A 120,696-nucleotide genomic window follows, 5' to 3' on the forward strand; every position below is an offset into this window, starting at 1 on the left:
TCTTTTAGCACAGTGATTGCATATTCTCAAATCTGTTCATATGAGAAAGACTTTCCCGTGTGTGTTCTTTGAAAGAAAACAGTTAATCAAACATTTAATATCATTTAAATGGTTAAATTTTTACAGTGTGTTAAGCAGATACAAGCAAAGCAGGTTTTCAATCACTCAATGTGGTTTAATCTGCAAAGCCAACGTGACCCTGTTAACAATAGTTTATCACTGACTATATCATGGATGTTCTACTCAACATTTCTTGAACTTGTCATTCACCCTGTCTCCCTGTTCTTGCATATGATATCTTCTATCCTCAGCCTCTTATCATTTTTCTAATTAAAACTATTTGTGACATTTTACAATGGCGTTGTATCTTATGTTACTGATATAATGTAAACAAACACATTGCTGGATAACTGTAAAAGAAGCAAGTAGGAACATCTGTATGTACTGATCTAACTGATTGCTTGTAACTGGAGATCGATATACAAAGTCCAAAATCCAATACCACATTCTCTGTCTGAAAACTAACTTTGCTGGTATCCACTACCACTTTTTTTTTAAAAGAAAATAATTTGTTTGATTGTTTAACTTGGTAAACACACATACGGGAAATGCTTCTTTTTACCAAAAGATATGAGGATGTGCAATCACTGTGCTAACGTGAAATCAATTTTGCAATGAATTATTAACCAAATACAAACTGACAGCAATATCTACATTCTATTTTCGCTGTGCAGAGGAAAGAGTGAATTCCTGAAAGTAAAGTCAGTCGAATTATTCAACAAAAATGAAACTTTGTTCAATCATTTCTGTTTGCATCATTCTAAGTTGTCCAAAATGTCAAGGTGGGTACTGTTATGTGAACATTTCATGAAACATCAATTAATGTGTAACAGTATTTTAATATGGCTGTGTAGGTAGTTTAAAGCTGTACAACATTTTTGAAAAACTTGACATCAAGGAAGAAAAGTTAAGGTATGACTATTTGGCTGGATCTTTGCATTTAGCTGAGTTCCCAGACAAAAGTGAATTAAATCAGCCCAAAGAGGCATCCAGAATGATCTCAGACTCTCATAATTACAAAACGGGGGTGATGTTGGTAAATATTTGATCTGAAGCTTCAGCAAAATGAATCTGTCAGTGTGTGTGTGTTTAGGGCAAAATCAGTACTTTACTGGGTACTAATACTGGGTTTCACTGAGTGGGTGTTAAAGGAAGTTCCTTTCCTGTGAAAAGTCTCAAATATTTTAATAATATGAAAGAATTTCGATGCAACATTACAGGTGGAATTGCTGGCAGTAAAGAAAGTGAGTAATATAATTCCTGCTTTAAAGGATCAGGAGTGAACGAGTTAATTTTTTTTGAGAGAGAAGAAAGTTAGGGATTCTTAAGGCAAAACAGCACATCAACAAAAATTGGGCTGGTAGAATGAAAGCCAAACTTAAAAGTGAACTTAGTTTAAGAAATGTGTTGATATAAGTTTTGAAACAATTTGGTAATTAGAAATGCTGGGAGAATTCAAAATACAGTTGGAAACTTGTCTGACTTAGCTAAATTGCCTGGAGGAAATGCTCAATGGGCCAAAATGATTTTTTTCTTGTCCCTGAACTTTTCATAAATTCTTCTAAACTATTTCAAAATGCATAATCTACCAAGTCCTTCATAAAGGTATGTAACTTGACCACACTAAAATTGCCTCTAGTGACTGGGTTGGGTTGAGTTGGGGGTGGGGGGGGGAGGTGGAGTGAGGAGAGGGTGGGAGAGTTCAGGGAAATGTAGGAAGAAGTTGCTGCATTAAAAGTTACTGAGGGAATGGGATTGAAATGCCCTAAAGTGAAGTTGAAGTCACCACAGGGTGAAGCTTAATCAATCATTGTAAAAGTCCATCTGTGCTTCACAAAGCAACTTCTGCTGTATGTTCTTAACAGAGAGAACAGGTGATATTGTCAAGAACAACTACTGATTGACTTGCATGTAACATTGTTAAGAAAGTAACATTGTTAAGAGTCTACTGGTTGGCTTGTAGATTGTCTGGTAAGCTTTGTAGATGTGTACTATAAGTTGTTTGTTTCATTGTATGAAAGGATCAAGCTTTGGTCTGACTCGGACTTCTCAGTCTGGGATCATGAAGAGTGCCGAGATCACCAAGTACTCCAGACCAGCCATCCCAAGCCGAAGTCGCCGACAGGCAGAAGGTTCTGAGACCCGTTATTTGTCTTTCTCTTTCCATAATTCTATGTACTTGTAGAATGCGCTTTAGAAAATTTATGATTGTGTTGCTCTTTTTCTCGTATATTAACTTGAATCCAAAAGAACCGTTTCTCATTACATTAATTGGCGTACCTGACGGGATTCAGTGCGGGGGGGGGGGGGGTGGTGGGGGAACAGTGTTGAAAAAGAAAGCTACCAATGGAGTAAAGCTGTTCACTGTCTGGACTCCAGGGTGGATAGACAATTCTGAAGGATTCGGTAGCTTGGCATGTGTATTGTGTAAATGGGGACTACCTCAGTACCTCAGTATTGGGAGAGTGATCTGCAGGGAAAGCCGGAAGTGATACCGCAATCAATTGTTAAGTGTTTGGAGGGAGAAGGCTTCCCCAAAGAGAGAGAACTGGGATGGATACTCAGCTCTGCATTAACACAGCAATGTACTAAAAATAAAAAGCTTAAAATTAAAAATGATAAATTAAGAAAGGAATTAGTGACCCTAGAAAAGAAAAATATAACAGATAAGGTGGTGAAGAAGACTTTTGAAAACTAGCCTTCATCAGTCAGGGCATTGAGCATAGAAGTTAGGATATTATGATGCAGTTGTATGAGATGCTGGTGAGGCTGCACTTGGTGTATTGTGTACAATTTGGTCACCCTGCTACAGGAAAAATGCCATTAAGCTGGAAAGAGTGCAGAAAAGGTTCATAAGGATGTTGTCAGGATTCGAGGGATTGGGTTATAGGGAGATCTTGGGCAAGATAGGACTTTATTCCTTGGAGTGGAGGAGACTGAGGCATGACCTTGTAGAGTTGTATAAAACTATGAGGGGCATAGATTGGGTGCATACACAAGAGTCTTTGTCCCAGGGTTCAGGAAACAAAAACAAGAGGGCATAGGTTTAAGGAGAAAGGGTCATGCACTTTGATGAAGGAATAAAGGCATAGACTATTTTCCATATGGAGAGCGAATATAGAAATCGGAGGTGCAAAGGGACCTGAGAGTCCTAGTGCAGGATTCCCTAAAGGTTAACTTGAAAGTTGAGTGGAGCTGTGACATTGATGAAAACTAAAGTAAGTTTCACATGGAAGCAGTGTCAAAGACAGGTTCTATCACTTTATTGATGATCAAGAGCAGACTGATTGGCTGGCAATTAGCTGAATTGGATTTGTCCTGCTTTTTGTGATGAGGATACACCTGGAAAATTTGTCACATTTTTTGAGACGTGCCAATGTTGTAACTGTACTGGAACAACTTGGCTGAAGGTACACCTAGCTCTGGAGTGTAGGTCTTCAATAATACAGGTGGGATTTTGTCTGTTACAATAACCAGTGATGCATCCAGTACTCTCATCTACTTTTTGATATCACATAGAGTGCATTAATTTGGCTGGAGACTGGCTTCTGTCATGATGGGAATCTCAGGAGGAAATCGAGATGGATTATCAGTTCTGCACTTTTGGCAGAACATGGTTCAGAATGATTCAGCCTTTACTTTGGCACTCACGTGCTGGGTCCCGCCCTCGTTGAAGAAAGAAAGAAACTTGGAGTCGCCTCCTCCTGTTAGCTATTTACTTGTCCATCACCATTCATGACCAGATGTGATAGGTTTGCAGAACTTTGATCTGGTCATTTTGTTGAGAGATCACATGGCTCTGTCTATTTTCTGCAGTGTTTACTGTTTAGTATGCATGTCCTTTACTGTGACAGATTCACAAGGCTGGCACCTCATCATATTTTGGTGTGCCTGGTGCTGATCCCACAAGCCCATCTGCACTCCAAAGTGAACCAGGGTTGATCTCCTGGCTTGATCGTAACAATAGAGTGAGGGAGATGGCAGATAGCGATTGTGGTTGTGTATTTCTCTGCGGCGGATGATGGTCCACAGTATTTCATCAATGCCCTGTTTTAAGCTGGCAGATCCATTCTTAGTTTATGCCATTTAGCACGTATGTCATGCCACACAATGCAATGGAGGATGCCCTTGGTGTGGAGATAAGATCCCATCTTCACAAGGACTGCACAGTGGTTATTTGGTATTAGTGGACTCGCTGCCTGGTGCAAGCACACTCTGGCAGCTGTGTCCTTCAGCACTCGGCCAGGTCAGACTGTGGTGTTCCTGCCTAGTCGCTCTTGGTGATGGACATTGAGGGGCCCCAGCCAGCGTACTTTCTGTGCCCTTGGCACATTCACTGCTCCTTCCAAGTGTTCTTTAACAAAGAGAAGTACTGATTCATCAGCTGATGGAGATGGTAAAAAGGTTTCCTTGATCGTGTTTATCCAAATGCTTTGGTATCTTAAAAATGCATTTAAAATTGTTTGAACATATTTGAATGTTGTTCAATGTTCATAATTTCTGCATATTTTCTCTGTATTGAAATTGTATGCTTGTTTTATAAATTTTCAGTAGTTTATGAAAGTTTTCCAACATGTCAGAAACAGTCCAAATACTTTGACAGGTCTGTAAGCTAAACTAAGCCAGCTGTCAAAGTCTGGTCAGCATTTTCCTGGACAGAATCCATTGAGCCCCACACCTCATTTGCACTAGGAAGGTCCTGTCATAGTGCAGAGCCTTGCCGCTGCATTTGGAGTTTGCATTTTCCAGCAAATGCTCATTGGGGTTTGCATAAAAGTTAAATGGGAACTTGATCATCATCAAAACCAAGGATGTATTTGTAAACCTGCCTAATGAAAATTAAATCAAGCACTCTTTCAACAGGTCCATGTCATCCTCCAGAAATTGACAACAGTTTACTGACCAGAAGATATTCATACAGGCATGGAGAAACACTGACTATTAGGTGCAAACAAGGGTTTAAATTGCAAGGATCCGAAAACATCAGGTGCCAGGATGGAGAATGGCTTGTCGAACGATCTTTACCAGCCTGTATTGGTAACTTGCCTATATTATTCCAAGGTTCAAATGAAAATGATAATAGAAATGTGGCAATTTGCAAAATTACCAACATTTACTTACAGTAACAGTTACAGCAAAGTGTAGTTACTTCACTAATAATGATACTGTTTATAGTCAATCCGAGAGTTTTATTCAATAAGTTTTGGTTCACAATATCTGGTTTTATGTATTTGATCGACAATATTATTTTAAGAGACAAGGTGACATGCGATAATACAATCCCGCATATCGGAAATGTCTGTTTTCAACTGTGCTTACATGCTTTTGGGCTTCTGCTCATCCCTGAGTGGACTCTTGTCAAATCTGTTTGTACATTCCACAAAAGCCAAACACAACTCAGTTGTCAACTTTGAACAATTGCGACGCTCCAGGCCTGCACGTGGTTGGAGAGCTCCTGACAACACAGAGAATGAATGCAATAACCAGAAAACAGTCTCATTTTTGTACTATTCAGCTACTTTCTACTCCGACATTTGCTGTATATTATTTGCATATACACTGAAGCAGCTTCTAATCTTTCAACCTTCATTTCCGTTTGATAAGTTTAGCGAAATATTCCTGGAACTTTACTGTTGTCATTCGATATATAGGGACAGATATCTGTTGTTCGCAGCATCTGTGTTCTTTGTGTAACTGTGTCTGAGGAACTGAGCAGAATCTCAGAATCAGGAGCTGTAGAACAACATAAATGTTTATTCCAAGGGCCTCCCTAAACTGCTTCATTAGGTCCCTACAGATAGTCTCTACAACCTGGAGAGCACTCGATTACATGACAGTGTAAGCAATAAGGTAGCAGTCTTAAAACTACAGTCACCTTTTAACAGCCATTACAAAACACACTACTTTTTGTAGTGCTGTGCTGTGCTGTGTAAGTAAATATTAAGGTTTATGTGCAAAAATCAAATAAGCTTAACAAAATAGCACAAATTGCGCAATAGGACAAAATGTGTTTCCATGCACACATGCACCACAATGTGCAGGAAATTTAAAATGTAGTTCAGACATGGATGGCATCAATTCTGCTGTGGTGGTTGTTTTCACTGACTGAAATTGGGTCAGTTTGCCTGATGAAGAAACAATGTGAAGCATTTGCAAGGAAACAACTTTTCAGAACTTCCCATTCACAGTAACTATGCCATTTAACAGGCTCCTCTGTGCATCTTTTAACTTTCTCCAACAAAAAGCAGGACTGATTTAATCAAATGTGACAGCATCCAAATCAGAATATTCTCAATCACCAACAAATTGTGGTTGAAAGTGCTATCTCATGGCACTTAACAATAACTTACTCACGGAAGATCAGTTTGAGTTTAGCACAGACCAGACTTCTTCACAAACTTGATCCTGATGTGGACCAAAGAGCTGAATTCCAGAGGCAATGTGAAAATGACTCCCTCTGCCTTTAAACAAGCCTTTAAACAATTCTTTAATTGTTTAAACAATTCTTGCATGAGCAAAGGTGATTGTGGTTGTTGGATGTCAATCATCTCAACAGCAAGGCATTGCTATGGTAATTTCATCAGCCGAAACATTCACTCCATCCATCATATAGTTTTTCTATAATGTGCACCATCTCCAAAACGCACTGCAGTAATTCACCAAAGCTTGTTCGTCAGCACCTCTCAAACTTAGTGGTTGTGCTTTCATTACCTGGACTAGAGCAGTTCAAGACCGTGACCCAACACCAGCTTCTTGAGGGAATTCAAGACCATTGGCCTGTTGATCCATTCATGACTTATGAAAACAACAGCTTTTCTTTTTTGGATCAAACAACATGTTCTGTCTATAAACACTTCCTCCTGGAAAATATTTCCACTCTTGCCACAATGGGGCACTCATTCAATGAAGCCACAACTTAATGGTCAGTTTAGATGAGTCCACCTGTCCAAACCGTAGATCTCCTTCAGATATCAAATCAATTGCTCCCTCTGGGATCAGTGGTGTCTTCCCTGCTTTTAACTCGTGGCACACGCAACGTAAATTAAACCATAGAACCATACCGCACAAAACAGGCCCTTCGGCCCACCATAAGTGTGTCTGTTTTAACAAGTTGGAACATTTGGTATTTTTGACCAAGACAGTTGGAGGAGGAAGAGTGATTTTATTTATATAGTTCCTTTTTATGGCCCTGAATGTCCCAAAGAACCTCAGAGCCAATAACATTCAAGCTGTCATAAGTACAATGGCCCTGTCTGCCTGAACTGTGATGTTGCTGATCTCCTCCCCAGCACCGTTCATGAGCTGAAAAGTGCAATAGTTTTCAAATATGATGCTGTGTGGATGAAATGGATGTAGTAGGTGAGGACACACACACTTGTGGGCAGCTTGTGATCTGGCAGAAAGTGGGATAATAAACTGATGTGAACAAAGTGACAAAGAGGGAAATGTTACAAATTGATAAATCATAATGTTGCAGCAGTTTTCTACATCAAAATAATTTAATAATATCCAATTCTAATTTAACGATTTACTTTGCAGCCGTTGGATGTGATGCACCGCCAGCAATAGCAAATGGAAGATATTCTCCTAATCGTAGAAGATATGAAGAAAATCAACGGGTGACTTACTCTTGTAATGAAGGCTATGAACTTCATGGACAGAAGTACTTGTATTGTCGTTCCAATGGATGGCCAAAGACACCTCTTTGCCTTGGTAAGCAGGGATTTTTATTCTTGAATGCAAAATTCATATTTAAACAACAGTAAGATGCAGCAACAGAGACTTGACCTATTTGATCACAAAGTGCTTGTCTATAAGATGTAAAATATAAATACTTACAGGGGCCGCACATCACTTCACTTCATACACTGAATGTGGTTAAATGCCACCAGAACCTGTGATGTTACAATTATCTCCAAACATTCCCATCATCCAGCAACACGGTCATTCTATTGCAAATGTCTACAGTTCCACCCTGCACATTAAACCTAACTGCTCCAATGGAATAAAACAGGTATCCAGCAATGTGCCTTGATTGAAGAAACCTGATTTCCAGAGCTGACTGACAGACAGGGCACAGAGCAGCCCAAGTAAAACTGAAGTTGGTGTTGATCAGAGGCTATTTTCCCCAGCAGCTGGCCTCATCGCTTTTACAGGAGATGATGCTTGGGGTTGTTTGAAGCTTCTCATCTCAGAACCAGGATGATTCTTCATCTGGATTATAAAATAAGATTCAGCTTCTTTCAATTCTGCAGAAGATTTTGTTAATCCCCTCTCTCCTGCTTCCTGTACCTACGTTTCCCATAGTCTGTGCAAAGAGCTCATGGACTTGTTTATCACTGAGATCTTCCAGTCTGAAACCTCTGCAGCTTCTGGAAATCCAAACACATGACATCTTACAGGTTCCCCTCTATCGACTCTACATATTGTATACTTGGAGAGCTCTTGCACATTGGTCAGAAGTGATTTCTCTATCATAAAACCATGTTGACTTTGTCTGATTGTATTCAGCTTTTTGAAATGAATAGCAATTTCTTCTTTCACCATGAACTCCAGTATCTTCACAACAAAATTACATACCAGGTTACTTTAACTTCTGATGCAGTGTCAGTGAAGTGAGCTGCTTTGTTCATGAATGCTGTTGGAGCTACACTCACCAGCAAAGTGGAGAGTGCTCAGTCTGATCCTGCATGTTCATTGTTGATGGTGAAAAGACTTGGGGAAATAATTTGCTGCAAGATTTGTACATTTGATCTGCTCTGAAAGCTACAGTGTTTATTTTGATCACTGGGTTGACTTTGTGGTCAGTGGTGAGCCCCAGGTTGATGACGATCAACCCAGCTCCAGGATGTTGCTATCAATGACTTTGCTTTCATCAAAAGATTAGAGTAGAGATAACACAAAACATGCTGGAGGAACTCAGCAGGTCAGGCAGCATCTATGGAGGGAAATGGCCAGTTGACGTTTCTCGTCCAGACTCTTCATCTGGATTGAAAGAGGAGAGATAGCCAGTATTAAAAGGTAAATGGAAGGAATGGACGAAGAACTAGCAAGCGAGAGGTGGATCCAGGTGAGGAGGGGTGACGGTCAGATGGAGGAGGGGAGGGTACAAATACAGACAGAAGCTGGGGGGTGACAGGTGGAGGCAACAAAGGGCTGCAGGTGATGGAATCTGATAGAAGAGGAATGTGGAGCATGGAGTCAAGTGAGGGAAGTGGTAACTTGGTAAATTGGTTTATATTTGTCACATGTACCGAGGCAGAGAGAAAAACTTTGTTTTGCCTGCCATCCATACAGATCATTTCATTACAACTGTGCACTGAGGTAGTACAAGGGAAAACAGTAACAGAATGCAGTGTGAACTGTTACAGTTACAGAGAAAGTGCAGGCAGACAATAAGGTGCAAGACCGTAGCGAGGTAGATTGTGAGGTCAAGAGCCCATCTTATTGTACTAGGGGACCATTTAGTGGGCTTATAACAGTGGGATAGAAGCTGTCCTTGAGCATGGTGGTATGTGCTTTCAGGTTTTGTATCTTCTGCTCGATGGGAGACGTAAAAGAGTGAATGTCTGGGGTGTGTGGGGTCTTTGATTATGTTGGCTGCTTTACCAAGGCAGGGAGAAGTGTGGACAGATTCCATGGGGAGGAGGCTGGTTTCTGTGATGTGCTGAGCTGTGTTGACAACTCCGCAGTTTCTTGCGGTCTTGTGCAGAGCAGTTGCCGTACCAAACCTTGATGCATCCAGATAGGATGCTTTCTTTGCTTTCCTTTGTTTCTCTGCTTTCCATGGTGTTTGATAAAAATTGGTGAGGGTCAAAGGGGACATGGCAAATTTCTTTTGCCTCCTGCAGTGGTGTCACCTGCAAAATTGTAGATGGAGTTAGAGCAAAATCTGGCCCCACAGTTGTGAGCGTATAGGGAGTAAAGTAGGGGACTGAGACCACAGCCTTGTGGGGCACCAGTGTTGGGGATAATTGTGGTGGAGGTGTTGCTGCCTATCCTCACTGATTACAGTCTGTTGGTCAGGAAGTCAAGGATCCAGTTGCAAAGGGAGGTGTTGAGTCCCAGGTCTTGGAGTTTGGAGATGAGTTTACTTGGCATTGTAGTATTGAAGGTGGAGCTGTAGTCGATAAACTACAGTCTAACGAATGTGTCTTTACTGTCTAGATGCTCCAGAAGTGAGTGTAGGGCCAGGAAGATGGCATTGCCATGGACCTGCTTTGGCAGTAGGCAAATTGGAATAGGTTGCGGTTGTCTGGGAGGCTGGAGCTGATGTGTGGATTAGTGTTAGGGTTAGTACTTCATGATGGTGGATGTCAGAGCCACCGGATGGTTGTCATTAAGGCATATACTTCCTGCTTCTCAGGTACCGTGATGACAGCAGTCTTCTTAAAGCAGGTGGGAACCTCAGATTGAAGTAGGGAGAGGTTAAAAATGTCTGTAGATAACCCACCAGTTGATCTGTGCAAGATCAGAGGACAGGGCCGAGAACACCATCCGGGCCAGATGTTTTCCACGGTTTCACTTTCCGGAAGACTGTTCTGACACTTGCACCAGTGTCTGTGGGTTCAGGTGCATTGGAGGTTGCAGGGGTGGGTGGTGATATACCAATCCCCTTTGGTTCAAAGCATGCATAGACTGCGTTAGGCTCATCAGGAAGGAATGCACTGTTGTTGCCGATGTGGCCTGACATTGGTTTGTACCCTGTTATAGCAGGTAAGCTCCACCATAACTAACGGCTGGTCTAGGACTCGATTTTGGACTGGTATTGTCTCTGGGCATCCCTGATAGCTTCATGTATTGGTCAGGGTTACCTGATTTGAATACTGCAGTCCTGGTCTTCAGTCGGGAGTGGATCTCCCAGTTCTTCCATGGTTTCCAGTTTGGGAACACTCGGATTAACCTCTTTCATGTATAGTCCTTTAACTCTTGCCCATAAAGTCCGTGATGGTGGTGACGTACTCATCTTGGCTGGCTGCTGAGTCTTTCAATATGGTCCAGTTTACCAACTCAGAGCAGTCGTGTGGAAGCTTATCTATTTCCTCAGACCAGCACTGTATGACTTTCTGTACTGGATCCTCATGTTTCAGGTTCTGTTTGTATGCAGGGAGAAGGAGCAAAGCCTGGTGTCTGATTTACCAAAGTGTGGGCAGGGGTTAGATCAGTAGGTGTCTTTGATGGTTGTATAGCAATGGTTGAGGGTGTTCGGGCCACTGATGGGACAGGAGATGTGCTGGTAGTATTTTGAACAAGACAAGACATCTTTATTAGTCACGTGTACATCAAAACACACAGTGAAATGCATCTTTTGCGTAGAGTGTTCTGGGGGCAGCCCGCAAGTGTCGCCACTTTTCCGGCACCAACATAGCACGCCCACAACTTCCTAACCCGTACGTCTTTGAAAAGTGGGAGGAAACCGGAGCACCCGGAGGAAACCCACACAGACACAGGGAGAACATTCAAACTCCTGACAGACAGCGGCTGGAATTGAACCCGGGTCTCTGGCGCTGTAATAACGTTACACTAACATTCTTGAAGTTGGCTGATGTAGCTCATTGCTCCTCCTATTTTCTTGTGTTTTCATGTTCTTAACCTATACTGTGGAGCTGCATTAATTCGAAAAGGTGCCTCACAAACAATTTCTCAAAGGCATTTCAGAATGGCAATAAATACTGATCTGCCCTGTCCATACATCTCCACCTTCTGAAAAAGAAATAAACAAAGTTTGTGGATAACACTACTTCAACTCATAGTGTTTCCTGTAGTACCATGTCAAGTGATACCTAATCTTATTATTTATTTACAAAAAAATAATGCAAAGACTGGGTAATATATTATCGGAGAGGACAATTTCAAAATGTTTTCACGTTTTCCAGATATGCAAACTGTGTGTAGAGATCCATATCCAACGGTAGAGCACGGAGAGATCATCTCTGAGGAAACCTACAAAATAACTTATACATGTCATGTTGGATACATTCAGAAAGGATCAGATGTGGTAATATGTGCTGATGGGAAATGGTCACAGCCTCCAACATGCAGTTATCCTCCAGGTGAAATCAATAATCAAATGGTGACAACAGGAGTGATCAGGAGGAAATGTCTTATGTCAGATCTTTAGAGCGGAAGGACAGGGTGGCGTCTCTCCCCAGAGTTTTCTGCACTAATACTGAGAAAAATCAAGTGAATTAGATCGACCTTAGATGTAATTTGAAGTGTCTGCCATTGAAAACTATTGAGATCTGACGATAAGTCAGGTCAGCATCTTCTCTGCAGCCATTCAATTATATGACACTTCTTCATGATCTGCACTTTACTACCATGCTAATATTGGCTACTTTGTTCACTCTCAGTGCGATAGAAAAGAATAAACCTACGTAAATAGCTACAGCTATGGTCTTCTGGCCATCATACATCAAGTATTTAGCACGTGTATGTAAGCAGCCTTGTAACTTGCCCTCTGCTGATTTCTTGGAAAATTACCACCAATCGCATCAGATGAGGAATGATTTCTTTTTAGTTGCAAAGCAGATTAAATAATTAATAAGAAACTTCTATTTGTATCTCATTCATTAGATTCAACTCGTGTCTGTGGTTTTCCACCTACAATAGAAAATGGAGACACAGTGGGAATCTCTGTACCACCATATAATCATGGTCAGAAAGTAACATATCAGTGTCAGAATTACTACACTTTGGAAGGAGAAAAAGAAGTGACATGTTCTGGTGGGGAATGGTCAAAACCTCCACGCTGTATTGGTAAGTAATATTTGATATTGGTTATAATCCTCGATGATTATTGCAATTTTTCAGCCATGTACAAAATTAAACTGTGGAATTCACTCCTGAGGTGTGGTTAACTTGAGCATCTAGCGTTCCTATAACGGGAGTCTGCAATGTCTTGTATCCCATGTACATCCATTAACTTTAAAACAAGGCTCTCTTTTCAATTGACTTGTCATTGTCCCTCTTCTCTCCTGCAAGTATATGAATGCCTTGGAGGCTCAGAATTCCACAATAAAGTTACAGTATAAGTCATCTATAAACTTTCCAATGCAACATGTTATTAAATGATAGGGCAAAACTTTGCTGAAACTATCAAAATAAACCTTATAACAATGAAACGTAATTTCACTGCAGTAAAACTCCAATGGTCCAGCACTCTTGGGACTTCACTGGAGCCAGTTGAGCAGATTTTCTGGACAATTGGATATTATTCCTATTATAACCCAAACACACTTTTATTCACTTCTTTCACACATCACACTGACGTCTAATAACATTTAGATAAGATAAGGTCTTTATTAGTCACATGTACATCTAAACACACAGTGAAATGCATCTTTTGCGTAGTGATTTTGGGGGGCAGCCCGCAAGTATCGCCGTGCTTCTGGCGCCAACATAACGTGCCCATAACTTCCTAACCTGTACGTCTTTGAAATGTGGGAGGAAACCGCAGCACCCGGAGGAAACCCACACAGACACGGGGAGAACGTACAAACTCCTTACAGACAGTGGCCAGATTTGAACCCGGGTCGCAGGCATTGTAAAGCATTATGCTAACCACTATGCTACCGTGCCTGCCAGTGAATCTGGTGGGAGTAGAGGCAGCAGGAAATAGACCAGCACTCTGGATCTGAGCTTTAGTTGCAGATTTTGCCACATTCCGGATCTCTTGTGTTCCGGACCCCAGCCCCTGCTCCAGTCATAGACTCAGCCCACAGTTTGGATCCCAGCTCAGCCTCATCCTGGACCCTGGCTCTGGCTGCACACCCTGCTGGCACTCTGCAACCTTGGTTCACATTAGCGATCAATGAATGAACCAGATGCTGGACATCAGGATTTCTAACCCTCAAATTCCAGGTTATCTGATTTTTACTGTATTTGTTGTCATAAATCAACACACAAAAAAGACCTGGTGCTCTTACTCAATACACAGTCAGCAACCCAAACACTGGAAGATCTTCAGAATAAGTTGCACAACTCACATTGAAATAGGTGGGTGCATTTCCACAAAACTCAATGAACAGTAGTTCTCTTAATTGGATATAGTGGGACTATAAGAGGATCTACTTCCCTCACTGTAATTCATTAACAGTCAGCTCTCAATCCTGGGCAGACTCTGATACCTTGATTACAATTTGTCTGCCAGCGGTTACTTTCCCAAGTCTCAGATCTGCTGCTTTATCAAACCTCAGATTCACCTCAACTGTACCAGTGACATCTGTCTACAGTGTTTTGAAATAACCCATGCAGGGCAGTTGTGAAGTGTCATCACTTGTCATCCATTTCCAGTTGGATAAACCTATGTCATTCAGCCTTGAGGTTTGGTTCTTTTGTACAGATATTTCTTTCCAGACTAAAATACTCATTCTCTACAACTAATGTTTTTTAATTGCAGTCTTGTTTAGTCCTGGATCTCACATACAACCTAGTAGTAAATACTAGAGTGGCATTTATTGCCCATAACCAATTTCCCTTGAGAAGTTGGTGATGAACAACCTGGTACAATCCCATGATGTTGTTAGCCAATGAATCCCATGGTTCAGAAACAGCAATGGTAAAGGAATGGCATTTATTCCCAGTCAGGATGGTATGCCACTCAGAGGGGATCTTGCAGGTGGTGGTATTCCCAAACGTACCCAGTTGAAATGTTTTTTAGGTGAAAACGGTAATATTGACAGAGCAGCCTGGGCAAGTAACCTTTAGTAGAAAATTGGATTAATGGTGATGGAGGGAGTGAATGTTTAAGGTGGTGAATGGGTGCCACTGAAGCAAGTTTGTTGTGGATGGTGCCTTTTGACATATAATGTCATGCTTACTATTTGTGCCTCAAAGATGGTGGAAAGGCTTGAGGTGTCAGGATGTGAAACAATGATTCTAGTCAGCTGTTGTAGCCAAAGCATTTATGTGCCTGGTACCGTCGCTCTTCTCGTCAATAGTGATGTTGAACATGGGGAAATTAACTGTGGGAATGTCATTGAATATCACATGTTGGAGGTGGTCAGTGCTTGTTATGTTAGTGGCACAAATATTGTAAGCAACTTTACAGTCCTTGGTGACATGGATGGTTTCAATGGAATCGAATATTCAAAAATCCTCAGCGTCCATCCTGACTTTTGACTTTATGATGAAAGGAAGAAAACTGATGAGGCAGGTAGAAGTGACCTCAGGAACTTCCCTGTGGAATCCTGTAGTGATGTCTCAAACACAAACAACTATCTTCCTTTTGTGTGAGACATGGCTCTAACCATTGGAATATTTTCCCCTTGATACCCATGGGCTTTATTCTCACTGGGTTCCTGATGCCGCATGTAATTAACTGCTGTCTTCAGGCTAAAGGTGGTGACTCCCTTATTGCTTCCAGAATTCAGCTCTGTGCCATTCTTGGACTTTGCTGATGTTGGAAAGTGGGCTGATTGTTCAATAATTGTGCAAGTTCAAATTGTCCTACTATCTAGAAGGAGCTAGATAGGCTTCTTATAGATAGGGGAATCAAGGGATATGGGGACAAGGCAGGAACAAGATATTGATTGTTGAGGATCAGCCATGATCTCAAAATGGCGGTGCAGACTCGAAGGGCCAAATGGTCTACTTCTGCTCCTATTGTCTATTGTCTACTTCTGGACTGTACATATCTGGATAATTTTCCATTGTTTTGGGTCCATGCTTGGCTGGAGGCACAGCCTGTTCTGTTTTGTCAGTCTTCAATACTATCGCTAAATTATTTTCTGGTCCCACAGTTTGTTTTTAGGTATCCAGTGCCATAGAGTCATACAGCACAGAGAACATGCCATTGGGACCATTGAGTCCATGCCAACCTTCAAGCATCCACTGACACTTATCCCATTTCACTCAGACCACATTACCATTACAACATTTCCCAGGTTCTACCACTTACCTACACACCAAGAGACAATTTATACTGGCCAATTATCCTACTAACACATACATCTACGGGAATGCGGGAAGGAGCCAGAGTAGCCAGAGGAAATCTATGTGGTCACAGGGAGAACTGCAAACTCCACACTGATGGCACAGGACATCAGGACTGAACACAGGTCACTGCACCCATGAGACAGCAGCTCTATCAGCTGCATCAACATGCCACCCCAAAGTCATTTTTTTTGATAGCACATTAAATGAATTCAATTGGCTGAAAATTAGTTTCAGTGAGGGTGGGGATCTCAGGAGGAAGTTAAGGTACATCATCCATTCAGCACTTCCAGCTGAACATGGTTGCAAATAATTCACTCCTCGCATCCTGGAACCGGTGGTCATTATTTCTGGGAAGATACCAATACTGTCCATGATGTCTTCTACTTCTCTAGAGATCTCCTAACCTTTGATTTTTTTGCCTCAGTCTCCATTTTTCCAGTTTCCATGTGTCACAGTGAGGCACCTTGGAAATGGCATTGTTAAATATTTATTGTGGGCTGTTATAAGCCACATCTTTGAGAAACCATCAACATGTTTTTGGATATCTTCAGAAAAAAACTGTTGACTATCTAATTGGGATGCAAGAGTCTGTCTGCTTCCAAGATTCTGTGCATTAGTATTGTGGGTTTTTGCTGCAGCCACTACTCTTTATACATTGGCAGAATCTCCCTCAGTGTTAAAGCATGCCATTGATTGCTCGCTGGCAGTCTGAATAGGTACATTGTCAATAAATCTGCAAAAGTAAGGAATAATGGCTTTAGCCTCTGCTGCTCCCAGGTACTGTTGAAGTGGATGTTTATTGGTACCTGTTAGAATTTCCACAGTGAGGCACTGGGCAAAGAACAATCAGCCATATCCTTTGTTGATTCTGCAGATGCATGGAAAACTCCTATATGATAAATGCTCAGGAGGGTGTGAATGGTTCACTATCTCTACAGCTGTTATTGCAAGTATAAATAGTCATTGTTCTGTCATAGTGTCCCAGGCTTCTGTCATACACTGACATTCCCCCAGAAAATGTGCTGATTGGCATGGTTCCTTGTAAGATTGTGACCTCTGTTTCCTTGAGATTCTTTGTCCATCAGCAGTAAAAACAAAATGTCCTAATTTTTAGCATGGAAAGGTCTGATGTACAACCAAGAGTTTGATTCCATCAGACTGAGCTGAGTTTTGACACTCATCACGCAGTCTCCTGAAGTTTATTGTAATTTTTATTTATTGCTTTTTGTAATTTGATTATGTAAGTTCAATATCTCTATGAGAGATTTGTTGTAAAAACAGGAAATAGTATTTCAATCAAGGAATTAAAATATAATTCATAGCAGTTAATCAATAGACATTGATTTGTTTTGAGAAATTATGATTTATTTGAAAACTGTTCATCTCAAGTGTAAATATTTCAATGATTCTTTTCTGTGATTTAGCACCATGCATTTTGACAGAAGAAGATCTTAGAAGTAATGGAGTAGTCCTCAGGTGGAAATTTGAGACGAGATTAGATGTGAAAGATGGAGATGCCATAGAATTCAGTTGCCATGAAGGATTTCAGGTTGAACCTCCGGCAAGGAGATATTGCCGAAATGGACATATGGAAGTTCCCAGATGTATCAGAGGTAAGTTAAACTGATCAATGTTAATAAAGCTGAACTGCCGTTTAACTTTTTTATTTAACAGCTGTGTTGACAAAGAACCTAATGTTGTAATATTTGAAAAAGAAAAGTCTTGCTTGAGCAACCCCACTGAATTTTTGAAGTCGTAACGGAGGAAGTAGACAAAAGCATTGCAGTGACTGTATCTAATTTTGATTTCCAAGAGATGTTTGATAAACCTTCACATCATCGACTAATGCATGAGCAAATGGAATCCGCAAACAAGTGCAGTGTAGCTAGCTTTTGAGACCAGAATTACAGACCAGATTTTTTTAAGAGTGGCTTTGTTTTAATTCAAAGTGCAATGTTTAAAGTCAAAATGCTGAGGCTTTGGCTTGCAAGCTTCAGCAAAGAGGCTGTGCAGAGGTAAGAGTCAAGATCAGGTCATTCAGCTTCAATCTTCATGCTTGGTGCATCAGGATGGCAGTTAGGGCTCACCCTGCAGGATGTGGGAAATCAGAGAGACTTCCAGTGAACCTGAGGCTGCACCTGTAGGAACGGTGTCCAGCTGTAGCTCCTTGCTGACCGCATTATAGAGCTGGAGCTGAACCCACTCGAGATCATCCGGGATGCTGAGAGCATCATAGATAAGAGTTTTGGTGAGGTGCTCACCCCGAAGGTGCAGGCTGCAGGTAGTTGCCTGACCACCAGGAATGGTAGAGAGGATTGGCAGATATGCAGGATTTCGCTGTTGCCATTGTCTTTCAAAACAAGGATACCGTTCTGGATACTGTTTGGGGGATGACCATTCAGGAGAAAGCAGCAGCAGCAGCCAGGTCTGTGGCACCAGGACTGGCTCTGAGGCTCAGCAGAGAAAGTGAAGGCAAAAGGGACCATAGCAATAGGAGACTCAATCGTTAGTGGGGGCAGACAGGAGATTCTGTGGCTGCAAAAGGGACTCTAGAATGGTGTGTTGCCTCCCTGGTGCCAGGGTTGAGGATGTCTCTGAGCAGCTGCAGAACATTCTCAAGGGGGAAGGGTGAGCAGCCAGAAGTCATTGTGCATGTTGGCAGAAATGACATTGGTAGAAAAAGCGATGAGGTCCTGTGGAGTGAGTATAGGGAGTTAGGAAAGAGGTTAAAAGCAGGAATTTGAGGGTAGTAATCTTCGGATTACACCCTTTGCCATGTGCTAGTGAGGGTAAGAATAGGAGGACATGGTAGATGAATGCGTGGTTGAAGAGATGGTGCAGGGGCCAGGGTTTCAGTTTTTTTGGACCATTGGGATCTCTTCAGGGACAGAGGTGACCTGTACAAGAGGGATGAGTTGCACCTGAACTAGAGAGGGGGCCAACATTCTAGTGGGCAGATTTGCTCGTGCTGCTAGGGAGGGTTTAAGCTAAATTGGCAGAGGGATCCAAAGCAGAAGTGAGGTAGGTGGGATGCTGTTGAGACAGAATTCAATGACAGTAATGTCAGTAGAGAAGACAGGCAGCAGCGTGGCAGGGAGAGAGGAAAGTATGTCAGATTAAATTGCATTTATTTCAATGCAAGAGGCCTGACAGTTAAGGAGGTTGAACTCAGAGCATGGATAGCTACATTGGACTGGGATATTACAGCCATTGCAGAAACATGGCTGAGGGAGAGACAGGATTAGCAGCTAAATGTTCCAGGGTGCAGGTGCTATAGGCGGGATAGAGATGAAGGAAAGAGAGGAGGGGGAGTTGCATTTCTGATTCAGGAGAACGTCGTGGCAGTAGTCCAAGGTGAAATTACTGAGTGGTCATCCAGTGAGGCTTTATGGGTAGAGTTGAGAAATAAGAGAATTATTATCTTGTGATTGTACTGTAGGCCCCCTAATTGACAATGGGAATTAGAGGAACAAATATGCAGGGAGATTGCAGAAAGTTGCAAAAATAATAGTTGTCAGAGTAGGGGATTTTAATTTTCCTACTATAGCCTGGGACTGCCGTAGTGCTTCAGGGCTTAGACAGGGTGGAATTTGTTCAGTGTGTTCAGGAAAGTTTTCTCAGGCAATATATAGAAGGCTCTGCCAGGGAGAGGGCAAATCTTAACCTACTCCTGGAAAATGGTGTGGGATAAGTGACTGAGGTGTCAGTGGGAGAGCACTTTGGGACCAGTGGCCGTAGTTCTATTGGTTTTACATTAGTTATGGAAGGGGACCAATGAGGGACACAAGTTCTACATTGGGGCGGGGCAAGGCAAATTTTAACGGTATTAGATAGGAACTTATAAGAATTGATTGGAGTAGGTTGTTTTCAGACGAAGGGATGTCCGGCAAGTGGGAAGCTTTTAAAAGTGAGATACTGAGAGTTCAAGATGTACATGTTCCTGCTGAAGTGGAGGGCAAGGCTGGCAGGAGTAGGGAACCCTGGATGATGAGGGATATTGAGACTGGCCAGGAAAAAGGAGAAGGCATGAGTCAGGTACAGACAACTGAGATCAAGTGAATCCCCGGAAAAGTATAGGTGATGCAGGAGTATACTCAAGAAGGAAATCAGAAGGGCTAAAAAGAGGGCATGATATATCTTTGGCAGAGAAGATTTAGGAGAATCCAAAGACATCTTACATATATTAAAGAAAAAGGAGTAGCTAGAGAGAGAATAGACCCCTTCAAAAACCAAAGGAGCTGCAGGAGATGGGTGAAGTCCTCAATGAATATTTCTCCTCTGTTTTTACCATGAAGAAGGACATGAAGACTTCGGAATTTGAGATAGTTCATGGGATGTCTTGGGGTAGTTCACATTGCAGCAGAGGTACTAGATGTCTTAAAATGTATGAAGGTAGATAAATCTCCAGGGCCTGATCATGTATATTCAAGAGCGCTGTGCGAAACTAGAGAAGAAACTTTGGGAGCCCTGGCTGGGATATACGCATCATCATTAGCAATGGGGGAAGTGCTAGAAGACTGGAAAGTAGCAAATGTTGTGCCTTTATTTAAGAAGGGCTGAAAAAAACCTGGGAAGTATAGACCAGTAAGCCTAAGGTAACTTACTAGGGGGGGATTCTGAGGGATATGATATACAAGCATTTGGAAAGACAGGTTGATTAGGGATAGTCAGCACAGCTTAATGAGCGGGAGATCATGACTCGCAAATTTGATTAAGTTATTTGAAAAAGAAACCAAGAAGGCTGATGAGGACAGAGTGGTAGACATGGTCTATATGGACTTCAGTAAGACCTCTGATAAGGTTCTGCATGGTAGGCTGCTGTGGAAAGTTGGATTGTTTGGGATCCAGAGAGAGTTAGCTGTTTGGATACCCAAATGGCTTGATGGTAGGAAGCAGATTGTGTGGTGGAAGGTTGTTTCCTGGACTTGAGGCCCGTGACTAGTGATGTTCCTCGGGTCAGTGCTGGGCCCATTACCATTTGTCATCTGCATCACTGATTTGGATGAGAATGTTCATGTATGGTTAGTAAGTTCGCAGATGGCAATAAAATAGGTGGTATCATTGACAGTGAAGATGATTATCAGGATTTTCAGAAGGATCTTGATCAGCTGGGTAAATGGGCCAAGGAATGGCAAATAAAGTTCAGTTTGGATAAGTTTGAGCTGTTGCATTTTGGGAGGACAAATTAAAATAGGACTTCCACAGTGAACTGTGGCCCTGGGGATTGTTGGAGAACAGAGAGACCTAGGAGCACAAGTACTTGGTTCCCTGAAAGTGGCATCACAGGTAGACAGCGGTGAAGAAGGATTTTGGTATGCTGGCCTTCAGTCAGGGCATTGAGGAAAGAAGTTGGGATGTTATGTTGCATTTGTACAAGACATTGGTGAGGCTGCATTTAGAATATTGTGTTCAGTTTTGGTCACCCTGCTGCAGGAAAGATGCCATTAAGCTGGAAAGAGTGCAGAGGAGATCTATGAGGATGTTGGCGGGACTCGAGGGACTGAGTTATGGAGAAAGGTTGAGCAGGTTGGGACTTTTCTCATTGGAGCATGGGTGAATGAGAGGTGATCTTATAAAGCTGTACAAAATCATGAGGGGCATAGATAGGGGCAATGTGCCCAGTATTTTTCCAAGGGCTGGGGAATAAAGAACTGGGGACAATGGTTTAAGATGAGAGGGGAGAGATTTAATAGGAACCTGAGAGGAAACTTTTTTATCCAGAGGGTGGTCAATTTATGGAATGAGTTGCCAGAGGAAGTGGTGGATGCAGTTACATTAATAACACTTAAAAGGCACTTGGACTTGTACATGGATAACAAAATAGAGAGGGATATGGGCCAAATGCAGGCACATGGGACTAGCTTAGGTGGGAATCTTGGTCAGCATGGACCAGTAGGGCCAAAGGGCCTGTTTCTGTGCTATATGACTCTATGACTCTGTAAATAAAACGGTTATCATTGTAATCCAATAGGATGAATTTCATTACTTTGAAAGCAGTTATAATGTAGAACGAGGTAGCAGGAGAAATATTGTTGCAAAGAGCAATGATGCATTGAAGTGGAAGTTACAAATGGAAGAAAGGAATGGAAGGTTTTACTCATGAGATTATATGAAGTTATTTGTTTACATTTCACAAGAGAAAACCCTTGTGAAGTATAAACATAGGATATTGGGCTAAAAGGCTGTCTCCACACTGTAAATGAGGTGTAACTCTTTGTCATTGATTCAGGTTTTGAACATAAGCATTATTTTGGATGTAACAAATTCCTTAATGGAAACTGTGATATTGCACTTGCTGATGTTAAGCAAATGCCTCTAAGTTATCATATGGTATTTATAAGCTACACAGCAGAAGATTCTTATTAGAACAGTTTGTCTCTATTATTATTGTTATTGAGTTTTCCGCATGATCTGAAACTTCCTGGGTACAATAGTTAATGATAGTACTTTTGAAATCTTTTTTAATGTTTAGCTTTTGGTACCATCTTTAAAATGGCTTGTTTTTCTGCAGATGACAGGAGTTCATGCACTACTTTAGAATATTTTGAATGCCCATCATGTGCAAGTGATGAAATCTGTACTCAATATAATGCTAAAAGGGTATCAGTATCAAGACCAGGTAATTTTTTTTCCAATGTACTGCCTGGAAAAATATCTTGCAGTTGATTGAAGTGTACAATAATAATGCATAGATATTGAATGACACAATTGTGGCATCTTGTCTAGTCTGGAGCAACCTGGTTGCATCTGGCAGAGAGCAAAGCAAGACAATTGCAATCCAGCAGCTGAGGACATCTTCCATCTTAACCTCCAATTGTTAAGCCTTATGTCTGCAACCATAGGTAAAACAGATGGGGAAAAAAAATGTACCTTGGCTAAAAGTTAAAAGTCTGCCTCTTGATGGCTTTTCAGCTAATTCAGCAGAGAAAACTGTGATGATCTGTCTATCTTTCCAAGCATTAGGAAGCAGATAAAAATATGATCTCCATTTACTTATAACTTCCCAGTGAGAACAGACTTGAATTTACCACAAGAAACCAGCTTCAAAATTTATCCAGGAAGACTCCATAAACTTTTGCCTTTGCTCTTTTTGTTTTGAAAGTTAGCCCAAGTTCTCAATGGTGGTAGTTTTGTAATTGTACAGGTTTAGGAAAGGATTGTGTTCTTGACAAATGTTTCATTAAATTTCATTTCATAACACAAAAAGACTTGGTGAAATATATCATGGCTGTTTTGGTACAGATTTATCTGCAAGGGCACAGAGCAGCATGCTATTTGTTACAGTGAGAATAGATTGGTAAATCAAAGATACATACACTGAAGCATCATTTCCATCAAAGCAAAAGTCCATAAGTAGAATGTTCGTAGATTGAGGGATACCTGTATATCTGACTAAATCACAGCCCCAATTGCCCAGTCCTACTTCACTTCCCTTGAGACCCACACCAAACTAAGAAACTCAGTAAGGAGAGCTCAATTACTCAGAATTTTCCAGAAAATCAGGTTCCAGCAGGCAGGTCTCTCCCAAATTTTATCAGAATGTGCTTTTTGATTTTGCTTCTGAATAGTTCAACTCTAACTTGAAGATTATCTCCACCTGTCCTTGTATTCCCACCAGAAGAAATAGTTTCTTTGACCATATCCTACTATATCCTTTCAAAGTCTTGTACATCTTGATTCACCCTTCAGCCTTCCATAATCAATAGGCCAAGTTGTGCATCTTAATCCTTGCATTTTCCCGATGAAGTTTTGCTGCAAACTCTTTCTGGATGCTAAGAATATTCCCTGAAGTATAGAGGTTCTTTTACAATGGAGCCAGCCTAATCTTGATTCTGAAGTGGAACCTGGACTATGTTCCTTGCAGAATCAATCCACAGTTGACTGGCTTGTTTGAATGAGCCTTTTTAAAGTTTGCATATTCAGACATTCTCATATCATAAGACTTGCTTGAATCTGGAAACAATGTCCTTTATTGCTTGTTAGGTATTGCATGTTTTTTATTGTTGAAATAAAGGTGTTTTGATTTTATGGATGTTATTTGTATTTTTTCTGATTAATCTGTAAACATTATGTTTTGATACATAGATCAGAGCACACTGTTGTTTGTCAGTCACAGTGGAGAGAGCAATACTTTATTCTCGCTGAAATGCAGCAGAGCCAAAAAAAGAAACACTTTAAAGTTTTTTATAAAAGAATCCAACAGTGCAATACTGAATGTAGGATTCGGCAATGGGCCTGGAAGCATACTATATGAACATCCTGTAACTGGAGATTATTATTTTACATTCCCCATGATTAATTCTGTAAGTATACAGATATGAACTTCTCTCTATATAACATCACAAACTGAGAAAATTTGAAATTGAGAATTCAGAAAGTAATTACACTAACATTCATGGTGGAAGTGTCCAGATGAAAAATTCTTTCTTGACTACCATTATCCGAGTGACCTTGGTGACCTGCTTCAGGGTATGCAACTTTTCAATACCTTACTGCCATAAGCATAGTGAAATTCATGGCATTATGTGTAAGGTTTTGTAGGTAAACATTAAACTAATGGGGAGCAACTATTATTTTGTATCTAGATATACAGTAAAGTTATTGAATGTGTCCTAATTGAAACATTTCATAATGGTTCCATAATGGCTCCCTAGACACTGTACCTACCTCTGCATGCTTCTCCAGCTAATCTCTGGCAATAGCTCATCATTCACAATCCATTGAACTCAATTTATGTCATTTCTCTCTTCTGGTGCAGTGATGCTCTGTACATCTAGTTTGTTTTCACTCAATGGAATTTTGTTCTTGACAGTTTTTGAGGTTCCAACTTATAAAATAGATGATAAGTTTTCAACCTAAAACTAAAATATGTTTGAGTTAATCATATCCTTCAAACATAAGAAACCTATGGTTGTCCAAGAAAATTTGCTGACCACACCAAGCCAGGAAGAAAGGATGAGAACAATTCAAAGAAACTTAGCCAAATTAGTTCTGGATTAAAAAAGATATGTTGAAAGAAATTTAATAAACCTGTCCACACTTTAGTTTATACGTGAATTACAGAAAGGGTTTGGGGTGACAATTGACAGGATGACAGTCCCGAACTGTCAGTGCTGTTACAGTGACAATCAACAATATTGTTGTGTCACGCATTAATAGGTAGGGATAATAGTTAGGATTATAGTAATCATGGTAATCTTATTATTATTGACCACACATTGTCAGTAACAGAAATGCCTGATGAGAATGCCCAATAAGATTACAGATAGGAGTAGGTCCAAGTGTACAAATGCATTGGAATGCTCAATGGTTGTAAACCAATACCTAGAAGACTCACAGTCGCATCAGCTGTACACTAAATTTAAGGATGCATTTATGGCAGTGTTTTTGAGCAAGTCACTTTGTTATTTCTGACAGTGATAAGACTTTAAGACAAATAATGGAGGATGTTTCTGGTGAGGGGAATATTTAGAAAGTTAGAGAGAAAGGTTAAAGTGAAGGCTAGTGAAGTGTGCAATGATAACCAGATTATCAGCAAGAGACAGAGCATACATACATAAACACGTATATACCTCAAATTAGCGTCTAAGTGGGGAAAAATGGTAAAAAAAAACTGAATGCTGTTTATCAGAATGCATTCAGCATTCACAATAAGACAGTTGAACTCATGGCACTAATAGAATTAAATCATTATGATCTCATAGTCAAAATGGAGGTGTGGTTGCAAATCATCAAAGCTGGGAAAATAATAAAACACGATGATGCTGGAGGAACTCAGCAGGCCAGGCAGCATCTGTGAAGAAAAGCAGGCGGTCAACGTTTTGGGTCAGGACCCTTCTTCAGGACTGGAGATAGGAAAAGGGGAAGCCCAATACATAGGAGTATATATTCCAATATATTTCACTTTTGGAAGAAATAAATAAAATGGATCTAATAAGATAAAGGCAGTGGTGTGAAAGGACCTTTAGCTTGATAAATCATGAAGTAGAATCAGTTTAGATGGAACCAAGAAACAGCAAGGGGCAAAAAAAATGGTGGGCATTGTCTAGAATGTTTGACCATAAGTTAAGCATTGTGTCCATTTCTTGGCAGCACTTTTAAGCACAGATATAAAGCCTTTGGAGAGAGTGCAGAAGAAAATTTTTGACAATAATTCCTGGAAAGAAATATGTTAATCTGGTGGATAGACTTGAATCGGAATCAGATTTATTATCACTGGCATATGAAGTGGAATTTGTCATTTTACAGCAGCAGTACAGTGCAAAGACAAAAATCTATAAATAACAAAAATAAATGTGCAAAAGAAAGAACAATGAGATCATGTTCATAGGTTCATGAATCGTCCAAAAATCTGATGGTGGAGGGGAAGAAGCTAATCCTGAATTATTGAGTTTCGGTCTTCAGACTCCTGTACCTTCTCCCTGATGGTAGTAATTAGAAGAGGGCATATCCTGGATGGTGAGGGTCCTTAACGATAGCTGCAGCCTTCCTGAGGTGCCGCCTCTTGAAGATGTCCTCGATGGTGGGGAGGGTTGTGTCCATGATGGAGCTGAATCTATAACCCTCTGCAGCCTCTTGCGATCTGTGTATTGGAGGCTCCACACCAGGCTGTGATGCAACCAGTCAGGATGCTCTCCACTGTACATCTATAGAAATTTGCAAGAGTCTTTGGTAACATACCAAATCTCCTCAAACTCCTAACAAAGCAGAGCTGCTGGTGTGCCTTCTTCATGATTGCATCAATGTGTTGGGCCCACGATAGATCCTCTGAGATGCTGACGCCCAGGAACTTGAAGCTGCTCACCCTTTCCACCGTTGACCCCTCAATGAGGATTGGTGTGTGTTCTCCTGACTTCCCCTTCCTGAAGTCCACGGTCAGTTTCTTGATCTTGCTGACATTGAGTGTGAGGTTGTTGTTGCGACACCACTCAACCAGCTGATATATCTCACTCCTGTATGCTTCCTCATCGCCATCTGAGATTCTACCAACAATAGTGTGTTATCGGCAAATTTATAGATGCTGTTTGAGCTGTGCTTAGCCACACGGTCATGAATGTAGAGAGATTAGACCAATGGGCTAAGCACATATCCTTGAGGTGCACCTGTATTGATAGTCAACGAGGAGGAGATGCTACTACTGATCTGCACTGACTGTGGTCTCCCCATAAGGAAGTCGAGGATCCAGTTGAAGAGGGAGGTACAGAAGCTCAGGTTTTGAAGCTTGGTGATTAGTGGTCAGGGAATGGTGGTGTTGAAAGCCAAGCTGTAATCGATAAATAGTAGCCTTGCGGTTGTCTAGTTGCTCCAAAGCAGAGTGGAGAGCCAGTGAGCTTGCATTTGCTGTAGACCTGTTGTGATGGTAGGCAAATTGCAGTGGCTCCAGGTCCTTACTCAGGCAGGAGTTAATTCTAGCCATAAACAACCTCTCGGAGCACTTCATCACAGTAGATGTGAATGCTACCTAGCAATAGTCATTGAGGCAGTTCACTTTTACTCTTCTTGGGCACTGGTATGATTGCTGCCCTGTTGAAGCAGGCGGGAACATCTGACCGCAGCATTGAGAGGTTGAAGATGTCCTTGAACACTCCAGCCAGTTGGTCGGCAGAGGTTTACAGTACCCAGCCAGGTACATCGTCGGGGCTGGATGCCTTGTGAGGGTTCACCCTCTTGAAGGCTGTTTGGACATCAGCCTCCGAGACTGAGATCACAGGGTCATTGGGTGCTGTGGGGATTTGCACAGGTGTAATGTTATTCTCCCTTTCAAAGCGTGCATAAAAATTGTTGAGCTCGTCGGTGGTGGGGGATGTGGTGGGAAATCTGGGGCTGTTCTCTTTGGAACAGAGGAGATTGTGGGAAAATGGTAGGTCATCCTTTTTGGTAGGAAAAATAAATAAAAGAATATTTTTTAAATGGTGAGAGACTGAAAAATGCTGGCGTTCTGAGGGATCTGAATGTACATATAAGTGAATCAATGAAGCTTATTGCGCAGGTACAGCAAGTAATTTGGAAGTCAAATTGTATGTCAGCCTTTACTGCAATAAGATGTGAACTTGACAGTGGAGGCCATGTATTGTACACATGTCTGGTCTCCTTACCAAAGGAAAGATGTATTTATGATAAAGGGACTGCAGTGAAGATTCACCAGATTCATTGCTGGAACAAGAACGGTGGGGGATTGATCTATGAGGGGAAATTCAACACATTCCAGAATTCAGAAGAATGAGACACTGTTTCATTTAAAAATCAAACATTTTTATGAGGTTTGATAAGGAGATGCAGTGATGTTTCCCTTGAGGATACCTTATTGCAATGATATAGGATCCCGGTGGTTGGAATATTGAGTACAGGTCTGGTCTTCCCACCAAAGGAAGGATATACTTGAATGAAGGACTGCAGTGAAGGAGAGATTAGCAGACTGGCATGTAGACTGTGGACTTCAGAGGAACAAGAGGAATGATGTCATTGAAACATAGGAATTCTCACAGGGGTTGACAGGATAGATGCAGAGATGATGTTTCCCTTGGCTGTGGTGCCGAGAAATAGGGGTCACTGTCTTGTAAAAGGGGTTGACCATTCAGGACTGAGGTTAGAAGAACTCTTTTCACCCAGAGGGAATAAATCTTTGGCATTCTCTACCAAAGCGTGCTGTGGAGTCTCAATCACCAAGTATATTCAAGCAAGAGAACAATAGATTTATAGTTAATAAGGTAATCAAGGGATACGGGATGAATGCAAGATAGTGGTGCAGAGGTAAATGATTGACCAGGAATATCAGAAGAGACTGGAGGTGCTGAATGACCTTCTCCTGAATCTCTTTAAATGTGTTTGCATAATGTGGCTGAGTTTGTGGCTTCATCTCTATTCTGCTAGGATTCTTGTCTGCAGCTTTTGAATACACTGGTCTACTTGCAACCATGAGGAAAAAGTATGCCCAAAAGGGCATAATTCCCAGTTTTGTTGAGAGAGAGAGAAAGGTCTCAGGTGCTTATGTGGTGACATCTATTAGAGATGTCATTTTTCAATTGAGATGCTGAACTGGGTTTGCTGGTTCTTGTACATAGGCAAAAGGCAATTAATTGCACTATTCAAACAAAAAGCGCAAGGGTATTCTTTGCGTCTTGGCCAATATACAACTCTCAACCAACAGCACTGAAACAGGTTATCTGGTCAGTCATCTCTTTGCAGTGTGTGGGGCTTGGCTGAGTAGAAATCAGTTGCCACGTTTCCCTACATAAGTTAGGTAACTTGCTGCACAGATGTCAGGTTTATCTCAAAGGCATAAAAGTCAGCATAACGTTCAACAAACTGCATCTCTCTCTCTCATGTACCTTATGTGCCTTTTGTATATGTTTAGGAAGGGTCTTTTTATGTATATTTATTGTCTTATAGATCACATTCAATGTTACATTCACTGGAAATTTCAGCATTAGATTTGATAACAGGAGTTGACGTCGAGGCTAAAAGCTTGAAAGTTAGAAAGGTAAGTGATATTGACATAATATTTTTCTGGTGCAAGTTACTTTCTATAAAAGTCACACTCAATATTTGATGGCTCAAATGGACTTGCTCTTAAGCATTATGATGTCAGAATTACGGCTGCAGATTCTGGAGGCAATACGCGCTACAGCCGCTAGATTCTGGTGATGAGGAGGTGAATATTTTGGAGCATGGATGGTGTGCCAGTTGACGGCATTGAGTTGCTTTAGTATACTTGGAGCTCCACCATGTAATATATTCAAGTATGGAGAGTATTCAAAGAGGCTTGAGCCTGTCACTGCAGCTTTGCACCTACAAGGTAGTCCCTGTATTTATGCATCTGGTCCACCAGCTTCTGGTTAGTGGTGAGCCCCACTCATTGTCCAGCTCCCATGATATTGATAGTGAGGAGCTTAATATTGGGAATTCCAATGAATGTGCAGGGGAGATAGTTATTCTCTTCCTCATTAATGATGACCTAAGCTTGTGTGGGGAGAGTATTATTTGCTACTGATGCTGAAATAATTATCATTCAATTAGTATAGGTGATTCAAAAGGTTTGCTGCATTTCACTTTTGAATGTTTTACTTGTGATTATAATTCTCCTCAGGATCTGAGAGATTCCATGATGAAAATGTTGCCAAACATGTTGTTGGAAGAACTGAGTTTAAGCTGCTTTTCATGGCCTTTTCTTTCATGCTTGCACAATTAATTACACTGCAATTCATATCCCAAACAAACAGGCCGTCTGACTGGATTTTCCTTTCCTAATCTTAAAAATTTCAGCTGCATTATTGCTACTGCACTTCAGATTTACTGTACATATTTGTCAGGCATGGAACAGTTCCCAGCTGAGCATTTCCCGCAGTTGCATATAAATACCAGTGATGGTACAGAAGTGCTTAGTTTCCCTTTCCTGTTTCCGGTCTCCTGTCCCTCTTGGTGCAGCCACCCAGGAACTCTTGGCAACAGTTGGCAGAGTGCTGAGGACAGCAGTCGTATTTATTGAAATGGAGGAATAGATCAAGTGAAGGCTATATTCCCCCACACTTGGCACACTCTTAATGGCCACGATTTCCAGTGGAACAATGTTGGGTAAACGTCTTCAATTCAGGGCTCCACTGTCCCCTTAAAAATCATTCATCTTCATTATCTAGAAATGATGGCTTCCTCTTGTGAACAGCATATGCTCCTAAAGAGAAAAGACTGAGGCTAATGAGTTGGGGTTGTGCTATTCTCAAAGTTGCAGACTAAAGGTTTGTATCACAGCAAGTCCCTTTAAGACAAAGGATACAGCACTACTCATAAGATTGAGTAAGCATTGAGTTTGATATACATTGCAGCTTTCAGCTCTTCCTCAAGTGCTCTCATTATTTCAAATATTATATATTTATCAAAAGTTTAATTATTCTTTTAAAATCACAGCCTGAATTTAATGTTAGTATCCTCTTGTTTAATTAACAGTGGATAAATGTGTTACATTTATGACAATGTATTTACATCAATAACAGATGAAAGCTGTGGAGTTACAAGTTGGAGAAATGGTAATTAACTGCTCCCAAGAATTAAGGATACAATAACTGAATGAGCAACATTTACGGATCGTTTCTTTCTTAACTATTAATTCTAAAGCCAAAGTATGATTTATTGTAAGCCTGTTTAATTCAATTATAATGCAACTTCTTGTGCCTATTTCTGGAATAATAATGTATTCTGCATACCTCTTGTAAGTTTCAAAACATTGATTTATTTTCATTAATTAATAATGAAAACAGCAACCTTCAAAGCTTTAAAAGATTTTCCAATATGTGGGGCTGCTTCTTGTTAATGCTTCCAATGTCTCTATCCTGCAGTATTATTCATTTACTGTTCATGAGTGATCACTATATTATGTAACTATACATAATGAATTAGAGCATCTTGTGTGTTCGTTTCTTTGTATCAGCAATGAATGAACAGGGTCACTTAACATCCAGTGAAACTTCACTTATACTACATGAGAATGTTGATGAAGACATTCATAGCAGTAGAACTAGTTCCAATGTCGTTAACATTGAATAGATGCAATATTATTTTATGCTACAGTTGCTTTTCTGAAATTTAGTTTATAGTAATGAAATTGCTGTATGCTTTGGCTTCATTGCAACATCATAATAAAGATATTGAAATGCAACAATGTATGTTTTAATGAAAAATATAATCACGTCAAAAAGCCTTGTGTTTTATAACTGCTACCTTGAAGACTGGCTTTGAAAATAACATTTCATAAAAGATGTGTGTTTTGGGTACAAACATTTGTTGAAGTTCAGTCACATAGCACCTCTTATATGGTTATATATTCCAATGAACGGACATTATTAAACGATATATAAGATCAAACCACATATTTACTATAAGTGGTTGGGGGTTTTGTGAAAATGGAAGATTTTAGGACCCCCTTAAAGGAGGAGAGAATGTTGCATGTTGGACACAGAGCTGAGTATGTGGCCAGAGTTAGTGGATCATGATAAAGCCACAGAGACATGTACAGGTGAGGGCATAGAGGGATTTGAAAATAAGTCAGGAGTATTTTAAATCTGCCAGGTTAACAGACCAGACCCCATCATGGGTCAATAAGAATGGTGGTGATGGGTGAATTGGATGATGCAAGTTAGGAGGACAGCAAGGTTTTGTACGAGTTCAAGTTTGGGAAAGCATGAGGTGGGAAGTCAGCCAATAGTTTGCTGAAATTGTCAAAGGTTGAATTATTCCATGAACACTGCAGATAGTCCTAATATAGAAGCAACTCATTACTTCTCCAACAAGTTAATTTTTCACCATTCGTTTCCAATCATGTGCTGCAATTTCAATGGAAAATCTGCAGGAACTACAGAGAAACACGTAACTGTTTGATGCCAAAGGAATAGCAGATAATTGAGAGAATGCCAAGGAAATTTAATCCCTGTGTTTGCTGTAATGAACACAACTACTTTCTGACTCCTTTCTAACAATGAATTTCAATTGTCCTTCATCTAGTAATCAATTGAGCATTGCTTCAGATCGTAATCCATAATCCTGTCAGTGGGTCACAATCTCCTATGAGTATATATTGTTCTGGTAATTCATGCACTTCCTCAGGAGAGTGAGGAAAAAAGAGATCACAGTATAGATTACAATGCCAGCATTTATGGTGATAATAAAAGCCCTTTATTAGAAATGGGGATAAAAATCAAATGACAACATTTACAAGTGCAGCAGCCAGGTAGGCTATCTGGTGAAAACGGGGAAAATAATCTAAAGGCAAAGTACGTCAATGGCATTTACACATGGGGCAGATTCATGTCATTGCTTCAGACCATGTTAATACTTTTACCAGGATTGGTTACTTTTCAACTGAACACTCTGGATCTACTAGCCATCCTTCCTTTCAAGCTAAGATCTTAAATATCCAATTTTATTGGCAACCAGTCAAAAAATACCAGTGAGTGAAAGTAATCGGGCAGATTTGTCAGTGCCCTGAGATCATTGTCTTAGTTGTTCCTAGGACAGATTTTTTCCTTCCCGTGTAATCCCAGAATGCAGTTTGCTGATTTCCAATGTTCATTCTTATGCATAATATATGAATTAGATATTAAACCAATAAAATCAACTGTTTAAAAGACAGCACATTAATGACTGGACTAACATATATTGCACAAAAATGTAGCACTATGTGTAGATCAGAACCAAATGTCATTAATTTAAGAACAGCATTTGAAGATGTACATAATAATTTGCCCTCATTAATCTGCTGTGACAAATGCATCTGCCTATAAAGCTTTGGTGGAAGTGACAACCTCACAATTCTTGTGGAGACTAAGTCCTGACTTCACATTGAGGACACCCTCCATTATGTTGTGCGGCATTAAAATAATGTTGAATGGGATAGTCTCAGAGCAGATCTGGAAGCTGAAGACTGAGCTTCCTTGTCATGCTGTGGATCATCATCAGCAACAGAAGTGTACACCACCACAATCTGTAACCTCATGTCTGGCATAACAATGATACCATCATTATTATCAAGTCAGGGAATCAACCCTGATTCAGTGAGGAGTGCAGAAGGACCTGCTAGGAGCAGCACCAGGCATACTTAAAATGATGAGGTATCAGCCTGGTGAAATACAGCACTCACTACATGCTAAGCAGAAAGGAATAGGCAGAGCTGAGCATTCTTATAGCCAATGGATCAGATCGAAGTTCCATGTGATACATTTACACAGTACCTCATGGATCCCCAATTTTGAGTTGCTGGAGCCATCCCGAGTCTATCTCATTTGGCAGGAACGTGGAGCCACACAGCATAAAGGACAGTGTCCTCAGTGTGAAAATAAGATTTGGTCTTCACAAGCAAAATGCAATGGTCACTTCTTCAAATGCTCTTCTGGACAGATGCATCTGCCATTGGTAGACTGGTGAGGACAAGGTCACGCTGATACATCTAATGCTGTTTTAATATCAAAGACATTGGGTCCTCTCCTTTGCATGGTAATGTTTTTTTTTGTGAGATATAGCAAAACTTCAGTGATTAATGTGCTGTCTTTTATACCTTTGGTGTGTTCGGTTTTTAATATCAAATTTATATATCATGCATCGTAAAGCATAAATTGGAAGCCAGGAATAACAGCAAACCAAAATAATTGGCATTCATATAATGTCAGCTTTGTTCTGTGCAGTTATATTCTAGTACATTGTTTTCAGAATGACAATGCTCAAATAATAATAGCATAATCATTGTGAAATTTATCTGACAACTGCACTGTGGATTTCTAGATATTGAAGGATCCTGACACAATAGAAGCATGAAGGAAATCTTGCAATAATGACTAATTCACTAATTATTTTTGTCAGAACCTATAGGGAGATGCTGGCAATTCAGCAACAAAGTGGCAGCATTTACCTTTGTAAGTTTTGAACTACCGCATGAATGTAAAATCTCAAACACCCTGGCCAGAAGGCAAGCATGCTGAGTAAGCCACTATCACAGGATGTGGTCCTTTAATCTAAGATATTGATGGTGGTGTGACTCAGATGGTGGTTAGATGAATTAAAGCAGCATATCATGGGTGCCTATTATTATGAAATGCAAGTTTATTCAAAAGTGAAATTTCTTGCTGAATTATGCACATTATAATGTAGGGTGTAATTTTAAATACATTGCAGAATGTATGTTAAAATTGGATCTGACAGCAAGGATCAAATTCAATGTAAAGCAAACCAACCAGTAAAATTTACATATTTGGGAATTCTTTTTGTAGCTCCTCTTGTGGAATTTGCTAACGCTTATCAAGCTTTTGTGCCATCTCATCATCTTCCTGTTATTAAACTGAATAATGTACTTCGAGATGCATAATTACTACTCAGAACACTTCACTTGTGACATGCTATCACCTCTCTATTGTCCACCCTATCACATGTTCTAACTCTTTAAAGAGCTTAATAATGTCTATTCACAGCTTACACGTTTATAATTAGAACAACTATTTCTCGTGTGAATGCCACACGAGGTTTTCTAAAAATTGTTAATTATAAGTTACATCTCAACAGAAGAAAGCAGTTGTCGGATGTATTTTTAAAGGAACAGTATATGCTGGTCATGTTAATTTGTTGGCTTTTTGGAATTGCCGTAGTTAGGACATCACCATCAAATATTCTGAAAATTCTTGGAGGAATCTCCTTGAAAAAAGTATGTGCTCTTTTACTCTACATTTATAGCAGTCATTAAGTGAGTGTTCCACCTTTATAATAGTCACTAAGATAACAGGAATGGTTGGTCATGGGCATCTTATTCCGGATGTGAAATGGGAGGAGGATTGGAACAGCCCCAACTACTCGAGGAAAGATGAAGAAGATTCCTTCTCCTTGTCCTGCCCCTGAGGATGGAGGACCTCCCTCTTCCACTGTAATGTCTCTACCAGGACATCTAGTAAACGTCTGTCAACCTTTGACTCCTTAATCTTGTTTCCTGATACTTGATTATTTGTCACCTCTTGTACTGCACATATTTAGTGACTGTGGGTGAGTGGAGACTCCACACGCAGCACCTATATAATTGCCCTGATCTGTGATCTGGTGTTAGATATGCAGCTTTCCACTTTAGTGCTTTCAGCTCCCGTCAGAGAATAGTAGATGGTGCCTGTTTCTTGCTCATGCTGCAGTCACTTAGTTTTCATTCTTTCAAGCTGCAGGAGTGGAGAAATTTAAATTTGATTGCCTAAGAGGGGGGATGTTAAATTGACACACATTGTGTGTATGCGACCATTATGCTTAATACTTGGGGGTGGGCAATGTTGGATCCCCACCAGCCTGTCCCCAACTCCCATCTCCTGCACCAGCAGCTTTTTCCAGGTTCTTAATTATATTGTCATGTTGTTATTACGTCCGTCGATAACTACATTTGCCTCATCTCGCCTCGCCTCGCCTCGCCCCACCCCACCCCATCCCATCCCATCTCATCCCATACAACAGAAAGCAATGTAATGCCAGGATATAGAAGGACAGGGTTAATGAGGACCGTGTATGCAGGAGCTGTGTGCTGTAAGCACAGTGCATTCCTGAGCCAGCACACATAAGAATGTCCTAAAATAAGCAATGCATTCCAGGGTATGTTTTGTCAGTAATAGTGCTCAATTATGTTTCTCACAATTAGTTACTTCTGAATAATTACTCGCTGTTCCTTCATGAATGTAAGTTCCTCAAATCTTGACCGGTTGTGCAGTATTTGATAAGCCAGCAGTAATCTCGCAATGTTTGCAATGATGTATGGATGTTATTGGAAGAGAAAACTGTTCAATAATTGAATTGCAGCATGCACATTTGATTTCACCCATAACATTCAGTACTTGTCCTGAATTACAGTGAGAATGAGAGAGCTGGGAGAAATCATCCTGTTCTTCACTGTACGGAGAGAAAAAAGTTTACTCCTATGATTTCCATCACCATGGAAGCCTGTCAGCGGTCAATTTGATTCATTTCACAAGATTCCAAGAAACAACTGAAAGCACTGCATATAGCAAAGGCTGGAAAATTGCCCAGGAGTGACCTGTTCACAAAAAGCAGGACGAACCAATCTGGCTAATTACTACCCACTGAGTCCATTCACCTTCAGCAGCAAAATGATGCAAACGATCATCATCAGTGCTATTAACTGCTATCATCAATACCAACTCACCAATTTACCATGCCGAGTTTAGGTTGCATCAGGATCACTCTGCTCTAGACCACGTCACAATCTTGGGCTAAGCATGGAGTTGAATTCCAGAGGTGAAACTTACTGCCCTTGATATCAAGGTATCATTTGCCTGAGTGTGGTATTAAGGCAGCCTTATAAAACTGAACTGACATCAATGTATGAACACTCCCGTTATTGGAATCAGACCTACTATGAAGGGAATTGGTTGTGATTGACAGAGATCAATCATCCCAGCCTCAGGTCATCACTGCAGGAGTTGATCGGGGTAGTATATTGGGCCCAACCATCTTCAGCTGGTTCCTTCTACGATGAGGTCAGAAGTAGGGATGTTCACTAATGCTTGCATGGTTTTCGATTCCACTAGCAATTCCTCTGCAAATGAAGCAGTCAACGCCTGCATGCAGCAAGGCCCAGACAACATTCAACCTTGGGCTGATTAGTAGCAAGTAACATTTGTGTCTCAGAGGTGCAAGGCAATGACAGTCTGTATCAATAGAGAGTCTAATCACATGCCCCTGACATTACCATAGCTAATCGTCAATATCCTGTGAGTCGCCAATGACCAGAAACTGAGCCATATAAATACTATGGCAACGAGCAGATCTGAGGCTCAGTATCCTGTACCGAGTGATTCAGCTCCTGAAATCCCAAGGCCTTTGCACCTTCTACAAGTGTGGAATGTCTGGATGGATGTAGCACCAACAGCCCTCCAGGAGCTCAATGCCATCCAGGACAAAGCAGTCTGCTTGATTGGCACCTATCTACCACCCGAAGTGTTTGTTCCTTCTACCGCTGGTTGCCATATCTGCAGTGTGTACCATTCATAAAATGCATGCCAGTTACTTGCCCAAGCTACTCACACAGCACCTCCCAAACATGTGACCTCCACCACCAAGATGGAAAAAGTCAGCAGGTACATGAGAATATCATGGTTTGTAGGTTCCCCTCCAAGTTGCACACCATTCTGACTGGGAAATATAATGTCAGCTCCTTTCTATCGCTGGGTCTAACTCCTTGAGAACTGTGGGAGAACCTTCACCAGAAGCACTGCAGGGATTCAAGGAGATGACAACAACCATTTTCTCAAAGCTAATATGGAACAGGCAATAAATGCTGGCCTTGCCAGTGATACACAGGTCCTGAAAATTAATTTAAAACAATTTTGATGTTTATTTGCACCTCATATCAGTGTTGGAAGGCATATGATATATACTTAATTGTTTTTTTTTTCAGGTGTGATAGTGTTTTTATTTCTTTTTTAAAATTTTCAAAATAATTCTGAATTTTTAATACTTCCAGTTGGTGAAGACAAAGGCAAACATTCATTTTAATAGCATTACCACCGGCTGTCAAAACCATTCTGAAAGCATAGTTTGTCACGTGCACTGGGAAAGATCACAAGACAAAGGAGCAGAATTAGGCCATTTGGCCCTTTGAGTCTGCTCCGCCTGTGCTGCATTGTGCTTCACTGAATCACACTACTGTAGGTGGTACCAGCTTCCCAGCAGAAGCCTGTGTCCACGCTAGAAGAAACAACATGGCCTCGGAGCAGCCAGACAGTGATCTCAGGGCAATGGATGACCTGCCCCATTACTTTTGCTCACTGGTACTTTTTAACTGTTGCCAGTGAAATTGGATATTTGTGATCTTAGTTTCCGGGGAATGACAAATAGTAGATCTGGAGTAACACACAGAAAGCTGGAGGAACTCAGTGGATCAGGCAACATCTATGGAGGGAAAGGGAAAGTTGACGTTTCGGGTCAAGACCCCTTCTGGGGTGCCTGCAGTCTCTTGTGTCTCCAGTAGATTTGGAGTGTTTGGTTGGAAGTCATCAAAGGGAAGCATCCACTCCTGGAAAAAGTATTAATATAGTCTGAAGCAATAACATGTCTCTGCCCAATGTGTAGATACTATTGATGTATTTTGCTCTTAGATTATCTTCCTCCCTTTCTTCCCCAGGTAGCCCATTCTTGCATTTGTAAATATCATTGGTGTTTTATCCCCTCTTTAGCGTTTCTAATCACCATAACTGCTGGTACTGCAATTATCTCCTCATTTTTCTCACTCTCCTGAGGAAAAGCATGAATGAACAGAACAATATATCTTTGTAGGAGATTGTGAAGAATAGATTGGATTATAGATTATGATCTAAAGGATTGCTAATATGATCGTTAAATGAAGAACTATTGAAATTCATTGCAGAAATAAGTCAGAAAGTAGCTGTCCTTATTTACACCAGATATAGGGATTAAATTTTCTTGGTGTTATTTCATTTACCTGCTATTCTTGCAGCATCAAACATTTACACGATGTTTCTCTGTAATTTCTGCAGATTTTCCATTGAAATTAGAGCAAATGATTTAAATAAATGATGGAAAATTAATTTGTTGAGGTGATGGATTACTTCACTACTGAGACTGTTTGTAACGGACATGGGATATTTCAACTTTTGACTATTTCAGCAAATCTTGGCTCACCTCCCACTTTGTACTTTCTTAAACATGAGCTTATACAAAACCTTGTTGTCCTTCCAACTCGTGTTAAGTCCATTTAACCCATCACCTGACCTATGTTGGGATCTGGTGCGTTAACACTTCTGTTTTAAAACGTGTCTATTGATTTTTAAATTCCTCCATGCCCTCACTCTTACATGTGATTTCCATGATTTGTGCATCCCACTAATTCTGGCCACTTGCTCAGCCCCGATTTTCATTACCAGTTCATGCGTTTAAATGCCAGGGTCCTAGGTCTCACGTAATGAAACTTTCTCTCAAAATCTCTCCACCATGGTAGTATTTTCTCCTTATTTAAGATGTTCTTAAAAGCTTTCACTTTTATAAGGGCCTCAGTCACCTATTGTAAACATGTGGTTTGATCTAAAGTCTTGTTTAATCATGTTTCTGTTAATAATAATGCTTAAATACATTAAAGATGGTACAAGTGAACTTTAATAAATGTTTGCACCCAAAACATGCTAAAACAAAGACAATGATCTTTTCAAATCTCCAACCTTCAAGATAGCAATTACCAAGTACAAGATTCTAATCTTGGTGTGATTAGCGTTCTCATTAAAACATATATTGCTGAATTTTGATATACTTGTTTATCTCATTGTTACAATAAAGCCAAGACATACACAGTTTTCATTACTGTAAAATGAAATGAAGAAAGACAGAAGCAGCATCAAATATTTCATCAATTAAGCATTAACAACATTTGAAACAAATTCCACTGCATTGAATGATGTTGCCATCAATATTTTCATGCTTTATAATTAGTTTCATTGAATATTAACTGAACCTGTTTATCCATTGCTGATACAAATAAATGAATGCATAATATGCACTATTTGCTTTTGCATAGTTACACAATATAGTAATTGACAAAGAAAGGAAGTCTTAAAAGCAACTTGATTAATTTAAGCATTTCCTCATATTTTAAATGATTATGTTTCCATGAATAATAATTAAAGCAATCTTTAAAAAGAAAAAAGAGATCTCTAGAAGTTCTAAAATTTCCTAAATACAGATTAATTTTCCAGAAATCATTTCAAGATATTCCGGCATAATTCATACTTTGCTTCAAAAGTAGTAGTTGTGGAAGGAACTATCCTATTAATGTCCCTCATTCAGTAATCAAATCTTTAATACTTGGGAGCAGTCAGTCACCATTTCTTGAACTTTGTAACAACAATCTTGCATCTGTTATTGATGTAAAAACAAACTAAATATCGTTTATCATTTGTATATTAAAGAACAGGATGCAAAAATAAAAACTAGACAGCAATGTTTAAGGTGATGATTGCAATCTGTGTGGTACAACAGTATTTTAATTTAAAATTCATATTTAAATTTTAATAAATATTAAAATTGGGTTATCAGTTGACCATTATGACTGCTGTTCTCAGCACACTGCTAATTCTTGCCAAGAGTTCCTGGCTGGCTGCACCAAGAGGGACAGGAGACAGGCAAGGGAGACAGAACACCTCTGTAACTATCACTGGCATTTAAATACAACTGTGGGAAATGATCAGCTGGGAACTGTTCTATGCCTGACATAAGAACATAAGAAATAGGAGCAGGAGTAGGCCATCTGGCCCGTCGAGCCTGCTCCGCTACTCAATAAGATCACGGCTGATCTGGCCATGGACTCAGCTCCACTTACCTGCCTTTTCCCCATAACCTTTAACTCCCCTACTATGCAAAAGTCTATCTGTGTCTTAAATATATTTAATGAGGTAGCCTCCACTGCTTCCCCAGGCAGTGAATTTCACAGATTCTCAATTCTCTGGGAAAAGCAATTTCTCCTCATCTCCGTCCTAAATCTATTCCCCCAAATCTTGAGGCTATGTCCCCTAGTTCTCGTCTCACCTACCAAAAAAATATATATATTGAGTCAGAAGTGCAGTAGCAATAATGTAGCTGAAATTATGAGGAAAGTGAAAGAAAAATCCAGCCTTACTATCACTTTATTTGGGATATGATCTGCAGAGTGTGCTTTAGTAATTAATTGTGTAAATATGAAAGTGAAGGCCATGATAAGCAACTTGAACTCAGTTCTTCCAAAAACATGGTTGGCAACTTCATTGTCATGGAATCTCTCAGGATCTGAGGACGTTAATCAAAAGTAACACATTCAAAAATAAAACAAAAAAATCAAATCTTTTGAATCACCTAAACTGATTGAATGATAATTAGTTCAGCATCAGTAGCAAATTATATGCTCTCCCCACTCAAGCATTAGACATTGACACTCCATCATTAATAAGAGAGAGAGTTAACAACCTCACTTTCACATTCATTGGAATTCCCAACATTGAGCTCCTCATCATCAATATCATGGGAGCAGGATAGTGAATGGGGGTCACCACTGACTGGAAATTGGTGGATCAGATGCATGAGTGCTGGCATTACCTTTGTAGGTGCAGAACTGCAGTGACTGGCTCAAACCTCTTTGAATACTCTCCATTTGGCATGATAGAGTCATATAGCATGGAAACGGGCCCTTCGGCCTAACTGGTCCATGCTGACCAAGATTCTCATTCAAGCCAGTCCCATCTACCTGCATTTGGCCCATATCCCTCTAAACCTTTCTTACCCATGTAGCTGTGCAACTGCCTTTTAAATGTTGTTAATGTACCTGCCTCAACCATTTCCTCTGGCAGCTCATTCCATATACTGACCACCCTCTGGGTGAATAAGGTTGCCCCTCAGGTTCCTATTAAATCTTTCCCCTCTCACCTTAAACCTATGCCCTCTAGTTCATGATTCCCCAACCCTGGGAAAAAGACTGTGCACATTGACCCTATCTGTGCCCCTCGTGATTTTGTATAGCTCAGTAAGATCACTTCTCATTCTCCTATGCTCTAATGAAAAAAACCCTAACCAGCTCAACCTCTCTCCATAACTCTCCTCTACACTCTTTCCAGCTTAATGGCATCTTCCCTATAGCAGGGTGATCAAAACTGAGCACAATATTCAAATGTGGCCTCACCAATGTCTTGCACAACTGCAACATAACATCGCAACTTCCATACTCAATACCTTGACTGATGAAGGCCAGTATGCCAAAAGCCTTCTTCACCAGCCTGTCTACCTGTGTTGCCACTTTTAGGGAACCATGTACATGTACTTCTCAGTCCCTTTGTTCTACAATACTCCCAAGGGCCCTACTTTTCACTGTGAAAGTCCTATCCTCATTTATCTTCCCAAATGCAAAACCTTGTACAAAATGCAAAACCTCATATGGTGGAGCTCTTCAGTGCTATCCACTGGTACTCTATCCATGTTCTAAACATCCAAATCCTCACCATCAGAATATGCTGGCTGTAGCGCATATTGCCTCCAGAACCTGCAGCAGTAATCCTGACAGCATAAGGCTTAAGAACAAGTCCATTTGAGCCATCCAATATTGAGTGTGACTGAAGTAATTTTCACCAGAAAAATATTCTTATGTCAATATGGTCACTTACCATTCTAGCTTTCAAGCTTTTAGCCTTGATGTCAACTCCTATTATCAAATCTAATGCTGAAATTTCCAGTGAATGTAACATTGAATGTGATCTATAAGACAATAAATGTACGTAAAAAGACCCTTCTTAAACATATACAAAAGGTACATGGGAGAGGGGAGAGGGGAGAGGGAGAGGGAGAGAGAGAGAGATATGCAGTTTGTTGAACGTTATGCTGACTTTTATGCCTTAGAGATAAACCAGACATCTGTGCAGCCAGTTACCTAACTTATGTAGGCAAATGTGGCAACTGATTTCTACTCAGCCAAGCCCCACACACTGCAAAGAGATGACTAACCAGATAATCTGTTTCAGTGCTGTTGGTTGAGAGTTGTACATTGGCCAGGGTGCAGATAATACTCCTGCACTTTTTATTTGAATAGTGCAATTAATTTCTTTTTGTCTATGTACAAGAACCAGCAAACCCAGTTCAGCATCTCATTTGAACAATGACATCCCCAGCAGTTGTCATCAGATAAGCACCTGAGACCTTTCTCTCTCACAAAAAAACTGGGAATTATGCCCAAGAAGCAGTCTTCTCATGGTTGCAGGTAGACCAGGTGCCTTCAAGCTGCAGACAAGAATCCTAGCAGAATAGGGATGAATCCATGAATTCAACCACCTTGTGCAAACACATAAAAGATGCAGAACTAGGTCATTAAGCCTCTCCCATCTGCTGAAAGTTGATCTTTTCCCACAGCCCCCTTTTACTGTATTAATCCTGTATCCCTTGTTACCCAAAAATCTGTTTGATATGTCTTGCATATATTCAGTGGCTTTACAGCCTTCTTAGGTAGAAAATTCTAAAGATTCATTGCTCTCTATGTGAAAAAATTCTTCTAATCTCAGTACTGAATGGCCTACTCCTTATTTTGAGACAGTTATCCCTGCTTCTAGACACCCCAGCCAAGGGAAACATCATCTCTGCACCTACCCCGTCAAGCCTGCTGAGATCTTTGTATCAGAATCAGGTTTATTATTATTACTGACATATGTTGTGAAATTTGTTGTTTTGCAGCTGCAGTACAGTGCAAAGACATAAAAATTACTATAAATTACAAAAACAAATAAATAGTGTAAAAGAGGAATAACGAGGTTCAATGAGATCACCTCTCTTTCTTCTAAACACTCAAGTGTATCGGCTTAGTCTGTAAAATCTCTTCTCATATTCAACCCCATCATCCCAGGAGTCAATCAGTGGAATAAATATGTAAATAATACATCTTTATTCTTCTATTCAAGTCCTTGTACAATAAAAGCCATTTGTACCATTTGTCTTCTTAATTTCTTGTATGCACACATGAACCTGCAGTGGTTTGTGTACAAAGAGACCCATGTCTCTCCAAACACCTTTCAATCTCACAGCTTTTAAAAAAAAATTCAGCCTTTCACATTTTTGCACATGAATTCCCATCTCCCATGACCTTGCTATTCATATATCTTGTCCATTTTCCCTTGAAGCCTCTCTGCATTTTTTAAACAGCATACAGTGCTTCCCAGTTTCCTGTCACCAGAAAACTTGGATATATTATACCTGGTCATGAACACTAACTAGTTATTCCTTTTTTTTTGCACTATTTATTTATTTTGTAATGTATAGTAATTTTTATGTCTTTTCACTGTACTGCTGCTGCAAAACAACAAATGTCATGTCGTACATGTCAGTGATAATAAACCTGATTCTGATTCTAGTCCATTCAAACAAATTACTGGTTTAGATTTTAAACCAGCTGGCTCCACTGCACCTCTCCACAAGATACGGCTTCCCATCTGAAAAATGCACAATTTACACATTGCTTTCTGCCCATTAACCAATCCTCAATTCACAGCTGAATATTCCCCCAAATCCCAGGTGTTGTACATCCATTTTGTGATTTCCCATGTGACACTTGTTCAAAAGTCTTCTTTGCTGATTTTCAGAGCAACCTGATTCCCCCATTTAATTCCCTGTAATTTATCTTCTCACACATGCCCATCACCTCCATCCTGAATGTCCTATCGCACACCTACCTAAAGGGTAATTTACAGTGGCGAATTAACCTACCATTCCACACATCTTTGGGATATGGGAGGAAGCAGGAACACCCGGGGGGAAACACACCCGGTCACTCATGCAAACTTAATATGGACATCACCAGAGGACAGGATGGAACTGTTTCTGTATTCTCCATTTACAGCAATCTAGAAGGTAATGATGTTATAAAGGGAAGTACAGATCAGTATCCTTACAAAGTTATCCTTGGGGATAATACACCGGGAAAGTTAGTGTAACTTACTTCCTGAATTCTCAATTTATAATTTTCCCAAAGGCTGTGATGTTATATAGAGAGAAGTACATATCTGTAAACTTACAGAATTAATCATGTGGAATGTTAAACAATATTCTCCTATTGCAGGTTGTTCATATTGTATGCTTTGAGGCCCATCTCCGAATTTTACATTCATTATTGTATAATTGGATTCTCTTATAGAAAACTTTATAGTGCTTTTCCTTTTTGTTGTGCCTCGTTTCACTGAGAATAAAGCACTGCTCTCTCCACTTTTAGCAAGTAACAACAATGTGCTCTGATCTAGGTATTAAAACAAAATGTTTACAGATTAATCAGAGAGAATAGAAAAAAAATGTATAAAATCAAAACACCTTTATTTCAACAACAAAAAAACCTGCAATTCCTAATAAGCAATCGAGAACATTGTTTCCAGATCCAACCAAGTCTTATCATATGAGAACATTAAAAAGGCTCATTCAATCAATTCAGTCTAGTGGGTTGATGCTGTGAAGAACATAGTCCAGATTCCACTTCAGAATTGAGATTAGGTTGGCTTTGTTGCGAAAGAACCTTGATACTTCATGAAATACTCCTAACATCCAGAAATGTTACAAAACCACGATCAACGAGAACTTGAGCTGACTTTCAAAACATGAAGAGCAAAGGCCAAAAGTTAACCAATGGAAAATAGGCTCCTTGTGGTAAATTGAGATGTGATCTCACTAGGAAGTTATAAGTAAATGGAAATCATATTTTTATCTGCTCGCAGATGCTTGGAAATATACACAGATCATCACAGTTTCCTTTGCTAACTTAGCTGAAAACACTGAGAGATACAGATTTTTTAACAATGAGGCATTTGAGATTCTTAACTTAAATTTTGTTATAGTGTTTTACCTATGGCTACAGACATATAGATTAAATGGTAGATGTCCTCAGTTACTGGACTGCAGATGTCTTGCTTTACTTTCTGCCAGCTGCAGCCAGGTTGTTCCAGACTAGACAAGATGCCACAATTGTGTCATTCAATATTTATGCATTACTATTGTAAACTTTAATCAATTGCAAGATATTTTTCCAGGCAGTACACTGGGAAAAAAAAAATTACCTGGTCTTGTTAGTGATACCCTTTTAGCATTATATTGAGTACAGATTTCATCACCTGCACATGATTGGCATTTAGAATACTCCAAAGCAGTGCACGAACTCCTGTCATCTGCAGAAAAAAAGACATTTAAATATCGTACCAAAACTAAATATTAAAAAAGATTTCAAAAGTACTATCATTAAACATTGAATCCAGGAAGTTTCAGATAATGTGGGAAAATCAATGGCCGATAATAATAATAGATACAAACTGTTCTAATAAGAATCTTTTGCTTTGTGACTTTCCATAATGATAACTTAGAGGCATTACGTAACATCAGCAAATGCAACATCACAGTTTCAATTAAGGAATTTGTTACATCCAAAATAATGCTTATGTTCAAATGCCGTATCAATGGCAAAGAGTTACACCTCATTTACAGCATAGAGACAGGCTTTTTAGCCCAATATCCTATGTTTATACTTCACAAGGGTTTTCTCTTGTGAAGTGTAAACAAATAACTTCATACAATCTAATTATTTAAAAGCTTCCATTCCTTCCTTCCATTTGTAACTTCCATTTCAATGCATCATTGCTCTTTGCTCCAATATTTCTCCTGCTACCTGGTCCTACGTTATAACTATATTCAAAGTAATGAAATTCATCCTAGGGTCCTTACTGGATTACAATGATAAATATCTTACTTTTCTGGTCTCTAGTTCTTGTCTCAATATCTGCATGAAGTAGCTTTTTGATCTCTACCCTATAAACATGAAGCTCCCATCTGAGACTGTTCTCTTCCAGAGAATCAGTATTTCCTGATAGGTATGATTCTCAGTTCCATCACCTTTCTATTAAATTGTTTTTCCATCTTGTCCAGTGCAGCTACATTCTTTTAACAATATGGAGATAAAAATCAATAGATTGTGTTGTGTACTTAACCCATGTAGGCATAGCATAGTTAAAATGGTTTTGGTAACACTAGCCCTAAATATGCTGTTGATCACCTTGGATGATGCACGTGGCACATCTCAATGAGGACCACCTTACTGAATCACAGGGACCTCACACATTGTTCCTCACTGAAAAATACACAGGAAAATTTTTCCCTGTAGGTTCCTGGTGAGAGTACTACCTCTCCGAGCAGGTTGTCCTGCTATTTATACATTTATTTATGTTGCACTCCAAGAGGAATGTCCATTAAAGCACACAGATCTGGGAGCAATAGTTATTGCTGAAGGATTAAAGTCAAGACACAGCCCGGCAGCTCCTGGGCAATCATGGCCTGTGGATTTTGTCAATTCCAAAGCAGTTTAGAAACATCAAACACAACTAACACTCAGTAGAAATCAATCTGAAACTAACAAAATCTCAATAATCTCTTTAACTAGCTAGGTAGGTCCTTTTCTGTTTTTGAACACTTGATCTTCCACATATGCTATAGACATACAACAGCTGCAATGCTGAGCTCCAGTTTGGGAGTCCTGGCATTAAATCTGAGATGCTTACTATATAACATCAAGACTAACATATTTCTGGCAGACGAATACAGCAATGTGCCCAAACCTTTTCCTATTATTCTGGCTTATTTGACCTGCACTACAAATGTCTGCACACATGTCAGATTGGAACCAAATTGCAAATAAACACTTGCAGTGTGCCTGAACTATGGATGGTCAGCAGTTGGATTTTTTAAACGCAGATCAGTTCATAAGTCTTCCAAACATGCTCTCACTAAATTCCACGTGTTCAAAACAACTTCTTTGCTTTTCAGTTCTACCCCTCTGTAAATCCATGACATGGAACATTCAGCACAGAATTGCGCACCAAGCCTAAACTGTCCATGCCAGCACTCGTGTGTTTTGCAGTGATTTCTCCCACATTTAGCCTGCTTTAACAACATGATCCTCTGTTCCCTTTTGCTCATCTGCTGATCAAATTTTCTCTTAATAGTGTCTAAGCTATTCACCAAAATATGAACTCCACATTCTCAGCACTCTCTGGGTAAACTCTTTTGAAATGATTTTTAAATTATTTTGTGACACTCACATTGATGGCCACTGCTTTTTCTTGTTTCCAGAAGCTAAAGCTCTCTATTTCAGCAAAATGTTCAAAATGTTAATGATCTCTATTAAGACACCCTCTAGATTTCTCTTTCCACAAGGAAGGACACACCCTGTTCATCCTATCCAGAAAGGAATGAACTTGCCTTTCTACATTGTACTCAGATTGCTTACTACTCTGCACTTGTTAGCTGATTCTATCTGCTCATACATTAGTCGATGATGTGAAAATTTATTGAAGATCTTATCAAAATCAAAATTAGTTACAGTCACCGAAATACTTTTGTCTACTTCCTCTGTTACTACTTCAAAAATTCAGTGGGGTTGGTCAAGCAAGACTTTTCCTTTTGAAATTCATGTTCCCTATTCATTTTCATGCTATGTTTTCAAAATGTTTTTTACTAATTTATTTTTCAATGAGGATTCCATTGCTTTCCCGTGGCCAACGATAAGCGAATTTGTCTGTGGTTCCGAGGATACCAGGATTATGTTTCCAAACGGTCTTATTAACCTGTCTCATTATTTCAATAATTTTTATTCTACTCTTTACATTCCTCTATGTTTTCATTCTATTTAAAATTTTATTTTCCAATGAATTTATGGCTTCCTTCCGAACACAGTGTACTACATTTAACTGAAGTTCATTCACTAATTCAAAATCCATTCTGGAATATATTTTTGCCTTCCTGTATTTAGTTGTTATTCCCCTCAATAGTTCAAACACTCATGGAAATGATGGAAAATATTATTCCCAGCACCTGTCATTCCAGGGGCATTTTCAGCTGCAAAATTCCTTCTGTCGTTTTCTTTATGTTAACAAATATTACAACATTAGGTTCTTTGTCAACACAGCTGCAAAATAAAAAGTTAAATGGCAGTTCAATTTTATTAACATTGATCAGTTTAACTTACCACTGATACATCTGGGAACTTCCAAGTGTCCATTTCGGCAATATCTCCTTGCCGGAGGTTCAATTTGAAATCCTTCACGGCATCTGAATTCTAAGACATCTCCATCTTTCACATCTAATCTCGTCTCAAACTTCCACCTTAAGACTATTCCATTTCTTGTAAAATCTTCTTCTGTCAAAATGCATGGTGCTAAATCACAGAAAAGAATCATTGAAATATTTACACTTGAGATGAACAATTTTCAAATAAATCATAATTTCTCAAAACAAATCAATGTATTGTAGCGGTTGCTACCGCGGAATAAAACAAGACTCACTCGGAGGATTGCCAAACAGAACTGGTTTATTTTCCCGCCTTGCGCGGGCCCTTTAAGGGAGAAAACTCCCGCCCAAAAAACCGGCAATGACGTAAGTCCTACGTCATCAGGACTTTCCCGCGCACGGGTTCTCCCCGTCGCTCGGAAAGATGAGGCCCGCCGCCATCTTGGGCCTCGTCGCTCCGACACCGCGCGACCCGACTGCCGAGCCGGTTCGCCCGACTAGATGGTGAGTCGCCACAGTATATTGATTAACTGCTGTGAATTATATTTTAATTCCTTGATTGAAATACTATTTCCTGTTTTTACAACAAATCTCTCATAGAGATATTAAACTTACATAATCAAATTACAAAAAGCAATAAATAAAAATTGCAATAAAGTTCAGGAGACTGTGTGATGAGTGTCAAAACTCAGCTCAGTCTGATGGAATCAAACTCTTGGTTGTACATCAAACCTTTCCATGCTAAAAAACTTAGGACATTTCGTTTTTACTGCTGATGGACAAAGAATTCCTAGGAAACAGAGGTCACAATCTTACAAGGAACCATGCCAATCAGCACATTTTCTGGGAGAATGTCAGTGTATGACAGAAGCCTGGGACACTATGATAGAACAATGACTATTTATACTTGCAATAACAGCTGTAGAGATAGTGAACAATTCACACTCCCCTGAGCATTTACCATATAGGAGTTTTCCATGCATCTGCAGAATCAACAAAGGATATGGCTGATTGTTCTTTGCCCAGTGCCTCACTGTGGAAATTCTAACAGATACCAATAAACATCCACTTCAACAGTACCTGGGAGCAGCAGAGGCTAAAGCCATTATTCCTTAATTTTGCAGATTTATTGACAAAGTACCTATTCAGACTGTCAGAAAGCAATCAACGGCATGCTTTAACACTGAGGGAGATTCTGCCAATGTATAAAGAGTAGTGGCTGCAGCAAAAACCCACAATACCAATGCACAGAATTCTGGGAACATACAGACTCTTGCATCCTGGACAAATTAGTTAGTCAACAGTTTTTGTTTGAAGATATCCAAAAACATGTTGATGGTTTCTCAAAGATTTGGCTTATAACAGCCCACAATAAATATTTAACAATGCCATTTCCAAGGTGCCTCACTGTAACACATGGAAACTGGAAAAATGGAGACTGAGGCAAAAAATCAAAGGTTAGGAGATCTCTTGAAAAGTAGAAGACTTCATGGACAGTATTGGTATCTTCCCAGAAATATCTTGTTTCATTACTGTTAAGATTTTTGTTTTTAGACAACTGACTCCAAGCCTAGGTATTTCCAGAACAAGTTATGACTTCTAAGCTCTCCCATCTAATGTTAGACTCATTGTCAGTCAAAAGGTTAAAACTGCATTCTCTGAACAATGTTTTAGGAGGTTATTTTGCAAAGAATTCAGTGGATTGATTTAAACTACTGCTTAGTTTGCTGGGTACTTCTAAATTGCAATAGCTGCTTGGCGCTGAAAGTAAGGTCCTTGGTACACATTTCACAGATAATACTTGAGTTTTAACATTGTACTTAACTTGGATTTGAAAAATGAAGAATAACCTGATGTGCATCTCTGTATTATTATATCCCTATGTATCTTTGGAGAAGGTTTCAGAAGTATCAATACAGGGTGATTTGCATTAATCAATCACTTTACCATCTCACAAGTCCACCTGTGATGGATACATCTTTCCAGGACAACATTGGATCACTGCACATTCCTTCCGGAGAGAAAATCCCATTGCTCACTTAAGCAAACTTTCACCAAGTTATGTGATACCACAGAGGTACAAAATGGGGAGATACAGTGCAGATCCTGCAGCTCAAAACTTGGCATCAAAGAAAGCTATGGACTCCCAGCAGTAGCAGAAATGTATTTCATCTCATGGCTCAGTATATCCACAACTCTGTTATTGCAAACAAGCAAGGAGTTCAATCCCGGTTCAATGAGAAATGCAGAAGGGCATGAGGGAGGAACATTGGGTTAACCTAAGAATGAGAAGCAAATTGTCAAACCTGTACCACAGGACTATGTGTGCGAGATGACTAAAGTAGCATGCAATAGGTAGAGCGCAGTGTTCCCACATCCATTGGGTCAGATTATCATTCTGTTGTCAGCTGCTATGTCTAATTATGAATAGTGGTGGACAATTAAACAGTTGATTTGCGGACGTGAGTGAAGAATATCCCCATCTTCAATGACCACCGGTTCCAGGATGCGAGGAGTGAATTATTTGCAAACATGATCAGCTAGAAGTGCTGAATGGATGATGTACCTCAACTTCCTCCTGAGATCCCCACCCTCACTGACACTAATTTTTGGCCAATTCAATTCATTTAATAGAAACATAGAAACAGAAAACTTACAGCACAATTCAGGCCCTTCGGCTCACAAAGCTGTGCCGAACAAGTCCCTACCATAGAAATTACTAGGCTTACTCATAGCCCTCTATTTTTCTCACCTCCATGTACCTATCCAACAGTCTCTTAAAAGACCCTATCGTATCCACCTCCACCACCATTGCCGGCAGCCCATTTCACGCACTCACCACTCTCTGAGTAAAAAACTTACCCCTGACATCTCCTCTATACCTACTCCCCAACACCTTAAACCTATGTCCTCTTGTGGCCACCATTTCAGCCCTGGGGAAAAGCCTCTGACTATCCACCTGATCAATGCCTCTCATCATCTTATACACCTCTATCAGGTCCCCCCTCATCCTCCATTGCTCCAAGGAGAAAAGGCCGAGTTCTCTCAACCTGCTTTCATAAGCCATGCTCTGCATGCCAGGCAGCATCCTTGTAAATCTCCTCTGCACCCTTTCTATGGCTCCCACATCCTTCTTGTAGTGAGGCGACCAGAACTGAGCACAGTACTCCAAGTGGGGTCTGACCAGGGTCCTATATAGCTGCAACAATACCTCTCAGCTCCTAAATTCAATTCCACAATTGATGAAAGACAATACACCATATGGCTTCTTAACCACAGAGTCAACCTGTGCAGCTGCTTTGAGCATCCTATGGACTCGGACCCCAAGATCCCTCTGATCCTCCACACTGTCAAGAGTCCTACCATTAATACTATATTCTGACATCATATTTGACCTACCAAAATGAACCACTTCACACTTATCTGGGTTGAACTGCATCTGCCACTTCTCAGCCCAACTTTGCATCCTATCTATGTCCCCTTGTAACCTCTGACAGCCCTCTATACTATCCACAACACCTCTAACCTTTGTGTCATCTGTAAACTTACTAACCCATCCCTCCACTTCCTCATCCAGGTCATTTATAAAAATCACAAAGAGTAAGGGTCCCAGAACAGATCCCTGAGGTACACCACTGGTCACCAACCTCCATGCAGAATACGACTCTTCAACAACCACTCTTTGCCTTTTGTGGGCCAGCCAGTTCTTGATCCACATTGCAATGTCTCCTTGGATCCCATGCCTCCTTACTTTCTCAATAAGCCTTGCATGGGGTACCTTATCAAATGCCTTGCTGAAATCCATATACACTACATCTACTGCTCTCCCTTCATCGATGTGTTTAGTCACATCCTCAAAAAATTCAATCAGACTCGTAAGACAGGACCTGCCCTTGACAAAGCCATGCTGACTATTCCTAATCATATTATACCTCTCCAAATGTTCATAAATCCTGCCTCTCAGGATCTTCTCCATCAGCTTACCAACCACTGAGGTAAGACTCACTGGTCTATAATTTCCTGGGCTATCTCTACTTCATTTCTTGAATAAGGGAACAACATCCGCAACCCTCCAATCTTCTGGAACCTCTCCCGTCTCCATCAATGATGCAAAGATCATCGTCAGAGGCTCCGCAATCTCTTCCCTTGCCTCCCACAGCAGCCTGGGGTACATCTCATCCGGTCCCAGTGACTTATCCAACTTGATGCTTTCCAAAAGTCTCAGCACCTCCTCTTTCCTAATATCTACATGCGCAAGTTTTTCAGCCTGCTGCAATTCCTCACTACAATCCCCCATATCTTTTTTCTGTAGTGAATACTGACGTAAAGTATTCATTAAGTACCTCCGCTATTTCTTCTGGATCCATACACACTTTCCCACTGCTGAACTTGATAGGCCCTATTCTTTCACTTCTTATCCTCTTGCTCTTCACATACTTGTAACATGCCTTGGTGTTTTCCTTAATCCTGCCTGCCAAGGCCTTCTCATGTCCCCTCCTGGCTCTCCTAATTTCCTTCTTAAGCTCCTTCCTGTTAGCCTTATACTCTTCCAGATCTCTAACATTATCTAGCTCTCTGAACCTTTTGTAAGCTTTTCTTTTCCTTTTGACTGGATTTATTATAGCCTTTGTACACCACGGTTCCTGTATCCTCTCTTGACTCCCCTGTCTCATTGGAACATGCCTATGCAGAACTCCACACAAATATCCCTTGACTATTTCCCACATTTCTTTTCCCTGAGAACATCTGTTCCCAATTTAATCTTCCAATTTCCTGCCTGAGAGCCTCATAATTCCTTTTACTCCAAGTAAACGCCTTTCTAGTCTGTCCGTTCCTATTTCTTTCCCCAGTGCTATCGTAAAGGAGATAGAATTATGATCACTATCTTCAAAATGTGCACCCACTGAGAGATCTGACACCTGACCAGGTTCATTTCCCAATACCAAATCAAGCACAGCCTCTCCTCTTGTAGGCCTATCTACATATTGTGTTAAGAATCCTTCCTGAACACACTTAACAAACTCCACCCCATCTAAACCCCTCACTGTCTGGAGATGCCAATTGATGTTTGGGAAATTAAAATCTCCCATCACAACAACTCTGTTATTATTAATGTGCTATCAAAAAAATGACTTTGGGGTGGCATGTTGATACAGCTGATAGAGCTGCTGTCTCATGGGTGCAGTGACCTGTGTTCAGTCCTGATGTCCTGTGCCATCAGTGTGGAGTTTGCAGTTCTCCCTGTGACCACATAGATTTCCTCTGGCTGCTCTGGCTCCTTCCCACATTCCCGTAGATGTATGTGTTAGTAGGATAATTGGCCAATACAAATTGTCTCTTGGTGTGTAGGTAAGTGGTAGAACCTGGGAAATGTTGTAATGGTAACGTGGTCTGAGTGAAATGGGATAAGTGTCAGTGGATGCTTGAAGGTTGGCATGGACTCAATGGTCCCAATGGCATGTTCTCTGTGCTGTATGACTCTATGGCACTGGATACCTAAAAACAAACTGTGGGACCAGAAAACAATTTAGCGATAGTATTGAAGACTGACAAAACAGAACAGGCTGTGCCGCCAGCCAAGCATGGACCCAAAACAATGGAAAATTATCCAGATATGTACAGTCCAGAAGTAGTAGGACAATTTGAACTTGCACAATTATTGAACAATCAGCCCACTTTCCAACATCAGCAAAGTCCAAGAATGGCACAGAGCTGAATTCTGGAAGCAATAAGGGAGTCACCACCTTTAGCCTGAAGACAGCAGTTAATTACATGCGGCATCAGGAACCCAGTGAGAATAAAGCCCATGGGTATCAAGGGGAAAATATTCCAATGGTTAGAGCCATGTCTCACACAAAAGGAAGATAGTTGTTTGTGTTTGAGACATCACTACAGGATTCCACAGGGAAGTTCCTGAGGTCACTTCTACCTGCCTCATCAGTTTTCTTCCTTTCATCATAAAGTCAAAAGTCAGGATGGATGCTGAGGATTTTTGAATATTCGATTCCATTGAAACCATCCATGTCACCAAGGACTGTAAAGTTGCTTACAATATTTGTGCCACTAACATAACAAGCACTGACCACCTCCAACATGTGATATTCAATGACATTCCCACAGTTAATTTCCCCATGTTCAACATCACTATTGACGAGAAGAGCGATGGTACCAGGCACATAAATGCTTTGGCTACAACAGCTGACTAGAATCATTGTTTCACTTCCTGACACCTCAAGCCTTTCCACCATCTTTGAGGCACAAATAGTAAGCATGACATTATATGTCAAAAGGCACCATCCACAACAAACTTGCTTGGTGGCACCCATTCACCACCTTAAACATTCACTCCCTCCATCACCATTAATCCAATTTTCTACTAAAGGTTACTTGCCCAGGCTGCTCTGTCAATATTACCGTTTTCACCTAAAAAACATTTCAACTGGGTACGCTTGGGAATACCACCACCTGCAAGATCCCCTCTGAGTGGCATACCATCCTGACTGGGAATAAATGCCATTCCTTTACCATTGCTGTTTCTGAACCATGGGATTCATTGGCTAACAACATCATGGGATTGTACCAGGTTGTTCATCACCAACTTCTCAAGGGAATTTGGTTATGGGCAATAAATGCCACTCTAGTATTTACGACTAGATTGTATGTGAGATCCAGGACTAAACAAGACGGCAATTAAAAAACATTAGTTGTAGAGAATGAGTATTTTAGTCTGGAAAGAAATATCTGTACAAAAGAACCAAACCTCAAGGCAGAATGACATAGGTTTATCCAACTGGAAATGGATGACAAGTGATGACACTTCACAACTGCCCTGCATGGGTTATTTCAAAACACTGTAGACAGATGTCACTGGTACAGTTGAGGTGAATCTGAGGTTTGATAAAGCAGCAGATCTGAGACTTGGGAAAGTAACCGCTGGCAGACAAATTGTAATCAAGGTATCAGAGTCTGCCCAGGATTGAGAGCTGACTGTTAATGGATTACAGTGAGGGAAGTAGATCCTCTTATAGTCCCACCATATCCAATTAAGAGAACTACTGTTCATTGAGTTTTGTGGAAATGCACCCACCTATTTCAATGTGAGTTGTGCAACTTATTCTGAAGATCTTCCAGTGTTTGGGTTGCTGACTGTGTATTGAGTAAGAGCACCAGGTCTTTTTTGTGTGTTGATTTATGACAACAAATACAGTAAAAATCAGATAACCTGGAATTTGAGGGTTGGAAATCCTGATGTCCAGCATTTGGTTCATTCATTGATCTCTAATGTGAACCAAGGTTGCAGAGTGCCAGCAGGGTGTGCAGCCTGAGCCAGGGTCCAGAATGAGGCTGAGCTGGGATCCAAACTGTGGGCTGAGTCTGTGACTTGTTACAACCATGTCCCTTTAAGGCGCCTGGACAGTAGAGTAGTTGTGTGTGTGTGTGTGGTGTCATCAAAACAGCAAGATAACAATGTGCTGGCTTTTTTGCTCAGTGAATCGAAGTGAGTCAAGAAGAGAGAGAATGAGAGAGACAGAGACAGAGACACTGACTGCTGGTCTCCATAACAATGGATGAAGAGCAATAGCTGTGTCTTTCACTATAATCCATGCACGGATCTTTGGAGCAATCAAGTGCAGTCCACTTTGTCGTTAACCTGTAGTGGGAAACAGGTATTTCTATTTGGTGGCCATGTATTGAATGCTTTCAGGGTGGCAGATACTTTGGAACAAAGCAATGGAGATCATCGGAGATTGAAGTGTCATATGGGTTCCATCGTGGAACATGTGGATTTCGTAATTTCTCTCTACATTCCCTCTACATTTTCTCTTCAGTCAACAGTGGTTTTGCAAAAGCCTTTGCTCACGTTTCACCTTAGGACTTGCTGAACTGAACTTTGAGAACTATTCCTGGACTTGGGGTTTGGGAATTTGCTACACACACATCTTGAGTTTATTAGTTTTGGGGTTAATGTTTAACATCTAATGTTTTTGCTTTTCTTATTATCACAAGTAGTTATTAATAAGATAGTTTCTAACACTTATACATGACTTGGTGTGTTTCTGTTGTTGCTGGTACGTAACAAAATTGGGGGCTTGTCTGAGATCGATCCCAAGATTGATGAGAGTAGTCCGAGATCGAACTCAAGACTGGTACGAGAGGTCTGGGTTTGAACAAATGGGGGCTTATTGGATGACTGATTGTTGGTCGGCCTGGTAAATTTCTTCTCGATTGGTTTGTGTGTGTGGAAACCAGCAACAATGGATACATTTTTGAAAAAGCCATCCCCTGTGGGATTGCAGGGGATGAAGAAGGATGATTTGTTGAACACTGCTATAGAGCTAAACCTTGAAACAGTGAAGCCGTCTATGAAAAAGGCTGATATTCAGAGACAGATAGCTGGCCATTATGTGAAGGAGAAGGTGTTTGGGGAGGATATGTTAAAACAGTTTCCTGGGAGTAAATCAGAGATTTATCAGCTAGCAAAGATAGAGGCCAAACGAGAACAAAGGAAACTAGAGCTAGAGCTAGAACAAAGAAGATTAGATACTGAGGCAGAACAAAGGAAGATAAATGCCCAGATAGAACTGAAGTGGATGGAGGATGAGGATAAGGAGTGACAGAAGTGGCATGAGTTAGCAATGAAATGAAAGAGTTCTGAATCTGAAACTGATTCTGATGATGGTTTTATAGCCAGTAGGGATGTTTGATTAGTCCCTCCTTTTGAGGAAGATCAGGTTGAGCTGTATTTCCACCATTTTGAAAAAGTTGCTGAGAGTTCAAAGTGGCCAAAGGAAAGATGGGCTCTTATGTCACAGAGTGTGATTTAAAGGTAAAGCTCAACAAACTTATTCTGCCTTGTCTGTTGGGGATGCAGCTGATTATACAAACGTAAAACAAGCTGTGCTTAAAGTTTATGAATTAGTACCTGAAGCTTACAGACAAAAATTTAGAGACCTGAAGAAGTCTGCAGATCAGATGTACATGGAATTTGCCAATGGAAAGAGAATATGTTTTGAACGATGGTGCACGTCTAAAAATATAGATGGGGATTATGATAAACTGAGAGAATTGATTTTAGTGGAGGACTTTAAAAAGTGTGTCCCAGTTGAAATAACAACATATCTAAATGAGAAGGAAGTGGAAACTCTGCAAGAAACTGCTCGGTTGGCGGATGAGTATGCTTTAACCCATAGATCCAAATGGGGACAAACGAAGACCTTTCAAAAGAGTTATAAGGACAATCCAGGTAAACCGGAGATTAAATTGGGAAGTAATCAAAAGGGGGAAGAATGATCGGAAGCCAGTGCTGGAGAAACCTGCTGAGTGTACTTGTTATTACTGTAAGAAACCTGGTCATGTGATAGCTAATTGTCCCCTCTTGAAGAAATAAAAGAAAAGGAAACCATACCAAATGCTTGTTTGCAAGTAGTTAAACCCAAAACTCAAAATGGGTTTGGACATGTTGTTAAAGATCAGTTCTTGCCAGAGGTAAATGCTGAAATGTTGGATGAGGTTAGGGAGGAATTCCGTTCTTTTGTATCACAGGGTTTTGTCTCACTGAATGTTGGGTCACCCCAAGTGCCAGTGAAAATCCTTATGGATACTGGGGCTTCCCAATCCATTTTGTTGGACAGTATTTTAAATTTTGGTGAAGAAACTGCTACTGGTGAGGTAAATCTAGTGCGAGACATTACAGGTGACACTGTGTCTGTACCTTTGCACAAGGTAATTTTAAAGTTAGAGTTAGTAGAAGGGCCTGTTAAGATAGGGATATGACCTAGTTTACCAGTGGAAGGAGTTTCTTTGTTATTGGGGAATGACCTTGCAGGTGGAAGAATTGTCCCTGTGGTGCAGTTAACGACCAAACCAATTATGGATGAGTCCAAAAACCATAGAACCATAGAACAACACAGCACAATACAGGCCCTTCAACCCACCATGTTGTGCCGCCCTTCAAGCCCTACCTAAGACTATCTAAACCTTTCCTCCCACATATCCCTCTAACTTGAATTCCTCCATATGCTTATCTAACAATCTCTTGAACTTGTCCAATGTATCAGCCTCCACCACCACCCCAGGCAGCGCATTCCATGAACCAACCACTCTCTGGGTGGAAAAACCTCCCTCTGACATCTCCCTTGAACTTCCCACCCAATACCTTAAAGCCATGTCCTCTAGTTTTGAGCATTGGAACCCTGGGAAAGAGGCGCTGGCTGTCCACTCTATCTATTCCTCTTAATATCTTGTATACCTCTATCATGTCTCCCCGCATCCTCCTTCTCTCCAATGAGAACAGCCCTAGCTCCTTTAGTCTCTCCTCATAATCCATACTCTCTAATCCAGGCAGTATCTTGATAAATCTCCTCTGCACCCTTTCCAACGCCTCCACATCCTTCCTGTAATGAGGCGACCAGAACTGGACACAGTACTCTAAGTGTGGCCTAACCAGAGTTTTGTAAAGCTGTATCATCACTTCACGGCTCTTAAACTCCATCCTCCGACTTATGAAAGCTAACATCCCATAAGCTTTATTAACTACCCTATCCACTTGCGAGGCAACTTTCAGTGATCTGTGGATATGAACCCCCAGATCCCTCTGCTCCTCTACACCTCCCAGAATCCTGCCATTTACCTTGTACTCCACCTTGGAGTTTGTCCTTCCAAAGTGTACTACCTCACACTTCTCTGGATTGAACTCCATCTGCCACTTGTCAGCCCAGCTCTGCATCCTATCAATATCCCTCTGCAAGCTTTGATAGCCCTCCACACTATCCACAACACCACCAATCTTTGTGTCATCCGCAGCCTTCCACCCCCTCATCTAAGTCGTTAATAAATATCACAAAAAGTAGAGGTCCCAGAACCAGTCCCTGTGGGACACCACTAGTCACAGCCCTCTAATCTGAATACACTCCCTCCACCACAACCCTCTGCTTTCTACAGGCAAGCCAATTTTGAATCCACACGGCCAAACTTCCCCAGATCCCATGGCCTCTGACCTTCTGAAGAAGCTTACCATGTGGAACCTTTTCACACGCCTTACTAACATCCATGTAGACCACATCTACTGCACTACCCTCATCAATCTTCCTGGTCACCTCCTCAAAGAACCCTATCAGGCTTGTGAGGCAAGATCTTCCCTTCACAAAGCCATGCTGGCTGTCCCTAATCAGTCCATGTTTCTCCAAATGCTCATAGATCCTATCTCTTAGAATCCTTTCCAACAGCTTACCCACCACAGACGTAAGGCTCACTGGTCTGAAATTCCCTGGACTATCTCTACTACCTTTTTTGAATAAGGGGACAACACTCGCCACCCTACAATCCTCCGGTACCATCCCCGTTGACAACGAGGACTCAAAGATCCTAACCAACGGATCAGTCATCTCCTCCCTCGCCTCACAAAGCAGCCTGGGGAATATTCCGTCAGGCCCCGGGGACTTATCTGTCCTAATATTTTCAAACAACTCCAACACGTCCTCTCTCTTAATATCCACATACTCTAGAACATTACCCTCACCTACACTGTTCTCAGCATCGTCAAGACCCCTGTCCTTGGTGAATACCGAAGAGAAGTATTCATAAAGAACCTCACCCACTTCCACAGCTTCCAGGCACATCCTCCCACCTTTGTCTTTAATCGGACCTACCTTCACCCTAGCCATCCTTCTGCTCTCTATGTACGAGAAAAAAGCCTTGGGATTCTCCTTAACCTTACTCGCCAAAGCCTTTTCATGTCCCCTTCTCGCTCTCCTCAGCCCTTTCTTAAGATCCTTCCTCGCTACTCTATATTCCTCACGAGCCCTGTCCGATCCTTGCTGCTTACACCTTATGTATGCTGCCCTCTTCTTCCTAACAAGTTGTTCTACCTCTCTCATCACCCACAGTTCCTTCACCTTCCCGTTCCTTCTCTGCCTCACCAGGACAAATTTATCCCTAACATCCTGCAAAAGATCCCTGAACATCGACCACATCTCCATAGTACATTTCCCTTCAAAAATGTCATCCCAATTTACACTCCCAAGTTCTTGTCTTATAGCCTCATAATTTGCCTTTCCCCAATTAAATATCTTCCCCTCCTCTTTGCTCCTATCCCTGTCCATGACAATTCTAAAGGTTATGGAGCAATGGTCACTGTCCCCCAAATGCTCACCCACCGATAGATCTGTCACCTGACCCGGTTCATTAACTAAAACCAGATCTAATATGGCATTCCCTCTAGTCGGCCTGTCAACGTACTGTGTCAGGAATCTGTCCTGGCCATACTTAACAAACTGCGCCCTGTCTAAACCTTTGGCACTAAGTAGGTGCCAATCAATATTTGGATAGTTGAAGTCTCCCATTATAATAATCCTGTTATTTTCGCATCTCTCCAAAAACTGCCTCCCAATCTGCTCCTCAGTATCCCTACTGCTACCGGGGGGGCCTATAGAATACTCCCAGGAGGGTAACTGCCCCTTTCTTGTTCCTAACATCCACCCATATTGACTCTAGAGAGGATCCTTCTACATTATCTACCCTTTCTGCAGCTGTAACAGTGTCCCTGACCAGTAACGCCACCCCTCCTCCTCTTCTCCCCCCCTCCCTATCCCTTTTAAAACACTGAAAACCAGGAATATTCAATATCCATTCCTGCCCCGATGTCAGTCATGTATCTGTAATAGCCACAATATCATAGTCCCATGTACTTATCCAAGCTCTCAGTTCATCTCCCTTATTCCTGATGCTTCTCACATTCACGTAAAAGCACTTAAGCCCATCCACCTTTCTACTTTTATAGCCTGTACTCTGCTTCTCCTTCCTCAAAGCCTATCTACCTGTCAGATCTGCCTTTTCCCCATCCCCTTCTTCCTCTGACCTACTCCTCTGGTTCCCTTCCCCCTCGCAATCTAGTTTAGACCCTCCTGAACCACCCTAGCAAACCTGGCCACAAGGATACTGGACCCCCTCAGGTTCGGGTGTAACCCGTCCTCTCTGTACAGGTCCCACCTTCCCCAGAAGAGATCCCAATGATCCAAAAATCTAAAACCCTCCCTCCTGCACCAACTCCTCAGCCACGCATTTATCTGCCACCTCCTCCTATTCCTACCTTCACTATCACGTGGCACTGGCAGCAATCCTGAGATTGCTACCCTTGAGGTCCTGTCCTTCAGCCTTTTGCCTATCTCGCTAAACTCACTTTTCAGGACCTCATCCCTCTTCCCACCTATGGCGTTGGTACCAACATGAACCACGACTTCTGGCTGTTCTCCCTCCCGCTATAGAATCCTGTGGACCCGATCAGTGACATCCCGGACCCTGGCACCTGGGAGGCAACATACCATCTGAAAATGATTCAGATGTTTATCCATCCTGTGCAGTGACTCGAGCAAGGGCTAAAGAATTGGCCAAGGCCGATAGTCCTGTCCAGCCTGATTTTGTTCCCTGTAACAGCTCTAAACAGGATGCAAGTTATGATGACTTGTCAGAGACTTTTCTGTCTTCACTGGTGGATCAAAATCCTTGTATTGAGTCTGAATATAAAGATTTGTCTCTATCCAGGAAAGAATTTATAGTGGAGCAGACGAAAGATCCTGAGCTTACTGAATTGAGAGAAAAAGCACTCCCAAGTGATGAGATTGAGAAGGTGCCAACTGGATATTATTTCTAAAATGGAGTGTTCATGAGGAAATGGAGACCTCCCAATGTTCCTGCCAGTGAGGAATGGGAAGTTATTCACCAGGTTGTGGTTCCTAAAGTTTATAGGACTGACATTTTAAACCTGGCCCATAGTATGCCTTTAGGTAGTCATTTTGGTGTGAATAAAACTGTAAGAAAGATTTTGAAACAATTCTTCTGGCCTAGTTTGAGGAAAGATGTTGTGGTGTTTTGTAGAACTTGTCACACATGTCAGATGGTAGGTAAACCTAATCAAAGTTCCCCTGTGGCCCCTTTACAGCCTATTCCTGCCTTTGGTGAACCCTTTTCGAAGGTGATTGTGGACTGTGTTAGCCCATTGCCAAAGTCTACAGCTGGGAATCAGTATTTGTTAACCATCATGTGTGCAGCTTCTAGATTTCCAGAGGCAATGCCACTCAGAAATATTAAGGTCAAGACTGTGTCAAAGGCTCTTTTAAAATTTTTCACTTTGGTTGGTTTGCCGAAAGAAATCCAGTCTGACCAGGGAAGTAATTTTATGTTAGGATTATTTCAACAATTAGTCTATGAGCTGGGAGCAAAGCAGGTTGTATCATTTGCGTATCATCCAGAATCTCAGGGAGCTCTGGAGAGATTTCACTCTATTCTCAAAAAATATGCTGAAGACTTTTTGTTTTGAAAACACAAAGGATTGGGATGAAGGAATTCATTTGATTTTGTTTGCAGTAAGGGAGTCACAGTGCAGGAATCCTTAGGGTTCAGTCCTTTTGAACTTGTGTTTGGACATCAGGTTATGGGACCTTTAGAATTGCTAAGAGAACAATAGGTTAATGAAGAGATGCACTTGAATTTGTTGGACTATGTTCAGAAATTTAAAAATCGGCTGCAGAGAGTTTGCCAGTTAACAAGAGAGAATTTAAAAACAAGCCAAACGAAAATGAAAACATATTTTGATAAGCATGCTTCTCAAGGACGTTTAAGGTGGGAGATAAAGTGTTAGTGTTTTTCCCTATTCAAAACAACCCTCATGAAGCCCGGTGTCATGGGCCATATGTAATTGTGTCTAAGATTAATGATTTAAATTATGTGATCAAGACACCTGATCGATGAAAGAAAAAACAACTCTGTCATGTACACATGCTTAAACCTTATTAGGAGAAAGATACAGCTGTGGCAATGGCTGATAATGTGGTTGTTGACCCAAGTGTACCTGAATTTGAGACTGGAGAAAATCAGTTTAGACCAAACATTGTATTAGTAAAGCTGAAAAACAAAAAATATTTTGCAAAACATTGAAACAAAATTGGAATGGTTCCAACCTCAGCAAAGTCAACAAGTGAAGCAATTAATTTTAAAATTCCGAAACATGTTTGAGAATGGTTAAGAATGCATGTGATCGTGTGATAGGTCACATGGAAGGCAATCAGCAATGGCCTTTTTCCCGATATTAAATGGAAAAATGTATCTTTACTCATGTGATTTTCTGTAATCGTGTAGCATGGTAATTATAACGCATTGCTTTACTAATTGTATGCATGGTAAAATATTTTGCTCTTGCAGATCAAAATTTTTTTTTTAGGGGGAGGTGTTATGAGCCAGGTCCCTTTAAGGTGCCTGGACAGTAGAGTAGTAGTGTGTGTGTGGTGTTCATCAAGACAGCAAGATAACAACGTACTGGCTTTTTTGCTCAGTGAGTCGAAGAGAGAGAGAGAGAGAAATGCTGACTGCTGGTCTCCATAACAATAGATGAAGAACAATAGCTGTGTCTGTCACTACAGTCCATGTATAGATTTTTGGAGCAATCAAGTGGAGTCCACTTTGTCGTTAACCTGTAGTGGGAAACAGGTATTTCTGTGGGTGGCCATGTATCGAATGCCTTCAGGGTGGCAGATACTTCAGAACAAAGCAATGGAGATCATTGGAAATTGAGGTGTCATATGGGTTCCATCGTGGAACATGCGGATTTCATAATTTCTCTCTACATTCCCTCTAAATTTTCTCTTCAATCAACGGTGGTTTTGCAAAAGCCTTTGCTCACATTTCACCTTAGGACTTGCTGAACTGAACGTTGAGAACTACTCCTTGACTTGGGGTTTGGGAATTTGCTACACACACATTTTGAGTTTATTAGTTTTGGGGTTAATGTTTAACACCTTATATTTTTGCTTTTCTTATTATCACAAGTAGTTATTAATAAAATAGTTTCTAACACTTATACATGACTCAGTTTGTTTCTGTTGTTGCTGGTATATAACAGACTGGAGCAGGGACTGGGGTCCGGAAAGCAAAGATCCGGAATGTGGGAAGATCTGCAACCAAAGCTCGGATCCAGAGTGCTGGTCTATTTCCTGCTGCCTTTACTCCCACCAGATTCAATGGAAATGTTATTATACGTCTGCGTAATGTGTGAATAAAAGTGTGTTTGGGTTATAATAGGAATAATATCAATTGTCCAGAAAATCTGCTCAACTGGCTCCAGTGAAGTGCCAAGAGTGCTGGACCATTGGAGTTTTACTGCAGTGAAATTACGTTTCATTGTTATAAGGTTTATTTTGACAGTTTCAGCAAAGTTTTACCCTATCATTTAATAACATGTTGCATTGGAAAGTTTATAGATGACTTATTCTGTAACTTTATTGTGGAATTCTGGGCCTCCAAGGCATTCATATACTTGCAGGAGAGAAGAGGGACAATGACAAGTCAATTGAAAAGGGAGCCTTGTTTTAAAGTTAATGGATGTGCATGGGATACAAGACATTTCAAACTCCCGTTATAGGAATGCTAGATGCTCAAGTTAACCACACCTCAGGAGTGAATTCCACAGTTTAATTTTGTATGTGGCTGAAAAATTGCAATAATCATCGAGGATTATAACCAATATCAAATATTACTTACCAATACAGCGTGGAGGTTTTGACCATTCCCCACCAGAACATGTCACTTCTTTTTCTCCTTCCAAAGTGTAGTAATTCTGACACTGATATGTTACTTTCTGACCATGATTATATGGTGGTACAGAGATTCCCACTGTGTCTCCACTTTCTATTGCAGGTGGAAAACCACAGACACGAGTTGAATCTAATGAATGAGATACAAATAGAAGTTTGTTATTAATTCTTTAAACTGCATTGCAACTGAAAAGAAATCATTCCTCATCTGATGCGATTGGTGGTAATTTTCCAAGAAATCAGCAGAGGGCAAGTTACAAGGCTGCTTACATACACGTGCTAAATACTTGATGTATGATGGCCAGAAGACCATAGCTGTAGCTATTTAAGTAGGTTTATTCTTTTCTATCGCACTGAGAGTGAACAAAGTAGCCAATATTAGCATGGTAGTAAAGTGCAGATCATGAAGAAGTGTCATATAATTGAATGGCTGCAGAGAAGATGCTGACCTGACTTATCATCAGATCTCAATAGTTTTCAACGGCAGACACTTTAAATGACATCTAAGGTCGATCTAATTCACTTCATTTTTCTCGGTATTAGTGCAGAAAACTCTGGGGAGAGACGCCACCCTGTCCTTCCGCTCTAAAGATCTGATATAAGACATTTCCTCCTGATCACTCCTGTTGTCACCATTTGATTATTGATTTCACCTGGAGGATAACTGCATGTTGGAGGCTGTGACCATTTCCCATCAGCACATATTACCACATCTGATCCTTTCTGAATGTATCCAGCATGACATGCATAAGTTATTTTGTAGGATTTCTCAGAGGTGATCTCTCCGTGCTCTACCATTGGATATGGATCTCTACATACAGCTTGCTTATCTGGAAAACATGAAAACATTTTGAAATTGTCCTCTCCGATAATATATTACCCAGTCTTTGCATTACTTTTTTTGTAAATAAATAATAAGATTAGATATCACTTGACATGGTACAGGAAACACTACGAGTTGAAGTAGTGTTATCCACAAACTTTGTTTATTTCTTTTTCAGAAGGTGGAGATGTATGGACAGGGCAGATCAGTATTTATTGCCATTCTGAAATGCCTTTGAGAAATTGTTTGTGAGGCGCCTTTTTGAATTAATCCAGCTCCACAGTACAGGTTAAGAACATGAAATCACAAGAAAATAGGAGGTGCAGTGAGCTACAGTGGCCAACTTCAATAATTTGTTACCAAAATACTACCAGCACATCTCCTGTCTCATCAGGAGCCCAAACACCCTTGACCATTGCTATACAACCATCAAAGATGCCTACTGAGCTACCACCCTGCCCACACTTTGGTAAATCAGACACCAGGCTTTGCTCCTTCTCCCTGCATACAAACAGAACCTGAAACATGAGGATCCAGTACAGAAAGTCATACAGTGCTGGTCTGAGGAAATAGATAAGCTTCCACACGACTGCTTTGAGTTGGTAAACAGGACCATATTTAAAGACTCAGCAGCCAACCTAGATGAATATGTCGCCATCATCACGGACATCATGGGCAAGTGTGTAGAGGACTGTGTATGAAAGAGGTCAATCCGAGTGTTCCCAAACTGGAAACCATGGAAGAACTGGGAGATCCACTCCCTACTGAAGTCCAGGACTGCAGCATTCAAATCAGGTAACCCTGACCAATACATGAAGCTATCAGGGATGCCCAGAGACAATACCAGTCCAAAATCGAGTCCCAGACCAGCCACTAGTTGTGGTGGAGCTTACCTGCTATAACAGGGTACAAGATGACGTCGGGCAGCACTGGCAACAACAGTGCATTCCTTCCTTATGAGAACGCAGTCTATGCATGCTTTGAACCAAAGGGGATTGGTACATCACCACCCACCCCTGCAACCTCCAATGCACCTGAACCCACAGACACTGGTGCAAATGTCAGAACAGTCTTCCGGAGAGTGAAACCGTGGAAAACATCTGGCCCGGATGGTGTCTTTAGCCATGTCCTCTGATCTTGCACAGATCAACTGGCGGGTTATCAGCAGATATTTTTAACCTCTCCCTACTTCAATCTGTGGTTCCCACCTGCTTTAAGAAGACCATTGTCATCACGGTACCTGAGAAGCAGGAAGTATATGCCTTAATGACAACCATCCGGTGGCTCTGACATCCACCATCATGAAGTACTAACCCTAACACTAATCCACACATCAGCTCCAGCCTCCCAGACAACCGCAACCTATTCCAATTTGCCTACTGCCAAAGCAGGTCCATGGCGATGCCATCTTCCTGGCCCTACACTCACTTCTGGAGCATCTGGACAGTAAAGACACATTCGTTAGACTATTGTTTACTGACTACAGCTCCACCTTCAATACTACAATGCCAAGCAAACTCATTTCCAAACTCCAAGACCTGGGACTCAACACCTCCCTTTGCAACTGGATCCTTGACTTCCTGACCAACAGACTGTAATCAGTGAGGATAGGCAGCAACACCTCCAGCACGATTATCCACAACACTGGTGCCCCCTACTTTACTCCCTATACACTCACGACTATGAGGCCAGATTTTGCTCTAACTCCATCTACAATTTTGCAGGTGACACCACTGTAGTGGGCCAAATCTCAAATAACAAGGAGTCGGACTACAGGAAGGGGATAGAGAGCCTAGTGGTACTGTGTGATGACAACAAACTTTCCTCAATGAAAACAAAACAACAGAGCTGGTCATTGACTTCAGGAAGGGGGGCAGTGCACACACTCCTTCAACGATGCTGAGGTCGAGAGGCCTGAAAGCTTCAAGTTCCTCAGAGTGAACAACAGCAATGGCCTGTCCTGATCCAACCATGTAGATACCACAGCCAAGAAAGTGCACCAGCACCTCTACTTCCTCAGGAGGCAAAAGAAATTTGCCATATCCCTTTTGACCCTCACCAATTTTTATCAAATACCATAGAAAGCAGAGAAACAAAGGAAAGCAAAGAAAGCATCCTATCTGGATGCACCACGGCTTGGTACGGCAACTGCTCTGCACAAGCCGGCAAGAAACTGCAGAGAGTTGTGAACACAGCTCAGCACATCAGGGAAACCAGCCTCCCCTCGATGGACTCCGTCTACACTTCTCCCTGCCTTAGTAAAGCAGCTAACATAATCAAAGACCCCATCCACCCCAGACATTCACTCATCTACCCCTTCAATCCGGCAGAAGATGCAAAAGCCTGAAAGCACATACCACCATGCTCAAGGACAGCTTCTATCCCTCTGTTATAAGACTATTGAATCGTCCCCTAGTCTGATAAGATGGGCTCTTGACCTCACAATCTACCTCGCTACGGTCTTGCACCTTATTGTCTGCCTGCACTTTCTCTGTAACTGTAACAGTTCACACTGCATTCTGTTACTGTTTTCCCTTGTACTACCTCAGTGCACAGTTGTAATGAAATGATCTGTATGGATGGCAGGCAAAACAAAGTTTTTCTCTCTGCCTCGGTACATGTGACAAATATAAACCAATTTACCAAGTTACCACTTCCCTCACTTGACTCCATCCTCCACCTTCCTCTTCTATCAGATTCCATCACCTGCAGCCCTTTGTTGCCTCCACCTGTCACCCCCCAGCTTCTGTCTGTATTTGTACCCTCCCCTCCTCCATCTGACCGTCACCCCTCCTCACCTGGATCCACCTCTCGCTTGCTAGTTCTTCGTCCATTCCTTCCATTTACCTTTTAATACTGGCTATCTCTCCTCTTTCAATCCAGATGAAGAGTCTGGACGAGAAACGTCAACTGGCCATTTCCCTCCATAGATGCTGCCTGACCTGCTGAGTTCCTCCAGCATGTTTTGTGTTATCTCTGCTTTTATCAAAAGATCAGAGTAAAGTCATTGATAGCAACATCCTGGAGCTGGGTTGATTATCATCAACCTGGGGCTCACCACTGACCACAATGTCAACCCAGTGATCAAAATAAAAAACTGTAGCTTTCAGAGCAGATCAAATGTACAAATCTGGCAGCAAATTATTTCCCCAAGTCTTTTCACCATCAACAATGAACATGCAGGATTAGATTGAGCACTCTCCACTTTTCTGGATGAGTGTAGCTCCAACTTTCATTAACAAAGCAGCTCACTTCACTTGCACTGCATCAGAAGTTAAAGTAACCTGGTATGTACTTTTGTTGTGAAGATACTGGAGTTCATGATCAAAGAAGAAATTGCTACTCATTTCAAAAAGCTGAATTACAATTAGACCATGTCAACATGGTTTTATGAAAGAGAAATCACTTCTGACCAATGTGCGAGAGCTCTCCAAGTATACAATAAGTAGAGTCGATAGAGGGGAACCTGTAGATGTCGTGTGTTTGGATTTCCAGAAGGCATTCTATAAATTGTGCCTAAAAGGTTCATGTACATAGTAAGAACTCACAGTACTGAACTCGAAAAACTATAACTATCTTCTTTTGGGTGAGGTCAGGCTCCACTGGAGTACTTTGCTTGATATCTGTATACTCAGTGTTACCAGGCAGCTCCAGGCTTTGGTCCAGGGAAGCCCCACAAGCGGAATAGACGGCGAATGGTGACCAGGCCTTGATGACATACGCTGAAGCCCTGCACCCAGCTCTGCCCTGACAGACTTTAACAGCTCATGCTGCTGAAACTTCAAGGCAAGTTTCAGTGTTTTTAAATGTGTGGAATAATAAGAGAAACATTAAAAGTTGAATTTTATTTAAATAATTAAAAACAGGAAGTAATCATTTAAAACACTTTTAAACAGTTAATTTATCAAAAACAGCAGGGAAATAAAGGAAAAATAAATAAAAACTAAACTAAGTAATGTCTAAACTTTCCTTTAGGAATCAGTGACCCTGTCAAATTAAAGAATTTTACTCGATGCCCCAATGCTGGCTGATGCTAAGATATGTAGTGGGTCACTTGACTCAATACTGTACTGAACTCCAGTGGACTACTCCCTGGTGAGTCCAAAGTGGAACCAGAGGTCAGGAGTGCTGAGGGGAAAGTCCAGAATGTGCTAACATGTGTCCCTGCAGTTCTCCCCATGGAACCACTGGAAATCTGTTATTCTTATTTGGGTCAATGACAAAAACAACAACTTCCCCACCTCTGATGCAGCAAGAACACCCCACCAGACTTGGCCAAGGAGGAGTGTTTCAAGGATCCTCTCGAAGAAGGAAAGTGAGGCAGAGAGGTGAGAGGGAATGTCAGAGTTAAAGGCATGACTGCCAGTAATGGTGTGATTAAAATCAAGGATGCACGAGGGGCAGAAACTGGAGGAGTGCAGATATCTTGAGGGGTTAGAGGAAGAGAGGAGTCATGGTGCCACAGGACTACAGAGGGATAGGAAAGTAAGGAAGAGAGCTTTAAAACTGAGATGTGCTTAACCTGAACCATTATTAGTGACAGTGAATGGAACTTGACCCAAACTCAAATGTACACAGATTACAATAAGGACAACCAGGCAGGTGTACACTAGAATAGTTGCAGTTGCAGGGGCTAAACCAGGTATTATCAACATTGACATGGAAACTGGCGCTCTGCTTTCTGACGATGTTGTTGAGAGACAGCCTTCAGATAATAAATATGAGAGGATCAGGGATAGATTCTTGAGGGATAGCAATAAGTAATCCTGGGCACAGGAAGAAAAGTAATTGTTCTTGACTCTATAGCTACCGCTGGCTATATAGGAGTTGAACCAAACGAGTGTGAACTATCTGGCAGGATGAGAATGGAGTTGTATTGGAGGTGGATTCTGTGGCCAACCATGTAATTGTTACACACAGCTTGAAAAAGATACGAAGGGATAGATCATTTTTTGTCACAACTGCACGGGTTTGTAATTCGCGAATATGATCATAGCTGTCCTCAGGGTTATAGCGAGGGTATAAATGTGATTGCAGTGATTCTGGGAATAGACTTTGAGACTGCACTATATTCATTGAGCTTAGAAAGAGAAAGGAGATTAGAGGCAGGCAGTAGTTTGCAAGAGTGGAAGACAACAAACTTAAAGGAGAGAAAACTATGAAAAACATTCAACAGCAGAAGAGCCAGCAAGGGAATTAGGATGGTCTGTAGTACACAAAGAATAGGGGGAAGCAGGGGGTGGGCCTTGTGGTCAAAATGAATTTACAGAAAGCAAGAGGGGAGATAGGAGTAAATCAGAAAAAAATGTGAGTTCGTGGCTTGGGTTGCGGGAATGTTGCAAATCTGATCTGACAGCCCAGGGGAAGGAAAGGAAGCTGCAGAGGTTTCAGACTGGAATATCTCAGTGATAAAGAAGTCCATGAGCTCTTCACACAGATTATGGGAGATGTAGGTAGAAGAAGCAGGAGAGAGGGGGGTTAACAAACGATCTGCAGAATTGAAAGAAGCTGAATCTTATTTTATAATCCAGATGAAGAATCATCCTAGTTCTGAGATGAGAGCTTCAAACATTTCCAAGTATCATCTCCTGTAAAAGCTATGAGACCAGCTGCCGGGGAAAATAGCCTCTGATCAACACCAACTTCAGTTTTACTTGGGCTGCTCTGTGCCCTGTCTGTCAGTCAGCTCTGGAAATCAGGTTTCTTCAATCAAGGCACATTGCTGGATACCTGTTATACTCCATTGGAGCAGTTAGGTTTAATGTGCAGGGTGGAACTGTAGACATTTGCAATAGAATGACCGTGTTGCTGGATGATGGGAATGTTTGGAGGTAATTGTAACATCATAGATTCTGATGGCATTTAAGCACATTCAGTATATGAAATGAAGTGATGGGTGGCCCCTGTAAGTATTTATATTTTACATCTTATAGACAAGCATTTTGTGATCAAATAGGTCAAGTCACTGTTGCTGCATCTTACTGTTGTTTAAATATGGGTTTTGCTTTCAAGAATAAAAATCCCTGCTTACCAAGGCAACGAGGTGGCTCTGACCATCCACTGGAACCACAAATCAAGTTCTTTTGTCCATAAAGTTCATAACCTTCAATACAAGAGTAAGTCACCCGTTGATTTTCTTCATATCTTCTACGATTAGGAGAATATCTTCCATTTGCTATTGCTGGCGGTGCATCACATCCAAGCGCTGCAAAGTAAATCATTAAATTAGAATTGGATATTATCAAATTATTTTCATGTAGAAAACTGCTGCAACATTATGATTTATCAAATTGTAACATTTCCCTCTTTGTCACTCTGTTCACATCCGTTTATTATCCCACTTTCTGCCAGATCACGAGCTGCCCACAAGTGTGTGTGTTCTCACCTACGACATCCATTTCATCCACACAGCATCATATTCGAAAACTATTGTACTTTTCAGCTCATGAACGGTGCTGGGGAGGAGATCAGCAACATCACAGTTCAGGCAGACAGGGCCATTGTACTTATGACAGCTTGAATGTTATTGGCTCTGAGGTTCTTTGGGACATTCAGGACCATAAAAAGGAACTATATAGATAAAATCACTCTTCCTCCTCCAACTGTCTTGGTCAAAAATACCAAATGCTTCAACTTGTTAAAACAGACACTCTTAATTTATGTTGCGTATGCCACGAGGTAAAAGCAGGGAAGATACCACTGATACCAGAGGGAGCAATTGATTTGATATCTGAAGGAGATCTACGGTTTGGACAGGTGTACTCAGCTAAACTGACCATTAAGTTGTGGCTTCATTGAATGAGTGCCCCATTGTGGCAAGAGTGGAAATATTTTCTAGGAGTAAGTGTTTATAGACAGAACATGTTGTTTGATCCAAAAAAGAAAAGCTGTTGTTTTCATAAGTCATGAATGGATCAACAGGTCAATGGTCTTGAATTCCCTCGAGAAGCTGGTGTTGGGTCATGGTCTTGAACTGCTCTAGTCCAGGTAATGAAAGCACAACCACTAAGTTTGAGAGGTGCTGATGAACAAGCTTTGGTGAATTACTGCAGTGCGTTTTGGAGATGGTGCACATTATAGAAAAACTGCACCATTGATGGAGGGAGTGAATGTTTCGGCTGATGAAATTACCATAGCAATGCCTTGCTGTTGAGATGATTGACATCCAACAACCACAATCACCTTTGCTCATGCGAGAATTGTTTAAACAATTAAAGAATTGTTTGAAGGCTTGTTTAAAGGCAGAGGGAGTCATTTTCATATTGCCTCTGGAATTTAGCTCTTTGGTCCACATTAGGATCAAGTTTGTGAAGAAGTCTGGTCTGTGCTAAACTCAAACTGATCTTCCATAAGTACGTTGTTGTTAAGTGCCATGAGATAGCACTTTCAACCAAAATTTGTTGGTGATTGAGAATATTCTGATTTGGATGCTGTTATATTTGATTGAATCAGTCCTGCTTTTTGTTGGATAAAGTTAATAGATGCACAGGGGAGCCTGTTAAATGGCATAGTTACTGTGAATGGGAAGTTCTGAAAAGTTGTTTCCTTGCAAATGCTTCACATTGTTTCTTCATCAGGCAAACTGATCCAATTTCAGTCAGTGAAAACAACCACCACAGCAGAATTGATGCCATCCATGTCTGAACTACATTTTAAATTTCCTGCACATTGTGGTGCATGTGTGCATGGAAACACATTGTTTCCTATTGCGCAATTTGTGCTATTTTGTTAAGCTTATTTGATTTTTGCACATAAACCTTAATAATTACTCACACAGCACAGCACCACAGGAAAGTAGTGTGTTTTGTAATGGCTGTTAAAAGGTGACTGTAGTTTTAAGACTGCCACCTTATTGCTTGCAGTGTCATGTAATCGAGTGCTCTCCAGGTTGTAGAGACTATCTGTAGGGACCTAATGAAGCAGTTTAGGGAGGCCATTGGAATAAACATTTATGTTGTTCTACAGCTCCTGAGTCTGAGATTCTGCTCAGTTCCTCAGACACAGTTACACAAAGAACACAGATGCTGCGAACAACAGATATCTATCCCTATATATCGAATGACTACAGTAAAGTTCCAGCAACATTTCAATAAACTTATCAAACTGAAATGAAGGTTGAAAGATTAGAAGCTGCTTCAGTGTATATGCAAATAATATACAACAAATGTCGGAGTAGAAAGTAGCTGAATAGTATAAAAATGGGACTGTTTTCTGGTTATTGCATTCATTCTCTGTGTTGTCAGGAGCTATCCAACCATGTGAAGGCCTGGAGCGTCACAATTGTTCAAAGTTGACAACTGAGTTGTGTTTGGCTTTTGTGGGATGTACAAACAGATTTGACAAGAGTCCACTCAGGGATGAGCAGAAGCCCAAAAGCATGTAAGCACAATTGAAAACAGACATTCCTGATATGCGGGATTGTATTATCGCATGTCACCTTGTCTCTTAAAATAATATTGTCGATCAAATACATAAAATCAGATATTGTGAACCAAAACTTATTGAATAAAACTCTCAGATTGACTATGAACAGTATCATAATTAGTGAAATAACTACACTTTGCTGTAACTGTTACTGCAAGTAAATGTTGGTAATTTTGCAAATTGCCACATTTCTATTATCATATTCATTTGAATCTTGGAATAATACAGGCAAGTTACCAATACAGGCTGGGAAAGATCGTTCGACAAGCCATTCTCCATCCTGGCACCTGATGTTTTGAGTTCCTTGCAATCTAAACCCATATTTGCATTTAATACTCAGTGTATCTCCATGGCTGTATGAATATTTTCTGGGCAGTAAACTGTTGTCAATTTCTGGACGATGACATGGACCTGTCGAAACAGTGATTGATTTAATTCTCATTAGGCAGGTTTACAAAAACATCCTTGGTTTTGATGATGATCAAGTTCCCATTTAACTTTTATGCAAACCCCAGTGACCATTAGCTGGAAAATGAAAGCTCCAAATGCAGCGGCCAGGCTCTGCTCTACAACAGGACCTTCCTAGTGCAAATGAGGTGTGGGGCTCTATGGATTCTGTCCAGGAAAATGCTGACCAGACTTTGACAGCTGGCTTAGCTTGGCTTACAGACCTGTCAATGTATTTGGACTGTTTCTGACATGTTGGAAAACTTCCATAAACCACTAAAAATGTATAAAACAAGCATACTTAATTTCAATACAGAGAAAATATGCAGAAATTATGAACATTGAACAACATTCAAATATGTTCAAACAATTTTAAACGGATTTTTAAAATACCAAGGCATTTAGATAAATACGATCAAGGAAACCTTTTTACCATCTCCATCAGCTGATGAATCAGTACTTCTCTTTGTTGAAGAACACTTGGAAGGAACAGTGAATGTGCCAAGGGCACAGAAAGTACTCTGGCTGGGGCCCCTCAATGTCCATCACCAAGAGCGACTAGGCAGGAACACCACAGTCTGACCTGGCCAAGTGCTGAAGGACATAGCTGCCAGAGTGTGCTTGCACCAGGCAGCAAGTCCACTAATACCAAGTGACCACTGTGCAGTCCTTGTGGAGATAAGATCCCATCTTCACACCAAGGGCATCCTCCATTGCATTGTGTGGCATGACATACGTGCTAAATGGCATAAACTAAGAATGGATCTGCCAGCTTAAAACAGGGCATTGATGAAATACTGTGGACCATCATCCGTTGCAGAGAAATACACGACCACAATCGCTAACTGCTATATCCCTCACTCTATTATTACAATCAAGCCAGGAGATCAGCCCTGGTTCACTTTGGAGTGCAGACGGGCTTGTGGGACCAGCACCAGGCACACCAAAATATACTGAGGTGCCAGCCTTGTGAATCTGTCACAGTAAAGGACATGCATACTAAGCAGTAAACACTGCAGAAAATAGACAGAGCCATGTGATCTCTCAACCAAATGACCAGATCAAATTTCTGCAAATCTGTCACATCTGGTCATGAATGGTGATGGACAATTAAATAGCCAACAAGAGAAGGTGGCTCCAAGTTTATTTCTTTCTTCAACGAGGGCGGGACCCAGCACGTGAGTGCCAAAGTAAAGGCTGAATCATTCTGAACCATGTTCTGCCAAAAGTGCAGAACTGATGATCCATCTTGGTTTCCTCCTGAGATTCCCACCATGACAGAGCCAGTCTCCAGCCAAATTAATGCACTCTATGTGATGTCAAAAAGTAGATAAGAGTACAGGATGCATCACAGGTTATTGCAACAGACAAAATCCCACCTGTATTATTGAAGACCTACACTCTAGAGCTAGGTGTACCTTCAGCTAAGTTGTTCCAGTACAGTTACAACATTGGCACGTCTCAAAAAATGTGAGAAATTTTCCAGGTGCATCCTCATCACAATTCCAATTCAGCTAATTACCAGCCAATCAGTCTGCTGTTTATCATCAATAAAGTAATAGAACCTGTCTTTGACAGTGCTTCCATGTGAAACTTACTTTAGGTTTCGTCAATGTCACGGCTTCACTTCTGCAGCACGCTGCCTATGGCAGCAGGAGAGATGTACCTGACCCCTTAATTAATTCTCATTTTGAGTTTTGATAATCATTAAAAGCCATTACTATTTCCGTGAAAGAGCAATAGTTATTATTCAAACCAATGTGGTGGAAAATCTTGGCAGAAACAAATCTTGGGTGGTATACCAGTACTGACATCGTTTAGGCAGGATGAATGGCTGAGACAAAGAGCTGAGGTGAACATATTTCTTGCACTAAGTTCACCTTCTTTAATAATTGGCATTGATGCACAGGCAGTTCAGTGCTGCATTCATGAAATTTTTCCTTTGCAATTTCTAAGGCACAGTATGGATGAACTTCTCAGACAATTATTGATTGTGGTAATAACTAATTGAACAATTTGAAAGAAACTAATGCCCAGACTATAAATTTAAGAACAATTTTCTAGACTTTTTTATTCCCCACATATATACATTGAAGAGATTTTTTGTATTATGAGGGTTATTCTAAGATGTGAGTGTCCTTTTAAATTGTCAATTATTCCCACACTTTGAAGAACACTATCAGTTTTACGCCAGTGGCCTGACTAAGATTGTATTCAGTAAGATATCAAATGTTTATTTATATCTGATACAAAATTAATTAATTTTATTTTAACTTATGGTTTCCCATAGACTAGTAAAATAGAGGACACATACCAGGGCATTTTGGAGGGGGATTCCATCCAGTTGCTGTACACACAGAAAAGTGTCGCGATCCATCATGATTGCAATCATAGGCTATCTTCTCTCCAACTCGTTTCGGCGATTGATACCAGTAAATATGTGCATCAATGTTTGGTCTGTAACATCTGATTTCTGAGAATAGTCATGTGACATTATCAAATGTTATTATTGCCATTGTTCATGGCATCACACGTGGTACAAGTCTAATAATTGAATGATCCCCCCCCCCCCATTGTCACAATCAGTACTTCCATTCACTGGATAAGATTGTACTTGAAGACTTAAAAATATCTCAGTCTTTTCCTATAAATGCTCCAAAAATCCCATATGATTAGAATACAGAGAAAATAAAAACAAACTAACCCACTCATAAGCATAAGTTTGATAATACAGTAATTATTATTCTTGCCTGGGAGATTTTATGCAGTAAATTGAAAAAAAAATATGGTTACTTTCCCATGGTCTGTAATGTGTACTAGTTTCTTTTTCTTATCCATTCTCTTATCCATTTTCTCCATCTCCATTTGCCATTTGCTATTTTCTTCTCTCTCTGCCATTTTCTTCCTTTGTTCTTTCCTATTAGCCGGGTGAGGGAGAATGCTGGAATGGGATATGACAGGGAAAGTGACGCCAGTGTTCAGGGAGGGAGTTGTAGGAAGCCATGGCTCTCCATGGATTCAGATTTTGTACCAGGTAACCACTCCCCCAATGTATACCAGAGGGAATGTCGAGGATGAGGAACTTGTTTAAGTTTAATCGGCAAACTGCCAGCACTAAAGCCTCCAAATCAGCTGCCCACTTAACAGAAAGGTGGAAAATTAAGCAAGGCATGGATTGAAATGGATCTGAAGGAAAGGCAGTCAAAATTAGAAGGGTAGATTTAAACAGCAGAGAAAGATAAAAAGCACAGCAAACAAAAGTTGCTGGATCATTATAAACTCAAGGACATCTGTCATTGCACAATCAGTGGCCTGCACTGTAGACCATCCACATGGCACTTGACAATGTTGAAAACATTTTGCCCAAAACACAAGTTGAGTTTTGGTACTGAGAGGGAAATGAGATGCAACTTCCAATACTAAATTATGTTCACTATTACAATGTTAATTTCAATTAAAGAAACTTATTAATGTGTTTATTTCCAGTGTCTCTACATCCAGTGGTGTTGATAAAGCATCTTTAATTCAATAAAATGCTCCGAGAAGCACTATCACAATTTGACACTGAGTCATACAGTTGATAAAGGGACAATTTTGATCAGAGCTCTGTGTCAAGAATAATCTTCAGGAGTAATGAGAAGAGTTGGAAAGGTTTAAGGAGGGTATTGCCTCGGTATGACTGCTAGAGATGGAGCATTTGAAAACTAGTAATGTGCAGGTTAAATGGTAACCTGTGTGTGAAGGCATAAGATGTATGTAAGATTCTCAGTGAATATTTTGCATCCTCCTGCACAAAAGTGGGGAATAACAGCACGGTAGCGTAGTGGTTAGCGAGACACTATTACAGCACCAGCGATCGGGGTTCAATTCCCGTCGCTGTCTGTAAGGAGTTTGTACGTTCTCCCGTATCTGCATGGGTTTCCTCCAGGTGCTCCGGTTTCCTCCCACATTCCAAAGATGTACGGATAGGCTAATTTGGGTTTAAAATGTGCGGCGGACTCGTTGGGCTGGAAGGGCCTGTTACCACGCTGTAAATAAAATTTTTAAAAAATATCAAGGTACTCGTCTGAATCCTGAATGCCCTACTCTTTTGAGGAGGGAGTTCAGGATTCAGACAGAGCAATGCAGAATGGATGGAAGTATATTTCCAAGTAAGGGTATTGTAAAATATGTCTGAGAATCTGCACATGGTTGTGTTCATATGCACATGCAGTCTTTGTTCTTCCTAATGGTAGAGGTCATGGACTTCCATGGAAGTGCAGTCAGAGTCCACTGGGTGAGTAACTCAAGATAGCAGAAGGCTGGCTTCTGGGTTGTAGGAATCTCAGGAGAATGCCGAGTTGGGCCATCTAAATGGCACTTCTGTTTGAACATAATTGCAAATGCAACCGTATATAATAAAGCAATTCAGGAAAGGAGTGCAATCATCAATGAACATTCTCACTTCTGACATTATGTTGGAAGGAAGGGCATTAACAAAGCAGCTGAAGATAGATGGCCCAAATTGCTCCCTTGCAGTAATGTCCTGATGAACCTCCAACAACCACGAGCATTTCTTTTTGTGCAAATCATGGTACAAACTTAGTTGACTCTTGAGTATTATTTTCAGACAAAAGATTAAAACATCCTGAGAGAAGATGAGATTATTATTTATCTAGCCAGCTGGATAAATCCAAGCCAAGATAAATAAATGCCAATTGATGTACATGGTACAGGGTGGACCATGCTCAAAAGAACCTGTTGTTACCATCCTTACATTAAAATAACCCTCTTCAGCCTATTGCATCAAGCAATATTTCATAATAATGTTTTAGAGCAAATGATGGAAGATTTTTTAATTAACCCAATGTAATATGCCGATAAATTTATTTAATAATGCAGTGTATTTTATGGAATGTGGGTAATCCAAATGACCTGTGTTCATTTCCATTCATTAGCCATCTATTAATAAACAAAAGTCAATTACCTACACAGCTTGGATTTGGCATCAACCCTTGTGCTTCACACTGAACTGTACTTGGTCCTGAAGGTCTGTAATTTTCATTACAAGTATAGTTCACTGTTTCCTGATAGGCAAATGTCCATTTGCTGGTTAGAAATTGACCATTTTCTATTGATGTTCTTGAACATGTTATTGCTGAAAAAGAACAGTGTTAGGTTTTGAACTGGTGATTGGAAGTAGTAACTGAACATTTGTTTTGTTTTTATCACCTTGATTAAAGAAGATTACAATTGCTCTAATGGATGCTTGTTACATCAATGGGAACCAAATGTAAAATAATTGATCGTAATGACTTTAGGTTACCAATGCCATCAGTTAAAAGATATTCTGATAGAACACATTGGAAGTAAGTGAGACTTTGTGCAAAATGAGTGATAGGAAACCAGCAATCTATTTCACACTGTTTTAGATTTTTAGTTCCTTGGAAGTCAGCAGTTTATTTAATAATGTGACAATAATTACTCTGATTCAATCCAATAGTCATAGTAACATTTCCTTATTGGCCAACCAAAGTCAAAGGGTTTGATGTGGCTGTTATTCCCTTGCCTGATCAATGGCTATCAGAAAATTACATTGACAAATTTAGTTTTTACTTCATAGGAAACTTTTATGAGGAAAACAATCGTAAATGTTTAAACCGAAATATGTTGCATTGGCAGTCACATGACAGGAGTCAGCACACATACACATTGAAAACACACTGGGTGATGAAACCTGCATCAGTCAGACTCCCAGGAAGTGAGGCAAGTACTCCAAAATTAGATTCTCCAGCATGACGTTGACGGGAAGATTTGGCCCATGTCACTAACTCTGGATGATTTCTCAGAATACAGCTCATTAGGCTAGACCCCTGACTATGTTGGATATCCAGTGGAGGGGAAGGTCCACCGAGGACCATCAATCCCATGTATTGTGCAGCAGAAATTGCCTTGTGAAGCACAGGCGGACTTCTACAATGACTGATAGAATTTCACCCTGTGATTATTTCAACTCATCTCCTCCTCACTGACCATCAACACAGGAGCATCTCAAGTAGCCCTCTGCTGTACTCTCTATACACACATGACCGTGTGGCTAAGCACAGCTCCAATGCCATATAGAAATTTGCCGATGACACCGTTGTTGTTGGATGAATCACAGGTGGTGATGAGTCAGTGTACAGGAGCGAGATAGGACACCTGATTGAGTGGTCCCTCAATGACAACCTCTCCCTCAATGTCAGTAAAACTAAAGAACTGATTGTTGACTTCAGGAAAGGGAAGGATGGTGAACATGTGCCAGTCTACATTGGTGGATTGGCGATGGAGAGGGTCAACAACTTTAAATTCCTGGGCATAAAACATATCAGATGACCTGTCCTGGGACTAGCACATAGATGCAATCACAAGGAAAGTGTGCCAGCATCCTTACTTTCTTAGGAAGCTAAGAAAGTTCAGCACGTCTCCAAACGCTCTAACAAACTTCTATGGATGTACTGTTGAAAGTATCCTGACTGTTTGCATCATGGTCTGGTATGGCAATTCAAACATAAGAAGCCGCAGAGAGTAGTGGACTCAGCCCAATACATCATGAGCACAACTCTCCCTACCATTGAATGTATCTACATGAGGCACTGCCTCAAGAAGGCAAAATCTATCATCAAACATCCCCACCATCCGGGCCATGCCATCTTCTTGCAGCTACTATCGGGCAGGAGGTACAGAAGCCTGAAGTCCCACACCACCAGGTTCAAGAACAGCTACTTCCCTTCAACCATTCGGTTTTGGAATCAACCTGCACAACCCTAATCAATACCTCAGTATAGCAACACTATGACCACTATGCACTGCAATGGACTTTGTTTTTTCTTGTTCAAATTGTGTTCTTTCTTGTATTAGTTTGTATAATTTATGTTTATGTTTTTCTTGTGAATGTTGTGTCTCTAATGCTATGTGCCTATGATGCTGCTGCATGTAAGTTTTTCATTGCACCTATGCAAACATGTACCTGTGCATATAACAATAAACTCGACTTTGACTTTGAGCTTGAACTCTACTTTGGGGCATTTCAAATTTTAGCCTCCCACCTGATGTAACAGAAATGTATATCAGGAATACATGGTGGTTGCTTGCAGTGTCCAGCTTTGTTCCTCTGTACATGACAGGAAACATGGGGCATGAGACAGTTCCTCAGATGAGGTTGTGTTCTTAAAATTTCCAGCGCCAGCTAATTTTCAACTAACCTATTTGCTATGTCTGAGATCTTTGCAGTTTCTTCCACCATGAAAGCTGATGCAAAGTATTGCTTTAAATTCCCTGCCATTTCCTTGTTTCCCATTTTAATTCTCTAGTCTCTCTCCAGAAGTCTCACACTTTTATATTTCTATTGAAGCTCTTGCTGTTTGTTTTGATATTTCTTGCTGGTTTGCTTTCAAAATCTATTTTCTCTTTCAAGTCTCTCATTTCTCGTTTCTGAAAAATTCCCAGTCTTCTGGTCTACCACTAGCTTTTGCCACTTCATGCTCTTGCCACTCATCCGTGCTCTCTCACTCCTCCCTCATCCTCCTATTTCCCTCTGCATGCACACACTCTCTCACTAGCACCCATTCGCTTGCTCCTCGCTCTCATTTTGCCACAAACAAACTCACTCCCTTTCTGCCCTTCACTTACCCCCAGCTCTCCCATTCTCTCTAATCCCAAAGTACCCACTTTTCTCGAGACTCTCACTGCCTTCCATGTGCTTCCATTCTTCTACATTTGTCTCTGCTTTCACAGCTCCTTGTTCTGACTCCTCCCTATCCCACACTTCCCTTCCTCCTCCACATTCCTGCTTTGCTAATACTGCTCCCACTACCCTTTCCCACTCTCCAAGTTCTCTCCCATCTTACCCTTAGCTTTCTTTCTCCTGCATTGAGACCACACTCCAATCACTGCCCTCTGTCACCCAAGTCCAGTTTCAGCAGTGGTGCCTTTCAAAGCCTTTGGCCTTGCACGGGCTTCCACCAAGCTTTCATAGAACATAGAACATTACAGCACAGTACAGGCCCTTGGCCCACAATGTTGTGCTGGCATTTTAACCTGCTCTAAGATCTATCTAACCCTTCCCTCCCACATAGCCCCCCATTTCTCTATTATTCATGTGTGTCTCTAAGAGTCTCTTAAATGTCCCTAATGTATCTGCCCCCACAACCTCTGCTGGTAGTGCGTTCCACGCACCCACCACTCTCTGTGTAAAAAACTTAACCTTGACGTCCCCCTTATACCTTCCTCCAATTACCTTAAAATTATGTCCCCTATTCTTGCAAAAAGAAACCTCCATGGATCTCCAGCTGCCAGCTCAATGCCACCTGTCATTGGCAAACTGGTGCTGCCTAGTGCACATAAGTAGTTGGTGGATATGGATGGTCCAGATAGCTGTGGTCAAGAGAGCAAGCGATACCACTCTCTCTTCTGACTTGCCAAAAAATTGTTTGTCACCCAATTTGGGTTGCAATTCAACTTATATTTTAAGAACCATATCCCTGAGAAATTTCTCCCCTGCATGGCCAACTTTCACTCTCAAGATACAAATGGAAGGTTATAAATTTCTGCTCATGGCCATAACTTATTGCTCTTTGTTAAGGCAACACTGGCATTAAATGTAAGGATGCCACTTTGTTTAAGTTGCATCATAAAGCTCTGTGGGATTGAGGACAGGATGGTGAAGGACTAGGATCAGTACTGCATCCAGATGGAGATTAAGAATTAAGTTTTCTTTCAGTCTTTGTACAGTTCGGGGCAATGGGTCATATGTAGCCTACAGTCCAAGAAAGGAGGTCTTCTGTCAAATATAATAATTGAAATAAGCATGCAAGGAAAGAAACTAATCTGCTTACGTGAACAAAATGGTGGTGGACTCCATCCGAATTGGGTGCATGTGGTCGATATACCAGAAGGTTTGAAATTACGATTGCACGTGTAGTGTAGTTGTTCAAGATATCTGAAAACCTCACCCATGGTCATCACAATCCCATTACGTATATCTGGTTTCATACATTGTAATTCTAAAAATAAAAATATTTAAACTATTTTGTTCTTGTTTTCATTGCAATTTCTTAAAAATATTATAACCAAAATAATAACTGTATATCAAAGGAGGGAGTAGGTCTGTCAATGCTGAATGTATCAATTTTACCCATATAACATACTTGTATTTCAAAAATATAATGGATTTGAGATAATTTTAATACATGAGTTCTATAAAGTTGAAAAAAGTGTAAAATATAAAAATCTCTCTGATCAGTCTATTCACAAAGAAAGGCAAAGAACTAAAACTTGATCACATTTTGTTTTTAGGCATATTCAATGTCAAGCAGGCACACAGATGACCAACTATGAGGTGCAAGACTCATCAAAATTTGGCCTTGGGTTTTTGGATGAGCTATTGGAAGCATTTCTCATGATTTCAGTGTTCACTTGCCCATAATCAGGGTTTCATTTCTGTCTGGTATGTCACGGGATGAGGAGCTGTTGGGAAATGAAAGAGCTTATGGTAGGAGGATCTGGCAAAGTAGGGTTTCCATATTTCCTCCGAAAGTCATTGAGAAGAACTATAAGTCTTGAGTAATAAGAAATAGAGGAAACAAAGAAATGGCAGAACAATTAAACATTTACTTTGTTTCTGTCTTCACAGAGGGGGGCATAAATAACCTGCCAGATATGTCAGGGAACAAAGGTTCTAGAGGCAGGGAGGAACTGAAGGAAAGCACTATTTGCAAAGAAATAGTGTTGGGTGATGAATGGGACTAAGGACTGACAAATCCCTAGAGCCTGATAACCTATGTTCCAGAGTTCTAAAGAAAGTGGTGTTGCAAATAGTAGAAAATGCTACCTTCTGTTAAAAATGATGCAATGAAAGAAGAATTAAAAACTTTTAATTGCATTGGACAAAACCACCATGGGTTTATGGAAAAGAATTCCTGTTAAATCTGCTGAGTTTTTTGAGGGTGTAATTAGTAGAATAGATAACGTAAAGCCAGAAGATGTGGTGTATTTGGAGTTTCAGACGGCTTTAGATAAGGTTCCACAAAAGAAGTTACTGTGCAAAATTAAAGCACATGGAATTGGGGCAATGTACTGCATGGATTGTCAATTGGTTGACGGACAGGAAACAGACCGCAGGAATAAATGGGTCTTTTTTTCAAGTGCCAAGCACTGATGAGTGGGGTGTTGTGGAGATTGGTGTTATTCACGATATATGTCAATGATTTGGATGATGGAACTAAATGCAACAGCTCTAAGTTGTGCAGGTGACACAAAGTTGAGGAGAAATGGAGCTGCGAGGAGTGCACAAGGTGTCTTCAATGTGATTTAGATAAATTGAGATTGTAGGCAAGTGCACGGCAGATGCAGTTAAATGCTGATAAGTTTGTGGTTATCGCTCTAAAAACAGAAAAATGGATTATCTGAAAGGTAATAAACTGGGAAAAACACAGATACAATGAGAACTGGATGTCCTTCTATACCAGTCAATGTGAGCAAATGTTCAGGTGCAGCTTGTAGTTAGGAAATCAAATAGAGACATAAGAGACTGCAGATGCTGGAATCTGGACCAAAAAAAAATCGCTGGAGGAACTCACTGGGTCAGGCAGTATCTGTGGAGGTAAAGGGATGGTCAACGTTTTTGGTCAAGACCCTGCATCAGGACTGAGAGTGTAGAGGGGAGATAGCCAGTATAAAGAGGTAAGGGGGATACATGAGGCAGGAGCAGGCAGACAATATGGTATGTCTGCTTTCATTGTAAGAGAATTTGAGTGTAGAAACAAGAATGTCTTGCTACAGCTGCAGAGGCCTTGATGAGACCCATCTGCAGTATTGCATGTAGTTTTGTCTCCTGGTCTGTGGAAGAAGGTCATTCCTTGGGGAGAGTGTGGGGTTGGTAAAACAAAAATTGACTATGCTAACTCCTGGGATGGGAGGACCGATAATGAGGAGAGTATAGGTCAGTCAGGCCTATATTCTCTCGGTGGTAGAAGAATGAGAGGGGATCTCATAGAAACCCATCAAATTCTAACAGAACATGAAAGACAAACTACGGCTTATGGCTGGAGAGTCCATAACTCTGGTTCATGCCTCTGGATATGAGGAAAACTATTCAGTACTGAGTTCAGGAGAAATTTTTTCACCTGGAGGGTGTTGAACCTGTGGAATTCTTTGGCAGAATTCAGTGTTCAGCAATTCATCATGGATACTTAAGGATGAGGTGGATATATTTTCTTAATGCTAAATAGATCAAGGGATACAGGGAGAAGGCAAGTACAGGGGACTGAAATGGATAATCAGCCATAATCATGTTGAATGGTAGGGCAGGCCGTAGGGTTGAATGGCCTGCTCTTATTTTCTTTGTTTCTATCCTAAAGAGGTGCTGGTTGTTAGGTTAATTGGCCACTGCAAATAGCCCTTCTGTAGGTGGGTAGGAGCGAAATTGGTGGGGGGGGCATGTGCAAGGGAATAGATTACAGGGAAATTAGTACAGAAATGAGATTGATGGGATCGATCTGAAAACTGGCATAGATTTGTTGGGCTGAATGGAGTCTAAAGTTGTAAGGAAATATCAAATATCAAATATCGTGATGGAGAAGGGTCAAATGCAGGCTGGCAGTTACCCTTAGAATGATTTGCAGATTTACCAAAGTACCACTGCCTTCACAGGAAAGTGTTTTAGTCTTAAAAACAATCATTTTTAGTGGCAGCTCCTGTCAACAAATCTTGAATAAAGCCGGCCTCCAAGTCTGACCTCAAAAAAAAAACAATCTGCTGGAGGAACTCAGCAGGTCAGGCAGCATCTGTGGAGGGAAATGGACCGTTGACGTTTTGAGTCAAGACCCTTCATCTGAACTGAAAGAGTAGAGGGGAGACAGCCAATATAAAGAGGTGAGGGGAAGGAGTGGAGCAAGAGCTGGCAAGTGGTAAGTTGATCCAGGTGAGGAGGGGTGATAGGCTGATGGAGGAGGGAAGAGTGGAAATAGTGACAGAGGCTGGGAGGTGATAGGTGGAGACAACAAAGGTCTGCAAATGATGGAATCTGATTGGAAAGGAAGATGGAAAATGGAACTAAATAAGGGAGGTTGGGTGGGCAGATGGGAACAGTAAGGGGAGGGGACCCAATGGGAGGAGTACCTAATGAGTGCAACAGCTCTGAAAAATTAGGCTCCTTATTTACATACATAAGGTAGTTTCAGACAGGTATCGGACGAAACCGGGCAACCACTTTTACTAGTTTCACTGTGCTTATAACCCTGCTAAAGATCAGCTGCAGGATATTACTCCCTCAGTTCTGTACTTGTTGTACAGTTTTCACATTTCAAATGGGCGCAATGAAGTCCAATTTCAACCCCAAAGAGTTCTGTCGCAATACTAAACTTAGTACTTGTAGATTTTGAAATTGAAATCCAATTCTGTTCTTGTATATGATCCGTTTTAGGTCTGGACTATTAAGTGCATTAACTTGACAAAGCTTTACCAATGCTCCCATGTCCTTTTACCACCATGGTCACAAAAATGTGGTGAGAATTGGATTTTGACAAGTTTAATAAAATATGAAAAGTATATCAAAAAGATCCAAGTGACTTTTCAGCACAATTGCACTTTGAACATCGATACTTTGTAGGATTATTCAACAAAAAAGATCAAGATGAGTGTAGTTTAAACTGCAAAGGTGGTATTGATGAAATATTATCTCTGTTGTTTGGAATGAACAATATTCTGGTCTTCCTGTGCAGTTAGAATTTCCTTGTACAAAGCTTTTCAAAGCAATTAAGAAAATTCAACCTTATCTTCCTCCTCAACCAATTCAGTTCATGCTCCTCAGACATAAGACACTTCAGTTACGTCAAGCGAATGTCTGCTGCAAAATGACTTGGGAAATTCTGTGAAATGCTAATTCCACTTTTAATAGGCCCTATGCTAAATCTGGCAAAAAGCTGCATTTTGTTGATTGGGCTATCTCTGTATTAAATTTGTTGAATAAATTACCAAGATTTGTTGCTGCATTGGGGGGGGGGGGGGGGGGGGTGGGGGTGATGGAGGAATGTTAAGCATAGAAAGGTTTAAGCTCCTCAACTCTGTATAGGCACAATAGAGTGACACAGAATTTCTTGCTAGTGGCAAGCTGCCTGCATTTGCTGATGACCTCTCAGTCCTAACTTAGCTTTCGCAGATCCACCATTGACAACATGCTGCTCAAAGTCATCCCAATTCTAAATGCTGCATCTCTCGGTTCTTTTATAATGGAGAAAATCTATTGATCTTAGTTTTGAATTAACTCAACCACTGAGCCTCCAGGGTGCTCTAGGATAGAGAATTTCAAAGATTTGCCATCTTTTTAGTGAAGAGATTCCTCCTCATCTCAGCGCAAACTGACAACCCCTTATTCTGAGACTGTGACCCTGGTTCTAGATTCCTCAGTCGGGGAAACTCTCCCCTGTATGAGCCAGTCAAGCCCAGTAAAATTTTTGAAAAATTTAATGAGACCTCCTTTCAGTCTTCAAAACTGTAGAGAATACAGGCCAAGTCTACTCAATTTCTCTTCATACCTGACGTCCCTGGAACCAATCTTGTAAATCTTCACTGCATTTTGATGGGGCCAGTAAGCTTGGAACTTCCATGCTTGTGTGGGAGTCTTAAACGTGATGATGCATTTGTGGAGAAATATATTTCCAAGCAGGACTTCCGGCAGCTTCCCACAAGAAGTAGCCAGTCATATGCTGATCTGGGCAGATCATGATTTGATAACTGGTCTCTTCTAAATTAGGTTTCCTCATACGAAAAGCTCACTGTGATTCATCAGCATCCAATGCTAACTTTGGCCTCTCTACCTATGTGTTGCAGTGTCAATTGGATAGATTGATTTCCAGGATGAAGGATTTTTTGTGAGAAAAAATTGATCTACTCTTGCTGGAGCTTGGAAGAATATGAGTGGATTATTCTGAAAGGAATTTTTGGGGAGATGATGAGAGGTTGTTTTCTCTGGCCGGATTATTGAGAGGTTAGGGGTAAAAAGATCTGCATTTAGGACTGAGGTAAATGAGATTCTAATATTCAGGCGCAGTGCATCATCAAAACTCTCTACCCTGTTGAGAATCAAGAGTTATAGACAGGAAAGTGGACATTGTAGAAGATCGTCAATGATCTCATGGAATGGTGGAGCAAACTTGAGGAGAAATATGAATTTATCCTGTTTACATTTCTGAGGCTCTTTTGCTTTTTGTGAATTTCAAATAAGAAGGCTTTGTGAAATTTTGTCTGGATATGGACACTGAATCTTACCTTTGCATTTTGGTACTGGATTACTCCATGTTGCGTTTTCTAAGCAATAAATTTCTTTAGCACCTTGAATTTGCAGGTCAGGAGAATTACACTCAAATGTCAGGAGGGAGCCATAAGGATAATCTTGGTCAAGGTCATATACATCTGGCCCTATGATCCTTCCATTTTCTGGTGCTTTCACTGGAGGACAGGTCTTTACTGTAAAACATACGTAATATCGCAATTATTTCCGCATCAAATGCAAAATATTGCAAGCCACTGTGCACACAGATTGCCTTTTTCATCTGCGATGCTGAACTGCCAGCTTATTACTGTCCAACAAGTCTTATGTGATTTAACAGCAAATCTTTTAGGAGAAGCATAATTTACACTTTTGACTCCAATTCAACAACATGGGCAAATGGATCTATCCATCTGAAATAAAGATCAGGTGGGCTCCACTGTTAGGTGGATAATGTAGTCTACCACATTACCTCAGATCGATGCTGTCTGACAAATAACAAATAAAATAACAAAATGAAAACAACTAACTGATCAACTAATGAAAATAACTGATAAAATAACTAATCTCTGGGGTACAGAAAGCAAGTGGAGCCCAGCCAAAATGTTGGGACTTAGTGCAGCTGAGGACATAAGCTGCTGTGCCCTGGCTGCATTGTACTTTGACAATGGGCAAGAGAATGATTAGAATGAATGCTGATTAAATGCAGCCTTGAGTATCAGTGACAGAGAGAGTGTTTCATGGGGTGAGGATCAAGTGGGGCATGAAATTGTCCAATTAGATGTGGAAAGCAATAAATTAAGTGCATGTCTGAGCAGAATGGAGAAGTTTCCAACCTCTGCATGCAGACAAAGAAGCTGATGGATGGGAAGTTGGGGTGTTCTGCAGTTTTGAAGTAGATGGCTTTGGTTGTCCTGATATCAAATAGGAGGAATTTAAAGCTCATTCAGGTTTGAAGTGGAAATTGGAAAATACAAAGTGATTGACAGTTGAGATGGAAAGGTAGGCCTAAGTATTAATCTATTCACAAGGAACCTGATCACACATTTCTTATGGAAGAGGGATTAGAACATAGAACATAGAACAGTACAGCACAGAACAGGCCCTTAGGCCCACAATGTTGTGCCGACATAGCTAATCCTTCCTACATACAGCATGCCCATGTCGCTCCATTTTCCTCTCATTCATGTGCCCATCCAAGCCCTCTTAAAAACCCCCAATGAGTTTGCCTCCACCACCCTATCAGGTAACGCATTCCAGGCATCCACCACTCTCTGAATAAAAAACATACCCCTCACATCTGTTCTGAACCTAACCCCTCTCACCTTAAATGCATGCTCTCTGGTATTGGATCACTCAATAATGGGAAAAAGATATTGCTTGTCCACCCTATCTACGCCCCTCATAATTTTATACACTTCCAACAGATCACCCCTCAGCCTCTGCCACTCCAGAGAAAAGAGCCCAAGTTTGTCCAGCCTCTCCTGTTAGCACATGCCCTGGAATCCAGGCAGCATCCTAGTAAACCTCCTCTGCACCCTCTCCAAAGCCTCAACATCCCTCCTATAGTGAGGTGATCAGAACTGCACACACTGAAAATACTCAAATTTCTGGATTGGTGTAATTTGACAAAGAAATAGTTGTAATCACATTTTACTCCGTAAAGAATTGAATTTTATATGCATGCTCTGAAAAAGCACTATGTGTTTAAACTTCTGGATTTCTATTCTTATCCAGTGTATTATCTCACAGTAATGATCCATCACAAATCAGTGATGACAAAGTTTATTTTTCAAATTTTTGTTACCTTCACAATATGGAACAAGACCACTCCACCCAGATATTTCACAATCACGGTAATTTCTTGTACCCACCAGCTGATATCTTTAAAAGGACAGAATATAAGTAGTCAGCATATTTCATCCTCAACAAGGATAGATGTCACTATAAGGCATCAACACAGAGAAGCACAGAGAGGGCAACTATTCAACTTTACTGGAACTGCAAAGTGCATTGCAGTGGACTGGTTAGCTACAGGTGCAGCATTCAACTACAAATCTTCCTTATCATTTTCCATAGAATTTATCTTTTTAAGAAGTAACAAAAAGCAGTGGTGTGTAGAAATTAAATTTTCCACCAATGTATCTGGTTTTCTTAGAATGTTGAAAACAATGCTTCTTTCTCCATTGAATAAATCAGTGATTAACTTAATTCTTCTCTAAGCCTGAAGCCAGTCAACATTTTCATATCACTTTGCGAATGAAGAATGTTGGCTTAATTGAATGAAGCTTTGTTATCTATATTTTTAGAGTCAAAGGAACTCTCTAGTATAGAAATTCATCCTCTTGTCTTTGTTTCAAATAGCAATGCTTATTAACTCCACTTCTGAAATTTTGCTTCATTGGCTTCAAACATTCATTGTTATCAATTTTCCTGTGTAATTATACAATAGATATTGAAATATGCTATCAGAAGGTCAATGGAACTAAATTTCAGTTGGAGTGTTCAATATACGTACATTGCAGGATGACATATTTAGCACAGACAACATAGGGCTAATTTTTACCCTCTTGTGTCTCTACAAACTCCAGCAGGGTTAGTGGTAGAACTCTAGGTGAGTTTTTTCAGCAGAGATGCTTGTTCCATCTCTCATGGACATTTGGAGTCATACAGGATGAACCTTATGCTTATACTGACACATAAGGAGGCCATTTAGCCCATCAGGTCCATGCAGGCTCGCAGGAGAGCAAACCCATCAGTCCCATTTTGCCTCTCCTTATTTCCCTTTATCCCTTCAACTTAATCTCCCTCACACATGTCCATCAGCTACTCTTTGGTTATTTTTTGCCATTAACTTACACTGAGGGGTACATACAGGTTCTCCCCAGGTTACAATTGCCTGATTTATGGACACCCTGTGCATGTGAATGACCATATGGGAGACCGGCGGGATGGATAGGGACAGATTTGCTGGATGCTGCAGGGCTGCAGGCATCTTTTGTCGGGTGGGAACAGGGCATTCCGCATATCTTCTCTCCCTGCAACCCACCCCCTCCACACCCCGCCCCCACCAACTCCACAGCTCCCCAAAGCTGCAACAATCAGGGACTGGGTAAAGCCAAGCAAAGCTGGGACCACTGAGGAGACTCACTCACTCACTGAATCAATGAGGCTGGCTGACAGCTGCTCTTCCCGCGCCTGCTTGCTCTCTGTTCATTTCTAATTTACCGGCAGTTCGGCTTATGATCAGTTCCTGGGAATGGAACTCTCTCGTAACCTGGGGACTGTCTGTAAGTTCCAATTTCCAATTAACCAACATATCTTTGGGATTATGGAGGAAGTTGCCATATTCGGAGGAAACCCATGCAGTCGTGGAACCAACGTGAAAATTCCACACAGACTGCATCCAATGAGGATTGAATCTGGGTTCCTAGAAGTGTGATTCAGCAACATTAACTGCTGAGTCACCTAACTAACCCCTGAAAGTAGTTGAGGAATTGCCAATAACTATTTGAGCAGAAAGCAGGCTACTTACTAAATACCTGTTCCCCGTTAATTATAGGGATACTGCTGCCCATGCCAGCTGCCATGGTCAATCATGGCTAAGTTTGCCTTGTCCAAATTTGGATTGCCTATCTCAGTGATTCAGAGTGGCCCACAATGCAGGAATGAAGCTCAAGCAGTATAATATCTCAGAAATGTTTAAAAACTATCGAAATAGAATTTTAAATGTTTAAATGCTGTTAAAAATTAAACTGAAATTAACTAAAATACTTGCAAATGAGTAAAAATATTAAACAAAAACATAAGTATTTTAAGAAAGGAAATTACCTTCCCCTTACCTCTTCCCACCAATTTCCTTTGAAGTTAATGGGCTCATGGATCCTGCACCAGGTTTAAACTTGCATGAGGATTCCTCAGCAAGGTAGAACTATAATTGAGTGTACTTGGAAAAGACAAGTCTGCAACTATAATTGAGCAAGTTCAGGACTTCCACTGTTGACTTTGTACACTCACAAATCAAGGACTTGCTAGCATTTGCCAGCCCATTGATTTTTTTACATGAATTCAGCACTTTTACTTTGTACACTCAAGTGTACTGGGTGAAATAACATCACTGACTTTTGTGATTTAAAGCTAGCCCAAAGAAATTAAGGTTTATTAATCTTCATAAAGGGAAGATGCATTGTGGCAGATTTGTATGTTGGCAATCATTGTATTGTTGAATCTAAAGTAGAGAAGAGAGAAAACTGGGAGAGCCTGCAACTTCATGTATTCAGACATTGTCTTGGAGGTGCAAACAATCTGCTGGAGGAACTCAATAGGTTGAGCAGCATCTGTGGGGAGGGAAGGAACTGTTGATATTTTGGGTTGAAACCCTACGTCAGGTCTTGGAGGAGTTGGGCATGCGGATGTAATTTGGGAACTAGAGTTATGAGCCTTTAGTGGATGTTCCTCTCATCAGAAATCACATTTGGCTTTGCATTGATGGTTGAAATAAAGTTAGCACATCAGAATGCTGCACATGACTGCTGCCAGAATACCAGGCTTCAACTTACGTGATGCAATTCCAGCTGAATGCTGGGGGAGTGGAATCCCTTCCCTTTCATGAAAATGGTAATATTGAATGACTCAATACATAGCTGCCAACAAGATGGCAAGGAGTAGACTTTGGTGCCACAGTTAATGACTGCCTTTGGAGAATTAATTGCCTTTGCCCTTGAAAGTATTGCAGTTGGCAATGGATTTTGACAATTTCTGGAAGAAAGTCCTGTCCTTTGGCAGAACCAAGAAAGAGTTCACTAAATTTGGCAGCTCTGCAGTAATGCTCTTTCAGCTTTATACATAGTAAGCAAAAAATCTCAGTGACTCAATTTCATTCTTATACATCTTCCAATCTTTACAATTTTGAAAAAATTGTCTCTTTTGTTCAGAAAATTTTGAAAAACATCCTAGCTGGCAGATTGAACTAGCATAAATAGCACCAACATTTTCCAAATGCATATGTTCAATTCCAGGATTTGCTGTCAACTAAAAGTCACTGCTCTTGGCAGAAGCATCAAACATCGATGTTGAGAGTTCAGACATTTAAATGAAAACTTTACTGAAGGTATTGAAAGAAATTAAAGATAGGTTACTGTGAAATATTTCACCCTTTTTCATAAAACATATTTATAGCTTTTTCTGGGACTATGAAATAGTTACAGAGAAAAAGAAAGATTTTTCTTTCAAAAAGCATCATAACTGAATTGATTATTCAAGTATGATTTATGAAGACAAAACTTAATATATTACTCTCATTGTAAATATCAGTGCTTGCTTTCATTGTAATTTATTATACACATACAGTGTTATAACAAACATTTACATAGGTTTCCTCCATGGTGAATGCTGGTATAAAAAGTATACTCAAAATTGTGATGCATACAATCTGTACCTCAATACTAAGCAACGTGGTTAATAACACAATTATTTTCAATTGATCAATGTGCACAAAAGAATGTATAACTTTATTCATTGACCAAATCACAAAAAAATGATGAGAAGAATTACAAGTTGTCATGTGTACCTATGCTTTCTCCTGACAAGCAATAAAATCAGATTATTAAAATGCAGTCCTTACCCTTCATCACACTTGTATTCAATGCGTGCACCAAACACCAAAGCATCACCACGTTTTAGTTCAAATGTTCCATGTAAAATATCTCCAGGACTTCCACAAGGCTTTACTAATATTGACATTGGGTTTGAAATAGTTGTAAACATTAGTTGACGGTTTTATCAGTAAAGAATAATCAATATTTATTAGCTAATATCATGCATATTTTAATATTGCAGTGACTGCTAAAAGAACATAAGGACATAAGATAATAGGAGCAAGAGTAGGCCATCCAGCCCCTCAAACCTGACCTGTTGTCAATAAGTTCATGGCTGATCTATTCCAGGCCTCTCCTGTGCCAATTTCCCACAGCTTTCAATTCCCTATTCTTTCAAATATTTATTACTTCCTCTTTGAATTACCCCTAACCTCTACAACACTCCAGTGTAGAGAATTCCAGAGATTCATGACCTTCTCTGAGAAGTTTCTTTGCACCTTAGTTTTAAATAATCGACCCCTTAGCTCATAGCTCTGTTCCCTCATTTGAGATTCTCCTACTCATGGAAACATTACAAGATCAGTCATTACCCCGCGCCCCCCCCCAAGGATCTTGTATTTCAATAGGATTACCCCTCAATCTTCTAAATCCAAAGAATAAAGATCTAATTTCCTTAGCCACTTATGATGTTTCAATATTTCTAACTAAACAATGAACATAAAGACTTTGTAAATGATAATATATAAACATGCATCTGCATGGGTCTGTTATTGTAATTACCTTTTAAAGGGGAGATGTATTATGGCCACAGAAGTGGTGTGTGTGTGTGTGTGTGTGTGTGTGTGTGTGTGTGTGTGTGTGTGTGTGTGTGTGTGTGTGTGTGTGTGTGTGTGTGTGTGTGTGTGTGTGTTTTAAACGTTCTGTGAAAGATTGAACAGTGGCTGATCATGATAAAGAGTTGTGTCATGGATTTCACACAATACCTTGAAGACTTAAGGAGAAAAGGTGGAATTTCAATCATCATTTTCATATTTTAAGAGATTCCATTGCATCCAAATGTTAGATGTGTAGATGTCACTTTAGACTTCCACACCACGAGAAAAATTATCCAGAGTCCTTATTCACAACTTTTAATTTTCATTTTTTCTTATGACATGGAACGATTCCATTTCAGACAATGTGGCCATGATGGCTTTCAGGGTAATCCCATCAATCACATCCTCCCACTTATTTTGCTGCAATTTATACCTTTGCATGCCCATTAGCAACCATTCTCCCACCAAGCACCTACAGTAGGGGTAATTTACTATAGCCAATTAACCTAACAATCAGCATACCTCTGGGCTGTGGGAAACGAAAACACCTGGAGGAATTCCACCCAGCCACAGGGAGCACGTACAAACTTCACCTAGACAACACCGGAGGTTAGCACCAAAGGATTCTAGTTGGATGTGTGAGATAACTGCACTGCCTGCAGTATCACAGTGCCATCCCTTAGGATTCCAGAAAACATTTGAAGGTGCTGTAGGAAAGGACATTGTGGAAAATAAGAGCTCATGTAATTGGAGGTAACAGGAAGTTGTGGAAAGAAGATTGAGTGCTGATGAGGAAACACAGAGTAGTCATTAATGAATCTCTTTCTGGTTGCCTAGATATAATGAGTTGCATGCAATAGGAATTAGTCCTGGGGGCTCCGTGTTTTATTTACACAAAAGACTTGGATGAAAGGACCAAGGATACAGTTGCTAAATTTGCTGATTTCACAAAGATGGGTGGGAAGGTAAATTGTGAAGAGGATGTAAGGAGGCTACAAAGGGATGCAGATAGTTTATGCGAGTTTGCAACAATTTAGAAAATAGAGTATAATGTAAGAAAGCTAAAATATATGCATATTTCCTAAATGTTGAGAGATTACAGAAGTCTGAGGTGCAAAGGAATTTGCATGTCCTAGCACATGATTCTCAGAAGGCTTGTATGCAGGTACAGCAAGTAATTAAGAAAGCTAATAGAACGTTAATGGTTTATTGCTAGGAGAATTGAATGCAAAAGTAGAGATGTTATCCTTCAGATGCATAAGTCACTGGTGAGACCAAACCTGGAGAACTATGTACAGTATTGGCCTTCTTATGTGAGAAAGACTGTTAGTATTTTGGAAACAGTTCAGAGGTTTACTGAACTGGGAATGAGCAAGCTGTCTTATGAGGTAGATTGTACAGGTGAGGCTTGAAATCTGCTGGAGTTTAGGCAAATAATACGGGATGATTGATACATACAAGAGTGTGAGGTGGATGTGGAGAAGATAATTCCATTTGTGGGAGAATCTAGAACAAGTGGTCATGCTTAAAAATAAGGGGTCATCTATTTAAGATGGAGCCGAAGTTAAATTTTTGTTTTAGTCTTTGGAACTCTTTTCCTCAAAGGGCTGTGGAAGCAGGGTCTTTGAATATTTTTGAGCCAGAAGTAGATAGATACTTGACAAACAAGGGATGAAATGTTTTAGCAGTAGATGAGACTGCAGAGTTGAGGTTACAGTCAGATTAGTCATGATCTCATTAACTGGCAGAGCTAGTTCTCGGGATCAAGGTAGGATTCTCTTTACTGTTCCTAAGTTTTACCTTAAACAGCAACAAACTAACAGAGGATACATTGCACCCATGCAATTTTGATCAGTATTTTGTTTTATGTGTTGTATTAAAATGTTATCTTTAGGTGGAATAATGAATTAAAATGAATTAAATCTCACTTACATCTGCAATTAAGCATTTTATCTGCACTTATCCATTCTCCATTCTTACACTTGTACCGTAAGATACCCACATATCCGGAATTACATTGATAAGTCACAATGGTTCCATCAGAATAAACTTCATTTGTGCTTTTTAATATAGGCTCTGCATTTTGAAGATGTTGAGGTGGACTGCAGTCTAATGTAAAAGAAAAGGTAAGTTCAATATTATTGTTGATTATATAAAGCTTATGTAGAATTGAATAGGTAATAGCAAAATATTTTTATTGATGTCTGAAAAAATTCTAAAATATATTTGGGTAGATTTTATGTTGACTTATGCAACCAAAGCTGCTCAAGTCCTGCTCAGGTCCCACCATTTCCAATATTTACTGAACGTTAGTCAATCAAAGAGATTTTCTTCATTCTATATTTCTTATGTTGTATCTTCCCTTGAAACCATATGGTTCTACTTATTTTAATAGTTGATTTTATTTTCTTCTGAAAAATGTCTGTTTGACACTTCCAATTAATTGAACCTTTTAATTCTTGACTGCTTTTGTAAAGACTTCCTTCTGTAAAGGCTTAATTTTAAACTCAGCTATATAAATTGAATATTTTGTTTTGTTTTTATTGTAATCAAAGTATTAAATTACATGTAGAAATTCGGATTTCTCCTGTTTTATTGCTAACTACAAAATAGGGTAACACATCATTATGAGCTGTTATGTATTCAATATTGAGAAAGAACTATATTTTGATAAGTTGTTGGAACACCCTCGTTCCTCTCCCAAAGCAATCTTGTGCACTGATTGGGCCCCAAGTTTCATCTAACTTGCTGAAAACACTCAGTAGGTAATTAATGACATTTTAGCCATATTTTCAGGTTAGAAATAAAATATTGGGCCTACATTTCATTTCATCTATTGCATGTAAATCTTTCTGGCCAACTTTCCCACTTAAAGATCTTTTAGATTTTTACAATGTTAGTGGGCTAACTGTGTGCTTCAAGATGGCCAAATAATGTCTCTATTTTTAAAAGACGACCAGGGCAGTAGTTCTTTGACTAAAGTTTATTGCTATGTTGTTAGTTGCAATAGGAGTTTCTCAACCTCAAATTTTAAATTCACTTGACAGCTTTAGAAATTCCACAGAGTCATAGAGTCAAAGAGTTATACAGCACAGAAACAGGCCCTTTGGCACATCATGCTCATGCTGACCTTTTTGTCCATCTACACTAATCCCATTTGCCTGCATGAGGACTGCATACTTCCGTGCCTTACCCATTTAAGTCTATCTGTCTAAATGCTTCTTAATCGTAGTAATTGTACCTGCTTCCACCACCTTCTCTGGCAACCACTATCTTTGTAAAAGACATACCACTCAAATATACCAAAGATTTCCAAGGTGAAAATGGCAAGAATGTTGCTGATATTCTTTTATTACTGATATTCCATGAAAACTCCGATGGTTGGACTAATTACATGCTCAGCCTACACAGATTATAGAATTTTGTGCAGATTTAATGGGCTTGTTGCCTGTTTTAAACATTTGCTCAGCTGAAATGTACTTCTTCTTTAATAAAAACAGAAAATGCTAGAAATACTCAGCAGGTCAGGCTGTATCTGTGGGAAGAGAAACAACCATCATTTCAGGTCAGAAACCTGCCTTCAGAGGATCTTTGACTGGAAATGTTTACTCTTTTTCTCTTCTCACAGATGCAGCCTGACTGCTGAGTATTTCAAGAATTTTTAGTTTTTGTTTTAGATTTCCAGCATTTGCAATTCTTTTTTGATTCCCCCTCCCCCCAGTACTTTTTAATGGATATAGCTACTGTTGTCCAGCAGATGGAGACATTGTACAAGGTATTATTTATAAATTTGAGCCACTGATATAAGCAATCCCATTCACTGGATAGTCTCACCAAATATCTCTCTTTTCCTACTCATTCTAACCAAAACTATTTACAGCGTTGGCACAGCAAAGCTGGTAACCAGGACAAGCATCTTAATCATCTGTCTGCTGGTATACCCATGTTATTGTTGGGTTTTTATATTATCTGTTCAAAGTACCATTCTCTGGATTCACCTGTATTTCTGCCAGCTTGCTTGCTAATGCACTTGTTTTACCAGCTCCTCACAACTTCCCAGGGTGTGCTCTTATCACAGTATTTTGCCAACTTTTCACGTAGGTAAATTTTTCTTCCCTGCTTATTGAAAAGAATGCATGACAATTTTGCTATTTTTGTAAATACACTCCTGACATACATGATATCATCATTGTTCCTCTGGTGCATTTCCCCATATAAAAAATAAATGGTTTTGCAAATGCTGGCAATATCAAACAGGCATTTAGAAATGAGGTGATAAGAAATTGACACTCAAAGTGTCAATCTATCTATTCTCCTGCAGATCCCAATAAAACCATCACAACTATCCGAAAGTTTCTCCTGTTATTTGAGAGTTTCAATTCTAACTTCTTCATACTTTTCTTGTTAATTTAGTAGTCTTTATGAAAGTAATGCTACTTTATTTTCAGTGTTTACTTTGTACTACCTCTGTACAATTTATATCTCCAGGAATATTTTTATCAATTAGGTAATTATTTTCCCCCAAAGTTAATGCTATTAAAATGCTTTTGTCCTTTGGTACCATTATTGTACACCAAGATTACACAATACTCAATGCAATTTATGCCCACTTGTGTCTATGTTTAAAGCTTATATTTGTATGAGCCATTTCCTAACCTCAGCATGTCACAAAGTACTTTCCAAAGACAATAAGTACTTTAAAAGTATCATCACCATAAAGTGAATAGATTCATTGATTTTGCTGAAATATTGCTATGGATGTAATAAATACAGCTCTCTTAGCAATATCAACTTCTTAGGACTGTTAAAGTGGGAAGTTCAGTTTCATAGCTGATGAGTTAGAAACATTTATGCTACAACAAGCCCCAGGTGTGAAACATTTTTTCTCCTTGCTGTACTCTCCCTGACTCATGATGAAATAATACTTCATTGAATGTCTTTCATTAGCAATATCTGAATGTCAATATCCTTAGTTATTTCATCTGAACAAATATTGTAAAAAATGTGGAGAGAGGAAATCAATCAAGGGTAATCATTTTGATGAAAAGCAATTGCAATTAACTGTACAATTTATACAAAGCACATTAGCACCCAGTTGGATACTTTCTAAGTACTTATTTTTATACCAATTTTAAAAGGATATCATTGTTATAAGTTGGACGTACTCACCACTGTCACTGAGAGAAAGAGCAAAATAACTGTCAAACAAGCCTAGAAGAATAACAAAATGGGTTAGTTCCATTTTGGAAGATAAATTGGGACTTTTAGATCTGTAGCCTTGCGATGGACTAATGAAATACAGACTGAAACCAATATGTTAAAGTTTTACTACAAATGTAAATATCTAACTCCTTGTCTGTTTGGATAGTGACATTTTAGTTGAACGAACTTAAAATTATGTCAATAATGTACATTCCAAGTATTGGTAAAGCTCAAATGAAATAAATTGCACTTTCATGCATGCATCATTTCATAACGGAAGCATTCATTTTAATTGTTTGATTTATAAAAAGAATAGTTTATTAAATTTGGATTATCATGTTTCAAATACATGCTCTTTTTCTTTGGATCAGGTGTAACTGACAAGGGTGTGTTTACTACGCATCCTAAGTTGTCCTGAGATGGCAATGAACCTTTCCCTTGAACTTCTGTAGCTGCACACCGGTTTTAGGTAGAGGACACAAACCATGTGTTTTCTACCGAATATGTTATGTTGAAGAGTATGTCAGTTTCTTGAGCTTATTGTTGTCTTGATGCCAAAGGCAATTCGTCTGAAAACTTTCTGATTTTCAGTTCTTTGTGGATAAAGACTGTACTGGGATCCAAGGAGAGAGTTGATTGTAATGCTGTAAATTTGAAATACCTTTGGAGAAATAAGATATCTTAAAATGAAATTCAGAGCACAGGAATCAGAATTTTTGGTTCGGTACGTAGGTCACTGATCTGAAACTTTAACTGTGTTCTCTTGTCACAGATGCTGTCGGACCTGTTGAGGATTTCCAGCATTTTCTGTTTTTATTTCACACACTGAACTATGGTTTTAAGTTATGCAAACCAGAAAAATCACAAATTGGTTTCTGGTGGGCATTGAATTGACTGACCTAAGCCAGGTGGCACAGCTGGAAAGAGGTTACATCAACTGCATTTGATTGGTGGCTGTGAAGTTCCATAAATTGGGGATCTGGCAATACCAGAACTAGGCTTAAACTTATAACATGCTCTGTTGAGGGGACAAATTCTTCTTTTGGTCAACAATGGTGAGTGTATGTCAGAACAATCAGTCTGTCTGAAATCAATGGAACAAAATATTCAAAGATAAATTCAACCAATGGTCAGTATCCTTTCATGCGTTTAGTGCTTGCACCTAAGCTTCTCTCTATTATTGTGACGCAGACCTGCTTGGACTCATGGAATTGTGTCATAGAATGATCAAATGATGTGCCATAATAACCACAAGATGTCAGTACTTCTACACAAAAGAAACTGAAATATTTTACAAAAATATTTTAAATTTGATTTTTTTCTAGTAAGAGTTTTAAATGCTGTGATAAGATAAGATAAGATCTTTATTAGTCACATGTACATCGAAACATACAGTGAAATACCTCCTTTTGCGTAGAGCGTTCTGAGGGTAGCTCGCAAGTGTTGCCACACTTCCAGCGCCAACATAGCATGCCCACAACTTCCCAACCTGTATGTCTTTGGAATGCGGGAGGAAACTGGAGCACCCAGAGGAAACCCACGCAGACATGGGGAGAATGTACAAACTCCTTACAGACGGTGGCCGGAATTGAACAACTTTAAAATTCCTTATAAGGTTTAAAAAAATGAAATCCCTCCTTGCCGTGCTTTGGTACCTCTGCATGTCAAGAATGCTTTTGCCATCCCAAAGCCTTTCCATCATCCCTTAATACCTCGAAGCCTTTCTGTCACCGAGAAGGTAAAAGTCTTGGAATGGTCTCTGCTTTCCTAGAAGAGTACAACTCCAACAACACTCAAGCAGCTCAGTCTTAACCAGGATAAAGCAGCCCATTGATTGGTATTCATTCCCTTCAGCACTTCCACACCCTGGTTGCAGTGTGTGCCACCCACAATGTTCACTATGGTTACTCACTCAGATTACACAGACAGTACCTACCAACCCTATAACTTCTACAGCCAAGAAAGATGAGGGCAGAAGGCACATGGGAATATGAATTTCCTGTGGGGTTCTCTCCACATTACACACCATTGTGATTTGGTATTGTTATTCCTTCATTGTTGTGTGGTCTAAATCCCATTGTGGGAATGCCCTCACCATAAGGACTGCAATGGTTCAAGAAAGTGGCTCACCACTACATTTCTCAAAGGCATTCAAGGATGGGAAACAAATATTAACTTCTCCAGTGATTTCCACACCTTGAAAGATGAATAAATTAAAATAAGTGTTTCCGCTCAAATTGTGCGAGAATGAAGAATAATAGATTGACTGGGCACAAGTTCTTGATTTCTGCTTACCTGAATTCTACCAACAGTTAATATCCACTGAATTAGAAAATCAATTCTCTTTTGTTAAGTATTCTGTTCAGAAATGCATGACGGAATAATGTTTGAGTTATTTTGGTCCTCTTTCCTAACACCACTTTTGGTTCAGAGTCAAATTTTGTCTGATTTTGATCCTGTGAATCAGTCTGGGACGTTTTATTACATAAATAGTGGATGTTATGATTGCTGTTTATCAATCTTCTCCAGTGGGAGTGCAAGATTGGTGAACTTCTGATTTTCAAACAAAGATCTTGAAACTTTTTCAAAACTTGCTGTGAGGATTACTAAATCTGCTGCATAAACATAGAACATAGAACAGTATAGCACAGTATGGGCCCTTTGGCCCATGATGTTGTGCTGACCTATATAAACCTTATCCACATTCAATCTCTCCCCCACCTCCCATGACCCTCTATATTCCTTCCATCCATGTGCCTGTCTAAGAGTCTCTTAAATGACCCTGTTGTATCAGACCCTACCATCACCCCCAGCAGTGCATTCCAGGCACCACTCTCTGTGTGAAAAAACCTACCTCTGACGTCTCCCTTGAACTTTCCCCCATGCACCTTAAACAGGTGACCTGTAGTATTGGCTATTACAGCCCTGGGGAAAAAATGTTGACTGTCCACTCTGTCTAATCCCCTCATAATCTTATATTACCTCTATCAGGTCGCCTCTCGTCCTCTGTCGCTTCAAAGAGAAAAGCCCTAACTCGTTCAACCTTTCTTCAACCTTTCCTCATAACCCATGCTCTCCAACCCATGTAGTATCCTTGTAAATCTCCTCTGCACCCTCTCCAAAGCTTCCACTTTCTTCCTATAATGTGGTGACTGAACACAACATTCCAAGTGTGGTTTAACCAGAGTCATACAGAGCTGCAACATTACCTCTTGGCTCTTGAACTCAATCCCCGACTAATGAAGGCCAGCACACCATACGCCTTCTGAACTACCCTATCAACTTGCGCAGCAACTTTTAGGGATCTATGTACTTGGACCCCAAGATCTCTCTGTTCCTCCACACTGCTAAGAATCCTATCAGCAGCCATGTACTCTGCCTTCAAGTTCGATCTTCCAAAGTATATTACTTCACACTTCTCCGGATTGAACTCCATCTGCCACTTCTCTCCCCAGCTCTGCATTCTACCTGCATTCCCTGCAACCTACAACAAACCTTCTTCATTATCTACTACACCACCAACCTTCGTGTCATCTGCAAACTTACCAACCCACCCTTCCACTTCTTTATCCAAGTCACTTATAAAAATTATGAAGAGCAGGGGTCCCAGAACTGATCCTTGCGGAACACCACTAGTCACCGACCTCCAGGTCAAATACTCCCCTTCAATAACTACCCTTTGCCTTCTGTGGGCAAGCCAATTCTGAATCCACACAGCCAATTTTCCATGGATCCCATACCTCATGACTTTCTGGATGAGCCAGCCATGGGGAACCTTGTCAAACGCCTTGGTAAAATCCATATATACCACATCCACCGCTCTCCCTTCATCAATCTGTCATGTCACTTCCTTGAAAAGCTTGATGAGGATCGTGAGGCATGACCTACCCATCACAAAGCAATATTGACTGTCCCTAATAAGACTATGCTTCTCCAAATGCTTATAAATCCTGACCCTAAGAATCTTCTCCAATAGTTTGCCCATCACTGAAGTACGACTCACTGGTCTATAATTCCCATGATTATTCATTTTACCGTTCTTGAACAATGGAACATTTGCCATCCTTCAATCCTCCGGTACCCGTCCTCTGGCCAGGGAGGACTCAAAGATCATCGTTAATGCTCCAGCAATCTCTTCCCTTGCTTCCCATAGTAACCCAGGGTGTACCCTATCTGACCCTGGAGACACTTATCTAATGCTTTTTAGTAGCTCCAACACTGTTTCTTTCTTAACCTCAACATGCTCCAACACATTTGCCTGTTCTATGCAAACTTCACATTTGTCTAAGTCCCTCTCCCTGGTGAACACTGAAGCAAAGTATTCATTCAGGACCTCCCCTACCTCCTTCACCTCCAGACATATTTACCCCCCTTATCCATGAGCAATCCTACCCTCACCCTAGTCATCCTCTTGTTCCTCGCATACATGTAGAATGCCTTGGGGTTTTCCTTAACCCTACTTGCCAAGGCCTTCTCATGTCCCCTTCTAGCTCTCCTAAGTCCCTTCTTAAGCTCCTACCTGGCTACCTTATAACTCTTAAGAGCCCTGTCTGATTTTTGCTTCCTAAACCTTAAATATGCTTTTTTCTTCCTCTTGACTAAACCTTTCACCTCTCTTGTTAACCATGGTTCCTTCACCCTACCATCCTTTCCTTGTTTCAGAGGGACAAACTTTTGTAGAACCCCATGCAAGTGGTCCCTAAACAACCTCCATGTTTCTGCGATGCATTTACTAAACATCCATTTCCAATTTATGGTCCCGAGTTCCTGCCTAATACCACTGTAATTTTCCTTCCCCCAATTAAATACTTTCCCATAATGTCTGCTCCTATCTCTGTCCATGACTATGCTAAAGGTCAGGGAGTTGTGGTCACTATCCCTGAAATGTTCGCCCACTGAGAGGTCTGTCACCGGAGCAGGTTCATTGCCGAGTACTAGATCCAGTATGGCCTCTCCTTTAGTCAACTTGTCTACATACTGTGTCAGGAATCCTTCCTGTACACACCTAACAAATTCTGCCCCATCTAAACCTTTTGCACTAAGGAAGTGCCAATCAATATTGGGGAAGTTGAAGTCACCCATGACAACAACCCTGTTATTTTTGAACCTTTCCAAGATCTGCCTACTTATCTGCTCCTCTGTGTCCCAATGGCTATTTGGGGGCCTAGAGAATACTCCCAATAGAGTGATCACTCCCTTCCTGTTTCTGACTTCCATCCACACTGACTCAATGGACGATCTCTCTATGATGTCTTCTTACAGCTATGATGCTGTCCCTGATTAACAATATCACCCCTCCACCCCTTCTACCTCCTTCCCTATCCCTTTTGAAACAACTAAGCCCCGGAACTTCAAGCAGCCACTCCTGCCCTTGCAACAGCCAAGTCTCTGTAATGGCCACAACATTGTAATTCCATGTACTGATCCATGCTCTAAGCTCATCACCCCTATTCTTAACACTTTTTGCATTAAAGTAAACACATCTCAACCCATTTATGCCATATCCTCTGCCTATCCTTCCTCACCTTCTCTGTACACATCGCATCTACTTCTACACCAACTGATCCATCATCTAATCTAATACTGGTTCTCATCCCCCTGCCAAGCTGGTTTAAACTCTTCCCAACAGCTCTAGCAAACCTGCCGCAAGGACCTTGGTCCCTCTCCAATTCAGGTGTAACCCGTCCCTTTTGTACAGGTCATACCTACCCTAGAAGAGATCCCAATGATCCACAAATCTGAACCCCTGCCCCCTACACCAACTCTTCAGCCACTCATTAGTCTGCCGTATCTTCCTATTATTTCCCTCACTGGTGCGTGGCACAGGCAGCAATAGAGAGATTACTACCCTTGAGTTCTTGCTTTTTAGCTTCCTTCCTAACTCCCAATACTCGCTCTTCAGGACCTCATCCCTTATCTTACCTATGTCATTAGTGCCAATGTGCACCACAACCTCTAGCTGCTTACCCTCCCCCTTAAGAATGCTGTGTACTTGACTCGAGACGTCCCTGACCCTGGCATCTGGGAGGCAACATACCATCCGGGAGTCTCGTTCTTGTCCACAGAATGTCCTGTCTGTCCCCCTAACCAACGGATACCCTATCGCTATCACATTTCCTTTCCCTTCTGAGCCACAGAGACAGACTCTGTGCCAGAGACCCAGCTGCTGTGGCTCTTCACCGGTGACTCATCCCCCCCAACAGCATCCAAAATGATATACTTATTATCAAGGGAAACGGTCACCAGGGTATGCTGTACTGACTGCCTATTCCTTTTCCCTCTCCTAACCACCTACATCCCGCACTCCAGATGTAACTGCCTGCTGGTAACTCCTATCTATCATCTCCTCACTTTCTTGAATGATCTGGAGTTCATCCAGCTGCAGCTCCAGCTCCAGCTCCCTAACGTGGTCTGTAAGGAGCTGCAGCTGGACACACTTCCTGGAAGTGAAGTCATCAGGGATGCTGGAAGTCTCCCTCACTTTCCACATCCTACAGGAGGAGCATACGTCTGCCCTGACTGCCATTCCCACTGTTCTATACAGAGAAAATAAAAAATAACAACGATAGAAAGAGAACCTACCAGAAGCCTCCACTCACCTACTCTGCCTCTTTATGCCGAAACCTCTTGGGCCAAAGCCTCAGCTCCCCACTCTAGCACTGGCCCACTCCCACAATGACCGGTCCGCTTGACCCTAACTTCTTTTTATTGGCAGCTGCTGCCGAATTATCCAATAGGCTAATCAACAGACCTATCAACTCACCACAGCAACAAAAGCAACAACAACGGGCCTACCTTTTCAAACTGCTTCCTGCTATCATTCTCGCTCTCACCCTTGCTCTAGCTCTCACAGTACTTACCAAGGCAATGAGACTTCCCGCTCTCAAACACGTTCTACACAACACAGCAGCCTTTCTGATATAGATTTCTGATATAGTTGTTTTTATCATCTAACTTTGCCTATCTTAATCAAGCGACAACTTTACAGGATTTTCTCTTTGTAATCTCCAGCCTACACTGATATTCAAGACAAATGGTTCATAGAACATAGAACAGTACAGCATAATAGAGGACCTTTGGCCCACAATGTTGTGCCGAACTTTAAACCTTGCCTAAGAGTATCTAACACCTTCCTCCCACATATCCCTCTATTTTAAATTCCTCCATATGCTTATTTAATAATCTCTTGAATTTGACCAATGTACCCGCCTCCACCACCGCCCCAGGCAAAGCATTCCATGCCCCAACCACTCTCTGGGTAAAAAACCTTCCTCTGATATCTCCCTTGAACTTCCCACTCATTACTTTAAAGCCATGCCCTCTTGTATTGAGCATTGGTGCCCTGGGAAAGAGTCGCTGGCTGTCCACTCTACCTATTCCTCTTAATATTTTGTACACCTGTATCATGTCTCCTCTCATCCTCCTTCTCTCCAAAGAGTAAAGCCCTAGCTCCCTTAGTCTCTCCTCATAATGCATACTCTCTAAACCAGGCAGCATCCTGGTAAATCTCCTCTGCACCCTTTCCAACGCTTCCATATCCTCCAATATAGATTCTTCTTCTTGTGAATGGCAGAATCAACATTTAAAAAATGAGATTTATAAGCTACTACATGCTTATCTTACAGAAGGAGTTAGTCTCAAGGAGAGCCCTGTGGTGTATTTGTATATGGTTATGTAAACAATAGGACATCTTGGCATCATCGTTTGAGATACATACAATATGTAGTTACACATTATGTGTCACGAATTCCTTGATGTTACAGCTGAATAAGGCCAGAACCTTTATTTGAAATTCCTGAGTTTGGTTACTGTTATTATAAGTAGAACTCAGTAGAATTCAAGCAGTATCCAAGGTCCATTCATAATGGAAGGTTTGATTGATGAGAGAAAGCCAGCATGGCTTTCTTTTAAAGGAAAATCATGTTTAAGTTATTAGATATTTTTGAAGTAATAGCAAGGGTGAATAAGGGAAATGCACTTGGACTTCCAAAAGGTATTTGATAAACTGCCACATACTGAAGGTCATGAAATAAAAGGGACTGCAGCAACAGGGATAGAAAATTTGCCAAGTAGCAGGACATAGAGAGTACAGGGTAACTTCTGCTGAATGAAGGAAAGTCTACACTGGAGTCAAAATCAAAGTCAAAGTCACAGGTGGAAAGAGCAGTTAAGAAGGCCAATGGGATGTTGGCTTTCATAAATCGCGGGATTGAGTTTAAGAGCCACGCGGTGATGATGCAGCTTTACAAAACTCTAGTTAGGCCACATTTAGAGTACTGTGTTCAGTTCTGGTCGCCTCATTATAGGAAGGATGTGGAGACGTTGGAGAGGGTGCAGAGGTGATTTACCAGGATGCTGCCTGGATTAGAGAGTATTGAATATGAGGAGAGGCTTAAGGTGCTAGGGCTTTATTCACTGGAAAGGAGGAGGATGAGAGGAGACATATAGAGGTATATAAAATATTGAAAGGAATAGATAGAGTAGACAGTCAGTGCCTCCTTTCCAGGGCACCAATGCTCAAGACGAGAGGGCATGGCTTTAAGGTTATGGGTGGGAGGTTCAGGGGAGGTTTTTCACCCAGGGAGTGGTTGGTGCATGGAATGCACTGCCTGGGGTGGTGGTGGAGGCAGATACATTGGACAGGTTCAAGAGCTTGTTGGATAGGCATATGGAGGAATGTGAGATGGAGGGATATGCAGGAGGAAGGGGTTAGGTAGTGTGAGGGTGGTTTGATGGACGGCACAACATGGTGGGCCGAAGGGCCTGTTTTGTGCTGTATGGTTCTATGGTTCTATGGTTCAAAGCCGAGTTTATTGTCATATGACAAGTACATATATGCACAGGTGCAATGAAAAACTTAATTGCAGCAGCATCACAGGCACATAGTATCATATAAGCAGCATTCACAAGAAAAACATAATTAAACATAAATTATACACTGTTTTCACAAGAAGAACACAATTAGAACAAAAAAAACAAAGTCCATTTTAGTGTAAAGTGGTCATAGTGTTGTTAAACTGTAGTGAATAAGGTTTTGCTGGTTGGTTCAAGAACTGAATGATTGAAGTTCTCCAGAGGTCAGTACTAGGATTAGAAACTGTTTTTCTTAATATATATTAATGAATTGGGTGTATAAGGCACAGTTTCCAGATTTGTAGATGGCACAAAATGTGAAGGTACAGTGGTCGGGGAAGAAGATAGCAATGGACAGACTGGTGGAATGGTCAACTAGCAGGCAGTTATAAATTAGTGTTAAGAAAAGTGAGGTTAGATTTTGGAAGGAAAAACAAGAAGAGGTAAAGTAAGTGACAGGTCAAAATTCTAAAAAGGGTACACAAATAGAGGTCTGGGTATATTTGTATATAATTCAATGAAAGTAGCAGGGCAAGTCAAGAAAATTGTTACGTAACGTACAGGAGCCCAGTCTTTCTAAATCAAGGCACAGAATACAAGATCACAAGACAAGGGAGCAGAAGTAGGCCAGTCGGCTCATCGAGTCTGCTCCAAAGAAAAGAAAGGGATACACAAAAAGAAACAGAAAAAAGAAATAAGAAATGGGGGAAAAAAGTCTGCTTCATGAGCTAAAGGAAAAAAAAACTATTCCCTTCTAGCCCCAATTTCCGACCTTATCCCCATATCCCTTGATACTTTGACTAATTAGATAACTATCTATCTCCTCCTTAAACGCCTCCAATGATCGGGCCTCCACAACTGTACGTGGCAAAGAATTCCGTAAATTCACTACCATCTGGCTAAAGAAATTTCTCCTCAACTCTGTTTTAAACCTGTACCCTCTAATTCTAAGATTGTGCCCTTTGGTCCTGGACTCACCCACCAAGGAAAACAGCTTGGCCACATCTACTCTGTCCAGTGCTTTCAATATTCTAAATGCTTCCATGAGGTCCCCTCTCATTCTTCTGTGCTCCAGTGAGTACAGTCCAAGAGCCAACAAATGCTCATCATATGTAAGCCCTTTCATTCTAGGAATCATCCTCGTAAATCTCCTCTGAACCCTCTCCAACATCAGCACATCCTTCCTAAGATATGGGGCCCAAAACTGCACACAATATTCTAAATGAGGCCTCATTAGTGCCCCATAGAGCCTCATCAACACCTCCCTACTTTTATACACTATACCCCTCAAAATGAATGCCAACATAGCATTCGCCTTCCTTACTGCCGATCCAACCTGGTGGTTAACCTTTAGGGTATCCTGCACGAGTAACCCCAATTCCCTTTGTACTTCTGTACTTTGAATTTTTTCCCCTTCTAGATAATAATCTGCCCATTTATTTCTGTTTCCAAAGTGTACATCTGCCATTTCCTTGCCCATTCTCCTAAACTACCTAGGTCTCTCTGCAACCTTCCTGTCTCCTCAATGCTCCCTACTCCTCCACTTATATTGGTTTCATCTGCAAACTTAGCCATAAAACCATTTACTCCATCATCCAAATCGTAAATGTACAAAGTAAAAAGAAGTGGCCCCAACACCGACCTCTGCGAAACACCACTAGTAACTGGTAGCCAACTAGAATAGGATCCTTTTATTCCCACCCTTTGCTTTCTGCCAACCAGCCAATGCTCTACCCATTCCAATATCCTACCTGTAATTCCATGACCTCTCATCTTATTAATCAGCCTCTTGTGCAGCACCTTGTCGAAGGCCTTTTGAAAGTCTAAATATACAACATCTACAACTTCTCCCTTATCCACCCTACCTGAGATTTCCTCAAAAAACTCCAATAGGTTGGTCAGGCAGGATCTTCCTTTCATGAAACCATGCTAGCTTGGATCTATCTTGCCTTGCACCTCTAGGTATTCCATAACCTCATCCTTGAGGATCGATTCTAATAACTTTCCACACCACTGATGTCAGACTAATAGGTCTGTAATTTCCTTTATGCTGCTTCCCACCTTTCTTATGCAGCGGAACTACATTTGCGACCCTCCAGTCCTCCGGAACCATGCCAGAGTCTATTGATTCCTGGAAAATTATCACCAGTGCTTCAGCAATCTCTAAAGCCACCTCTTTCAGAACCCGGGGATGCACCTCATCCGGTCCGGGAGACTTATCTGTCTTTAGTCCATTTAGCTTTCCTAGCACCTTCTTTCTAGTAGTCTTAACTGAACTCAATTCCATTCCTTGAGACCCCTGACTCTCCGGTATATTACTGATGTCCTCCACAGTGAAGACTGATGCAAAATACTCATTTAGTATAAAACACTGATTTGGCCACAAATGGAACATGTGCAATCTCCTTGCTGCAGACTGACAGCTAGCACATGTGCTTATGCCACTAATGCTATTGCAACATCCTTTCATACATATGATTCATTTACATACATACACAAATAGACCACAGTTATCCGGTTCGTTTTCAATACACTAACTAGTCACTGAAAGCAACACAGGAAATTGAACTGAACCACACTCAACAGCACAATAATGTTGTCCACAACTACCACCACATACCTAAGTGACTGTACAATATAAATCATTGCCATTGAAAGTATTCCTGAACCTGACTGCAGCCACTCCAGATAACTGGCTTAATTGATCCTTTTACTTTAATGACATAATAGCTTTATGTACATATTAAACTTATGTCAGCATAATTAACATAAATGCCACCAATGAACTCCAATGTCAGAGTTAATCAGCATAAAGACTACTCCTATAGTTCTTCAAGTTCTGAGGGATAATTTCTTTGTTCCTGTATTAGTGTGACATTTTAACTCATCATAGAGGTCATTTGTCTTTATATAACTGCCGTCTCGATCCAAATGAAAAGTACATGATTACTGCTAGTTGTGTTGCTATGTAACTGCAAAGATCAACTTTGTCAAAGGTGTACTCTAGCTCTCATATTAATGTGATGCTGTAGTTTTGCAAATCTGAAATCAGGTTACTCTTTGCAGGTGCCAATTATATTAGCAATGCATGATCCTTAACTGGATATAAATTATGAAGCAAAATCAGTATTAATACATAAAATGGTATTCCATTCAGTTTTTTAAAAAATATCAGAACACTATGTGAACAAGAGCAGGATCTCCTCTTCTCCATTCTGCCAGTTAATAAGATCATGGCTGATCAGATCATTGGCCTCAACTCCATTTTCCTGTCTGATCCTCATGACTCTTAAAGCCATGGTAAAATTTTGTGACACTCCAATTAAGTTTTCAGTCAATCCTGGCCCCCATAATAGTGTTGTGGGTACTTCCTTTAAGATAACACTGTTGAATGTCAGAGGGAGACAACTAAATTCCATCTTGTTGGAGGTGTCATTGTCTGACATTTGTGTGATGCCAAAATCACTTGTTATTGATCATCCCATCTCTGAATGTTGTCTCAGTCTTCTTGATTGCAGTCATGGACTACTTCAATCTTTGAGAAGCGGTGATTAGGCTCAGGTTACTCTTCATTGTTAGTTGAATGGTAATGCAGTGCTATCTTTCCCTTCCTGAATCTTCACCTAGAAAATGAGCCCCCAACACCACCTCTTCTCTGCCTTCTGCTCTCTTTCTGTTCCTCTTCGTGATTCAGCTGCATTGCTTCCTGTTACCAGTTACTGATAGTGATTGAGCCTGCATAACTTCCAGCTTGAGGAGAATGCAACAGGCTATTATAACATGGAAACCAACACCACACTATGCTGGACGGCACCCAGAGAGTTCCATGCAGTGAAAGTACTGTTTAGGTCACTCACTAACATCTATAAAGTTGCTGGTAGTAGTATGGTCCTAGTTACTTGTGTCTTCTCTAGTGCACAAGCTTGGGACCGATGTGAGGAGCCAGATGTTTAGCAGATATTCCTTGTCCAAGTAGCCACTCTTTAGTCTTACCTGGTTACCATCACTGACTGCTGTACTGTAAACAGGTCAAGGCAGTACAGGATTAGGGATGCAGGGGACTTGGGGCCGGTCTTCTTAATTATCCAAATAGTAGTATTCATAACATCCAAACTATGGATGCTACAAATTTCATGATCTTCATCTCTATTTATAAAGTCTAGGATTCCATAGCAAATGAAATCAAAAACACTATAGAAGTTGAAAATCAGAAATAAAAGCAGAAAATGCTGGAAAAGCTCACCAGCTCAGGCAGCATCCTTGGAAAAAGAAACAGTTAATGCTTCAGGTCGAAGTTCTGATGAAGGGTCTTTGACCTGAAACATTGCCTGTTTCCCTTTCCACAGATACTGCCTGGCCTGCCAATTTTTTCCGGTATTTTCTGTTTTTATTTCTGGATTCTATAAACTTTACTGACCACTTTGCTAATAAACACAAAAATTTTTGTACAAACACCTTGTGGCATTTCAAACAATATGGCATGTTTTCCATGTTAATGTCTATTATTTTCAGCTTGACATTGATGATTGAGTTACTTTTAATGTAGGCTGACTGTGAACCAATTAGACATGATGTCCAAGGCTCCCAGCTGTAAACCTCATACCTAATACTTCCTTGTGAAATAGGGAGCAGGTCATTACAAGAGGCTACTCCCTCATATGTACCCATTGACTTTGTACTAATTCTCCTACACACCAACACTCAGCGTAACTCACAGCCAATTAACCTACCAATTAACATGTCTTCAGGATGTGGGAGGAAACCAAAGCAACTGGGCGCAACCCATATGGTCACAGGAAGAACCTACAAACTCCAAGGGCAGCATTGAACCCAGGTTGCTGGAACAGTGTAGCAGCAGCTGCACTATCTTCTACGCCACTATGCTGCCCTAAATCCCAATCCATTGTTTTCACTCCTTGTCTAAACATTGTTTCCTCCAGAACATAGTTTTGTCCTTTCATATTCTCAACCTCTAGTTCAATTGAGGATCTTAATTTTTAAATTAATCTTTTGTTTTAATAGATCAAAATCTGTAATGTCAAGTCTTTATTCTTTCAGGTACTATTGTGTAGCTGTATGGTAGGGTGCATGGTTCTTGATCATTCCTTTCGTACTTCTTTTTCATAAAACAGTCTTCCAGAACCTGACACCTTTTCTTGGTGAGCATCCTCATTACATCTACCATCACATACAGGTCCCCACACACCTCTAGAATTATTCATTGCTATCTATTTGTAACAGAACAGTGCCCTAAGTTCATTGCAAACCCTAATTTACTACTTAATGTATTATGATAAACAGTCACCTCGACTGAATTTATTTTCCTTTCTCCTGTACAGATGGTACTTTTGTTATGCCTGTCCAACTTCCAAATCAAAATATTGGTCATTGTTGTTCTACTTGCAGGTGTATTCAAAAATTTTAATTACAGTAACTAGAGATTCATATGAGGTTGCACAAAAAAGGTTTTTTTCTGCTACCTTGCCAGTCTAACTTTTTTGTAGAGATAAACAATTAACACTTCTTGCCAGCTCTTATCCCTTAGTTCCACATTTATTTTCCATTCAAGCGATTGTCTTCCTAACATTTGTGCTGAATTTGTTTCTACCACTCTTGTAGACAGTGCATTCCAAAAACATCTCACTGTGCCACTTTGTCTCTGGGTCTTTAGCCAATCAATGCAAGTTTCTGTCCTTTGTTTACTGACCCTTCTGCTTTGGGAAACTGCTCTTTCTCATAACTTTGGATGCCTCCATTAAATCTCTTTGTGATCTCCTCTGATCTAAGGAGAACAGCTTGCCTTATGTCAGTAGACATAACTAAGTTCCCCTTCCTTGACATCCAAATCATTCTGCACTCTCTATACAGCCTTGATAACTAGGGTGTAATTATATTTTGATGTTTTATGACAGCCCTAAAATTTTGGTCTAACTGACTAAAGTATTCATTTTATTGTCTGAATGATTTTATTGCTGTCATTTAATAGTCATTAATGCATTCACATACTTCTGTAGCTCTGAGTGTACTCCGTTAGCATACAGACTTTTCAGTCAGCTACAGCTTAGCAGAAGTGCATAATTGGTCATGGAATAAATATGCACTGGAATAAGTGATACAGAAGAAAGGAAAGACGAGTAAAGACAGAATAGAAAATGTCCAGGAAATGTGAACTTGGTTTGAAACAGATGTGGAGACAGATGGAGAAAGTGGCAGATTATTATAAAGAAATGGCTTTGGAAATGTGAAAGGTAAGGGATATTAGAAATTTGATCTATGAATATGCGCTCATGATAGCACTTCAGATTAACTAAATGAAGTGCCACAAATAACTGTGTCAAATGTACATACATCCTCTTACCGCTTTAGTTTGAGCATAATTTTTTCTTGAATAATAGGGATATGGCAAGTAGTTAAGTTCCTTTAAATTACCAAGATCACCCCCCCATGGTATTTAATATAAAATATATTCACATTAAAACCAAAGTCCTTTTAACAAAAAACAACCTACTGAAGAATCCACATACTTTTAAATACAGATCAATTTCCTATGATTTTGCATTTGGAAGAGCTAGACTCAGTGTTGTTATCATGTGAAATGGAAATGTAAAGATAGGATGAATGAATCAGGAATACAAAAAAATGTAATTTAATTCCATACTAAATTAATTTATTCTGTCCTTAGAAATTTATAATGGAAGTCAAATCTAAGCCCAAAATTATACAGGGAAATACAAATTCTTCATACTGTAAATGCATCCTCCCACCAGAAGAGCTGCCAGAGGTTTACTACTGGCAAGAAACTGTAATTACACTATGAAAAGTACCCATATGTAGTTATGTAATTTTATTTATTATATATAACATATATATATTTCATACTGTATATGAATATATTTATATATACAATGACAAAAAGTATGCAAAAGTAATTTCAAGATGAACTAGAGTTAAGAGATAAATGAAAATTAAAAAAAAACTGCTGAGAAGCTGAAATAAAAATGCTGGAAACATTCAGTAAGTCAGGCCGCATCTGTGGAAACAGAAACAGAGTTAAGATCCTTCATCAGACCTGGGAAAGAGAGACTTTGTCTGTCTCAAAGTTAGTTTTAAGTTGCAAGAGCACAGTGTCGAGAGATATGTAGACTAAGGCATGGATCTGATATTCAGTCCACATTTAAAGACTTACACTTTGGTTTAATTTTGTAATCATCATCTCTAAATTTATAGTTAGAACTGTTGATGTAAATTTCCCACACTCCACACCAACTCCACAACATGAAGCAGTATCTTGACAAATGCACCCAGGTATATTCATAGAGTTTTATATTTTGGGAAAATTTATTCCAGACACAAAATCATGATGTGATTTATCTGATCGATTAATAAACTGCATCTTACAAGTTGAATTTTTATACAACTTAGATTAAAAAATAACATTTCATTCAGATTCTTTCAAGAGCAAATTCAGAGATGCCTGAGGAGATACTTTTCAAAATTATTTATTTTGCTTTTCTGTATGTTAGCTACAAGAGATAAAGGTTTTGTTCAATCTTCAAATACTCTTGATCCTACTGCATACAATCAATCCATAGATAGGAAATTGCTGAGAATTGAATGATCAAGGCAAATATATACCTTTGAATGTGAGTATAAGCATAATGAAATATGGTTATTATTATTATAATTTCTATCTGTAGCCACATACTCCTTGGAAATTATGTGTAAATGAGGAAATGATCAAAGATATACTGAGATACAGAATACTCAAATTATTTCTATGTGGTTTAAAAGGGCCATGAAATAGAAAACTAAACATGGGCATACATTTCCGGAGGAAATGAATCCGGTTTGCTCCCACATTCCAAAGACATACAGGTTAGGAAGTTATGGGCATGCTATGTTGGCGCCAGAAACGTGGCGACACTTGTGGGCTGCGCCCCAAAATCGCTACGCAAAAGATGTATTTCACTGTGTATTTTGATGTACATGTGACTAATAAAGATCTTATTTTATCTTATCTTAATATGAAATGTGTCAGACATAATTTTGTAAACTGTAAGGTGATGGGGTATGATGCAGGTGTTGTTGGCTTTTTATCTTGAGTTATAAGAGTGCAGATCAACCATCCCTACTCCAGCACTTTTACTGGAACTTTTCCAGGTATATCTACACTGAAGAGGATAGAAACAGATATTGTCAGGCTGGTAGGAAAGCAAAAAGCTGGCAGGTGAAATATAATGCTGAGAGATGTGAAGTGTTACATTTTGGTAGGAAGAATGTCAAGAGGCAATACAAACGAAAGGGCACAATTCTACAAGAGGTATAAGAATAGATATTTGTGTAAATTAGTACAGTCAGATGAATGTGGCAGAGCTAGTTGAGAAAATAGTTAACAAGGAATCATATGGGATCCTGAGCTTTCTAAATAGAGTCATGGAGCGCAAGACCTGCTAAAACTTTACAAAACATTGGTTTGGACCCAACTCGATTGTTGTGTTCAGTTCTGGGTGTCGTGCTTTGGGAAAGATGTAAAGGTTTCAGCATTGGTGAAGTAGAAGCTGACTCCAGGATTGAGGAACTTTAGTTACGTGGATAGATTGGAGAAGTTGCATGTCTCTGCAGAAATGTTGGTTTTCATTCCTGGCGTGGGCCTAAGCCAACACATACAGCTGCTTCTGAGCTGGACTGGTGGATTCCTTGTGGAGTTCAATGGGACAATGCAAACTTCCTCAGGGTTTCCAGCTCTCATGTTGAGAGGACTACCCACTGAACCTGTGCCTGCTACCTGCTGAAACATGGTGCAGGGAACTGCAGTTCTTACTCAAATTAATGGGAGAAATCACCTGTTGGGAATAAATTAGTTATTTTTGTAATTATATCTTTGTTTGTTTTAATGTTTTTAATTTATTTTTGGTATGTGTAGATGGAAAGAATTCATGCGGAGTCTGGGATTTACCTTCAAAACAAACTTTCTCTTTATTACAAGCTAACGTCAGGGGAACGAATGATCCCTGATCCAAAGTTTCCATTATTCTTATACTATTTCTCATCTACTTTTCCCCCATCATCTTTACCCCACATATGCTGTGTATACATGGAGTGAGGTAAGCCTTTTGCAGTGTCAAGCTTCAGCACCTGCGTGCTACGTGAGCTGTCAAGCTTGAGTGTTTCGTGTGCTACATGAGCTGTGTGCAGTTCCATCTTTACCTTACATGTACAATGACCAGCTTCTATCCTGGAGTTCATGGGATTATTGTTAGAATGGTAACCAGGCATGGGTTTACTTTAGCTTACTTTAGCCTGCAGTTTGTGGTCCAGGTTGCTTTGAACCAGTTCTAGACTTTCTCTGCCTGGTGCCAACACTGCAGAGTTCCCCTTTATCTCACTGCTAAATGATCTCTACTATAGTGTTACAGAACCATTTCACCATTCCCTACTGCAGTTCTCCCCTCTTGGCCGTGACTTAGCCAATATAGTCGCAATGGCCACTAATTTGCACTCCTCCTTCTGGTTGATCAGGCCCTCGGGAGGGTCTTGGTTCATAAGTCCAATTCTCCCTTCACTTAGACAATCTCCAGGATGGTTTACATAGCATAGAACACATACATCTTCCTCTTTACTGTTCCAATCTCATGTTTATTTCAACTACCATTTTTTACATCTCTTTATTAATCATAATGACTCTAACCTATTATATCTATTCCTGTAATGGTAAAACATAACAAAGCTACCAATACCACTAACTGTACTACCATTAAGACTTGAGATATGATTCTAACCCAAGGTGGATGTTAATATTTAATCATCAATTCCAATCCTCTTCAAACACAGTCTTTTTACATAAAATCTCCCCTGCTTCCTTTGTGTGGTTGTATTTGTGTTTGTTCTCTTCTGACCACTTTGAGGATTAACTCTTTACCTTCCTTTACCAACATTTTCCAGTCAGCATGGATGGGGTGGAATGGGTGGTAACTCTGTAGCCACAAACTGTCTCAGAACCCTATCGTTGTCACTTCTCCTGACCATTAAGTCGATCATTTCAGATATTCCTGTCCTCAAAACTGCCAGTCTCTTCCCTCTGATTAAGATTAGGTGTGTGAGTCCTCGGATTATTAAATTGCGCCCCAGTAGTGTACAGTTCAGTCTGCCTTTGGTGTACCACATAGCTGATGTTGCTACTTAATATTTTCCCTGGGAGAATTCAACATTGGCGAAAGAGGCATTAGCCTTCACATCAACTGCGAGATAACAGTCATTGTAATGGGTAAATCCACAACTGGAATCTACCGTGTTGATTACTTCCTCTGGACAAGTCCAGTGGTTTCCTTGTTGGTGGCACAAGTGAGATCTCACCCCTTTGGGCTTCCCGACAATTATTATAGCGTGGTTTGGGGCATCATGCACCGTAATCCATGCCCCATGCTTATATTGCCCACTATCGTGAACTTCGTATGGGGCAAGGGTCTTATTCAGCAGCTGGTGAGGGATTTGCAATATTAATCCAATGATGTATTCCCCTTGGGAACCCTGACAAACTTGATCTACCTGGCTCGCTACAACTAAGACCCTAAGGTGGCAGTCAGGTTGTGTGTCATTACTC

At 40.5% G+C, this 120,696-nt stretch overlaps 2 protein-coding genes across 4 annotated transcripts; one reads left to right on the forward strand and one right to left on the reverse strand.

Annotated features, from left to right (window-relative positions):
- The first annotated feature begins 674 nt into the window (after positions 1–674).
- Positions 675–31,651, forward strand: cfhl5 (complement factor H like 5). Of its 2 annotated transcripts, none has more exons than XM_052012845.1 (10): positions 675–842; positions 2,082–2,192; positions 4,924–5,097; positions 7,600–7,773; positions 12,637–12,819; positions 17,424–17,612; positions 22,511–22,618; positions 24,085–24,302; positions 29,389–29,479; positions 30,940–31,651. In XM_052012845.1, the coding sequence occupies exons 1-9, from the start codon at positions 785–787 to the stop codon at positions 29,446–29,448; spliced, it is 1,275 nt and encodes a 424-aa protein (XP_051868805.1). In that variant the 5' UTR covers positions 675–784; the 3' UTR covers positions 29,449–29,479; positions 30,940–31,651. The 2 variants fall into 2 exon arrangements, with proteins under 2 accessions (XP_051868805.1, XP_051868804.1); XM_052012844.1 differs by having other exon boundaries at positions 30,987–31,651.
- Positions 31,652–39,612: 7,961 nt separating this feature from the next.
- On the reverse strand, positions 39,613–101,345 carry LOC127568425 (complement factor H-like). 2 transcript variants are annotated; one of them, XM_052012135.1, is made up of 17 exons: positions 101,211–101,345; positions 97,974–98,150; positions 95,253–95,358; positions 91,437–91,513; positions 89,629–89,826; positions 84,198–84,365; positions 80,309–80,479; positions 77,657–77,815; positions 75,133–75,306; positions 72,503–72,676; positions 66,302–66,478; positions 65,596–65,778; positions 49,025–49,213; positions 46,071–46,178; positions 45,045–45,262; positions 42,654–42,744; positions 39,613–40,383 (listed from the first exon to the last, which is right to left on the reverse strand). In XM_052012135.1, exons 1-16 carry the CDS (start codon positions 101,281–101,283, stop codon positions 42,685–42,687), a joined length of 2,412 nt encoding a protein of 803 aa, XP_051868095.1. In that variant the 5' UTR covers positions 101,284–101,345; the 3' UTR covers positions 39,613–40,383; positions 42,654–42,684. The 2 variants fall into 2 exon arrangements, with proteins under 2 accessions (XP_051868095.1, XP_051868096.1); XM_052012136.1 differs by lacking the exon at positions 39,613–40,383 and adding an exon at positions 40,403–41,289.
- Between the last annotated feature and the right edge of the window lie 19,351 nt (positions 101,346–120,696).

Source organism: Pristis pectinata, chromosome 3, assembly GCF_009764475.1.
Source record: "Pristis pectinata isolate sPriPec2 chromosome 3, sPriPec2.1.pri, whole genome shotgun sequence".
Classification (NCBI taxonomy): Eukaryota; Metazoa; Chordata; class Chondrichthyes; order Rhinopristiformes; family Pristidae; genus Pristis; species Pristis pectinata.

What these genes read in the sequence shown, in the direction of transcription:
- cfhl5 (XM_052012845.1), top strand. Translation starts at nt 785, where the DNA reads ATGAAACTTTGTTCAATCATTTCTGTTTGCATCATTCTAAGTTGTCCA. An exon ending in AAGTTGTCCAAAATGTCAAG is followed by an intron (nt 843 to 2,081) that starts GTGGGTACTGTT and finishes ATTGTATGAAAG; the next exon opens with GATCAAGCTTTGGTCTGACT. An exon ending in GGTATCAGTATCAAGACCAG is followed by an intron (nt 22,619 to 24,084) that starts GTAATTTTTTTT and finishes TTTGATACATAG; the next exon opens with ATCAGAGCACACTGTTGTTT.
- LOC127568425 (XM_052012135.1), bottom strand. Translation starts at nt 101,283, where the DNA reads ATGGAACTAACCCATTTTGTTATTCTTCTAGGCTTGTTTGACAGTTAT. An exon ending in ATCTTTCCCAGCCTGTATTG is followed by an intron (nt 72,677 to 75,132) that starts GTAACTTGCCTG and finishes TTTACTTTGCAG; the next exon opens with CGCTTGGATGTGATGCACCG. An exon ending in CATTCCACATGATTAATTCT is followed by an intron (nt 42,745 to 45,044) that starts GTAAGTTTACAG and finishes ATTGTCTTATAG; the next exon opens with ATCACATTCAATGTTACATT.